The 144,179-nt window shown below is 45.2% G+C and overlaps 1 protein-coding gene and 2 pseudogenes across 1 annotated transcript; 1 reads left to right on the top strand and 2 right to left on the bottom strand.

Annotated features, from left to right (window-relative positions):
• Positions 1–33,459: 33,459 nt before the first annotated feature.
• On the top strand, positions 33,460–56,159 carry LOC137362775 (probable G-protein coupled receptor 139; annotated as a pseudogene).
• A 14,958-nt stretch (positions 56,160–71,117) lies between these two features.
• Positions 71,118–73,803, bottom strand: LOC137362778 (probable G-protein coupled receptor 139). The gene is made up of 2 exons (XM_068027022.1): positions 73,737–73,803; positions 71,118–72,013 (listed from the first exon to the last, which is right to left on the bottom strand). The coding sequence occupies exons 1-2, from the start codon at positions 73,801–73,803 to the stop codon at positions 71,118–71,120; spliced, it is 963 nt and encodes a 320-aa protein (XP_067883123.1).
• Positions 73,804–125,086: 51,283 nt separating this feature from the next.
• LOC137362776 (probable G-protein coupled receptor 139) lies at positions 125,087–144,150 on the bottom strand (annotated as a pseudogene).
• Between the last annotated feature and the right edge of the window lie 29 nt (positions 144,151–144,179).

Genomic DNA, 144,179 nt, shown 5'->3' on the forward strand with positions numbered 1-144,179 from the left:
AGTACCCTGGCTTATCCATCCTGCCCTTCTTAAATAAAGGCACAACATTAGCTATCGTCCAGTCTTCCAGTACCTCACCCGTGGCTAACAATGATACAAAAATCTGTGCCAGGGCCCCAGCAATCTCCTACCTTGTTTTCCATAGCATCCTAGGATACACCTGGTCAGGCCCTGGGGTTTTATCCCGCTTAATGCGCTCAAAAACCTCCAACACCTCCTCCTTTGTAATGTTACTATGCTCCAGGATATCGCTGTTCCCCCCCTTGAACTCATTAGCTTCCATGACCTTCTCCACGGTAAATACGGACGAGAAACATTAATTTAAGACCGCGCCCATTTCCCGTGGCTCCACACTTCGATGGCCACACTGATCCTTAAGGGGACCTACTCTCTCCCTAGCTACCCTTTTACTCTTAATATACTTATAAAATCTTTTAGGATTCTCCTTTATCGTAACTGCCAAGGAAATCTCATGGCCCCTTTTCGCCCTCCTAATTTCCTTCTTAAGTACTACATCCCCTGCACTCTTCGAGGGACTCGCTCGATCCCAGCTGTCTATACCTGCCATATGCCTCCTTCGTTGTCCTGACCAGACCCTCAATATCCCTCATCAACCAAGGTTCCTTCAACTTGCCAGCTTTGCCCTTCCATCGAACAGGAACATGCCGGCACTGCACTCTTCCTCTCTCACTTTTAAAAGCCTCCCACTTGCCAGACGTCCCTTTACCTGTAAACAGCCTCTCCCATTAAACTTTAGAGAGTTCCTGTCTAATGCCATCGAAATTAGCCTTCCCCCAATTTAGGACTTTTCCACAACTATCTTGAAGTTCATAGAGTTATGGTCACTGGTCCCAAAGTGCTCCCCCACTGACACATCAACCATCTTCCCATCCTCATTTCCAAGAGGAGGTCGAGTGTAGCCCCTTCTCTAGTAGGGCAATCCACATACTGCTTCAGAAAACTATCCTGGACACACTTAATAAATTCTTCCCCATCTGATCCCTTAGCAGTAAGGCAGTCCCAGTCAATATTAGGCAAGTTAAAATCACCTACTATTACAACCCTGTAATTCCAACAACCGATCTGTGATTTTCCTGCATTCCTGCATTCCTTCATAGCGAGAGGATTAGAGTACAGGAGCAGGGTTGTCTTCCTGAAATTGGACAGGACCTTGGTGAGGCCACACCTGGAGTATTGTATGCTGTTTTGGTCACCTTATCTGAGGAAGGATGTTCTTGCTAAAGAGGGAGTGCAAGGTAGGTTTACCAGACTGCTTCCAGGGATGGCGGGACTGATGTATCAGGAGAGATTGAGTCGGTTAGGATTATATTCGCTGGAGTTCTGAAGAGTGAGGGGTATCTCATAGAAACCTATAAATATCTAACAGGATTTGACAGGGTGGATGCAGGAAGTATGTTCCCGATTTTGCGGGAGTCTGGAACCAGGGGTCATAGTCTAAGGAGACGAGGTAAACGTTTCAGGACTGAGATGAGGAGAAATTACTTCATCCAGACTGTGGTGAGCCTGTGGAATTCGCTACCATAGAAAGCAGTTGAGGCCAAAACATTGTATGTTTTCAAGAAGAAGTTTGATATACCTGTTGGGTTGAAAGAGATCAAAGGATATGGGGGAAAGCGGGAATAGGCGACTGAGTTGTATGATCATCCATGATCATCATGAATGGTGAAGCAGTCTTGAAGGGCCAGTTGGCCGTATCCTGCTCCTAATTTCTACGTTTTCTATAATCCTCGATAATAATTTATTACCCATTATTAAACATTTAAACACCTTCATATCCTTTTGACCCTTTATAATTCGATATAGTCCTTTATAAGTTCACCATGTTTTGCAATTCCTTATAAATTTCAAAAAATATTTCCCATCTTTTCTAACCTTTGTAACTCTCTATGAATCTTTATAGCTTTATACTTTTTCGTAAGATTATAAGTATTTATAATCCTTTATAATCTGTCTGACAATTGATAACTTTCGTAATCCTGGAACATCGTTAATGACACGGGAATCCTTTATAATTAATTGGAATCATTATAATCATGCAACATTCCTTTATTATTCTTTTCTAGTCCTTTAATACCCTTTAGAATCCTTTATAATCTTCAGAAAAATTCATAATTATATGAAATTCTTTATAATACTTCATGCTCTTTAGAATTTTCTGTAAATCGTTCTATGACTTTATAATTCTTTAGAGACTTCCATAACCCTTCATAGTAATATTGTTATCTGTTATTTTTTAAAGCCATTTATAATCCTTTCTAGCCTCTTATGACCTTTACAACCGTTAGAATCCAATCTTCAGGGAAAGGAAAGGGATGCTAAATATAGCTCCAGATACTACGCATACAGAGCGAGTGAGGGAGGTTGTTTGAGGTACGTAGAAAGGTCTTGGTTCCAGCTTCAGACTTACAAAGGGAGGCAATGACAGCGGGAAGCTTTATAAGGAGCGTGCACTGCTTTGGCTCCAGATACTGGACATAGAGAGAGAGGGATGAAGGGATGCTGCATAATGAGTGTGCAAACCTGTGGTCTCAAGATACAAGACAAAGAAAAGTTGTGCGGTGTTGCGAGAGGGCGAGGAGGGGAGCGGTGGGGAGGCTGCATAAGGAGCCCTGTCGACCCTGAAAAATCCTCCTTACTGACATCTGGGGGATTGTACCATAGTTGGGAGCGCTGTCCCACAGATTAGTCAAACAACAGCCTGACATAGTCATACTCAGGGAATCATATCTTACAGATAATGTCCCACACACTGCCATCACTATCCCCAGGTATGTCCTGTCCCATTGGCAGGACAGACCGTGCAGAGATGATGGCACAATGGTATACAGTGGGGAGAGAGTTGCCCTGGGAGTTCTCAACATCGACTCTGGAACCCATAATGTCTCAAGGCATCTGGTCAAACATGCACAAGGAAGCCTCCTTCTGATTACCTGCCGCCCTCCCTCAGCTGATAAGTCAGTACTCCCCCATGTTGAAAACCACTTGGAGGAACCACTGAGGGTGGCAAGGGCGCCGAATGTACTCTGAGTAGGGAACTTCAATGTCCACCAGCAAGAGTGGCTCCGTAGCACCACTACTGCCGAGTTGGCCGAGTCCTAAATGACATAGCTGTTAGACTGGGCCTGTGGCAGGTAGTGAGGGAACCAACAAGAAGAAAACATGCTTGACCTCATCCTCACCAATCTACCTGCCGCAGATGCATCTGACCCTGATAGTATTGGTAGAAGTGACCACGGTACAGTACTTGTGGAGACAAAGTCCAGCCTTCACTTTGAGGATACGCCCATCGTGTTGTATGGCACTATCACCATGCTAAATGGGATAGATTTCAAACAGATCTATCAATGCAAAACTGGGCATCCATGAGGTGCTGTGAGCCATCAGCAGCAGCAGAATATTACAGAACCACAAACTATAACCTCATGGCCCGGCATATCGCACCGTCTACCATTACTGTCAAGCCAGGAGACCAATCCTGGTTCAATGAAGAGTGCAGGAGGGCATGCCAGGAGCAGCACCAGGCAGACCTCAAAATGACGTGTCAACCTGGTGAAGCAACAACAGATGACTGCTTGCATGTCAAACTGCATAATCAGCATGCAAAAGACAGAGCTAAGCGATCCCATAATGAATGAATCAGATCGATGTTCTGCAGTCCTGCCACATCCAGCCGTGAATGGTGGTGGACAACTAACCAACTAACTGGTGGAGTTGGCTCCCCAAATATCCCCATCCTTAATGACGGGGGATCCCAGCACGTTAGTGTGAAAGATAAGCCAGAGACATTTGCAACAGTCTTTTGCCAGAAGTGCCTAGTTGATGATGCATCTCGGACTCCTCCTGAAGTCCCCAGCATCACAGATGCCCGACTTTACCCAATTTGATTCACCCCGTGTGATATAAAGAAACGACTGAAGGCACTGGTAACGGCAAATGCTATGGGCCCTGACAATATCCCGGTAATAGTTCTGAAGACCTGCGATCCAAAACCTGCTGTGCCCCGAGCCAAGCAGTTCCAGTCCAGCTGAAACACTTTTATCTATCCGGCAATGTGGAAAACTGCCCAGTATGTCCTGTACACAAAAAGCAGGACAAATCCAACCCGGTGAATTATCGCCCCATCAGCCTACTCTCAATCATCAGCAACGTGACGGAAGGTGTCATTGACAGTGCCATCCGGAAGCACTTGATTTGCAATAACCTGCTCACTGAGGCTCAATTTTGCTTCCGTCAGGGCTAATCAGTTCCTAACCTCATCACACCCTTGGTTCAAACATGGGCAAAAGAGCTGAACTCAAGAGGTGAGGTGAGACTGACTGCACTTGACATCAAGGCAGCATTTGACAGAGTATGGCATGAAGGAGCCCTAGCAAAACTGAGGTCACTGGGAATCAGGGGGAAAACCCTCCACTGGCTGGAGTCATACCGAGCGCAAAGGAAGATGTTTGTGGTTGTTGGAGGTTAATCATTTGAGCTCCAGTACATCACTGCAGGAGTTCCTCAGGTTAGAGCCCAGGCCCCACCATCTTCAGTTTCTTCATCAATGACCTTCCTTCAATCATAAGGTCAGATTTGGGGATGTTCGCTGATGATTGCACAATGTTCAGCACCTTTTACATCTCCTCAGATACTGAAGCACTCCGTGTAGAAATGCAGTAAGACCTGGACAGTATACAGGCTTGTGCTGATAAGTGGCAAGTAACATTCGCGCCACACATGTGCCAGGCAATGACCATCTCCAACAAGAGAAAATCTGGCCATCTCCCCTTGACATTCAATAGCATTGCCATCGTTGAATGCCCCACTATCAACAGCCTACTGACTGCCATTGAAAGCGGGAACAGTCTACTGAGTTGGATGATCAGCCATGATCATAATGAATGGTGGAACAGGCTGGAAGGGCGTAATGGCCTACTCATGCTCCTATTTTCTATGTTTCTACATGGAGCGTAGCTGGCATACTTCAAGGGAGATGAATAATTTGTTCATTCCCACATTGTTACCCAAGCAGGGGACAGGAGCTCGAATTCTTCAGTAGAGATGAGGGTTTTGTTCATTCTAACATTGGGGAACTGCATATCCCCTGTGTCTGAGAGGGAGCTGCGATTATTCCACGGCTATCGGCAGTAAATTATTCCTGCATTGTGGAAACCTTTGTTTAGTAGGTGGGAGAGTGCAGCTCGGATTGCTCAATGCAGCTTGTTCATTCGGCATTCTGGAATTACCTCTTAGTTGAGCTTTCTGAAACAGTAGCACTTTTTTTTCACTCCTGAAATGTTGCAAGATATGCTCAGTATTTCCATCTTTTCCATTTTTATCACATCGTCTCTCTGCTTGACTCAATTTGCAGTCAGTTTGCTTCTTCCAGCGGTAGGCCTGAAGGTCGGAGTGGGGACAAGAATTCTGCTGGATGGGGAAGGGGGTTTATGGAGAGAGCGAAAGGACTGTGGAGGCAAGGGGGCAGGAGTTCGCAGAAGAGGTGGACGTCGGAGGGAGGGCAGCAGGTTTTCGTGGGGCGGGAACAGCTGATCGGGAATGGACTGGAGCTCAGGCAGGGGTACAGGAGGTTGGCGTGAGGGGCATGAGGAGGTGGAGGGGGCAGTATTTAGGGCGAGTGCAGAGGAGCTTAGGAGAGGGTGATAGGAGCTCGGAGAGAGGCAGACAGAAGGTCATCTGAGGAGGAAGAATCTGGTAGAAGGGGAAACGGACCTCAGAGGGAAGGGGGCAACAAATCAGGACGAGAGGGGCAGGAGCACGAGGGAGGGGCATAGGAGGGTGAGGGAGGGTGAAAGTAGCTCATGGTGAGGGAGCAGGAACATAGTCAGAAGGGTATAGGAACACGGGGAGAGGGTGACAAGATCTCAGGGGTAGGGTGGACAGCAGCTTGGGGGAAGGGGGCTGAGCTTTTGGGGAGGGTGCAGGAGCTTTTCGGGGGGCTGGAGGGAACAGGCACTCGTTTCGATGAACAGGAGATGGGGGCGTGTTGAAAGTTTTAGTTGCTCCAATCTCAAATTAACCAAAGGACAAACTCCCACAATGAAGATCATTTGCATCAAATCATGATTGTTCAAACAGACACCAATATCCAATGACAATTTGTTTATAAACCTCAATGTTAGTCTCGCACAGCTCAAAACCCTTTAATATATTAGTGCATATGAAAATGCTTGACAGGGAACTTTTACTGAGACCCACAAAGCGAAAGGAAGATCCCAGGCACCTGACCTTCCCTCAGCCAAGACCCGTACACAGCTCTTGCTGTGCATGTTGCCAATTAGTAATAAGAACTGGGTAACACAGTGATTATTAATCTCCAGAACACAGAGATTCTTACAGTGATTCTGTCAGTGCAAACATGAATCTGATCAAGATCCGAAAATGCAACACAAACACCTTGCATCTATATAGAAAGCGACTTCAAAATCGTAGAACATCATGAGGTGCTTCAAAAGAGCATTACCAGACAAAAAGACCAGCGAGGCATATTTGCGGTTATTAGGGCATCTAAGCAAAAGCTTGGTCAAAGAGGTAGTTTTAACGGTGTGTCTTAAAAGGAGAAGCAGAATTGGAAACGTTTAGGGAGGTAATTACAGAACTTTGGCTGCAGTAGCTGAAGGCATGGCCACAAATGCTGGAGTGCTCAGTAGCGGAGAGGCACAAGAGGCCTGAAGGAGAGGAGCACAGATATCTCATAGAGTTGTGAGACTCGAGGATATTACAAAGGTACAAAGCGGCGAGGTCATGGAGAGACATTCCTCACCTCATTACAAAATGTTTCTCAACCAACCAAGAAACCAAAGCTCAGATGTTTCTCCTATCCTCCGACTACTTAAATCAAGAATCTTAAGTTCCACAAAATACATCAGCAGGTGTTACACATTACCAGATAGGGAAAAAGGATGACAAGTTTAAGTTTAGAAACAAATACCCAGATCATAAATAAAAGATATTTATTAAAAAAGAGAAAGGCCAGGTTGAATGAAATACTAAAGTGACAAATCACTCCAAAACCAGCTTCTACTTCGAATCACATGAAAATAATTTTCCTCCTTTTATAAAAAGGCTGGCTAGTTTTAATGAGCTGGTCCTGCATTTAGGCTTTTTTGTTCACAATGATTGTTGAACACATTCACTTCTCCACAGGTGGTGAAATGAGGTGCTGTTTTTTAGCACGTAGCTTTAATCCACAACTATTCTTCCATCAGTCTTATTAAGATGTTAATATTGTTCTGATTAAACTGCTACAATGAGGAGGGGAGTTGGAAAAGGACTCATAATACCTACAGAGAACAGATTTTTTACACTTGAATTTCTTTAACAATCCCTTTTATGTTGACCAACAAACACCCTCAGAAAAAGGGTTCGTGAAACACAGAGGACAGGTTATGTTTTTAATCTCTGGGTGCAAGGCATGGTCACGTTTCTTCAGCTGTTTACCTTGATGTCAGTTCCTCAGTTTAGGCACAGTTAGTTTAAGTGCGACCAGTTCAGGTTCCTTTCTCTCATTTTTTTCTTTACGTGTTTTAAAATATTGTCCCATTCTTCACTATTCCTGCAGGCACCTCACCTACTCCTCCTATCCGGAAATGTCATTTTGAAATCAGTTGGCCCCTCGTGTGACGGTTACTGTGGGTCTGTGTCAAACTCAGGTGGAGGTTAGATAGAAGAGTCGGGTGCAGTTTTGCTCAATAGGACGGGAGTGTCTATTTGTCGTGTATGGGGTTATGGTGGCCCTAAAAACAGGTTGTTGAGTCGAAAAACCTTTGTGATTGGTAAACACGACAGTCACAGTTTCTCAAAACTGCTATGCTACTGGTACCAATGCTTTAGAATTGTTTTGGGCTGATGGGAGGTGAATTAGGTGGGAGTCATCCTATTCGAGTCAGAACACATCCAGAAGGGGAAGAAATTGCTGCAAAAGCCTTGTATTGCTCCTTTAGCTCTGCGTCAATCTTGATGGAGTGCCTTGGCTCTCCAGAGATTTCAATAACCAAGATGAGGCACAATTTTGGTAGAAGGGGAATGTAACGCCCTGCCTGCAACAGTTGTAGACTCGCCAACTTTAAGGGCATTTAAGTGGTCATTGGATAGACATATGGATGAAAATGGAATAGTGTAGGTCAGATGGTTTCACAGGTCGGCGCAACATCGAGGGCCAAAGGGCCTGTACTGCGCTGTAATGTTCTATGTTCTATGTTCGATAACATAGCCGCTGGCAGAGTGGCAGTGGTGGGAGCCTGAACGCTGTCATCCTGAGAGAGGACAGTGGGTTCGTGTTTTACAGAGCCACTGGCATTCCCACGGGGAGGCAGCTCATCAATTCTCGTACTCTCCGAGAACATAGGTTGCTAGACTGCTGCGTGAGCCTGCATGGCCCTTTGAGCATTGTACTTTGCAGCCAAGATGACAGTAATGTGAGCCTGTATGGCCGCAGACATGGGTCTCCATCTGAGCTTCCATTACAAGAGTAAGATTGAAACATAGGAACTTTGAACATTTACAGAATAGAAGGCGGCCATTTAGCCCATCGTGTCTGTAGCAACCGGGAAAAAAATGAACTATCCAAGGCTTTGGTGCTCCCGAGTGTTAGGTTAACTGACGGTGCCTCCTTTTCCACATGGCTCTTTGGAGGTTTAACATACGCCAGTTCTTGACTATCTGAAAACACAACAGCATAAGGGGAGTGTCCAATTAGTGAAAGAGAAGTGAGGAGGAAAGAAGGAGTTCCATGTTCCCACAATCTGCAGTTTCAATTTCATGGCATCTTTTAGATGAGGGGAATTATTGAATGGAGAAGGTGCATAAGGCAGCAACTTACAATCATCCTCCACAGGCGCGGCAGCACCAGGCACAACTGGCTGTGTGGTATCTGTCCCGATTATTCTTACAGAATCTACTCGAGAACATTGACGAGATACAGGCGAGCTTGTGCTGCGCCTGTCTTCTCGTTTATCCGCCTGTTGTGGGTTATCTTTTCCCACACGATGGGGGGTAGAATGTCAGTGTCTGTGGTTCAGTGTGGGCGGGTTATGTGCCTGCTGTAACTGAATAGCTATGTTTGTGCAGAGATGTGTTTGCTTCTGTCATTATTGAACGTTGTGTGCAGGTGAGGTGCAGTGCAAGGATGTTAGGGTTGAGTACTGCTGAGTGAGTCATGGAGTGTGATATATTGAGCAATGTGAGAGTTGTGTGGAGATCTGGCTCTGAAATGTGATGTGCTGATGAATCCACTCACCTTGACCACCCCGGTGATGTTGGGAAGGTGTTCCTGACATTGCTGTCATGCTCTGGGAACCACACTCTGGGCATTGGCCACCGCTTTCTTTCGCTTCAAATCTTTGCAGCGTATCAATATGGAAGAATTCTAGCCAGTAAGTTCAAACATGGCCTCCTTCCTGGTCTCCATCTCTCTGACTAGTGCCTACAGATCAGCGTCAACAAAGATGGGATCGATTTTCCCTGCCGTAGTGTGACATTCCCCTTGGTCCTCATGTATACAACATAATTATCTAGCAGCCTGCTGTGCATTGCTACAGCTTCCCTTTTATTGGGACTGTGATTTTCAAAAGGGAAGGCTGTCTGGAACACTTGGTTTGGTCACAAATAAAGGGCCATGCAATTTGTCCCATGGTGAATTGACCTTGCAGTGTTGGACACAGTGAAATGCACTGAAGTTTTTATCAACACAGAGAGCTGATCACACCAGGGGAGGGTGCACGGTGCTGGACAGTGCATTGCACGGAAGTATTTCAAAATACAAAGAGCTGATACAGAATGGGATACCTCAAAGAATTGGATGCAGTGTAATACACTGAAGTTTTTGAATCCACACGGCCATCATAATCTCTGGTTATGTCCTGTGCCACCAACAGGACAGATCAGCAGGGGTGGCTGCACAGTGGTAGACAGTCAAGGAGGAGTTGCCCTGGGACTCCTCAACATCGACCCCGGACACCATGAAGTCTCATGATATCAGGTCAAACATGAACAAAGAAACCTCCTGCTGATTACTACCTATCACACCCCCTCCGCTGATGAATCAGTAGTCATGCGTGTTAAACACCACTTGGAGGAAACACTAAGGATGGCAAGGGCGCAGAATGTACTCTGGGCGGAGGATAGATACTAACATTCAATTTATACTTCAGCTGAAGGACAGGGAAGTGGGATATAAAAGCAGAAAAAATACAGACACCGAATAAAGCTACAACCAGTGACTGTAGATAATCACATCTTCGACAAAATAATCCACAAAGGCCGTCGCACAATTCAGTGCGATATCGATCCCAAGGTCAGGTCATGTACTTGTAGTTGGGGAATGTAATTTAGTTCAACAGGTTGTCTATACGATAAACCCCTTCATGTTGTTTTAATTCTAACTATGTATAACAACACGGGAACCATTAAAAATAGTGTTCAACAGTGTGTAGAAAAATATGTGTTCCTTTATAGGAAATAACTAAATAAACACTGCTGGGAATGTATGGATAAGTGAAGGCATAAAGAAGCAATTGAGAGTTAGGAAAGATGTATAAATTAAGTACATAGAGAGCAGAAACTTGGATGATTAGCGAGAAAGAAAGGGACCATGAGAGAAGTCAAAATCAATTAGGAAGGCAAGGAGGAACTGGGAAATTAAATTACCAAGGAATATAAATATATAGTAAAATATTTTTGATGCATATTTATAGAAAGTGAAGGCTGGGATGGAAATAGAACCATTACGTAATACATAGGATAATACCACAATTACAGAGAGAGACAGGGACGGTGGAAATATTAAGTGCATATTTCACTTTGGTGTTTATCAGGGAGATGGAACAGCTTGACATGGTATTGAATGATGAGATGAACAATGGGATAAGTGCATTTCAAATAAAAAAGGAAACATGCTGAATTAGCGAATCAAACTCAAAGATGCTGAAGCCCTTGGGCCGGATTGATTACATTCACGTACTTTATTATAACCTAGGGAAGAGTCAGCAGAGGCAATGTAACCATATTTAGTAATTGAGTAGAAAAAATGCAGTGCCTGAAAACTGGTGGATAGCTGATGTATGTCCATATTTAAGGACGACGACAGAACATGAGCAGAGAACTATAGGCCAGTTAGCTTAACACCAGCGGTAGGAGACACAATGGAATTCCTACTAAATGAGACAATAGAAGAATATCTCGAAACGACAAATATATAATGAATAGCCATTATGGATTTCGAAATGGCAAATATTGCTTGACAAGGAACTGTTTGAGGAGCTATCAAACAGAATAGAACATCGTAATGCATTGTACATAATTTGTTTGGAGTTTCAAAAGGTGTTCTATAAGGTGTTCCATAATATAGTCATGAATAACGTCAGAGAATGTGCAATACGGGGAACAGCTGATATCAAGAAACGACTGAAGGGACTGGATACTTCAAAAAACTATGGGCCCAGACGCAATTCCTGCAATGGTACTGAAGACATGTGGTCTAGAACGTGCTGCGTCCCTAGCCAAGCTATTCCAATACAGGTACAATACTGGGATCTACTCGGCAATGTGGGAAATTGCTTAAAAATGTCCTGTACACAAAACGGAGGACAAATCCAACTGGCCAATTACCGACCCATCAGTCTACTGTCGATCATCAGTAAAGTGATGCAAGGTGTCATCGATAGTGCTATCAAGCAGCACTTTCTTAGCAACAACCTGCTCAGTGGCACTCAGTTCGCATTTCGCCAGGGCAACTCAGTTCCTCACTGCATTCACTCACTCCACTACCGAAGCACAGTGGCAGCAGTGTGCACCATCTACAAGAAGCACTGCAGCAACACACCAAGGCTACTCAGGCAGTACCTTCCAAACCCACGAACTCTACCACCTAGAAGGACAAGGGCAGCAGATGTGTGGGAGCACCACCACCTGCAATTTCCCTTCCAAGCTCCACACCATCCTGCCTTGGAACTATATCGCCGTCCCTTCACTGTCAGTTTGTCAAAATCCTGGAACTCCCTTCCTTACAGCACTATGTATGTGACCACCCCACATGGACTGCAGCGATTCAAGAAGGCAGCTCAACACCAACTTTCTATTCTGCAATTAGGGATGGGCAATAAATATTGGCCAGGCCTTCGATGCCCACATCCCATGAACCAAATAAAAAATGAATAGATTGCTAGCTGGCCTGAAGACAGAAAGCAGACAGTGGGTGTAAAGGACAATTATTTAGAGCTGGGAAGTGGTGTTCCACCGGGATCAGTGATGGTCCCACTGCTATTCACAAATGAAATTAACGATTTGGACGTTGATATCAAAAACACAATGTATACATTTGCAGATGGCACAGAGTTGAGGCAGGATAACTGCAACATATTAAAGGAGGGCATAAATAATCTTACAGAATGGCAAATAATTGGCAAATGAAGGCCACTTGGTATTTGGAAGGTGTAGGTCTAGGTGGTATCAAGCACAAAAAAAAGGAGCTCAGAGTGCAAATGCAGCAGTCACAAAAAGTTGTACCACAGGTTAGCAATGCCATAAAAATAAAATAAAACAACCTCTCTGCTTTGTTTCTAGATGCAGAGGTCTGAAAATTCTGGAAGTTAAGCAAAACCTTACCGAGCTTATATATCCACAGAGAGTCGCTGAAGGGAATAGTAGAATTTCAGGAGAAGGTAGACAGGCATATGAGAGAGAAGGGATTACAGACTTATGGTGATAGATGTAGATGAAGCAAGATGGCAGAATTCCTGACTGGAGCATAAACGCTACCCTTGACTGGTTGCCTGAATGACCTGTTTGTATGCTTTACACCCTATGTATCAGGATGTAAAGCTTATAATTTGCTCTTGTTCATTGAATGGACAACTATGTAGCACTTTCCAGAGCAAATGTGTTTACTTTGGCCCCCTCCACTTCTCATGTACATTTTCCCCTCAGTGAGATCATTCAGAAACACAGCATCAGTTCCCACACGTGCACTGAAATTTCCCACGTCACCGACAACAATTATATTAATGTCTTTTAATTGTCATCCTGATTTTCTGACTTCCAGTAATTGATGAGTAGACAGTTCCTCAACCAAATACCGGGAAGATTGAAGCTATTGTCGTCTCGACTGCACTGCACAATCTATTGCCTAATCACAGCTCCAGCCCTCGCCCGGCAACTGTCAGAGGATGACCGAGACTGTTTACAACTTTGGTCTCATATTTGTCCCCAAGATGCGCATCTGACCACATATCTACAAAGTCAAAAAGACTGCCTACTTCCATCAATGGAACATCACCTGACTCTATTCCGATCTCAAACTTCGGCGGTTGATGCCCTCATCTATGCCTTTAGTCTCTCTAAACCATTTTCAACGTATTGTTAGCACATTTCATCTTCTACCTTCTGTAAAGTTGAAGTCTAAAACCCTGGTGCCCGTGTTCTAACTCACACTCAGCCCCCCTGTTTTTGCTGACCTACATTGGCTTCCTTTTTCTAGCACCTCCTTCTTAAAATGTTCATCCTTATTTTCAAAGCACTCCATGACCTCACCATTCCTCATTTCTGTAAGCTCCAGCAACCTTGCAACCCATTAAAATGTCTGCAGTCCCCCAATTCTGGCATATTAAGCGTTACCAATTTTCAGTGTTCCACGAGTGGCTGCTGCACCTTCAGCTTTTTATTCTTTTCTGGGAGATGGGCGTTTGTGGTCCATCCCAATTGCCCCTGACAACTGAGTCGCTTGCTAGAGTATTTAAGAGTTAACCACATTGCTGTGAGACTGCAGACAAATATAAGCCAGATCAGGTAAGGCTGGCAGATTTCCTTCTGTAAAAGACGTTAGTGTTTTTGTTTCATTAAACTATTGATGCTTCATGGCACCATTAATGAGTTTACCGTTTCAGATTTGAGCTAATTAATTTATTTTGTTAACTAAGGGAATTTAAATTCCAGAAGCTTCCCATGTCTATAATCAGATAGGTGAGTGGAACTAAAACCACCAAAGTCACACAAAAAGGCTGGTGCGTGATAAAGGAGAAGGTTAGTATATGAATAAAGTTAACAGGCTATGTGACATGATTATGTGATTGAGACGAATCAAACTGCACTTTGAAAGAACCCGTGCAGGTATGCTGTACCAAATATTGTCCTTCTGCGCTGAATTTCATGATTCTATCAGTGCAGGGGCGGGGGGAGGGGGCGTGGAAAAATGGTTGTCCCAGGGAACGAGGTGAACACAAGGCTTTTAATTTTCAATGTAAGTCGATAAGTAAATCGGAGCTTGAGATATTCAGCCAGACCATGGAGGACCTTGAGCGGCTTTCAAGTGGAGATTGGGAGGCGGACATGAGTGCATGAGGAAAGAGGCTGAACAGGCAGAGTAAAGAATGAGGGTTTCGATATCAGGAGACTATGAAGAAACGGTGGCAGGTGAGTTAAGCACATGGCCATCGTGATGGAATCAAATTGGGTCATCAAGTTAGCTTGGGTTTTACATAGGACTAATTGTAATGCAGCTATTAACCAGGTTGAAAAAGTGGGCATTTTTCTGCTCTGAAATAGAGGTAAGACAATGTCCTTGGTGCACATTTAATGTCTATCCTCTATTATAACCAAAGGCAATTTTCAGGCTGCAAGCCTGACATTGGTTTTTGCCAATGCATACTCGAGCAGGGAAACTGCAAGAACAAAACGAAACAGTTCTGCTGTGCCCTTGGATTCAATGCACACTATTGATAAATCGGCAGATTTTTTAAAATGATACGACAGCAGTGAACTTTTTATATTTACTTATTTGAAACTGCCAATAAAACCACTGAGCATTGTTGGATCAGTCATCAGTCACAGCTTTCAGCCATATCCCTAAGAGAGGTCTGATTATGAAATGTATCTTGTGTGAGCGTTGCTCGTGACAGATCCAGCACGTTATTTACACCAGAGTGAACTTTGTTGATGTAATGTGTTGGTTCACGTAAGTGTAACTAATATAAATGATCAATGGTATAGCCATGTAGACTTAACCCCTGTATAAATCAGGGCTCTTTATAATATATCAACTCAGTGTGCCTGTCAGAGCTGTGTGTTGAAGAGCAACTTAAGTCATTGCTTGTCATAGAAATGGGATATCCAGTAGTCATTCAAATAGAACAAATTTACTATCCCGTGCTTGAGTCGTCGGAGTTCCTGGTGAGCCGATATCTCAGCTGTTAGTTGTGTAAAATGTTGCTAACTGTGTTGCCGCATTGGTAACTTACTTTTCTCACATGTTGACACACAGCCACTTGAATAACTGAAAACGTTCTGTCTCTTCTCTTTTGGTCTTCTGGAACCTGCATTATTTGGAATGATCTTTTTTTTTCATTCTGCACTGCCATTCCGAATGAATGTATTGGAATCACGTGTCTGGACTCACATCAAACATTCGGGCATCAAGATATGGCAACAGTTTCATGCCGTGAAATTAACCTCTTCTAGATCTAATTTTATATTATATGTTTTCAGTGATTACCAATAAGGCAGCTCACGACGTCAGTGTCACAAGTTAATAGATCAATGTGCTTGCATCCCAATAATTTTCTTCTGTTTGAATAGAAGTTCAATGTATTAACTTGTTCTGACTGCTGTGAAATGGCATTTAGTTCAGAGTGTGTCTGACGCAGATTCAGATGTCTGCCTGTTGAACTGAGTTTGCTGATGCTATAGCATCTCCTTGCAGGCTTTAACGTTGGTGATTTCAGGTATTGTGGCTAAAATTCATTACAAAACGAAAGGTGTTGAGGTTATGTTGCATCAATTTTCACTCTGGGCCTCATGAGTTCCTTGACTTATCTTAAGATTATGAGGTGGCAATGGGCCATTTTTTTTCTATTTGTTCAGGGGATGTGAGTGATGCTGGCCACACTAGCATTTTTGTCCATCCTTAATTGCCCTTCAGAAGATGGTGGTGAGCTGCCTTCTTGAACCACTGCAGTCCAGGTGGGGCAGGTACACACACACTGCTTTTTTTCATTCATTCATGGGATGTGGAGGTTAGTGGCTATGTCAACATGTATTGCCCATCCCTAATTGCCCTTGAGAACGTGGTGGTGAGCTCCCTTCTTGAACCGCTGCAGTCCATGTGAGGTAGGTACACCCACAATGCTGTTCGGAAGGGAGTTCCAGGATTTTGACCCAGCGACAGTGATGGAACGGCGATATAGTTCCAAGTCAGGATGGTGTGTGACTTGGACGGGAGCTTGTAGGTGGTGGTGTTCCCATGCATCTGCTGCTCTCGTCCATCGAGGTGGTAGAGGTCGCGGGTTTGGAAGGTGCTGTCTAAGGAGCCTTGGTACATTGCTGCAGTGCATCTTGTAGATGGTACACACTGCTGCCACTGTGCGTCGGTGATGGAGGGAGTGAATGTTTGTGGGTGGGATGCAACCAAGTGGGCTGCTTTGTCCTGTATGGTTTTGAGCTTCTTGAATGCTGTTGGAGCTGCATCCATCCAGGCAAGTGGAGAGTATTCCATCACACTCCTGACTTGTGCCTTGTAGAAGGAGGACAAGCCTCGGGGAATCAGGAGGTGAGTTACTCGCCACAAGATTCCTAGCCTCTAACCTGCTCTTGTAGCCACGGTATTTATAAGTCGAATCCAGTTCAGCTTCTGGTCAATAAACTCCCCAGGATGTTGATAGTGGGGGATTCAGCAATCGTAATGCTATTGAATGCCAAGGGGAGATGTTTAGATTCTCTGTTGTTGGCGATGCTCATTGCCTGGCATTCGTGTGGAATGAATGTTACTTGCCACTTATCAACTCAAGCCGGGATATTGTCCGGATCTTGCTGCATTTCTACACAGACTGCTTCAGTATCTGAGGAGCCGTACATGGTGCTGGACATTGTGCAATCATCAGTGAACATCCCTACTTCTGACCCCATGACTGAAGGAAGGTCATTGATGAAGCAGCTGAAGATGGTTGGGCCGAGGGCAGTAACCTCAGGAACTCCTGCAGTGATGTCCTGGAGCTGAGTTGATTGGCTTCCAACAACCAGAACCATCTTCCTTTGTGCTAGGTATGATTCCAACCAGCAGAGAATTTCACTCCTGATTCAAATAACAAAGAACAAAGAACAGTACAGCACAGGAACAGGCCATTCGGCCCTCCAAGCCTGCGCCGATCTTGATGCCTTCCTAAACTAAAACCTTCTGCACTTCCAGGGTCCGTATCCCTCTATTCCCATCCTATTCATGTATTTGTCAAGATGCCTCTTAAACGTCTCGATGGTACCTGCTTCCAGCACCTCCCCCGACAACAAGTTCCAGGCACTCACTACCGTCTGTGCAAAGAATTTGCCTCGCACATCCCGTCTAAACTTTGCCCCTCTCACCTTAAAACTATGTCCCCTAGTAATTGACTCTTTCACCCTGGGAAAAAGTTTCTGACTATCCACTCTGTCCAAGAGTGTGCTAGTAGTGAGAAAGTGTGCGCTCAAATGCCCCGGTGTGTGCTGGGAGAGACAAACATGTGGTAGGGGATGTCGAATGTGTGCTAGAGTATCTCGGTGTCTGATAGTGCTGCCCAAGAGTGGTCTCATTTGCCCAAATGTGCGCTTTGAGTGCCCAGAGTGTAATAGGGGTGCCAAAGAAGGTGCTGTGGTGCCCAAGAATATGATAGTGGTGCGCAAGAGTGTAGTAGGTGATGGCAAGTCAATTTTTATTTACTTTTTTAATTCATTAATGGGATATGGGCGTCGGTGGCTAGGCTGCCATTTATTGCCCATCCGTAATTGCTCTTGAGATGATGGTGGTGAGCTGCCTTTTTGAACCACTGCAGTCCATGTGAGGTAGGGACACTCAAGTACTGTTAGGAAGCAAGTTGGAGGGAGATGGCTCACCAGGGGAAGGCAGCAGTAGCCAGGTTCATGGCACCGTGGCTGGCTCTGCTGTTCAGAAGGGCGGGAAAAAGAGTGGAAGGGCTATAGTCATAGGGGATTCGATTGTAAGGGGAGTCGATAGGCGGTTCTGTTGTCGAAAACGAGACTCCCGAATGGTATGTTGCCTCCCAGGTGCACGGATCAGGGATGTCTCAGATCGGCTGCAGAACATTCTGAAAGGGGAGGGTGAACAGCCAGTTGTCGTTGTGCACAGAGGCACCAATGATATAGGTAAAAAACGGGATGAGGTCCTGCAAGCAGAATTTAGGGAGTTAGGAGCCAAGTTAAAAAGTAGGACCTCAGAGGTAGTAATCTCAGGATTGCTACCAGTGCCACGTGATAGTCAGAGTAGAAATGAAAGAATAGTCAGGATGAATGCGTGGCTTGAGAGATGGTGCAGGAGGGAGGGGTTCAGATTTTTGGGACATTGGGACCGGTTCTGGGGGAGGTGGGACTATTACAAATTGGACGGTCTACACCTGGGCCGGACTGGAACCAATGTCCTTGGGGGTGCTTTTGCTAACGCTGTTGGGGAGGGTTTAAACTAATGTGGCAGGGGGATGGGACCCAAATGAGGTCAGTGGACAGTAAGGATGTAGTAACTAAAGCCTGTAAGGAACTAGATAATGAAGTCAGCGTGACTAAGGGAAAGAGTAGGCAGGGAACAGATGATGAAAGCAAAGGGACTGGTGGTCTGAGGTGTATTTGTTTTAATGCAAGAAGTGTCGTAGGTAAGGCAGATGAACTTAGGTCTTGGATTCGTACCTGGGAGTATGATGTTATTGCTATTACTGAGACTTGGTAAGAGAAGGGCATGATTGGCAACTAAATATCCCACGATACCGATGCTTCAGGCGGGATAGAGAGGGAGGTAAAAGGGGTGGAGGAGTTGCATTACTGGTCAAAGAGGATATCACAGCTGTGCTGAAGGAAGGCACTATGGAGGACTCGAGCTGTGAGGCAATATGGGCAGAACTCAGAAATAGGAAGGGTGCGGTAACAATGTTGGGACTGTACTACAGGCCTCCCAACAGCGAGCGTGAGATAGAGGTACAAATATGTAAACAGATTATGGAAAGCTGTAGGAGCAACAGGGTGGTGGTGATAGGAGATTTTAATTTTCCCAACATTGACTGGGATTCACTTAGTGTTAGAGCTCTAGATGGAGCAGAATTTGTAGGGAGTATCCAGGAGGGTTTTCTAGGGCAGTATGTAAATAGTCCAACTCGGGAAGGGGCCATACTGGACCTGGTGTTGGGGAATGAGCCGGCCAGGTGGTTGACGTTTCAGTAGGGGACTACTTTGGGAATAGTGATCACAATTCCCTAAGTTTTAGAATACTCATGGACAAAGATGAAGCGCTTGTCAAGAGGAAGAAGAAGGCTTATGTTAGGATGAGACGTGAAGGCTCAGTTAGGGCGGTTGAGAGTTACAAGCTAGCCAGGCAGGATCTAAAGGGAGAGCTAAGAAGAGCGAGGAGAGCACACGAGAAGTCATTGGCGGATAGGATCAAGGAAAACCGTAAGGCTTTCGGTAGGTATATCAGGAATAAAAGAATGACTAGATTTAGATTAGGGCCAATCAAGGATAGTAGTGGGAAGTTGTGTGTGGAATAAGAGGAGATAGGGGAAGCGTTAAATGAATATTTTTCGTCAATATTTACAGTGGAGAAAGAAAATGTTATCGAGGAGAATAATGAGAATCAGGCAACTAGGCTAGATGGGATTGAGGTTCACAAGGAGGAGGTGTTAGCGATTTTGGAAAGTGTGAAAATAGATAAATCCCCTGGGCCAGATGGGATTTATTCTAGGATTCCCTGGGAAGCCAGGGAGGAGATTGCAGAACCTTTGCCCTTGATCGCTATGTCGTCGTTGTTGACAGGAATAGTGCCGGAACACTGGAGGATAGCAAATATTGTCCCCTTGTTCAAGAAGGGGAGTAGAGACTGCCCAGGTAATTATAGACCTGTGAGCCCTACTTCGGTTGTGGGTAAAATGTTGGAAAAGGTGATAAGAGATAGGATTAATAATCATCTTGAAAAGAAGAAGTTCATTCGCGATAGTCAGCACGGTTTTGTGAAGGGTAGGTCGTGTCTCACAAACCTTATTGAATATTTTGAGAAGGTGACCAAACAGGTGGGTGAGGGTAAAGCCGTGGATGTGGTGTATATGGATTTCAGTAAGGCGTTTGATAAGGTTCCCCACGGTAGGCTATTGCAGAAAATACGGAAGTATGGGATTGAAGGTGATTTAGTGCTTTGGATCAGAAATTGGCTAGTTGAAAGAAGACAGTAGGTGGTGGTTGATGGCAAATGTTCATCCTGGAGTTTAGTTACTAGTGGTGGACCGCAAGGATCTGTTTTGGGGCCACTGCTGTATGTCATTTTTATAAATGACCTGGATGAGGGTGTAGAAGGGTGGGTTAGTAAATTTGCGGATGACACGAAGGTCGGTGGAGTTGTGGATAGTGCCGAAGGATGTTGTAGGTTACATAGGGACATGGAACGGCTGCAGAGCTGGGCTGAGAGATGGTAATTGGAGTTTAATGCGGAAAAGTGTGAGGTGATTCACATTGGAAGGAGTAACAGGAATGCAGAGTACTGGGCTAATGGGAAGATTCTTGGTAGTGTAGATGAGCAGAGAGATCTTGGTGTCCAGGTACATAAATCCCTGAAAGTTGCCACCCAGGTTAATAGGGCTGTTAAGAAGGCATATGGTGTGTCAGCTTTTAATAGTAGGGGGATCGAGTTTCGGAGCCACGATGTCATGCTGCAGCTGTACAAAACTCTGGTGCGGCCGCACCTGGAGTATTGCGTGCAGTTCTGGTCACCGCATTATAGGAAGGATGTGGAAGCTTTTGAAAGGGTGCAGAGGAGATTTACTAGGATGTTGCCTGGTATGGAGGGAAGGTCTTACGAGGAAAGGCTGAGGGACTTGAGTTTGTTTTCGTTGGAGAGAAGGAGGAGGAGAGGTGACTTAATTGAGACATATAAGATAATCAGAGGGTGAGATAGGGTGGATAGTGGGAGTCTTTTTCTTCGGATGGTGATGGCAAACACGAGGGGACATAGCTTTAAGTTGAGGGGTGATAGATATGGGACAGATGTCAGAGGTAGTTTCTTTACTCAGAGAGTAGCAGGGGCGTGGAACGCCCTGCCTGCAACAGTAGTAGACTCGCCAACTTTAAGGGCATTTAAGTGGTCATTGGATAGACATATGGATGAAAATGGAATAGTGTAGGTCAGATGGTTTCACAGGTCGGCGCAACATCGAGGGCCGAAGGGCCTGTACTGCGCTGCATTGTTCCCTGTTTTAAAGTTTTAGGGGTGAGTGTTGGACCAGTGTTTAATATTTTCAAACTGCAGGGAAAGAATTAAATGTTTAAAATTAGCTAAGAAATTGCTGAAAACATTGCTGTCCTGGGATTAAAATATCACTCGTCTGGAAGATTTTGAAAGGTCCTGTCCTGGCATTAACATATCAATGGACTGGACGAGTCTGGAAGGTCCTATCCTGGGATTAACATATCAATGGACAGGCCCCCGAAGCAGGAGATTGAGAGACAGCCCCACATGTCAGAGGCTTCAGGGGTGGAGTTTGCAAACAACTCACTCAGGTTATAACTGGGTAGAAAGATTCCAGTTCCAATCACAAAACCCATCTTTCACTCTCTCTCTAGAGAGAGTAGACACATTCCCCGGGCTGGTTCAGTGTGTGTGTCTGTGTATCTGTGGGTGTATCTGTGTGTGTGTGTGTGTTTGTGTGTGTGTGTGTGTGTGCTCTCTGTGTCTCAATCTGGTTTATCACTGTGATTTGAGTGTATTTGAATATTGCTGATTGTCTGTGTAACTGAGAGAGCAAACCCTGGGCTCTTGCTGTGCTATTTTGTTTAAAAATGTCCTCGCTTTGTATTTTAATCCAATTTTTTTTCTCTTTCTTTCCCCTGAGGAATTTTCATTCTGAAAACTGCATCGTGTAGGAGAAAAGAGGGAAATTCTGGGACGAGGAATCCTTGGACAGGAGCTTCCTCCAGAGGGGACAGACTGAGGCCTTGTCCACAGGCTGCACCCAGTGGGCCCACGTGAGTTGTTTCTGTTTATTAGACCTAGGTTTAATTTCCTGTCTGTGGCCCACCTCACAAGACTAAATTAAACATCTGAAAAGTGTCGCTGTCTAAAGGCTTGTTATAATTCCCGTATAATGCTGGTGTTTTGGGCAGTGCCGTGAACTTGAAGGTGAAATGAAATGTGCAGCAGCAATTTGAATAGAGAGTGAGGTTCTGAGATTGGATTTCTCTCTCTCTCTCTCTCTCTCTCTCTCTCTCTCTCTCCATCTGTCTCCCTGAATGAGAGTAACAGGAGGGAGAGAGACTCAGGAGAGTGAGGGAATCAGAGAGGGAGAGGAGGTGTAGCCAGCTGTTATCAGAATGCTGTTTGTCTGATCTTGCTGTGCACCAATGGCCTGCAGCTTTTCCAACATTGCAACAGTGACGACCACTTTAAAAATTAACTCACGGAGTGTCAAAAGCTAGGAATTAAGTCACAGATGTGATAGTTTCTGAAGGCTTGTTATAATTCTGGAATAATCCATATCATTTGTGCAATGTTAGGAAGCTTTACTGTTAAATAAGATGTACGGAGCCCATTTCAATTCATTTTACTGAAGTTCTGAGTTTCGATTTCTCTCTCTGTATCTCTCTTGCTTTCTTTCCCTCTGTCTCTCTATTTCAGCCTTTAACAGTTAAAAACATACCACACACTGCAATATGATTTGTGTTGTTTTAACTGGTGAGACAGAAATATTTCATAGCTTATTTCAATAAAGATTAGACATGAAATAGAGGGGGAGAAATCCGACATGGACAAAGACAGAGAGCAAGAAATAGGGACACAGAGGCGACTGAGATAGGAACAGAGAGAGAGAGAGATACAGAGGCAGGGAGAGAGAAAAAGAGACAGACAAACAGACACACACTGGTGGAGGGAACTGTCTGAACCCTTTCAGCCTCTGCTTTATTAACTGTGATTTGTCTGCATTTGGGTGTTGCTGAGAGATTATCTGTGTCACCGAGGGCAATTCCTGTGGTCTTGCTGTGCTATTTTGTTTAACAATGCCTTTTAATCAATTTTTTCTCTCTCTCCCTCTTGCCTTAGGAATTTTCATTATGAAAACTGCATCGTGAAGGTGAAAAGAGGGAAAGGCTGCAACGAGCAATCCTTGGACAGGAGCTTCCTCCAGAGGGGACAGACTGAGGCCTTGTCCACAGGCTGCACCCAAAGGGCCCACGTGAGTTGTGTCTGTTTATTCGCCCATGGTTTAATTTCCTCTCTGGGGCCCTGGGTTAACTAGTACCTGTCGGAATGGGGCCCTGGAGATTTAAACCGGTTGAAAGCCTGGGGTTGAAGGAGGGAGTCCTATTTGCCACTAGCTCCTTCCAGCCCTGTCTGTGAGGTTTGCTGCTGTTTTGGGCAATGCTATGAAGCTAACAGTTAAATAAGATTCACTGTGCCCATTTTAATTCATTTTACTGTAGTTCTGATGTTAGCTTTCTCTCCGTCTCCACATTCTTTCCCTGTGTCTCTATCTCCCTCCATGCTTTCTCTTATCTGTCTCTGTTTCACACTCACCTTCTCCATTTAAACCTTTGATAAATAAAACGCATGCCACACACAGCAATGCGATTTGTCGTTATTTGAAATGGTGAGACACAATCAACAGATTGTTCCTAGTTTAAAGAGGGAGTTTCACCCTTTCTGGGTACTGAAATCTACCTGTTATCACATTGCTGCTTATGGGATCTTGGTGTGCATCTGGTGGTATTCCCGTCCTTCCGTTTACAGTTTCTCTCTCACTGGTTTCTCACTCCCTGCAGCTCATTCTCCATCTCCCCTTCCATTTGTTTCTCTCTCTGTTCTGTCCTAATCCCGGGATCTGTTTGCTGTGTCTCTGTACCTCTGTCTGGGGGTGGATTTGAACTCGCTGCCTTGGTGTTGTACAGGGTGACTGTGAAGTGGGATCCTGTTTTCCATCTCTGCCCAGTTTTGCTCCAATTGAGGTAAAAACAGGGGAGAGATGCTGAATGGGCAGCCGATTCAAAACCACCCTCCTCTCCTCCACTCTGGTTTGCACCATTGGCACCAAGTCCAAGCCCAGCCCAGTGCTTCTTTGCCTCTCTGTGTATCTGCTCCCCGACTGTCTCTGCCTGTCTTCTTGTGGCTCAATGGGGGAAAGGACAGGTCAGCCATTATCTAACATGGGTGGGACAGGCTCAAAGGGCCTCCCGTCCCTGTGCCAGTCAGTCTGTGTGTGTGCATGTGTGTGTCTCCCTCTGTTTGGTTTCCTGAAGCCGATGGGGAAAACAGGCGAAGCACCTTTCTGCAGAGAGGGATGTTTCTGTGGCTGGAATCTTCCTGTGTGTTAAAGGCGCAGAATTCCAGTTAGCCTCTGGAGGTCCTTGCTCTATGCCCGGCCTGTGTTCGGGCGGACAGGAGTTAAAGGTGCCAGGGGTCTGGGAACCAGTTGATGGAATTCCAGTGAATGAAGGATTGTCGGGAGATGGAGCCACGCCCAGGAAAGTGATGGAGGTTGGAATAATACGGTGGTGGGGGGACTGTGCACGCGGGAGATGATAAAGTGTGGGAATTAGTAAAGGGCGGGCATTTACCGGCCGGTGGTAATAAATTGCCAAGGAGGGGAAATGGGATTCGAAAAGAGAGATAAAAAGAAAGAGAGAAAAGATAGAAAGAGAAAGAGAGAATATAGAAAGAGAGAAATAAAGAGAGAGAAAAAGAAAGAGACAAAGAAAAAAGAGAGAAAAATAAAAAGAGAGAAAAGATAGAAATAGAAGATAGAAAGAGAGAAAAGATAGAAACAGGCAGAGAAATAGAGAAAAGACAAAGTTAGAGAAAAGACAGAAAGAGACAGAGAGATATATAAAAGACAGCAAGTCAGAAATTGAGGAAATACAAAGTCAGAGAAATAGAGAAAAGACAGAAAGTCTGAAATAGAGAAAAGACTGAAAGTCAGAAATAGAGAATAGACAGAAAGAGGAAGGGAAATAGAGAAAAGACAAAGTCAGAGAAATGGAGAAAAGACAGAAAGTCAGAAATAGGGAAAGCCAAAGTCAGAGAAATAGAGAAAAGGCAGATAGAGACAGAGAAAAAGAGGAGGGAAAAATGTGGAGGGAAAGAACACAGACACAAATAAATTGCAGGCAGAATGATGCAGACAGGAAGCCAGTGAGAAAGGCACACAGAGAATCACAGAGAGATTGAGAGAGAGAAGGACAGAGAAAGCCATTGAGACAGAAAGACACACAATCACTCAGAGAGAAACAGAGAGAGAGAAAAAAACACAAAGTGTGTGTGCGACAGAGAGAGAGATGGAGAAACACAGAGGGCGAGAAAGAAATGCAGAGAGAGAGAGAGAGAGAGACAGAGAGAGAGACAGAGAGAGAAACACAGAGGGAGAGAATCTGAGAGGGTATGAAATGGATAGAGGGAAACAGAGAGAATGAAGTAGAGAGGGAGAGAAACAGAGAGAGTGAAGCACAGAGAGAGAGAGAAACACAATGTGATGGAGAAAGAGATTGAGAATAGAGAGTGAGAGAGAACCAGAGAGAGAGAGAAAAAACAGAGAGAGAAGCAGAGAGAGAGAGAAGCAGAGAGAGAGAGAAGCAGAGAGAGAGAAACAGAGAGAGAGAGATTGAGATAGAGAGAGAGTTAGAGAGAAATAGACACAGTGAGATTGAGAGAGATTGAGAAAGAGATTGAGAGAGAGATTGAGAGAGAGAGATTGAGGAACAGAGAGAGAAACAGAGAGAGAGAAATAGAGATAGAGAGAGAGTTAGAGAGAAATAGACACAGTGAGATTGAGAGAGATTGAGAAAGAGATTGAGAGAGAGATTGAGAGAGAGAGATTGAGGGAGAGAGATTGAGAGAGGGAGAGATTGAGAGAGAGAGAGATTGAGTCAAAAGGAGGGAGAAAGGCAGAGAGAGACAATGAAGATGTGATACTCACCATCCCATACGGTCTGCACTCCATCGTTGGACTCCAACACCTTCCCTCCATCAGCTCATTCACGGGGAAAAGATTCTGGAGAGGGAGATTGGGGTGGAAATTGGAGAAAAGGGTCAGGACTGGGGCAGAGAGTGGGAGATTCAGACTGGACACTCTCTCACACACACACACACACACACTGTAATCAGATTGCAATTGACCTGGGAACAGAGCCACTGAGATTGAGACACAGAAACTCAGCCTTCACAAAACAGCCGCATGGAAAGAAAGAATAGAGGCTGATTTTGTCCTAATATATCCCAGAACCTGTTACTCGAAACAGACAGTCCACCCAAAATGCAGCTCATCCAACCAGCTCTCAGCTTCCTCCATCTGGACATTCCCTCCCAGGTATGGGACAGTCCAAGGTGATTCTCTGCAAACAGGGAGTGGGGGAGAGAGAGATATTCCAGCCATATCCCAAATGGACCATTCCAAACAGAAACCTGTCTGTCTCTCTCTCTCTCTCCCTCCCCGTAAAACCTCATTAACAGAGCAGAAAAGCTGCTGTAATTTGAAACCTGGAGGGGTCGGTTTGGATAATGGTCATTCAACACTAATTGTATTAAATGTCTTTCACTATTCACCTCCAGTTATCAGAAAGTTCAGAAAATGACTCACTGCAGTTACCTTGAAATTGTGACAAAGAGTTTTTGCTGGAGAGGCCGGGTTGACTGCAGTATAAACAGGCAGTTTTTATTCAGATGTTCATTTCCACTGTGTGACAAAGAGTGAAACTAGAGCAGGTTAATGATGCAGCCAAGAGAACTTTAACAACTGGTGACAGTTCATACAACAATTCTCACCTATATTTACAGTTATATTTCTCAGTGATTCTTTGTATTTGATTTGCTGCTGCTGTATTTATGCATTAGCCTGTATTCAATCCGAAAAACCTTCTTAACATTTACCAGTTTAATGTTACAAGGATTTATAAAACTGGGAAACGGACATTTAACACAAATTGTATTAAAGATCTTCCACTTTTCACCTCCAGTTTATATAAAGCTCAGCGATAACGACCTCCACATACTGACAAAGAGTTTCTTTGCTGCGATAATAAAGTGTCACTTGTTTCCATTTGCTTCCTGACTGTTTATTTCCTCTGCTATCCTGAGGGATTCAGAGATACTTTTTGTTCATCGCTTGTCCACATTCAGGAGGTTCCAGCTCCTCTGCAGTTGCTGTCCTGGAGAAATTAATTGCGTTCAAAATCTTTCCATCAATTTGGAGACGTGCAGAGAGACTGTTTACAGTAGCAGAGGGGAGAAACAAATAGTCAGGGAGTTGTTCTGGTCTGGAATTCACTGTCTGACAGGTTTCTGAAAGCAGGTTCAATATTAACTTTCAAAAGACAATCGGATCAAAACTTCAATTACTCTGTGTAACAGTAGAGAAGAAACCAGCATAGAGAGAGAAGTGAGAGTGAGAGAGATATCAAAACGTAAGTGATGAAGAATTCAACACAACTTATTTAGAGAGTTTTTATTTGTAAATGATTGTGTGAGTTTTATTTGATCCTGTTGTTTTATTTATACATTCCCTTTAATCACGCAATATAACTTGCTAAACAGGAATGAGTTTAATGTTACAAGTGTTTACATAGTCGGAAAATAGCCATTTAACAACAATTGTATTGAAACTATTTTATTCAGCATCTCGAGTTTACAGAAAATAAATTCCTCAAACATTTGGAAACGTTCAAACTCTCAGTAAAACTGAATCTCTCATCTGCATTGGCTCAGTATCACCATCTGCTGCTGTCCCTCTCTCACTGCGGGTACTGCCCCTCTCACCATCCCCAACAGCTGGTGTTCCTGTCAATTTGCATTTACTGTCCCATCTCACCATCTTTTTTTTTTGAATTATAACATTACAGCGCAGTACAGGCCCTTCGGCCCTCGATGTTGCGCCGACCTGTGAAACCATCTGACGTACACTATTCAATTTTCATCCAAATGTCTATCCAATGACCACTTAAATGCCCTCAAAGTTGGCGAGTCTACTACTGTTGCAGGCAGGGCGTTCCACGCCCCTACTACTCTCTGTGTAAAGAAACTACCTCTGACATCTGTCCTATATCCATCACCCCTCAACTTAAAGCTATGTCCCCTCGTGTTTGCCATCACCATCCAAGGAAAAAGGCTGTCACTATCCATCCTGTCCAACCCTCTGATTATCTTATATGTCTCTATTAAGTCACCTCTTCTCCTCCTTCTCTCTAACGAAAACAACATCAAGTCCCTCAGCCTTTCCTCCTAAGACCTTCCCTCCATACCAGGCAACATCCTAATAAATCTCCTCTGCACCTTTTCCAAAGCTTCCACATCCTTCCTATAATGCGGTGACCAGAACTGCACACAATACTCCAGGTGCGGCCGCACCAGAGTTCTGTACAGCTGCAGCATGACCTCGTGGCTCCTAAACTCGATCCCCCTACTAATAAAAGCTAACACACCATATGCCTTCTTAACAGCTCTATTAACCTGGGTAGCAACTTTCAGGGATTTATGTACCTGGATACCAAGATCTCTCTGCTCATCTACACTATCAAGAATCTTCCCATTATCCCAGTATTCTGCAATCCTGTTACTCCTTCCGAAGTGAATCACCTCACACTTTTCCGCATTAGACTCCATTTGCCATCTCTCAGCCCAGCTCTGCAGCCTATCTATGTCCCTCTGTAACCTACAACATCCTTCGGCACTATCCACAACTCCACCGACCTTAGTGTCATCCGCAAATTTACTAACCCACCCTTCTACATTTTCATCCAGGTCATTTATAAAAATGACAAACAGCAGTGGCCCCAAAACAGATCCTTGCGGTACACCACTAGTAACTAAACTCCAGGATGAACATTTACCATCAACAACCACCCTCTGTCTTCTTTCAGCTTGCCAATTTCTGATCCAAAGCACTAATTCACCTTCAATCCCACACTTCTGTATTTTCTGCAATAGCCTACCGTGGGGAACTTTATCAAACGCCTTACTGAAATCCATATAGACCACATCCACGGCTTTACCCTCATCCACCTGTTTGGTCACCTTGTCAAAAAACTCAATAAGTTTTGTGAGGCATGACCTACCCTTCAGAAAACCGTGCTGACTATCTCTAATGAACTTATTCTTTTCAAGATGATTATAAATCCTATCTCTTATAACCTTTTCCAACATTTTACCCACAACCGAAGTAAGGCTCACAGGTCTATAATTACCAGGGCTGTCTCTACTCCCCTTCTTGAACAAGGGGACAACATTTGCTATCATCCAGTCTTCCGGCACTATTCCTGTCGACAATGACGACATAAAAATCAAGGACAAAGGCTCTGCAATCTCCTCCCTGGCTTCCCAGAGAATCCTAGGATAAATCCCATCTGGCCCAGGGGACTTATCTATTGTTTTGTGTTTTCCTTCCAAGCGTCTCTTCCATCCATCACCTCATCCACCTTAACTGCACATCTCGGAACACTGGCCATAACTGGGTTCACTAATCTCTGAAAAGTTTCTCGAGTACCCCTTAAGCGGTGTGGCATCAATTTATAATCTAAAACCCCGTCTGGTACAACAGAGGCTGAGTTTTTCTTACTTTGGGGTTTGAAAGAAATTTGACAGTATCCCTCCAACATATGTCCAACAGTATTGTCTCACATCCTTTGTAAGACCTGACCTGTAATGATGTTGGCTTATACATGATTTGGTCCCTAGATTCAAGACTACCCCTTTGTTCTAGTTCCTTCTCCTTTAGCCTAAATTCCCTCTCTCTCTCTCTTTCACTTTCTCTCCGATGTACAATTTTCTTATGTCTAATTGAATCCTAGCCAATTCTACTGCATCAGTCTGTGACGTGCGACCTTCTGGTTCCTCGTATACCCATTCTTCTTCCTGTTCTAATTGCAGATGTTGGGTTATTATGCCAATTACATAATTCCAATGATAATCCCAATTTTGTGCCAATTCTTTTAATTTATTCTTACTAAAAGTTATCAAGTCACTGAGGGAATCATTCTGCTTTCCCCAAATCTCTGCTGCAAACTTTAATGCCACTACTATGATATAGACTGTAATTTATTATACAAGAGACCTGGTTCCATTTATTTCTTCGGAATTGCTGTTAGATTTAATCCCAACAACCGACTTTCAAATTGATATGATCCCAGGTGTGAGAGTGACCGCAGACGAGCCCACAATTAAAAAAAATGTTCTGACCGCTCAGGACAAAGCCATCAACCAAAAATATAAGATTCTGAAAGCAGGGGGAGCAAAATACTGACAATTCAGTCGCGTCACTCCACAGCTTGCATCATATTTCTTTAAACTTTCTAGATTGGAAGAAAAAAAAGAATGCAGCCAAATGGAATTATCTAGTAACCCCGAATGAAGCAAACCAAATTAGGTATCTTTAGCTATCAACAAATTAACTATTTATTCAAAAAAACTAAAGCCTTAAACACTACTAAGATAAACAAATATCTAAAGACCTTATAATTTCATATTAAAATATTTATCTTCCGCATTCGCATACATATACATAAATTAACAGAATGTAGATTTTTAAAATTGGCTTTTTCTCAGAATTAAAACAAATAAGCAAGTCTTTCTAAGCTACGATCCTGACGATTGGTCTTCCAATAAACCACAGTCAAAGTTCACTTGCCGTCTTCCAAGGTCCGATGAGAAAAAGGGTCCTTCCAAGATAGGAATTCAGCAGTTTAGCCCCGCTGTTTTAACATTAACTGTCCCTTCAGTGATAAACACAGCAATACCGATACTTTGTTAAAAAAAAACAAATATTTCCTTATTTTCTTTGAGAATTAATTTAGCCTGTTGCTTGGTAGAATCTGGAGTGAGTAAACACTGCACTTTCACTTTAAAATCACTGCATAACTCTGTATGCTTAAAACCAGTGTTGTTCCAACTAGTTTTCAAAAGTCAAACTGCAACATTGAATCTCTTGTCCTCTCTATCTCTCTGTGGCTGTTGCTTGGCAGCCAGAATGCATCTTGGCTCACTGAGCCCCTGGATAGTTTTTAAAGGTGCACGGATCTGTTTTACAGTCTTAAAGCCGTGCTGCAATATATCCGAGGAGAAAAGAAAAACATAGCGCCATGACACTGCATAAACAGCATCCACCATATTCCCTTCATCAACCTTCTCTGTTACATCATCAAAAACTTTGAGTACATTTGCCAAGCACCATCCGCCTTTTAAAAATCTGTGCTGTGCATGGTTAATTAATTCAAACCTCTCCAAGTCCGTGTTGATTTCTTCCCCTGATTATTGATTCTGAAAACTTACTCAGCACTGATGTTGTACTAACTGGCCAATAGTTGCTAGGCCTGTCTGTTGCCCATTGATAATTCTGGATAGTGAGGGAAGCCATCTATGTAATCATGTTCCCCCTCAGAGGGCAGAAGAAGGAAGAGAGGTCCCGTGGCTTTGTCAGAATAGCGAGATTCCTGATGGTGTAGGTAGTTCTGCAAGGCCCCCATGTTAACGGGCAGAGCTACAGAAACTGAAAGAACTCTCATTCCATGAATGTACAGTTGGTTTGTGAGCATACCCAGTTCATCATGTTGGTGGGTGTCCACTATCCTGGCAGCAGCCACGACACATTCATTCTGAAGCCTTCAGCCGGTGCCAACATTTTGAGCCGCCATTGAGAACAAGAATGTGGCTCCTCGGAGACAAAGGAAACCCCCCCTCTAGACACAGCTCATGGTTCTACACCCGCAAACCACCTCCCACCGCCAACCAACTGCACCCAATTAACATGTACATAACGTGAGCAATGACGTCACCAGGAACATGGTGGAACAGACCTTCTGTGTGATGAAGCAATGTTTCCGATGCCTGAAACGCTCGGGAGGAGTCCTCCAGTACACGCTGGAGCAGGTGTTCAAGTTCATGGTGTTCTGCTGTACCCTTCATATCATCACCATCATGAGGGCACAGGCATTGGCACCAAGATTCTGGAGACCACCTTAAGAGGAGGAGGAGGCAGGGAGGATATTTCCTGGATGCCTTTAACCTGGACAGATTGTCGGAGAGTCCCTGCTAAGATTCCGGTTCCCATAGGAAAACTTCTCTTCACCAACATGGCTCCCCCCTTCTCCAACATTACGCCCATCTGAGACACCCCATCAAGGTGTCCCATTGGTTACTATTCTGTAATAAAAACCACCAATAAAAATCTTTTCACTAACATCTTCATACAACAACACATCCAATTATACAAACAAAACTCGACTATTTACCCTCGTGTATTCCCTTAGTGACTGTCTTGTGGGTTCCCTCGACTTGCCTAGGTCTCCTACACAGTGCTTCCCCAGTGGCTGCAGCATGGCTGGTGGAAGGCTGCTGTCCTTCACTGAGTGAGACTGCAGATGGCCTTCCAGGACGTTCTCGAGCAGCTCTGGGCCTTGAGGCCTCAGATTAAGACTGCACCAACTCGACATTGGCAGCAGCATCCTGGGCTGGCTGATGGGGAACATCATGGATACTGGTCGAGTGAGAGTGAAGGGCGAACAAACACTGTCATCCTGAGAGAGGATAGCAAGTCCGTGCTCCATGGAACCACTCCCACGGGACGACACCTCAGCAATCTTCATAGCGGCAATGGCCCCCTATTCTGGATACACCACCACATTTATCTGGGATCCGATCTCCAGTGAAGTACTGGAAGTGACCCCCAGTACCTGATTGGCCCTGAAACTTCGCTAGACTTAACTGGGTTGTGGGGCTGCAGCAATGCATCTGGTCCCAGAGCTTGTGAAATACCGGCAGTACGCTCCGCTAAACCCGTACACTTATTTTGGGTCTAGGAATCCAGTGATGGGCAAGGTCCCAGGATTGCAGTGAATCCAGCAGTGGACCCCGTTCCCTGACCGTCCCTAGTTACGCCAAAACACTCTGCAGCAGTGGGTGTGGGCACTGGCCTACTGTAGTACCAGCAGTGCCCCAGCTCCCTGCAGGCCCGGGTGATCCGCAACACTTGCCTGGTGTCCGGGTCTCCAGTCATGGCCCTTGTCTCCGGCCTGGTGAATTACCAGCAGTGACCCCGACTATCTGACTGGTCCTGTTGTCCCCACCGCATTGAGCTAGGACCTAGGGCTCCAGCGATGGTTCTGTACCCAAATCTGCTGTAGTACTGGCAGTTCCACTGCTTCCAATGGCGTTGCCGATAATACTGAGCTGCTGGCCCTCTGATTGTGCAGCAGATTTGGCAGGCAGAATCCCCATCATTATAGGGATGTTGACAAATACGAAGTTCCCCTCATATTTTCGGCCCGTGATCAGGAACCACACTGGTTCCATTAAATTCAGCTCCCTGCCTCCAGCAGAAATGCCTGTCACTGGTATTTGATACATACTTATTGTGGTAACAAATGCAAACATGTCACCACAAACCCCTTCAACTGTTGCTGTTCCTCCCAACCTGATGCATAATTTCATGATAATGCTTTCTGCTTCTTAGCCAATGTCATATCCACATGGTCACCAGCGATTTGAACCATGGAGTGCTTGTTTCCAAAGAATTCCATTCGCTTGCATTTGATCACGTGACATGTGAAAGTCCATATAAGTAATATTAACCATGTTACCTTCCACACCATACTCGATTACGTCATTGTAGAACTCGATCATATTTTGTCAGACATGATTGACATTAATATATCCTGGCTGCTTGTCATTTGCAAACTCAAGTTTTTTGTTGTTTTTTTTTCCAAGGCACATATAACTTGTCCACAGATTATAGACAGTCAAAGTTTCCCAATGTTACACCGACGTTAGGCTGCTGGAACTGTAATGACAGAGTTTACCCACATCTCCATTTTTTTGCAAACAGAGTGCAACAGTGGCACAGTGGTTCGCACCACAGCTTCAAAGCTCCAGCGACCCGGGTTCAATTCTGGGTACTGCCTGTGTGGAGTTTGCAAGTTTTCCCTGTGTCTGCGTGGGTTTTCACCGGGTGCTCCGGTTTCCTTCCACCACCAAAAGACTTGCAGTTTGTCGGTAAATTGGCCATTATAAATTGTCCCTAGTAGAGGTAGGTGGTAGGGGAATATAGGGACAGGTGGGGATGTTGTAGGAATATGGGATTAGTGTAGGATTAGTATAAATGGGTGGTTGATGGTCGGCACATACTCGGTGGGCCGAAGGGCCTGTTTCAGTGCCGTATCTCGAAAAAAAAAACATTTGTCAATCAGGAGTCATCTGTCACTACTCTCATATCCAAGGAGGATTGACAGATTCTGGCCAGTGTCTCTGCTATTTCCACCATTATTTCCATCAGCACGCCTCATACATCCCATCAAGATCGGGTAAATGCTATTCTTTATAGTGGCACAAAAAGTGTTGGATTGAAAGGGGTTAACTGAATCAGTTTGTTCAGTGACTGTAATTAATATCAGTCTCCATGTAACCAAATTGTGTCCCTGGAGGGTTTCCTGCTTTTAATAATAAAGTACTCCTTTCAATGTGTTATCCTGTAGTGTCAGTGGGAACATCAATACTGGCATTAACAAGACCAGTGCCTTTAGATCGAGGGAGAGGATCGATCAGAAAGTGAGAACAGCAGATTGGAACGTAACAACAGGGAGTCAGATTCTGAGAACAATTGATTGAAATGTCACAACAATGGGACAGAATTTGAGAACAGCAGATTGGAATGTTCCAACAATGGGCAAGAGTTTGTCTTATTGGTTTTACAGTCTTACTGCAGCTGATGATTCGATACCACTAGAGTGGCGGATCACTGATGCACTGAAGATTGTTCAGTGCATTTACTATCTCATCCTCGCTATTGTTGGTGTCCCTGGTAAGTCACTCTCTATCCAGCTTTTAATTCTATAAACCATCTTTAACTGCAGTACTGATCTAGGCATTTATTCTGCCCTCTTTGTTACTGTTGTCATTCCTGGTAAACCTCTTTCTTCAGCTATTAACTCTATAAACCATTGCGAACTGCATTAGTGTTCTTTTAATTTACTGTCACAACTTTGCTGCTGTTGGTGCCCCTGGCTAGTCTTCATATCCAGCTATTGCATGCGCAAATCACAGTTCAATACATTACTGTCCTTGTTATTTAAGAATTAGGGAGATTGAAGCCATTGTTTTCAGTCCCTAATGCAAACTTTGTCTCCATCCAATGAATCTGCCAATATATGAGGCTGAAACAGACTGCTCAGTTTCTCACCAATCGATTGCAGCCTGAGCTGAGTTACAATACAGTATCCTGTCCATCATCAATCTTGTCTGCTATCACCTCCTTAGGCAATCTGCTCCTTCAGTCACCATCTACCTCCTTGTTAAATCAAGACTCGACTATCCTAATGCTCCCCAGACAAGAGTCTCAGTTACAAACTTACATAAACCACAGCCGATCGAAATCTCTGCTGCCAGTATCCTAACTCTTACAAAATGCTGATCATTCATAACCCCTGTGCTCACTTATCTACAGTTGTTCTTGGTCTAGTAGCACACCAAATGTGTTATTCTTATTCTTGTGCTCAGATGTCTTTATGACCCCCATCCCACCAGTTAGTCTCATTCTCCTTGTTTGTTCAGTTTGCTTAAACACTGTTTTTTTCAGGTTTACACTTGCTGCCGTTCAATATTCAGTGTATTAACACCTAATCTGTACTAATGCTTTGTCTTTCAACACACCATTAACATATTGTTTGTATTTGCTCCGTGACCTTTTGGTCAGCTATGTGGCCTGGTCCAATCTAGACCTCCTTTGTTATCTCTTGCCCCACCCCACCTCACTTGCTTATAACCTGTGACTTTTCTAATATTTGTCAGTTCCGAAGAAGGGTCACTGACCCGAAACGTTAACTCCGCTTCTCTTTTCACAGATGCTGCCAGACCTGTTGAGTGGTTCCAGCATTTCTTGCTTTTATTTCAGATTTCCAGCAACCGCAGTATTTTGCTTTTATTTTAGTCTCATTCTCCTGTCCGTTTCCAATATTCCTACATTTTTTCTCTCCCTTAGAGTATTTCTGCAGGTCATTTTTAAACGTGAATTGTTCTGGCTCTGGATTTCTCTGTGGCTGCAATTCTGGGATCCGTGGCACCACTGGTGCCGAGGCTATGCAGCATAGAAGCCTTGAAAGCCACTTACGGATTCTGCCCAGTGGACTTTCATGGTGATCAGAGCATTCCAGCAGCATTGGCACACGTGTTTTAACTTGGTTTGTACATGTTCACTGATGGCCTGTATTCGTTAATTGCACGAGGAACACACTTCCAGCCATATTTAAAAGGAGCAGACATCTAATTTGCAGGTGAGGGCCTTTTGACTTACCTCAGCAGTTGTAAATTTAGTGGAGGTGCTGTGGATGGTTTTCTGGAGGTTGCATTGTGAGCTGTTGCAGACATTCAAGGAGGACAGAGGATTTGGTAACCAACTGTGGGTGAGGTATGAGCACAGTAGTTACAGTGCATCTGGGTCTGCAACATGACCAACAAATGGAGCAGAGGGTGTAGAGAGGGGTGGCTTTGCAAAGATGGAAGAGGAGAGGGCTGTGTCTTTCCCACCCCGGGGTTTCCAGAGGACTTTTCCTACCTACCACTGACCAAGGAGCAATGTGTGAGGCGACTCTGATTCTTTAAGGAGATGGTCGCAGAGCGTGCCATCTCCTGCAACACGACCTGCAAATTGACAGCAGGGTAAGGACGGAGCTGCCAGTGGCTATGAATGTCACAGTTTGATTGGACGTTTATACATTCAGTTTTTTTTCCAGGTGGGAGCACGTGACATTTTCCAGTATGCTGGCCATTGATATATACACTAGATGGCAGAGGCTATCTATGACGTATGTGATGAATACATCATTTTCTCCATCAGGAGGGAAAGCAAGATGAAATGACCTGTGGTTTTGCCGGGAAAGTGGAATTCCTGACGGTATACGTGTCTATGTGGGGGCTTCATGTCAATAGGTTGAGGTACCGGAGGTGAAATAACTCTCACTCCATTGGTGTTCAGTTGGTATGTGACCAGTACATCATGTTGGTGACTATTCAGTATCCTGGCAGCAACCACGTTACCTGCATTCTGAAGCCGTTGGCCATTCGCTCTATCTTCGGCCTGTGCAGAGAATCAGGATGAGGCTCCTCAGAGACAAAGTTATCCTCCCTATAGACGGCTCATAACCTCCCAACGCTTCCCACCCTTCCCCCGCCACCAACCAATCACGTGAAAATGACCCAAGCATAACCTGAACAATAGAACCACCAGGAACACGGTGGAGCAGACCAACACCGAGAGGTATCAATGCTTCCGATTGCTGAACCGCTCAGGAGGAGCCCTCCAGTACACACCGGCGCAGGGGCCCAAGTTCAAGGTGTTCTGCTGTACCTTTCATATCATCACCATCACAGACATTGGAACCAGGCATCAGGAGGCCACCTTCAGGAGGAGAAGGAGGACGAGGCAGGTCGCATATTTCCTGGATTCCTTCCTCCCTGACTTGTCTAGTGCTGCTACACAGTGTTACCCCTGTGGCTATAGAATATTATATTTGTTATGGGATGTGGGCGTCGCTGGCCAGAGCAGCATTTACTGCCCATGCCTAATTGTTCTTGAAAAGGTCGTGGCGATCTGTTTTCTTGAACCACTGCCATCTAATTAGTGCAGCTATATACACAGTGCTGTTAGGAAGGGAGTTCCACGATTTTTAATCAATGGCAGTGAAGTAACGACGACATAATTCCAAGTCAGAATGGTGTGTGGCTTGGAGGGGAAATTTAAGGTGGTGGTATTCCCATGCATCTGCTCCCCTTGCCTTTCTAACTGGTAGAGTTTGCAGGTTTGGAAGGTGCTTTTTAAGGATGCCTGGTGAGTTGCGACAGTTCAACTTGTATATGGTGCACACTGCTGCAACATTGCACCAGTGCTGGAGGCATAGAGCTATGACATGGAAGGAGGCCATTCGGAATGCAGGCTCTCTGCAGAGCAATACAATCAGCTCAACTTGCCTGTACAATGCCCATATCCCTGCAAGTACATTTTCTGCAAGTGCTCATCCAATTTTTTTTTTATATCATTGATTTGTCTCCGCATCCATCACCCTTATTTCCAGGTCATTACCAACCGCTGCATAAAAAAAAGTTCTTCTTCACATTCCCTTTGCATCTCTTGCCCAAAATCTTCAATCTGTGTCTCCGATTCTTGTGCCATTACTTAATGGGAACAATTTTACCTTGTCAGCCTTACTTAAGTCCAGCATAATATAGTATACCTCGATCAAATCTCAATCTTCTTTGCACCAGCCAGAAGAACAATAGCTTTTGCAACCTAACTTTGTAACTAAAAAAAAACCCATCCTGAAACCATTCTGCTAAATGTCTTATGCATCCTCTTCAAGCATCCTCACATCCTTCCTAAAGTGTGGTGATAAGAACTGGCAGTCCACTTGGGGGATAAACAGAGCTTTATAAATTTTCATTATACCTTCTCTGTTTTTCTTCGCTATTGTTCTATTTATGAAGCCCAAGAATCCATAAGCTTTACTAAAAATACTCTCATTCTGTTCTGCCAACTTCAAAGATCACTGCACATGGAGCGCCAATTCCTCTGTTCCTGCACCTCCCGCATGGCTATATCAAATTCTATCTGCCAATTGTCTGCCTATTGTGCTCGCCTAACTTTGTCGTGTTGCAGGCGGTTCAGATCATCGTCATTGTCGGTCACTCCTCCAAGTTTGTTATCGTTGGAAAATGTTGAAATTCTATCGTATATTACACGTTTCCTGTCATTTAAAACAACAAAAATAATAATAGAAAAAACAGTGGTCCTAGCCATGATATTTGCGGATCACTACTGTCTACCATCCTCCGGTCTGAAATCAATAACCTTTTAACATGACACGCTGTTTACTGCCATGGCACATTTTATTTTTCACCTATTGGATACTGACCCTCCTATTCCATGAGCCACAATTTTGTTAACCAGCCTCTATCTGGTAATTTATCAAATGCTTCCTTCAAATGCAAATGGACATCAACCACTGCATTACCTTCACCAACTTTCTTTCTGAAAATTCTGTTAGATAATTCAAGCATGATGTTCCTTCCACAAAGCAGTGCTTGATATCCTTATTAACTCAACCTTTCCAGGTGTCTCTTGATATTTTCCCTGATAATTGTTTCTAAACACCTACTGAGCATTAATGTTGGACTAATTGGTCTTCAATCGGGAGGACGGTCCCTGCACCCTTTCTGGTATAAGGGTGTCACATTTGCCGCTCTGTAATCCTTTGGCACCTCTCCCATCTATGGAATATTGTAATATTATGGCAAGCCCTTCTGTTATCTCAGCACGATTTCCTTCCCCAACCTGGGATGCAAGCCATCCGGACCAGATGGCTTATCTACCTTAAGTGTAGCCAGCCTTTCCGGTACCTCCTCCCTATCAATTGTTACCCGATGCATTGCCTCCACTCTGTTCATTTCCACTGATATTGTGGCACATGCCTCTTTCTAAATAAACAGCGATATGAAGTACTCGTTAAATATATTTACCTTGCCCTGCACCTCTAAGCATAAATTGCCCTATTTTTGTCTAATACGCACTACTCCACCTCGCACCACCTGATTAATAACTGCATGCCTGTAGAGAATGTTTGCATTCCCTTGTAGATGGTTTTCGGGCTCCCTTGATGTTGAATGGGAGTGCATGTTGAAGGTGGTGGTTGAGGTGTTCATGAATCGGGCTGCTTCGTCCTGAATGGTTTAAACGTCTTGGGTGGTTTTGGACCTGCAGTCATCCAGGCAAGTGAAGATTATTCCATTACGCTCCTGGCTTGTGTGGTGTGAATGTCACTTGCCAGTGATCAGACCAAGGTTGTTTTTGTCGAGGTATTGCTGCGTGTAGGAACGAACCGCTTCAGTACCTGAACAGTGACACATGGTACTAAACACTGTGCAATCATTAACGAATATATCTGATTCTGACCGTATGATGGAGGCAGGTCGTTGATGAAGCAACTGAAGATGGTTGCACTTAGGACACTACCCTGAGGAGCTCGTGCAGTGTTGTCCTGGACCTGTAATGATTGACCTCCAACAGCCACAACCATCTTCCTTTGTGCTATGTACGACTCCAACCAGCAGAGAACGTTTCCCCTGATTCGCATGACTCCAGTTTTGCTAGGGTTCCCTTGATTCGGGGAAGGTTTTGTTAGATTGGGAAATCGTGAATGTGACTCCTTTCTTCTAAAGGGGAGGGAATCAGGAAGCAGGGAACTACAGGCCAGTTAGCTTAACAACTGTCTTAGGGAAAATGTTGGAAGCTATTGATAAAGACATTATAGCAGGGCATTTAGAAAAAATCAAGCCAGTCAGGCAGAATCGGCATGATTTTTTGAAAGGGAAATCAAGATTAACCAATTTATTGAAGTTCTTTGAAGGAGTTACATGTGCTGTGGTAAAGGGGGACCAGTGGATGTATTGTACTTATATTTCCAGAAGGCATTTGATAAGGTGCCACATCTAAGATTATTGCAGAAAATAAATGCTCATGCTGTAGGAAGTAACATATTTTTATGGATAGAAGATTGGCTAGCTAACAGGAAACAGAGAATAGGCATAAATAAGTAATTATCTGGCTGGCACGATGGAACGAGTGATTTGACACATGGATCAGTGCTGGGGCCTCAAATTGTTGAAATTTATATAAGTGACGTAGATAAAGGGACCGAGGATATGGTTGCTAAATTTTCTGATGACACAAAGATAGGTAGGAAAGTAACTTGTGAAGAGGACTTAAGGGGGCTACAAAGGGCAATAGACAGGTTAAGTGAGTAAGACCTGGCAAATGTAGTATAATATGGGAAAGTGTGAAATTGTCCACTTTGGCAGGAAGAATAAAAAAGAAGCATACTATCTAAATTGTGAGAGATTGCAGAGCTCTGAGATGCAGAGGGATCTTGGTGCCCTAGTCCATGAATCGCATAAGGTTATTGTGCAGGTACAGCACGTAATTAGGAAAGCTAATAGAATGCTATTGTTTATCGTGAGGGAAATTGAATACTAAAGTAGGGAGGTTATGCTTCAGCTACACAGGGCACTGGTGAGATCACATCTGGAGTACTGTGCAAAGTACTGATCTCCTTATTTAAGGAAGAATGTAAATGCATTGGAGATAGTACAGAGAAATTTTACTAGACTAATATCTGGAATGGGCGAGCTGTCTTACGAGGAAAGATTGGACACAAGACATGTATCCATTGGAACTTAGAAGAGTAAAAGGTGACTCGTTTAAAACATGTAAGATCCTGAGGAATCTTGATTGGGTGGATGTGAAAAGGATGTTTCTCCTTGTGGGAGAATATAGAACTAGGCGTCACTGTTCAAAAGTAGGGGGTCGCCCAAATAAGACAGCGATGAGGATTTTTTTTCTCTCTCTCAGAGTATCATGGAATTCTCTTCCTCAAAAGGCGATGGAAGCAGAGCCTTTTAATACTTTTAAGGAAGAGGTAGATAGATTCTTGATAAGCAAGTGAGTGAAAGCATATCGGAGGTAGGTGGAAACGTGGTGTAATCAGTTCAGCTATGAACTTATTCAATGGTGGAGAAGGCTCTATGCGCCTAGTGGTCTACTAATGCTCCTAATTCGTATGCTCATAGCTCCAATTCTGGTACATCCTCTATTTCCTTGCATTTTTATTTTCCTTCAGATATTTATCTGCATCTGTTTGGATGGTTACTGTTCAATTTGTATCCACCGCCCCCTCAGACAGTGTATTCCAAATCCGAATGACTCATTGCATCAAATAGATTGTTCTCGTGTTACCTCTGCTGTTTCTGCCAGTCACCTTAAATCTGTCTCCTCGTGTTAACAGCTCTCCTCTCGAAGGCAAATATCCCAAGTATACTAGCCTTCATCAAGTGGAGGTGACTTTACTGTCTCAGGCACGTTCGCAGTTTGGATGACTGACACCGGATATTGTATATGAGAAGATAATGCAAACCAGAAGACCATCAGGACGGCCAAAACTCCACTTCAAGGATGCTTGCAGGAGTGACATGAAGGTCATAAACATTGATTGTCACATCTGAAGACACAGGCTAACAGCAGAATAAAATGGTGATATTGCCTCTGGGTTGCATGCACCGCCATGACAATCAATGGCTACACCAGCTTGACAACAGATGCCAATACCAAAAACTGCACCCCCACAACGACACCCGATAACAACCTCACATGCAGCACTTTTGACAGAACATGCCTCTCATTGATTGATCACTTCATCCATCAAGCTAAACTACACCGGTATGAAAATATCCCATAGCAAATGGATTTGCTGCATGTCCATCATCTCCCAGTGATCGATGGATGTCAGCAAAGTGCTGGCGATTGGCACGTCCGATATTGGAAAAAGTTTATCTTGTTTTAATTTGACGAAATACTTTATAACGCTAAAGACCTCTATCAAATCTTTTCTGAAACGCCTCTGCCTTAAGGAGAGCAACCCCAGCTTCTCCAATATATCTACTTAACTGTAATCAATCATCCCTAGAGGTACCCCAGTGAATTTCTTCAGAAACGTCTCCAAATCCTTCACATCCTACCTAAAATGTGGTGCCCAGTGTTGAACTCAATAATCCAGGTGGGGCCTATCGAATGTTTTCTGTAGGTTGGGCATAACTTCCCGGTCTTTGTGCTCTTTGCCTCCATTATAAAGCCTCTGGACCTATGTGCTTTATTAACTGCTTTGTTAACCTTTTGTGTCATCTTTCAAGAATTGTGCATTTACATCACTACTCTTGCACCCCATTTGTAGTTGCACCATTTAGTTTGTATTGCTTATCCTCATTCATCCTCCCAAAATATATTACCTCACATATCGGCCTTGCTAATTACATATTGGGAAGACTGAAGCCATTGATGACAACGCTTCCTAGCTACAGGCTCCTTTGCAGCTGTCTGCGACTGAACAAGACTGTTTAGAGAAACTTAGTGTGACTGTTGAACCTGAGATGAGCTTCTGACCAAATGTTCATACCATCACTAAACCAGTCTAATTCCACCCACGTAACATCGCCCGAATTCACCCTTTCCCGCTTCTCTGCTGCTGAAACACTCAGCCTTACTTTTGTTACCTCTAGCCTTGACTATTACAACAAAGAACTGACTGGTCTCCAATATTCTACCCTCCAAAACTTGATGTGATCCAAAACACTGCCCTCCGTCTCACACCATGTCCCACTCAGACATGACCCCTATGCTCACTGGCCTACATTGTTTCCTGGTCAAGCAATGCCTCCATTTTAAAACTTAAATCTGTGTTTTCGTTTCCACCATCGCCTCACCTCTCCCTGACTCTATAATCTCCTCTTGAAAGCAACCCCCGAACACCACTGCTCACTTCATTCCAGATTCTTGACCATCACTGATTTGAATTACTCTACCATTGGTTGCCATACCTTCAGCTGCCTAGATCCTAAGTTCTTAAATTCCCTCTGTAAACTTTACATTGACAGGCAGGAGGCAGAACAAAATGGTTAGGACCTGTATTTTGCAGAACGGAGAAAAAATACATCTGCCTGAAAGAGAAGGCTTTCTTCTCTTGTAAAACAAGAAATTTTACACTTGAGGTGGTGGCTGTGGTCTGCCTGGAGAGACAAAAAGACCCATGGATTGGAAATAACCCAGATAAAGAGGAGTTGCCGCTCTCTGTGGAGAAAGTCTCCTTTGCTGAGAGGAAGCCCTGCATTTTTTTTTAAAGCTAGAAGATTCCTATTGCTGCCAGTCTCTGGAAAATCTCTGGCTAAGGAGTGATTCTTGTTGCCTTTTACGTTATGGGAGATCCTGAAAGCTGAAGAAAGCTTCTATTGCAAGATTACTATTAAAGGTCGACCTGTTGTTGCACCCTTTGCTGAAAGATCGGTGTGACGCCTGCTGCATTCAAAGTACTGCGAACGCCTATCTGGGACTGTTCGTCAACCTTTTTCTTTTGGGCCTCTTATCTCGAGAGACAATGGGTAAGCGCCTGGAGGTGGTCAGTGGTGTGTGGAGCAGCGCCTGGAGTGACTATAAAGGCCAATTCTCGAGTGACTGGCTCTTCCACAGGTGCTGCAGTAGTGTGCAGTAGTGGGAGTGAATTAACAGTGCATTACTCCAGCGTTGCTCTTAACAAAAGCACACATTGAAGCAAATGAAAACGATCTGATAGCCATTACGTGGACATAGCTGCAGGATGACAAGGATTGGCTCCTGAATATTGAGGGGTATATGACCTTTATGAAGTCCAGGAAGCTAGGTAACGCTGGAGGGCTAGCATGGTCAATAAAGGATGGATTTCGTGCAATATTTAGAGATGACGTTGGTTCAGGAGATAAGGATGTAGAATCATATTGGTTGGAGATGAGGAATAGTAGGAGTAATAAGTCACCAGTGGGAGTGGTCAACCTGCCCGCTAACAGTAACCATAATATAGGACGAAGTATACAAGAATAAATGTTGGGTTCCTGCAATAAAAGGATTGCAATAATCATGCGTGATTTTAATCTACATATAAACTGGAAAAATCAGATTGACAACATTAGTCTGAATGAGGAGTCATAGAAAGCTTTGTGATAGTTTCTTAGAGCAACATGTTCTGGAGCCAACCAGACAGCAGGTTATATTAGACTTGGTATTGTGTAATGTGTCAGGATGAATTAATGATCTCATAGTAACGGCCCTTCTAGGTAGCAGCGAGCACACTATGATTGAATTTAACATCCAGTTCGACAGAGAGAAGAGTAGGTCTAAGACTAATATTTTAAACTTAAATAAGGGAATCTATCTGGGCATGAAAGCTGAGCTAACTAAAGTGAACTGGACTACTAGGCTTGGAGAAATATTAACATAGATATAATATAGACAGGTTGAGTGAGTGGGCAACAAAATTGGCAGAGGGAGAATAATGTGGGACAATGTGAAGCTCACTTTGGCAGGAAGATTAAATAAAAATCAGAGAATTGCTTAAAAGTAGATTGACTGCGGAATTCCGAGGTGCAGAGCATTCTAGATGTTCTAGATTATGTCATAAAAAGTTAGTATGCAGTTACAGCAAATCATAAAGAAGGCTAATAGAATGCTATTCTTGATTACAAGAGGAATTGAAAATCAAATTAAGGAATTTATGGTTCAGTTGCACACGGCATTGCTGGGGCTACATCTCAAATATTGTGTGCAGTTTTGGTCTCCTTATTTAAGGAATGATGTAAATACGTCGGAGGCGGTAAAGAGAAGGTTTATTAGATTGATACCTGGAATGAAAGGGTGGCCTTATATGGAAAGGTTGGAAAACAGGGGCTTCTTTTCACTGGACTTCAGAAGAGTGAGGGGAGACTAGATTGAAGTATGTACGAACCTGAACGGTCTTAATAAGGTAGATGTACAGAGGATGTTTTCTCTTGTGGCTGAGTCCATTACCAGGGGGCACTGTTTTAAAATTAGCTGTCGCCATTTTAGGACAGAGATGAGGCGATTTTTTTTTCTCTCACAGGGTTATGTGACTTTGAAACTCTGTCTCAGAAGGTGGTGCAGGCGGGGGTCATTGAATATTCTTAAGGCAGAGGTAGATAGATTGTTGTTAGGCAAGGGAATCAAAGGTTGTCGGGGTAGATGGGAGTGTGGAATCCGAGACACAAACAGATCAGCCATGGCCTTATTGAACGGCAGAGCATGCTATAGGGCCGAATAGCCTGCTTCTGCTTCTAATTCGTACGTATCTATGCTCGTATGTTCGTATGACAGCGCTGACACAATGGGCCGAATATCCTTCTTCTCTGCTGCATCAATCTCTGATTCCATGAACAAGAGACAGAGGATGGAGAATGAGGGAGGGAGAGAGAGAGAGGGAAATAAAGTAAGAATGAAACAAAGGAAAATAGAGTCGGTTTTGTGCTGTTTTTTGTGAGTAGGGGTTGTGATTCGTGATCTGTCCATACCCGTTACTGTTGAGGCAGGTAATACACAAACTTCATACAGCCTCTTCATTTCCATGAATTCTACCCGCGCTGCTGTCTCTCTGCACGCTTAACAAAGGCCTAACTGTGTGTGGAACTGGCTCCTGTATCAGCCAGGGTACAGCTCTTAAAGGTAGTCTGTCCCAACGCACGGTTTCACAGGAGGCTGCTGCTGCTGACTGTGAATGCTACAATTTGAGTCAAGGCAAATGGAATACGAGGGCAGAGGGAGGGATCTGTGGTTCACGGATGTGTCGGTGGAGGCCTTAGTCAAGGAGGCTGAGGCAATGTTTGCGTGGGGTAAAGCGGAGACCCTCAGGAAATGCCCTCCGAAGGAGCTGGGAACAGGTGGTCAGGGAGGTCAATGCGAGAAGTCTGGCTCCGAGGGCAGCAGTGCTAGAAGAAGTTTAATGAGCTTACACGGGTGGTCAATGTCAGTGAATTCATCTCCACATTGCAACTTCTGCCCCCAAAACCACCAAACTCTAATACTTCTCAAATCACGACACAACCATCACTGAGCCATCAGCAGTCCCTAACACTCAGGACTGACGCCTAGCATTTACATACTCCATCTCACTCTCACACATTTTCCACTGATGACAGCCCCACACTTATCTGTCACCTCCTCCACATACCTCCAGCTATTCAGCTATGGCAGGCACATCACCCAAACAAATTGCAGCACAATCACCGACATTCTGCCCTCTCTCTGGGGACATAATTGCGTCTCTAATACTCTGTGTGTGGTGGCCAATAACATTCCAGGTGGGTTCAGCACAGGTCAGGGAAAGAATTGCATCGTTACTAAAATGTGTACTGTGGTCAGTAGCACTGCCAGTGTATTAGCACAAGCTGGGGATATAACTGGGCCTTTCCTGCTCGCTGTGTGGGTCAGTATCACACCGGGAGGGATTGCAACTGGCCGGTGATAGACTTAGGCCTTTCCTGCTCCCTGTGTGCATCAGTATCACACCGGGTGGGATGAAGACATGTTGGGGATAGAATTGCTTCTCCATTTGCAACAGGAGACTTGGAATCTGCCCCATTTAGTTCAACCTCCAAGTTTTAGCATTCAATTTTCACAGAGAAAAGTTATTTTTTTCTCAGTTTTTAAAAGCTTTACGAATTCGTAGAGTTCAAAACAAAAACAACAAAACTCTTGTGACACCTTGGTAAAATTAAACGACCTTCTTTAATATGTTTCATTACCATGCAAATCAGACGTAAAAAAAACTATCGGAATATATTTACGCATTCATGCCCCCATTTACTCCACTGGTAGATAACACAATTTTGCTTTGTACCACTGTTATTCATGTAACTCACTAACGTTACATTCGTGACAAAGCATCGGCAACTACAATGTTTCATCACCACCCCCCACCCCCCGCCCCCGAAATGTGTACAATCTTCAAATCAAATGGTTGCAACAATAAGCTCCATCTGAATATTTTGGCATATTGGTTTTTAACTTTTACCACATATCTTCTTCCCATTCAGCGAATTTCAAACTTCCAAACATAGTCTCCAAGTTGTTTCATGTGTTCATTCCAAGTGTCCCTACAGAACAGCACTTCAGCAAGTTGAACTGAAAAGTTAGAAACAGTGGCCATTAGTGGTTCACTAGTGTCTGTGAAGTTTTTTGAGTATCCATTACACTGTGTGGTATGACTGGACACTGATAAAGACCATGTGGTGTGACACAATGTATACTACAAACAGCAAGGGTATCAGCACCGATCCCTATAGTACACGACTTGTCATAGGCTTCCACTCACAAATACAACTCTCAGCCAGTACCCTCTGCCTCCTGCCACTAAGCCAATTTTGGAGACAATTTGCCCTGAATCCCATGAGCTCTTACGTTCTTAACCAATCTCCCATGCGGGACCTTATCTAAAGCCTTACTGAAGTCCATGTAGACTACATCGACTGCTTTACCCTCATCTGCACATCTAGTCACCACCTCGAAAAATTCAATCGAGTTAGTTAGACACGATCTCCTCCAACAAAGCCATGCTGACTATGCCTGTTTAATCCCGACCTCTCCAAATTCATCCTGTGTCTCATAACTTTTCCAATAGTTTCCCAACCACTGCTGTTAACTCAAAGGCCTGTAATTATCTGGTTTATCCCGACTGCCATTCTTGAATAATGGGACCACATTCGCTGTCCTCCAGTTCTCTGGTACCTCTCCTGTGACCACAGAGGTTTTGAAAATGTGTGACAAGAGCCCCTGCTATCTCCTCATTTGCCTCTGGGACACATCTCAAAGAACAAAGAAAATTACAGCACAGGAATAGACCCTTCGGCCTTCCAAGCCTGCGCCGATCCAGATCCTCTATCTAAACATGACGCCTATTTTCTAAGGGTCTGTATCTCTTTACTTCCTGCCCATTCAGGTATCTGTCTAGAAACATCTTAAATGACGCTGTCGTGCCCGCGTCTACCACCTCCGCTGGCAAGGCGTACCAGGCACCCACCACCCTCTGCGTAAAGAACTTTCCACGCATATCCCCCCTAAACTTTTCCCCTCTCACTTTGAACTTGTGTCCCCTAGTAATTGATGCCCCCACTCTGGGAAAACGCTTCTTGCCATCCAGCCTGTCTATACCTCTCATGATTTTGTACACCTCAATCAGGTCCCCCCTCAACCTCCGCCTTTCTAATGAAAATAATCCTAATCTAATCAACCTCTCTTCATAGCTAGCGCCCTCCATACCAGGCAACATCCTGGTGAACCTCCTCTGCGTCCTCTCCAAAGCATCCACATCCTTTTGTTAGTGTGGCGACCAGAACTGCACGCAGTATTCCAAATGTGGCCGAACCAAAGTCCTATACAACTGTAACATGGCCTGCCAATTCTTGTACTCAATACCCCGTCCGCTGAAGGAAAGCATGCCGTATGCCTTCTTGGCCACTCTATTTACCTGCGTTGCCACCTTCAGGGAACAATGGACCTGAACACCCAAATCTCTCTGTACATCAATTTTCCCCAGGACTTTTCCATTTACTGTATACTTCACTCTTGAATTGGATCATCCAAAATGCATCACCTCGCATTTGCCCTGTTTGAACTCCATCTGCCATTTCTCTGCCCAACTCTCCAGTCTATCTATATTCTGCTGCATTCTCTGACAGTCCCCTTCACTATCTGCTACTCCACCAATCTTAGTGTCGTCTGCAAACTTGCTAATCAGACCACCTATACTTTCCTCTAAATCATTTATGTATATCACAAACGACAGTGGTCCCAGCACGGATCCCTGTGGAACACCACTGGTCACACGTCTCCAGTTTGAGAAACTCCCTTCCACTGCTACTCTCTTGTTGCCCAGCCAGTTCGTTATACATCTAGCTAGCACACCTTGGACCCCATGCGCCTTCACTTTCTCCATCAGTCTACCATGGGGAAAATTATCAAACGCCTTACTGAAGTCCATGTATATGACATCTACAGCCCTTCCCTCATCAATCAACATTGTCACTTCCTCAAAGAATTCTATTAAGTTGGTAAGACATGACCTTCCCTGCACAAAACCATGTTGCCTCTCACTGATAAGCCCATTTTCTTCCAAATGGGAATAGATCCTATCCCTCAGTATCTTCTCCATCAGCTTCCCTACCACTGACGTCAGGCTCACCGGTCTATAATTACCTGGATTATCCCTGCTACCCTTCTATCTCATCTGGTTCTGGAGATTTATCCACTTTTTAAGCCCCCTAAAACTGACACACTTCCTCCCTTTCAATGCTAATATGTTCAAATATATCACAATGCTCCTCCCTGATCTCTACACCTATATCATCCTTCTCCATAGTGAACACAGATGCAAAGTAATTATTTAAAACCTCACCTATGTCCTCTGGCTCCACACACAGATTGACACTTTGGTCCCTAATGGGCCCAGCTCTTTCCTTGGTTATTCACTTGCCCTTAATATGCTTTAAAAACTCCGTAGGGTTAATCTTTATCTTGCCCGTTGGGGCTTTTTTCTTGTCTGCTCTTAAATCTCTTAATTACTTTTTTTAAGCAACCCCTACACTTTCTATCCTCCTGTAGTGCCTGCGCTGTTTTCGGCACTTCGAATCTGCTATAAGCCTCTTTTTTTCCTGATCCAATCCTCTAAATCCCTTGTAATCTAGGGTTCCTTTAAATTGTTGGTCCTCCCCTTCATCTTAGTGGGTACATGTTAACTCTGAACTCTCACTATTTCCTCTTTGAATGAGCCCCACTTCTATGTACTTTAGAAGAGCGTGTTGTACTGTGATTAAAGAAGACTTGTTAAACATCTCATTTGGACTATCTAAATTCCAAAGACAGTTTCAGATACTCGGTTGTCTGTCTGTGGTTAATTTCACCTCCAAAAGTGGAACTTGTTTAGCCATTGTTCGGGTTACTGCACATGCAGGAAATATTCCTGGAACTTGTTTCCGTAATTGTTCTGTTTCTTTAACTTCACCTGGTTTCTCCGTGACTGCAGAAGAAACTGACACACTTCCTCTGGCCAAATATTCCCGAGGACTTCGTCAACTCCCTCTACTGGCACAGTATGGACACCTTTGCCAGTTGTTGTTCCAGGCATTAGGTCAGTGTCTAGATGCACTCGATGCAAAGGTATGGGCATATACACCCCAATAATACCATATACTAAACCTTTAGCGTTCATTGCGCTCTCTGGTGGAAATGTTATACCTTTCCCCAGAAAAACAATTTGGTTGTTCCTGTATCCTTAAGCATTATGATGGGTGTGCCTGCCTTACCTGAGGGATATGAAATTATTTTTCCTTTTGACAAGAAGAACCTTCTGTCGATAAGATTCAGGGACTAAATCAAACACAGCGAGAATAGCCCTTTTTTGCCATCTCATAATCTGCAGAAGCCTCTTCAGGAAGCATGGTTTAAACTTCATGAGCTCTGCCTAACAAGCTGTTTTGCATAAACACTGTCCAGCTTTCATTTGTCCAGTTCAATTGTTTGGCTATTTTTTCAAAAGAAATGAAAAATGCCTCGGCCTCCATTTCCTCAAACTTAAGGACAACTTCTATAAATTTAAGCACAGTTTCGCTTGTTCCTGGGCTGTATTCAGATTCATTTTGACCAGAATTTCCCCTGGAGTCAGTACTACACCTTTGTCTTCGTTCCATGTCTTTAAGTTAAATTCCCTCTTTTTCAAATTCAAGCTTTATTTTTATTGTCAATTCTTTCTCAGTCTTAAGATTTCTTCGTCCTTCTTCTGCTCAGTTTTTTTTTCATTTCTAACTGAATCTTAGCCAATTCTACTGCATCACCCTTTGACTTGTTTTCTTCTTCTTCTTCTTCTTCTTCTTCTTCTTCTTCTTCTTCTTCTTCTTCTTCTTCTTCATCTTGCAGTTGCAAATGTTGAACAATGTTGTCAATTATCTCTTATTTTTAGTACCTGATTTCAAATTGAACCCCAATTGTGCTACCAAATCTTTCAGTTCAAATTTGGTTAAAGTTTTCAAGTCACTGAGGGACACATTCCCCGCCCACCCCAAAGCAAAAAAAAATTAAAAATAAACTTCAGCAGCTGCTAATGCCATTCCAATGTTATAGATTTTAACCTTATAAAAGAAAACTGGTTCTTTTTTTTTTCTCTTTCAAATTATTACTCCCCTCACAATTAACGTAATTCGCATAGGAAACGATCCCCACATGAACCCCCAATTAATATGTTATGATCAAGGCGGGAGTACTGCACTGTCAATTCAGTCCCACTAATTTATAAGTCATAGCATATTAGTGGAGTTTCCCGTCTATTGGAAAATAGTCAAATCAAACACCCGAAGTATCCCCCAGAATAAAGCATACCAAATTAGTTTGTTGTACAAAACGACAAAATTAGCTATTTATTGATAAACTGTGATTTAAAAAACAATGAAAGAACCCTAGATGTAAAAAAAATCTTATTCTTCCGAACCCTCATGCACACACGTAGACATTCAAGAAAACAAAACTTTTAACTGGTTATAAAAGGATGTTTTGAATTTCAACTGCTTCTTAGGAATAATAAAATAATTAGGTTTTCACGTTCTGGTAGGGTATTTCTGGGCCAGTGAGATGTCTCTGAGTTGAATAGTCGGATGCCACTGGATGTCTCTCCAGGCGAGGATGATGAACATTCTGTGACGTCTAGGTGTTCACAGCACTTTGCCTGCAGCAGACGTCACACAGCTCTTTCTGCAAAGTGTGTAACAACAGGTCTACCTGGGTTTTGAAATAACAATCCAGCAATAGAAGCTTTCTTGAGCTTTCAGCATCTCCGAAAACAGGAATCACTCCTGAGGCAGAGATTCCTCAGAGGCTGGAGGCAATACGAATCTGCAAGTTTAAAAAAAAAATGCAGGGCTTCCTCTCAGCAACGGAGACTCTCTCCACGGAGAGCATCAATTCCTCTTTCTCTGTGGCTTTTCCTGCCCAGGGAACCTTTTCTCCCGCCAAGCAGACCAAAGACACTAACCCAAATGTAGAACTTATTTTTTTGTAACAAGAGAGGCAACCTTCTCCTTCAGAGAATGATTCCACCCCCCACCCCCGGTCTGCAAAAACAAGGTGCCAGCCAGTCTGTTCTCCTTCCTGCCTATCCAGTTCACTGATCGTTCACAAAGAAAGAAATTAATGAACACTAACAATATGTCACGTGACCTGTCATTTCCCTTACTGTTGTTTGGAACAGGTGCCTTGCAGTCTCTCCCACTTAGTTCACTCGCCAAGTTTCAGCATTCAATATTCACAAAAAAATCCTTTCTATCAGTTCTCAAAAGCACACAAAATTCTTCGCTTTAAAAAATCACACTTGTGACACTATCAATTCATCTACTTTTTTTTTTGAATGCTACGTGCATTCAGATACATAGCCTTTCATTTTGCCTTTTGCTTATCATTGTAACATCTAGTCTCGAACGCTGGTCCATTCTTAGGCTTTTCTCTGTGTCACTCCCTGCCATTCTCTAACCTTCATTTCACATTTTATTATCTTGCTGTCCTGCCATGACTATAACCCTTGATTCGCTTCATGTACATAAGCTTGATCCATCGCCCGCCTTGTTTAGTTTAAAGCACTCTCTACTTCTCTAGTTTCCTGCAACATTGGCCCCAGTTCGATCCGCTCTGAACTGGACTGTCTGCTGGTCTGTCTCTCGCTGACGCCACTGTTATACACTGACTGTGGCTACTGACTGTAGCCCTGCTACTTGTGCAGGCCGCCCAGTAAAACAAGAGAGCCTCACTGTAGGATTGGAGCAGGACCCCTCCGTGTGCAATCTGTGGCCCATGGATGGACTCCCGGCAGCAAAGGCTGCTTCGACATTAAACACTCCTGTACTCAACGACTACCCTCAACCAGCTTCCAGGGGCTACCGGACTGGCACCAACAACCTCACCGCACTTACTTGGGGTCTGGTACTCCAAGGCCGCTCCTGGTCCAAGGCCTGGTGTACCAGCAGTGATCCCCACTCCCTGACTGGCCCTGGCTGCACCTGCCCCCACCCCCTTCACCTTCCTGGATTCTGAGAATCCAGCGATGGTCCTGCTCCAAGGACTGGTGCACTTCCGGCAGTTGCCCTCAGCCGTAACGAGCCCCAGCTGCCCTGCCACACATACCTGGTGTCTGGTTGTCCAGGATGGCCCTGGCCCCAGTCCTGGTCTTGTACTAGCAGTGCTCCCCTCTTTTTTACAGACCCATGCAACAGTGCACCAATCTTCTTGGCTATGAGTTTCCAGCGAAGGTCCTGTTTTCAGGCAGTGGTCACCGTTCCGTGACTGATCCCGGCTACCACACCACATATCTCTGGGAACCGACCTCCAGTGATGTTCCTTGTCCCAGGTCTTGTGCAGTATGGACACTGGCTCCCGGTCCCTGACTGTCCCTGAAACCCCACCACATTAAACTGCTGTGTGGGGCAGCAGCAATGCAACTGTTTCCAGACCTGGTGTGATGCAATGGGCCCCACCCTCTGAGTCCCCCCCGTAAACCCCTACACTTAGCTAGGATCTGGGATACCAGTGATGTTCCAGTTCCCAGGAATGCAGTAGATCCAGCAGTGGCCTCCGCCCCCTTTCCAGTCCCAGCGACCTCAGAACACTTACCTGGGGTCCATACTCAGCAACAGTAGGCATGGGCTCGGGCCTGGTGTAGTACCAGCTGTGCCCCTCACTACCTGACCGTCCCTGGCAACCCCACCACACTTAGCTGGGGTCCAGGATCTCCAGCGATAGCCCTCGTCCCAGGCCTTGTGTAGTACTGGCAGTGGCACTGAGTCACTAACTGGCCCTGGTGTCGTAAACCACACTTGCCTCAAGTCCATGGCTCCAGAGACGGTGCTGAACTCAGGCGCTGTGTAGTACTGGCAGTCCCACTGTTCCCTGTAGCACTGTCTGTCTTACTGAGATGCTGGTCGTCTGATTGTTCAGCAGCTTTGGCAGGCGGGATCCCTATCTCAAAGGGATGGGGCCATGGCGCCGCGCAGTAAATTGCTCGAGTGCTACTGAATTAGACCGGGTAATGGCTCTCAATTCCCAAGACGAGGTTCCCCTCACGTTTTCTGACCCCTGGAAACAGCTCCGCTGTCTCCACGACATTCAGCTAAATTTCTCTCTCCAGCAGAAATCCCTCTCATTGAAACAATAATTAGATACATAATGAATGTGGTAAAATATGCACAAATGTCACTCCGATCGCCTTCAAACTGTTGTTTTGACTCCCAACCCGATATATATTTCCCGATAATTCCCCTAGCTTACAGTGAAGTGAGTGACGATTGAGATTAGTTCTTTCATTGATTTATTTAGAAGACGCATTCCCAATTATTGCTTTGAAATAAATGAATTCCGTTCTGCCTGCCACAGGTGAGGAAATCTCTCAGTCAGTCCAACGTTTAACTTTCTGTACAAGAGCAAAATGCTGCCATTGCTGTAAATCAGAAATAAAAACAGAAAATGCTGGAAATGTTCCGCAGGTCTGGCAGCATCTGTGGAGAGAGAAACAGAGTATTTGTTTCATTCATTGACCCTTTATTAGAACAAGGGGAGATTACAGTTGGAACAGTTTTTAAACCAGGCAGGGAAAGGGGGGTGGGGATTAAGATCAACATGGAGTTTAACAATTTCAATGTCATCCTTTTGTCATTTAATCACTCCTTCCTTCCACCATACCACAGACTTTTTTGTTTCTTTTTTCATGTCCAATCATTTCAATATGTCACTGGATACAGGAACACATTTATAAATCTCAATAAGTCCTTAATTCTTTGCTCCCAGCCTGATATATAATTTCTCTGTTTATTTCCCTTCCTCACAGTTAACTTGCTTACGATTGGGATCATGTCTCGGCGAAAGTGCGGTCTCTCCAAATGTGTCACTCGCTACCTGGTGGCCATGGCAACGGCGGATCTACTGGTCATTATCCTCGACCTGATAATGAGGCACATTCCCATTGTTTATTGGGAACAGTTTCAGTTCCTGGAGTCCATCCCCATGTGTAATATCCACGCCGTCCTGCTTTATGCAGCCACAGACTGTTCTGTCTGGTTCACTGTCACTTTCACCTTTGATCGATTTGTGGCCATTTGTTGCCAGAAGCTGAAAAGTAAATATTGTACTGAGAAAACGGCGGCTGTGGTTCTGGGAACAGTGACTGCGTTGAGCTGTTTAAAGAACATCTTCTGGTCTTTTATGCTAACAGATGAGTATAGGCTGGGGAACTACCCCTGGTTTTGCCAGGTAACAGTCGATGTTTGGTTCTCTCGGGTTTGGGGAACAGTCGAGTTCTTCCACAACATTCTAACCCCGGGGCTCCCATTTGTGGTGATTCTGCTGCTCAATGCTCTCACCATCAGACACATTTTAGTGAGCAACAGAGGACGCAGGAGACTCCAGGCTCACAGGAGTGGCGAGAATCGCAGAGACCCAGAGATAGAGAGCCGAAGGAAATCCATCATTTTACTGTTAGTTATCTCGGCCAATTTCATCCTGCTATGGGTTGTGTTTATGGTGAATTCGATATGGTGGCGGATGTGGGGTCTGGGGTTTGTGTCTGTGTCTGTATATCTACCTGATTTTGTGCAGGAATTGGCTTTCATGCTGCAACTCCTGAGTTGCTGCACAAACACTGCGATTTATGCCGTGACCCAGACTCATTTCAGAGAGCAATTGAAGAATGTGCTGAAATATCCCTTCACTACAATTGTGAAATTCTGTCAATAATGAGAGGAAATGAATCACTATCACACGCTACCATGGGGCGCGGCCTCTCGCTAACGTGACAGAGTGAGGTGAGGTCTGTCGCTATGGTGGCGGAATGGGGCGGAGCCTGCCACTATGGAGATAGGTTGGAGATGTAACCCGCTGCTAGGTGACCTGGAAGGAGCGAGGCCTGTCTCCACTGTGACAGAGAGGGCGTGCGTCCTTTCTTTATGAAGGCAGAGCGGGCTGGGGGTGGCTTAATTGTGTCTGAACTCTGGCAAGGCCTATGGCGATGGAGACAGTGTGGGGGCAGATCCTGTTGCTATGGTTTCTGAGCGCGGGCGGAATCTGTCGCTAAGGAGACAGAGTGAGGACGGGGACTTTCACAATGCGCTGATAATTGGCAAGTAACATTTGCGCCATACAAGTGCCAGGCAATGGCCAACTCTCCTTGGCAGTCAATGACATCACGATCGCTCAATCCCTCAATATCAAAATCTTGCAGTTTGCCATTGACCATAAACTGAACTGGAGTAGCCAGATAAATACCGTGGTTACAAGAGCAGGTCAGAGGCTGGGAATCCTGCTGCGAGTAACTCACCTCCGGACTCACAAAAGCCTGTCCACCACCTACAAGGCACAAGTCAGGAGTGTGATGGAATACTCTCCACTTGCCTGGGTGAGTGCAGCTCCAACAACACTCAAAAAGCTGAACACCATCCAAGACAAAGCAGCCCGCTTTATTGGCACCCCATCTACTACCATTCACTCCTTTCACAACTAACGCACAGTGGCAGCAGTGTGCACCAATCTACAAGATGCACTGCAGCAATGCCCCAAGGTTCCTTCGAAAGCACATTCCAAATCCGCAACCTCTGCCACCTAGAAGGACAAGGGCAGCATTTTCGTGGGAACATCACCACCTGCAGATGCCCCTCCAAGCCACACACCATCCTGACTTGAAGAATATCATCTTTCCTTCACTGTCGCTGGGTCAAATTCCTGGAACTCCCTTCCTAACAGCACTGTGGGATTACCTACCCCACATGGACTGCAGTGGTTCAAGAATGCAGCTTACCACCACCTTCTCAAGGGGCAATTAGGAATGGGCAGTACTTGATGGTCCAGCCAAGGACCTCCGCATTCCATGATGCGAATAAAACAAAGTGGTATCAGAGAGCGAGCAGAGAATGTTCATGGAGAGAGGCCTAGGTATTTTTCTAGGTGACAGAGCACGGGCGTGGCTTGTCCTTATGTTGACTGAGCGGTTTCAGAACGTGTCACTACCAGAGTGGTGGCGCGGTCAGTCCCTGTGGTCACAGATTGCGGGCCATGTCGCTATGGTGTCAAAGCATGGGCAAAACCTGTCGCTGTGGTCACAGACCGGGTAGGGCCATGTTGCTGTGGTGACAGAGCGGGGACATGGCCTGTCACTATGCTGACTGTTTGCAGTGGGGCAAGTCGTTCTCGTGACCGAGCAGGGCGGGTCCTTTCTTTATTGTGACAGAGCAGGTCGGGGCCTGTCTCTACGTTTACAGTGCGGTGTCAGTGCCGGTCGCTATGGTGACAGCGCGGTAACCGGCCGGTACCGATGGTTCAGACCTGGGCTGGCCCTGTCGCTATGCTGAAAGAGCGGGGCGGGACTTGTTGGAATGGAGATGGGCAAACTGCAGCCTGAATTCTTTATAACCCAATTATACATTGGATTCTTTCCATTTTAACAGGGCAGCAATTAATATATTATGTTATGACCGCTCAAGACAAAGCTCCCAGTCAAAATATATGTTTCTGATACAGGTGGGAGCAACGCACTGTCAATTCAGCCCTGTAATTCCATAGGTCACATCATATATATCTTTCCGAAATCAAAGAAAGCAGCCACCAAATTAAATCATCTATTTATCCCTGAATGAGGTAAACAAATTAACTACTAATTTAAAAAAAAACCTGAAACACCACCAGGATAAACCAAGATCGAAATACTTTATAACTTATTTAGAGAATCTAACTCCTGCATTCCCATACATAAACACAAAGTACAATATTTTGGTGTTTAGTTAGCTACCCCAAAAATTGAAATAACTATAAAGTTTTGCAGATTATTCTTCTGATGAACAGTCATCTGATACAATACAGTCAAAGTTCACTTGGAGACTTCCAGTGCCTGATGAATTTGACAATAGGAATTCAGTTTTGCAGTGAAGCATCGAACTATTCCGTTTTCCAGCAAGGAACACAGCAGATCAATAATTTGTTTCCTTAAGAAATTAATCTGTCAGGAAGCTATTATCGAATTTTGAGAGAGTATAACAAATAGGGTTAAAATATTAAAATAATTAATTCACGTGCCAGAGCATCACACACACACAGCACAACCCAGGCCCTATGACTGATAGACACACAGGTCCTGACAAACACATATATGAACATGCACACTGCACAACCCAGGTTCTGACAAACACAAATACGCACGCACAGCCAAACACAGAACCTACATACACAGAGCAGAACTCACGCACTGAGACATGCACGTGCACACACACAAAGCACAACCCAGGCTCTGACACACAGAGATGCAGACACAGATACACATAGTACAACATAGGCCCTGAGACGCGCGCGCACACACACGCAAGCTGCACCACCAAGGCCCTGACACACACAGACACGCAGACTCTCACACACACACACACACACACACACACACACACACACACACACACACACACACACACACACACACATAAACAGTACAACGCAGAGTTTCACACACACACACACAGCTCAACCCACACCATATCACACACATGCACACACCACAACGCTGAGCCTGACACACACAAACACACACAAATACACCGAGCACAACCAATGCCCTGTTGCACACACACAACCATGCACACACACACATATTGCACAACCCGGGCTCTGACACACATACAAACACAAACACTCAAAGCACAACAGGGACCCTGATACACAGACAAACACACACGGAACAAAGAACAGTACAGCACAGGAAAAGGCCATTCGGCCCTCCAAACCTGCACCAATCTTGATGGCTGTCTCAACTAAAAGCTTCTGCAACTCTGGGGTCCGTATGCACACGCTGTGCACAACCCAGGCCCTGAGACAGACATATACAAACATACATGCTTCAAAACGCAGGTTCTGACAAACAAACATACACACGCACACAGAAAAATACAACACACGTGCACAGACAAGAATCCATGTCCTGTGGCATAATCAAGCACGGACACACGGACTGAGCACAAACCAGGGCCTGGCACATATAAACACACACGGAAACAGCCACACACAGAGCACAAACCAGAGCTTGACACAAACACACGCACACACGCACACACACACACACACACACACAGGAAAACACAGGTCCAGAGACAGGTACAGGCACACACAAACGTGCACACAGCACAAAAACACACAGAGAACCTCGCAGGCCATGACACGTAAACACAAACAGAAGCCACAAGCCAAGACCTGACAAAGACAGGCACGCACACAGACAGACACACAGACGCACACATACAGCACAACACAGGCACTGATACACACACACACACACACACACCATAACCCAAGCCCTGTCACAGACACACGCTCACACGCACGCACAACACAGATCCTGACAAAAACACATAGAGCGCAAAAACCAAGCTCTCATATACACACACACATGCACAAACATACACAGACACACACCACAGCGTAGAGCCTGAGAAACACAGAACATCACAGGACCTCCCACACAAACATACACACGCACGATGCGAATATCCTGGAGAAAGTGCACAGCAGAGTACCCAGAATGGCTCCTCGGATGAGGGAATTGAGCTATAAGGTTATACAAAGAACAAAGAACAAAGGAAATTACAGCACAGGAACAGGCCCTTCGGCCCTCCAAGCCTGCGCCGATCCAGACACTCTATCTAAACCTGTCGACTACTTTCTAAGGGTCTGTATCTCTTTGCTTCCTGCCCATTCATGTATCTGTCTAGATACATCTTAAAAGACGCTATCGTGCCCGCGTCTACCACCTCCGCTGGCAACGTGTTCCAGGCACCCACCACCCTCTGCGTAAAGAACTTTCCACGCATATCCACCTAAACTTTTACACTCTCACTTTGAACCCGTGACCCCTTGTAATTGAATCCCCCACTCTGGGAAAAAAACTTCTTGCTATCCACCCTGTCTATACCTCTCATGATTTTGTACCACTCAATAAGGTCCGCTCTCAACCTCCGTCTTTCTAATGAAAATAATCCTAATCTACTCAACCTCTCTTCATAGCTAGAGCCCTCCATACCGGGCAACATCCTGGTGAACCTCCTCTGCACCCGCTCCAAATCATCTACTTCCTTTTGGTAATGTGGCGACCAAAACTGTACGCAGTATTCCAAATGTGGCCGAACCAAAGTCCTATACAACTGTAACATGACCTGCCACTTCTTGTACTCAATACCCCGTCCGATGAAGGAAAGCATGCCGTATGCCTTCTTGACCACTCTGCTGACCTGCGTTGCAACCTTCAGGGAACAATGGACCTGAACACCCAAATCTCCCTGTACATCAATTTTACCCAGGACTTTTCCATTTATTGTATAGTTCACTCTTGAATTGGATCTTCCAAAATGCATCACTTCGCATTTGCCCTGATTGAACTCCATCTGAAATTTCTCTGCCCACTCTCCAATCTATTTATATTCTGCTGTATTCTCTGACAGTCCCCTTCACTATCTGCTACTCCACCAATCTTAGTGTCGTCTGCAAACTTGCTAATCAGACCACCTATACGTTCTTCCAAATCATTTATGTACATCACAAACAACAGTGGTCCCAGCACGGATCCCTGTGGAACACCACTGGTCACACATCTCCATTTTGAGTAACTCCCTTCCACTGCTACTCTCTGTCTCCTGTTGCCCAGCCAGTTCTTTATCCATCTAGCTGGTACACCTTGGACCCCATGCGACTTCACTTTCTCCATCAACCTACCATGGGGAACCTTATCAAACGCCTTACTGAAGTCCATGGATATGACATCTACAGCCCTTCCCTCATCAATCAACTTTGTCACTTCCTCAACGAATTCTATTAATTTGGTAATATATGACCTTCCCTGCACAAAACCATGTTGCCTATCACTGATAAGCCCATAATCTTCCAAATGGGAATAGATCCTATCCCTCAGTATATTCTCCAACAGATCATTTACTTCTTGGCACTACGGAGGTACAAAGACCAAAACAACCCATGTAAATCCTCGCTGCACTCTCTCATTTAAAAAATGGTAAGCAAAAATATCCTATCAATTTCCAAACGTGTGACTGTCTAGATACAGCTGCAAAATTGGACATCTTTCCCCTTCAAGTACATTCGAACCACAGTTCCTTGACTATGCAGAGACTATGCAAGTTCAGATGGAACCATCTAGTATTTTCTTTATGTATGAAATGTATGTGCTACTCCCACAATCATTAGGGAGAACATCTCTGTGTCAGTCGGTCGTGAGTTCAAATCCATATCCAAGGACTTGAACTGCATCTAGACTGATATTCCAATGCAGTACTGAAGGGGCGCTGCACTGTCAGAGGTCCTGTCATTCAAAATGCCACCTTCACTGAGACCCCATTTCTCCTTTCAGTTGGGCACTGTTGGAGAATTTTCTGAGCTTTGCTAATTATTTCTTAACTTTGTAAAAATAGAGAAACAGGACGCTGCTTGTAGCTAACCGAACCAATGATCAGGAAATGTAGACAGAGCAACTGACCACAATCATCTGGCATAGGAAGGGACAGAGCTCATGATGGATTTTGGGGAAGTGAAAACAGAGTGTTCGTTACTGACTCTTCCGCTTTTATCATGTTTGTGCAACCTAGCCAGAAGTAACGGCCAAATATAGTACCTGGAGTGTGTACGTTAAATAGCGAACAATAGCTTGTTATGCTCGAAATAACGCTCTACTGACCTCGGACATTGCAAAGGGCACAGAGCTGCAGGTGGTCTTGTGGTTGTCCTGTGGTTTATGCTTAATTGTGAAACTGCTAGCTCTGCTTCTTTTATACTATATAAGTCCACGGCGATTTGTAGTTGGCGGGAGTAGCACTGGACTGCATTTAGGTAAGGTGTGCTCCCCCATGATATCATGCAATAAAAAGTTTGTTCTCAACGTCTGAGTCCGGAGAATGTGTTCAACAATTGGGCACAATCTGGATTTTCTTCAACAGTTTGGCGTAGTCGGCAGGATCCCTGAGTTCACGGGATACAAAAGAACCTAGTAAAAAAACTAATCGACAGGATCAGGGGTAAGTCAACTTTTCTGCGACCCTGGTGCCTCAATCACCCAGCCTTTGCCGGAATTAAGAGGGCGACTGGGCCCCACATGAAGGCCAGATAACTGGGAGAGGGGGACTAAAGGGGTCAAGGAAGAATTGGCTGAAACCTGATCAGAAAAGATCTAAAATTCCGCGAAGGGAAGTTGAAAAGGAGATAAGTAGAAAACCCAGTAAAATGTGGCGAATTCGGTATAGTCGTACCAAATTCCGGGAATTTGGTGATCCTAATTTGAGTTTGCACGAGCGGTTCCTCCACCGGGTGGAGTAAAGAGGCTGTGGGACAAAAGGAGTTAGAACAACCGTCTGGGACGGTGAACGACTGGGGCTGTAACTAAACTACCAAATTGACCCGACAGGCACGTGATCGTTGCTCCTGAGTACACGAGCCGGAATCTGGCCCCAGAGAGAGAGGTTGTGGGATGGAAGGAGAACGAAAGAGCATTGGCCTGAGAGACAGGGGTGTGCCAGTTAGCTGACCTTGAGAATTTAACATTAACTGCGCCTGTTCGTATCCTTGTGTCTATTCGTTTCGTTGTGTCTTGTTTGTTTTCCTGTGTTTTAATGCTACTTGATTCATAGAAAAGAACTCGTAAATTTAGAAGGTTTTGAGAAATTAGAAGTAAGAGTGGACTCAACGGATTCCAAGAAGGAAGGGTTGCCCCTGGGACAAGTAAACCATGTCCTCTGAAGAAAGGCAACCCACGTCCGTTTGCCCCTCGAAGGAGACGCAGAAGCACCACGGTAAATATGTGTTTTAAAGATAGGTATGTTTTGGAGTAAAACAAATAACTGTGTCTTTGATTCGACTGTGAGAATGTCTGAAGCTTCCGCGAATGAATTGAATATCTGGGAAGCACAGCTTGTATTCTGTAGAACTGACTGTCATTAACTCTTTGTTGACTGGCTTTAATGTTCAAAGCATGAGTCTATTAAGTTGTTTGGAATTGAATGAGTGTGAAAAGTGATTGTTGAGTGTGTTCATTTCGATTTAAGATTGTGCACCCAGGAATGGGATATAAAATTGAATTATATTTTAAGTTAAAGTTTTATTTTTAGTTGGTTTTGCAACTGTGAAAAGGCAATGAACAATTTTCTGAGGGATAAGCTTCAGCCTTGAAGGTCTGAAGATGTCTGGCAGAAATCTAATTTGGGGTTTGGTACATTGTTTTAATTGGAAACGCTGCTATTGTTTTATTTTACAGTCTAAATTTGAAGACATGTTTTACTGACTGTTATCTTGTTTTAAGGGAAAGAAAGGATAGAAAAGGAGGTATAGGAAAGATTCTGTCCGTTTAAAAAGATTTAAGTTTGTGTAAGGACCTAGTGTTAAGTCTTTTGTTGTAAGAATGTTAAATAACCTTTTCTTTAGTTTTTGGTTTTATTACAGTCATTTGAAAAGGTGCCTGAAGAAAGAGCAAGAAAGTGATGTAATTTACCTATATTTTAAAATAAGCACGTGCTATTCTGTTCTGTGTGTAGTTAATAAGTATTATAAGTTAATAAGTCTGTATTGAATTAATACTGTTAAGGTTAATTGACCTGTTTAAGTTGAAGAACTGGAAATGTCATTTGCAACCACAATGAACTTCCAAGTTTAGCATGTCGAGTTTTGGAGAAGTCTTAAGTTCCGAACAGGGGACTCACTCAGATAACATCAGCAGTTTTGATTTTTAAATATTATTGCAATGAATTGGAATTGGAATCATCTTTGTCGTAAAATTCCTTGGATTAGGAACCTCTGACAAGAGATACAAAAAGTTTGGAAACAATTGGAGTTTAATCTAAAATGCTGTCTTTCCTGATGGAGATGAGTTCCTTTGAAGTTGAAAAATGTTACACATGATTTTGTTGTTTTTAAACCCTAAGGATACCAAAAGGATTGAAAAGGTTTAAAATAGATAGTTCTTTTCGATCAGAAAAGAAAGGTTTCGTAAAGTGACGTAGCTGAGAATGTTTTGCTCTGCCCCCTTGGAGACAAACAAGGAACTTAACCCGCTGCGACTTTTTGCAAAGCTGAGAGTCAAATTTATACATATTGGACATTGTTAAATTTTACATTTCTAAGTTGACAGATAGAATTGGACAAATTAACCCATTGGGCTCAGGGGCAGAGCCACAATGGATTCTTTTTAAGCAGGTGACGGCAGGTTCCAAGGCTGATGTCACAACAAGAGATCCAGCAGCTTAGAGAATTTAAAACTGAATTGCAGACATCAAATATCATAGCATCTTTATCAATGAGACAAAATGCTTGAGAAGGGAAGATAGTTGCAAACATTTCTGTCCTTAACGTACAAAAAGTACAACCAAGTCTGGGCATAAGAAATTGGAATCAATAAACAAAATTTAACTGATATGAGTGGTTATTTAAAGCACTAAAACGGAAATTTATCTGATATTTAAGAGGACATTCAAAGTTTTAGAAAATAACAAATCAGTGGTTTACTGTGTTGGACATTAGCAATGGGTTCTGGTCCATACAGTTGGCACAAGAGTCAATATAAATTTGCATTTACGTTCAAGGGACAACAGTGCATCTGGACGTGTCTCTCCCAGGGATTTTATAATAATCCATCGATATTCCACCTTCTTTCAAGAAGGTTAGAGTGAAAGTTAGGCTGAAAATGGCACCGATAATGAAGGAAAAGGTTTCTTATTTGGGAACAGTAATAACACAGGGAAAGCATGAGACAGAGCAAAAGTGAGTGCTGACAATCCTCGAACTCCCCTAGCGCAAGATATTAAAGCTCTAAAAAAAAGGGACTGTTCCTATTTCTGGTTATGAGATTAAACAGATAAGAAGCACCAACCCCCACGGTTAATCCCACATTCTAATTACCGACGAGTAAGGTTACGACCCAACAGCCAAAAGTGACTGGTCTCCCTTGCCCGTTCTTGACTACAGGACTAGAAAATAGTCTTGTGATAATAAAACCTAATAAAATTGTATATGATAATGTAAAGCTTGAGTTGTTACCGGTAATATTGATTTTCTCAGATATCCAGCTACCTGACTGGTGCCCTGAGAAGACCCGAGAGTTGTACAAGGTATTACTGTAACAATTGTTGAGACAGGAATTTGGTAATGAGAAAATAATAAAGGGAAAGAGCCATAAACGCAGTTTAGTGAATGACGCAGCCACAGTCCTTAATACAGGAACTTCAATTGTCAATACTGTAGATTTGGAAAATGTGGACCAGAAGGTTAGAACTCTCAGTCAGCTAGTAAAGGATATTTTTTTTTAAAAAGGAACAAAAGGCACAGAAGTGGTGTAGCTAAAGTAGGACAGGATCTGTCAAAAACGGTGACAGGACTGGTGAGAGTACGGGAAGGTCATGCTCATACTATTAATGATATCATAGAAAAGGTAAAGGAGGTCCACGACATTTCAAATAATGAAAGTGTTTGTAGTACATATGGTCCGTGGATGTTAGAACAAACGAAGGAAAATTGGAGGCAAATTGATGCAGGACGGGTACCAGTTTGGATAAATTACACCCAGTTGGAGGACTTAGCTAGTCACACAAATGTTAAAATTATCAGGTGCCAACTCAGAAAACTTAAGGTATGGAAAGGTCAGGAATGTGTAAATACAGGATCTATGAGTATTGGAGTAGTGTTGGGAATACCTGTAATTCTGAGAGATAAGTTAGGGATACAATTACATGAAGTAGAAAATATAGGAGTGATAAGGGGAAAAGATTACATAAAATACAATGATATTTTACCATATGTTGTGGAAATTGGAAAAGAGGTAATTGGAACAACATTGTCCATTGTCTGAGTGTAGTCTGGAAAACCAGGTCATCATATGTCCTCATCCTATATATAAAACGGCAGAATCAAAATGTGGATTTAATACCACTGTAAATTGCACCATGAAGACTAGGAAAGCATTGTCAGGAAAAACCCATGTGGCCTATATGGGAAAGGGCAGATATTGCTTAACCACCACAGCGAGGGAGTACCAGTATGGACATAAACAGACTTGTCCGGTGAACAACAGTATGTTTTGGTTCAACCCACAATTACCAACCCGAGTGGGGAAGATGGAGTTGGTACAGATACATGAGCAAAAGACAGAAACGATAACTGTGACAGAAAGTATTAAGGAGGAATTGACAAATTACCTCCGAGAATATGAATATACTATTCAGCCATTGCTCACACGCTTGGGTAAAGAGAGACAGCAGCTGGAAGCCATTGCAAGCTGGAACAACAGTCGAAGATGCTACAAGATGAGATTGACAAGATAAATGATTCTACCTGGCAGGAGGACTTATGGAACTGGGGGTCAAACGTGCAGATACACCCCTGGTTTAGAATTATCTCCCATGTCCTGACAGTGGTTTTGGGTATCATGGTGTTAGATGTGACGTACTTAATTTGGCAACTTAAGAAATTGATTAGGCAATGCAAGAGGATTTATGAACACAGGTTGGACAGCTACCCGAAAAGCAATCAGTGTTCGAGCTTGCTCTGTAAAAGGAGGGACAATTAGTTATGCCATAAAAGGGTAATTGGATAACCTTCTCATATGTACTTAAAGTGAGCAAATGAATGACCAATGTACTTTATGAAACTGTATTATGTTTATACAATCGGTTATGTAACAGTGATGTTTAAATGAATTTGTAATTGTGCAAGTGTACCACCTTTTATGTTGCAAACAATTTGTTGAAGCCCCTGCAAAACTTATGCCTTTACAGAGTTCCCGCTGCCCCCTTGTGATATAAGCAGGCGACGTATTGAGTGCGACCCCTCTGGGTGTTGAAGGCTGTTTCTAGACAAATAGAGACCATTAAAGGCACCCAGGTGGGATCAAGGGAAGGATTTTTAAAATGGTTGTAGAAGAGTCAAGAGGGGACTGTGAGAACAGAATTTTAGAATTTTAAGAACAGAATTTTATGGGGACATTTAAGCTGAGAATAATCAATCATGTATTGCTGGCTTGGCCTTGCAGCTGGTACAGCTCAATGGCAGGAAAGATATTATGCTTCAATGACTACTTTAAATACCTCTCCCCTCCACATACGATGATATTGTGTTATCATGGTATGATAAAAGGAGGGATTGTTGGAGAATTTTCTGAGCTTTGCTAATTATTACTTAACTTTGTAGAAATAGAAAAACAGGACGCAGCTTGTAGCTAACCTAACCAATGGTCAGGAAATGTAGACAGAGCAACTGACCACAATCATCTGGCTTAGGAAGGGACAGAGCTCATGATGGATTTTGGGGAAGTGAAAGCAGAGTGTTCGTTACTGACTCTTCCGCTTTTATCATGTTTGTGCAACCTAGCCAGAAGTAACGGCCAAATATAGTACCTGGAGTGTGTACGTTAAATAGGGAACAATAGCTTGTTCTGCTCGAACTAACGCTCTACTGACCTCGGACATTGCAAAGGGCACAGAGCTGCAGGTGGTCTTGTGGTTGTCCTGTGGTTTCTGCTTAATTGTGAAACTGCTAGCTCTGCTTCTTTTATACTATATAAGTCCACGGCGATTTGTAGTTGGCGGGAGTAGCGCTGGACCGCATTGAGGTTAGGTGTGCTCCCCCATGATATCATGCTATAAAGGGTTTGATTCCCAACGTCTGAGTCCGGAGAATTTGCTCAACAATTGGGCACAATCTGGATTTTCTTCAACAGGACTCCTGCACTACCTGCCTGCGCCTACTACTCCTCCTGGTGGACGGCCATCACTCTTCTGCCTGTGCAGCCATTACCTGCGGTGTGGCCACCTCGCTAAACATGCTATCCACGGCGTCCTCAGCACCATGGTCCTCACTGGATACAGGGGTGCGGTGCTTGAGGATTGGAGAAATGCTAACGTTGTACCTCTGATTAAAATAGGAGTGAAAGATAGACAGAATAATTACAGGCCAGTCAGCCTGACCTCAGTCGTGGGCAAATTATTGGAATCTATTAAGACAGATAGGATAAACTGTTACTTAGATAGGCACAGGTTAATCAAGGATAGTCAGTATGGTTCTGTTAAGAGAAGATCTTATTTGACCAACATGATCACATTTTTGAAGCAGTAACAAGGAAGATAGATGATGGTAGTGCAGCTGATGTGGTCAACACAGAATTTATCAAGGCTATTTACAAGTTCCCACATGGCAGACCGGTAAAAAAAAATTCCCATGGGATTCAGAGAAATGCAGCAAGGTGGATACAAGATTGGCTTAGTGGCAGGAAACAATGGGTAATTGTTGACGGGTGTCTTAATGACTGTAGGGCTGTTACCAGTGGTATTCCGTGGAGCTCAGTACTGGGTCCCCTGCTTTTTGTAGTATATCTTAACGATTTGGACGTAAATGTAGGGGGCATGGACAAGAAGTTTGCAGACCAGACGAAGATTAGCTGTTTGGCAGATAACAAGGAGGATAGCTGCAGGCTGCGGGAAGTTATTGATGGTCTGGTCAGATGGGCACAAAAGTGACAAATGGAATTTCAGACAGAGAAATGCGAGCTGATGCATTTTGAGAGGTCAAACAAGGCAAAGGAGTACACGATAAATGAGAAAATACTGAGAAGTGTAGAGGAAGTGAGGGACCTTGGAGTCAATTTCCACAGATCCCTGAAGGTAGCAGGACAGGTCGATAAGGTGGTTCAGAAGGCATAGGGAATCTTTACCTTTATTAGCTGTGGTATAGAATATAAGAATAGGGAAGTTATGCTGGAACGGACTAAATCATTGGTTGGACCACAACTTGAGTATTGTGTGCAGTTCTGGTCACCTTATTACAGAAAGGATGTAATTGCACTGGAGAGGGTGCAAAACAGATTTACGAGGATGTTGCCAGAACTGGAACAATGCAGGTTGGAGGAAAGATTGAATAGGCTGGGTTTAGTCTCTTTGGAACAGAGAAGGCTGAGAGGAGATCTGATTGAAATGTACAAAATCTTGGGGAGCCTGGATAGAGTGGAAGTGAAGGATTTATTCACCTTAGCAGAGAGGTCAGAGACGGGGTGGGGGGGGGTGGTGGGGTGTGGGCATAGCTTTATACTGATTGCTAGAGAAATAGAGGGGAGATGAGGACAAACTTTTTTCACCCAGAGGGTGATAGGGCTCTGGACCTCACTGCCTGAAAGTGTATTTGAGGCAGAGACGCTCAACTCACTGAAAAAGAGTCTGGATATGTACCTCAACTAGCATAATCTGCAGGGCTAAGAACCAAATGCTGGAAGGTGGGATTGAAATAGGTGGATCCTTTTCTGGCTGGCACAGACACGATGGGTCAAAGTGGCCTCTTTCTGTGCCTTAAACATTTGATATTTCTATGATACTATGGTTCTTGGAAGCTTAAAATACTAAATTATTCCTCTTTTCTGCTGATATTCGTTCTATGTTTTTTTCACCAATCTTTTACCTCGTAATTCAAATGACATCTGATTCACAGGTCTTTCGAATCAATGTCTGGTTGTTCCACTTAAGAATTCCCTTCCTTAAATGAAAAAAAGTTGGTCAGACTAATCTGAGCAAGATTCCACTCAACTTCGCAACCAGTCATTTTGTTTCAGCCTTTTTCAACGTCTGGCCCCAAGTTGCACCATTGCATATTTTGGGATTTTCATGCTTAAAAACTTTTATTTAGAAATTCGCAGTTCTGAATTTTCAATTTACCTCAATGGGGTCCTCAGTTGTGCCTGACCTAACAAGTTACAAATAACGACTACTTATGAATCCAGTATAATTCATTAAGCAAGATGATATAAATACTGAACATAAAAGCACTCAAGGCAATGTGGAAGTTTCTTATCCTTCAAGACCAGGATTCTTTGAATGTTGCCAGCACAGGCGATGCCTTTGTTCTCCTGTCTCTGAATTTACATTACGTTGAACTGTGTTTCAGAATAATCACACCACAGACACCATTGTTAACTGTACCAGCAAAGACTCTGAGTTTCCATCTTTTGGGCTTCCGATTCCTTATTATGATATCCTTTGAATTAACTCTTCCATTTATTTAACGTGATGTTCATATGTTGTCACCACACCTCTGTAATTAGAGTGCAGTACGCTAAATGCATCTCCATCTCTTATTTCCTAGGCTCCAAGAGTTAACATTTCATTGTGTGAACACATATTCCATCCTTGCAGATACAAAGCAGTCGGACAAGCACAGTTTCATCTTCTTATCAACAATGTCAACTACCGTAAAACAATTCACCTCAACATTCCCAGGTTGCCAAAGCAATTAAGAATAAATGTGTCTGGTGGAATATCAGGAAAAAATGTTGTTTTTAAACATAAATGTTTTATTCTACAGATACATTTAATTGATCAAGTCAGTTAGCATACATATTAAACTACATGGTTCTTGTTTAATGATAGGTGTCATATCCAGTTCAAGCTTCTTTCACATCAGTTCCTTTAGGGAGAGCAGTCACTCTTCTCCTGACCCCTTTACGAAGTTCATCTCTTTCCCTTTTCTCACTGCTCGTTATCTTTTTTGATTTCTGTTAATTTACTTCCCATCCTCTTGCTCTAGACCCCCTCTTCCCGTCACTAACAGCTCTAGTGTTTGTCTTTACTCCTACAGGCCATTTTCTTCTGGACCTCCAGCGGTCACCTCTTCTCCATTAACCACTGGATCTTTAAGCTGGTCTCAATTGCTTTGTTTATTAATTAATTTAATAATTGATGTAACTGGATATTTCACAGCGCTCTTTAACTGCTCTCTGAACTCGGACTGAGTGGCCACATAAATAAATGTGTTGGTACAGCAATTTAAATTCCGTAGCATATATGCGACCTTTTCAAAGATATAAAAAGAATCATCATCTAAGAAATAACCAACATCAAAGATATATAAAATATACACCAGCCACAGAAATATGAAATTGCCAGATATGCTGAAGAGTAAAATCATGGACTTCCTTCTTCTCTCCATTTCAGAGTCACTGTGATTATCTTTCTTGCTCTGACCCCTCAGTCTCTGGCGAAGTCGACTGGTCACTAAAATGTGTCTGACCGTCAGAGCATTCAGCAACAGAATTAAAATGAACGGCAATAATGGTGTTAAAACTTTTTCAACTCTTCTCCATCCAATCCACCGAGGGTCAGTAAAATAGCTTGGCTTATTAGAACAGCTCCATTCGACATTGTCTGTTACCCATCCAGGTTCATATCTAAAGTAGATGGGAATATTTTTCAGACAGAGCAGGATGCCAGTTGTTGACAGAACCACACTCGCAGTTTTCCTGGTGCAATATTTTGATTTCAGCTTCTGGCAACAAATGGCGACAAATCGATCAAATGTGAAAGTGATGGTGAACCAAACAGAACAGTCGACGGCTGCACGGATCAAGGCATAGAGAGGGCGACACACAGAGGTGAGTTTCAGGAAATTAAATGGGAAATAAAAGTTATTGATTCTCCGGAGTATGATCTCAGTGATAATGACCAGTAGATCCGCCGTTGACATGGCCACCAGGTAACGGGTGGTGCAGCTGGAGAGTCCGCAATTTCCCTTGGACAGGATCACAATTGACACCAAATTAACTGGAAAGGAGAGAAGGGAGAAGTGGCTGTAAATTACTGGAAAATCATTCTCCGCTTCTCAACCCATGCAGGAAGGATTTTAGAACGAAAACCGTGTGGATTGGGATCGGGTCCGTGACCTCAACCTGCCTCCAACACCAGCACTTCCAGATTTAACAAATCCTGGACGGGGGGAGGTACAGCACCCCGCTCACAGGACGCTGGTCAACTAGTTAAATATAGTAATGAGGAGCCAAAGAATGGGTAGACTGGAGAACTGTAGCCGAACTCCAACCACTGCCAGTGTAGGAACCCATTCCGGACTCGAAACACTCCCTGGTGTCGAAGAAATTCCTCCCCGATTCGAACCAGTCCCACAGATAGGAGGCACTCATACGTCTTGGACCACTCTCTCTGATGTATAAATGAGTTAGATTGAAAAGGGAGTTTATTGAGTCAATGCAAATGTGATCACAGCACAGGCTTTCATTTCTACAGGAATATCATTAAAAGAAAAGTGTCATAATAATGTATTATAAAGGTGGTGATTGAACATGTAAATAATGTGTACTCTTCTGGACGACACGTCATAAAAATATCCAGGGTTATCAACAGGTGCACGTATTCTTCACAAAAATAATACCATAACTGGGGGATGAAAGTGATCGGGATATGTTGTGGCTCTATTCTGTCGATAAGAGAAGGATGAGTGTTGAACTAAAAGAGGCCTTTAAAATTATATAAGGTTTAGAGAGGGATAACGTGGACCTGATATTTTCATCTTTGCTGGTGACCAGTTCTGCATTTCCTGAAAATAAAATGGTCATCAATAAATGCACGATGGAATTCAGGAGAGATCTATTTACTTGTACTGCTGGGAACGTGGAATTGAGACCTCTTGGAGTAGTTGCAATGGGGGGAAAAAACATGACGAAGCGAAGTTAGTACATGAGGGAGACAGGATTGGAAGGATATACAAATAGGAATAGATGAGGTGGAATGAAGAGTGGCTCGTGAAGAGCAGGAAGACAGCCGTGATCTCGTTGCATCGAATGCCCAGTTTATGTGCTGTAAGATCAGTAACTTGTCTATTAACAAGTCATAGTCATCAGTATTTTTCGTAATATTGAAGAGGATTATTTATTATTGCAGTGCACTCATGACCAAACGCTTCTCAGGACCGTGCTCGGGAAGGAAATTAATCAGCACCTGATAGTGCTGCCAACAACTCTACTTAGAGAAAGAGTAAGATGGGGACCCGCATTGAATACAATGACAGATACTCCAGGAAATACACAGTCCCTAGTGTTACGTTGTCCACACCAGTTAGTCAGACACAATCAGTGCAGTTCCAGAGTGACAAAGACTCCCAGTTATACATGATCGCTGAGGTCAAGTGCTCCACTCCAGTTCGTGCACACACACAAAGGATAATTCTACATTAACAGATAATTCCAGTAATCCTTCCCCTCTGAGATTTTCCTGTTTGAGCTCTGATTCTACAGAATACAACATTCCACATAATTCAACAACTTTACAACGTAGTGTGCCTTGAGCTTGAAACAGTTGAGACAACAGATTAAAATTGCACAGATAATTCAGGAAATTAATACAATTATATTATTGAATGTGTGTCTTTGTAACTGTAACCATTCGATCTCATGTAATATTATTATTCCCATGGTAATGGTAGAAACCAGCTCATTCACAGATTTACAAACCTTCATTGGATATATACACTTACCAGGAACGCCAATTATTGCAAGGGTCACATAGAATATGTTCCTCACCCATTGCATTGGTCGGTGCATTTTCTGCTTGGAGTGATCGGTCTGTTTGTGCTGCATGTAATATCCCTGAAATAAATTCTGAGCTGACACATTCCCAGTGCATTAACTTTATGTCCTCCCGGATCTCCATGGGGATACTGTGGTTGCAAAATTGTTCTAACTTTTTTTCTTAATCTTGAACAAACAGATTACGACAGCTGTGTTAATTCCCTGTTGATGGAAAATAGTTTCCACTAAAATTGAATTGAACCAATTCCTACCCGCAAGACTGGCCAAATCTGATCACAATAAGCAACTATTCATAACTGGAAGCTGTGTTAAAGAGAAATGAAGGAAGTCCTACAAAAATCATGAGTCCCATCTGTAGATGTCATGTCGTTTTAGTGATAGCCTTCACTCTGCTTGACTGTTCAGAAATTAAATTCCTAACGTCAGAGAAGCCTCTAACCGTTCGTCTATACCGTGGATGCTCTCTTTATCTGTGCAATTCCGTTCAACAATTCATATATTCAAACAAAAAGGAGTATAGAATGGTTGGAACACAGCAGCTGGCCATTTAGTCTGTCTTGTCTGTGTCAGCTCTCTGCACAGGCAGTTCATCTAAACTTACTCCCACATCTCCTCATCACTGACCTGCATTGTTTTTTTCTCTTCAGTTTGCTTATTCAATTCGCTTCTGATTGAATCTGGCTTCACCACTCTTCCAGCCAATTCATTTCGTATCCTAAACACGTGCTGTGGAAACATACGTTTTCCCTCATGTCCCCATTGATTCTATTGCCAATCCATTAAACCCGCGTCCTTTGGTTTTCGCCACATCTGCCAATGAGAGCGGTTTCTCTGTGTCTACTCTGTTTAAACCGCCCATGCTTTGGAACAAATCTATCAGCCTTTCTCTCAATTTGATTGTCTAATCTGTCAGCATAAAACATCTGTGACCCCTGGAATTTTCTCTTGAACATTTTCGACATCCGTTGTAACGTCCACACATTGTTCCTCAAAGTGTGGTGCCTGGAACTGGACACAATGGCAGGATTGTCAATATCGTTCTATCCCTCACACAGTCCGAGCTACTCTGTTTCCCTTTTCAACCTCTTTATCCGATACATCGATGATTGTGGCTGTGTCAAACCCTTCTTTCACATAGAGTTCGAAACTTTAATCAAATTTGCATTTAAATATCTGGACCTCCCTCGCCTGAAAACGGTCCATCTGTCACTCCTCACTTCTCTTCCACGAATTCCCTCTCTCCATTTAAGTGGACAGACTTTGCATCAATATTTACTATAATCCACCAACTTCCACAATTATCTTGACCACACTTCCTCCAACTCCACTTTGCATAAATAATAACTTCCATTCTCTCAGTTTTCTCAACACCTTCTGTTTTTCCCAACGATGCCATCTTTCATACCAGAGCTTCTGCAGTCTCTTCATTTCACATTAACAGTGCATTCCTCGCATTAGTTTTGCAGAGGCCTCAGCTTTATATGTTCCATCACCCGAGTGACTGTCCTCACCTCCTTCCCTATTTTCCAGAACCATGATATTAATTCACTTATTCTCACTTTCCAGTCCAACCGCCTCCACCTTCAACACATCATCCACCGACATTTCCACCATGTCCAACTAAAATCGTGAACAAAATATCTTTGTTCACTCTACAGTCACACCCAAGATTTGGTTTGCTTGCCCGCAGCTCCTTTCGATGCAAGTGCAAGAGATACAACAGATTTCCTTTCACCGATGATGATGAGGTCATTAGAAATAAAAGTGGGAGGAGGCCATTCAGACCATAGATCATGTTCTGCCATTCAAAACCATAATAGGTGATCTGAACATGGCTGTAATTCCAATTTCCCGCCAGACAGCAGTAAGTCTTCACTTCCTCGTCAATGAAAAGTCTGTCTAAACCAGCCTTGAATATATTCAATGACCCAGACTCCACTGATTTCTGTGTAAGTGAATTCTAAATGCGATGGAACTTTCAAGAGAAGAAATTCCTCCTCATCACCATTTTAATTGGGAGACCGCTTATTCAGAAACGGTGGAGAATGTGCTGAGCTCAGGGCCGGGCAGGGCACCAATGTACTAAACATCTGGGCTTAGACTTAGGCAGCAAGGTGAAGGCTGGTCCTTCTTGTTCCTTGGATGTGGGCATTGCTGGCGAGGCTGGGATTTGTCATCCATCTTTTGTTTCTCTTTGGAACGAGGTGGGGAGCCACCTTCTTGAAACGCTGGACTCCATCTGCTTCCGGTGCATCCCCCAGTGGAATTAGAAAGGAAGTTCCAGGATTTTGACCCAGCAATAATGAAAAAATGGCGATGTAGTTCCAACTCAGGATGTCTGTGGCATGGAGGGAACATTCAGGTGTTCATGTTTCCATGCGTCTGCCGCCCTTAGCCTTTTAGGTGTTAGCAGTCTCGTGCTTGAAAGGAGCTGTCAAAGAAAATGTTGGAACTTCCTGCGGTGTGATATTGTATATGGTTCACACGGCAGCCACTGTGTGCTGGTGGTGGAAGGAGTTAAGTGTTAATATGGAGCACCAGATGTACATCATGCAAGCCCATTTGCTTGGAACTTGCTGAGGCGCTTGGGGTTTGTTGGCGGCGGCACAGATCCAGGAAAGTGGAGTGTTTTCCATTATTCCTGACTTATGAACTAAGAACAAAGAACAGTGCAGCACAGGAACAGGCCATTCGGCCCTCCAAACCTGCGCCGATCTTGATGCTTGTCTAAACTAACACCTTCTGCACTTCCGGCGTCCATATCCCTCTATTCCCTTCCTATTCATGTATTTGTCAAGATGTCTCTTAAATGTCGCTATCGTATCTACTTCCACCACCTCCCCTGGCAGCAAGTTCCAGGCACTCACCACCCTCTGTGTAAAAAACTTGCCTCGCACATCCCCTTTAAACTTTGCCCCTCGCACCTTAAACCTATGTCCCCTAGTAACTGATTCTTCCACCCTGGGAAAAAGCTTCTGACTATTCACTCTGTCCATGCCGCTCAAAACTTTGTAAACCTCTATCATGTCGCCCATTCACCTCCGTCATTCCAGTGAAAACAATCCGTGTTTTTCCAACCTCTATTCATATCTAATGCCCTCCAGACCAGGCAGCATCCTGGTAAAGCTCCTCTGTACACTCTCCAATGCCTCCACATCCTTCTGGTAGTGTGGCGACCAGAATTGCACGCAATATTCTAAGTGTGGCCTAACTAAAGTTCTGTACAGCTGCAACATGACTTGCCAATTTTTATACACTATGCCCCGACCAATGAAGGCAAGCATGCCATATGCCTTCTTGACTGCCTTATCCACCTGCGTTGCCACTTTCAGTGACCTGTGAACCTGTACGCCCAGATCTCTCTGCCTGTCAACACTCCTGAGGCCTTATAGATTGCGATGTAAAAGTCAGTGGATGATTTATTTATTGCATAAGTCCCAGCGTCTGATCTTCTCTTGGAGCAACAACATTGATTTGTCTGGCCCAGTTCTGATCAAAGGTAACGCCTATGATATTGATAATATGATAATTGGGGGAGTGACCACGATGATGGATATCACGGGGAGTTGGTTAGATTCTCTCTTGTTGGACAGGGCAATTTACTGGAAAATGTGTGATGAGATTTTCAGCTTCTTTTTATCAGCACAAGCCTGACACAAACAATGCACAATAAATGTTTTTTTGTTAGAGTGAAGGTAGACAGGTTTACTTTGGCCGTCATTCAACCAGACTAATGTTCGTCTCATCTTGGCCTCAAGTTTGACCAAATAAGTGAAAGCGGCAAATCATAGAGTAGATGGAGGGAGTATAAACTGTCATTGATCTATTTGCTGAAACAAGCCACGAGCTTCATGATTGGCTGTGATAATTTCCAATCGATACATTGTAACGATAAAGAGAACAAGGACAATACACAGGGTTGCATAACATATGGACAAGAGGAGGGATCATTGGATCTGATACCGGCTCTTTGGAAAGTTCTGCTGCTATCCATAGAACCATGGGGCTTGCAAAGCTTACTCTGAGCAATTACATGAACCAACTCTTCCCACTACATGGCGGGACATCGTAGTAAAAGGGAGAATACGGTGGTGCAGGGTCGTGCTAATGTGATGGCTAAAGTTCCCATCTTGGTGATGGATCTGTAGCTTGAGGGTCCAGTTGGCAGGTGAGTGGGAAAGCTGTTAGCCGCACAGCTCTGGCTCTCATTTCTGGAAGTGATTAACAACAGATTGAAGGAGTTCCACGGAAAGTAAGAAATATAATTCCCACCCCAGGAATTCATTGTATCTTCTGGATTACCTTAACAAAGCAAAAAAAAAAAACCTCTCACACCGAGGACTATGCCAGTTGGCTGAAAAGGCAAAGCTGCCACATGTTTCACATTCATGTCAAACAGAAATCAAACACTCGGACTCTCTGGTGAATCAAATTCAATCCTTCGTAAGTACAAGCATTTTTCTATTTCAATAATTTCGTTTCCATTCTCGGGAAGATCTATTTCTTCCGTACATCCTAGTTTTACATTTTGTTCCCAAATAGTTCTGTGATTTTTATGTTCGATTTCGCACACTATCAGGATGGAGCATTCTACACTTACAAACTTGACATTCAACAAACCTCCCCAAAAAATCTTCCAGGCAAATCTGCCAGCAAAAGCATGTTCACGTCCTTCTGCCTCTCCCTCACATGAATTGCAAATATTGCAGATTTTTACTTTGCGGTGATTCGGTTCCTTGTTGGTTTGAATTATCCTGAGGGAGGGATTGATAGCCGCATAGAATATTTCGTTCATGCCCTGAAATCAGGCAAATCCCACGCCCTGAAAGAGATCAACAAAGGAACCTGAAACATCCCAATTACAATATCTGAACCTGGGAAGGCACAAAATGCAGGTCCATTAAGTTAATTTGGTAAACAGGCGCCTGAAAAAGGACGAAGCAGGAGCCAGTCTTACTTCCACATAAGTTTATTTCCAGTACTCATACAGCATAAGTGCAGACTACATCTCCCTTATCCAGACCAGCTTCCCCCGTACCCCTTCCCTGGTGGAAGCTGGTTCTTCCAGATGTACCCTGATCTTTCCACAATTAGTATCAGCTGCTCTTAATCACAATTGGAACATGCAGCTGTGCAAACTCAATTGACAAATCATTTCAACATTGCCTCATTATCACCATTTTGTTATCAGTCCATCAATGTATCCATTGTACATTATTATTTGTCTTGCGATTCCTGTTCGAAAATTCACGCTACATGTGAGCATTTTCGCTCCTGTTTGAAGACCAGAACTGCTCTTCACATGTCCTGCATCGTATGAATACACGACCTCTGGACTGTTCATTCAACACTCACCCTGAAATCTAAGGCTACAGCACTCACTCACACAGTGACACAAACACACTTAAGGAAAGTACAGTTGAAAAGAATAGTGCACTTTTACAGCTTATAATCAAAATAATCGTTCATAATTCACATGGCTCGTTCTCGAAAAGACACGTTGCAGACCTTATGAAAAAGACATCTTCGCTCCTGAAGTGTCGCTTCGCGAAGTTCAACAGCCAGAGTCACGTGCTGAAGTGACTTTCAGGATTGTCTTGAAGGGATAGAATTTCTGCAGGCCATAAACTTGGTTGCTTGTAGTCTCATTACTACGAGGTCAGTTTGCAGTACCAGTGGATTCGAAATGGAACAGGATTGGAGACCTCACCATGCTGCAGCCTCCAATTATTTAGGCATAGATTTTTCTGCCCTTTTTGATGTTGCTGTTGTGACTTTCTTCAAATAGCATTTAAAGAATAAAAAGAAACAAACATGGTTAGCTTACCATGTACATTATCACATTTTCCTTTCCGAAATATGGTGTTGGAATTAGGGTGATTATTCATTACCTGGCTTATTGCTTGATTACGGTCTTTGTTTCAGAAAGACCCTTTCAGTTCAGGATTGCCTCTTGGATTGTCTCAGGATACGTGGAGTTGCCACTTCTTAGTCTGGAATGTATCCTTTTGTCCTTGTGAGACAGTATGGCTGTTTAGAAATTCACTGATCAGGTCAGATAACCTTTGGTGGCCATTATTTGCGACTCGTATGGTCCATTTTAAAAGAAAAGTCAGTTACAAAATCCTACACACTCAGTGAAAACCTATGTTAAAAGATATGAATTTGACATGGGCTCTACGGGGCATGACAATAATATTAAAGTAATTGTCCAAATGATATTAGTGCTAAAATGTATTGAAAAAATATAAGACAAAAATCCCATTGCAAAGGTTCTCAAATCTAAACAGGCTCCAGCAGCTATAGGAAAGCTGCCCAGTATCATTCGATTTGTGATGGTTCCTCTCTTCCTTTGGGTATGCACTTTGCCAACATACTTTCCACTGCAATGGGGAAAGAAGCAGGTGAAGCCAGACCGTAGAGGATGGGATGGCAAGAAACTGGTGACTCACAGCGAAATGGTCGCCGACCACAACCGTGACAACTTACATGAACAAAGCGCGACACACATCAGGACATCTCAGAAGACATAATAGAGAAGGTTAAAACAGCGTGACATCAAGCACAAGTGGAAAATAAAAGAGAGTGCGAGATTGATGAGCACGTAGTGAGAGGTATCGCCTTCCAGACGGGTTTTGAAGGCAAGAAGAGAGTTGAAATGGTGTAAGTGCTGGAATTTACGATGTCCTGGGTACAGTTTACAGGGGGAAAAGCCTGCTGACGGTGCAGCAGAAACGGTGGTGCTGAACAAATACTGTTTGACAACAGATGACAAGGGAGGAGTGGAGAAAGTTCACAGCGATTTATAGCTTGGCCGATTGTTGTGATTGACAGGATGTCATCGACAACAGGATTGATATGTTCGTGCACGGTTCTTCAAATTATTTCAGTTGAGGAATAAGGACAAGGGGAATTTGGTGGAACGGTGCTGGACAGGGATTGGGGTCTTATTCCTGGTCAGGATTTGAGCTGAGGCATTCGGCATACCTGCCGTTTAGGCTGTGCTGCTGATTTGGTCGTGGGTAGACAGAAACTGGAGTCGGAGACAGGGATAGTAAAATTGATCAGGAGCAGAGTCTGGTCATGTGACTCTGTCTGACTGAATATTTGGGTAACTTGTGCGAGCTGCTGTTTGATTAGCTCCTGGATTTGTGATCAGATTTCCTCCCTGGTTACCATTCATGAGCTTCGGTGAACTTGGGCAGCAGCTGGTTCTGACAGCGGACACAGTGAGTATGATTCCTCCATATAAATAGAAGAAGAAATATGAGCGTAGAATGTGGGAGGTCGGCCAAGAGTGTGTTTGAACATTCAAACCTGGAGCTGACAAAGGCACGGATGAGTTTTCAGCCACATTTGAGGTGAAACGGGGGCAGCGGAATGGGTCATTGTGATGGTGCAGGCTTGTGGATGTCAGCTCATTTCGAGCAAGGTTGTGAAAAATAGGGTTCAGTCTCAGACAGTTTCCAGGAAAAGGAATTCTGACTAGAGAGTAAAGTTTGTTACAGGAACAAAGTAAATGTCTTCAGCCTTTCCAATATTTAATTGAAGGACATTGCTGTTCACCCAGTACCAGATTTCTGACAAACCGTGTGACAATCCAGAGACAACTGAGGAACGAGGGATGTGAGAGTGAGGTCGAGTTTGGTGTCTTCAGCACCAATATTGAAACTGACATTCTGGTTTTGGATGATGTCACTGGCAGACAGAATGTAAGTGAGAAATAGACCTTTCGAGATAAATGGAGGCACTGCTGCAGAAATTGCAATAGAATCGACTGATGGTGATATTCCGGCGATGATTATTAAGTTAAGAATAGAAGCAGATGATTGCAGTTCCAGACTCGGGGACGATGGTGGAGAGATTTGGAGGATTGACTGATCAACTCAGTCAATTGCTGCAACAGGTCGAGAACTGGATCGGAGGAAAAGTTAATGTTTATTTCAGTCACGCAGGATGCCATTTGTGATTTTGATAAGAACTGATATGGTTCTGTGGCAGTGACGGATGTCTGATTGGAGGACTTCAATCGTGGAGTTCCGGAAAAGATAGGCACAAATTAAGGAGGGAACAAGAAAAGGCAAGAGCTTGGGATGGAAACTGAGTTTGGAAATCGATTAAAGAAAGGGTTATAAAATAAAAACAAAAAGTGCTGGAAATACTCAGCAGGTCTGGCTGCATTTGTGGCGACAGCAACAGAGTTAACGTTTCAGGTCAATGAGCTTTCATCAGAAATGGTAAAGGGTAGAAATGTGATAGATTTTAAGCAAATAAAGCGGGGATGGGACAAAAGAGAACAAAATGGAAGGTGTTGAAAGGCCAGAGGGTCACAGAGAATAACTGACAAGGAGATCATGGGGCAAAGACAAAAAGAGTGTTTTAATGGCGTGCTGCAACATCACATGTTAGTGAAGAGAGGGTGTTAAATGACTGAATAATGAAAGCTCTAGCCTAAAGTACAAACATGAATAAAAACAGTGGGCGGGAACATGGTGAAAAAAATGAATGATGAAACAAAGTAAAATAATAAAAATAAAAATGAAAGATGAAGTTAAAAATAAAAAAGGTGGGGGCCAGTCATGCTCTGAAATTATTGACCTCAATGTTCAGTCCACAAGGCTGTAGAATACCTAATCGGTAAATGAGATGCTGTTCCTCGATCTTGTGTTGATGTTCACTGGAACATTGCAGCAATCCGAAGACTGAGATGTGGGCATGACAGCAGGGATGTGTGTTGCAATAGTAAGCGACAGATAGATCAGGGTCATGTTTTCGGACTGAACAGAGGTGTTTAGAAATGCACTTACCTAATCTGGGTTTGGTCTCCCCAATGTAGAGGAGAGCGTAATGTGAGCGGCGAATACAGTTTACTAATTTGAATGATGTACAAGTAAATGGCTGCTTCATCTGAAATGAGTGTTTTGGGGCATGGATAGTGAAGAGAGAGAAGGTAAAAAGGCAGGTATTACACTTGCTGCAATTGCATGGGAGGGTTCTGTGGGAAGGGGATGAGGTGGTGGGAGCAATGGAGGAGTGGACCAGGATGTTGCAGTGGGAAGGATACCCTCGAAAGGATGACAGAGAGAGGAAGATGTATTTGGTGGTGGCATCACGCTGGATGTGGCTGAAATGGCGCAGGATAATTATATGTATGTGCAGGCTGGCAGGGTGGAAAGTGTGGACAAGAGAATCCCTGTCACGGTTCTGGGAGGGAGAGAAAGCTGTCAGGGCGCAGGTGCAGGAAATGGGCTGGACACGTTGAGGGCCCTGTCAACCACAGTAGAGATGAATCCTCGGCTGTGGAAAAAGGAAAGAATATTCGAGGCGCTGTTGCGCATAGTGAATAGACACAAGGTTAAACACATGTTCCAGGGGAACCAGCACAGGGAATATGCTCAGGTCTGAACACAGGGTCAGGGAAAATCTACACACTAAATCTTCCCAAGATTAAAACAGGGCCCAGGGGAAACTTCACAGTGAATAGTCACAAGGTTAAACACAGGGCCGGGGGGGATCCTGCACAGTAAATGGTCACAAGTTTAAACACAGGGCACGGGGGAAGATGCACAGTGAATAGTCACAAGAGTAAACACAGCGCCCCCGGGGAACCTGCACAGTGAATAGGCTGAAGTTTAAACACTGGGCACGGCGGATACTGCAGAGTGAATAGTCACAAGTTTAAACACAGGGTACGGTCCGATCCTGCACAGTGAATAGTCACAAGTTAAAACAAAGTCTCCGGGGGATCCTGCACAGTGAATAGTCACACTTTTAAACACAAGGCGCTGTCGGATCCTGAACAGTGAATGGTCACAAGCATGAACACAGGGCACGGGGGCACCAGCACAGTGAACAGACAGAAGCTTAAACACAGACCCCGGGGGATCCTGCACACTGAATAATCACAAGTCTAAACACAGGGCCCGGGGAACCTGCACAGTGAATAGTCGCAAGATTAAACACAGGGCCCGGGAGGAAGCTGCACAGGGAATAGTCACAAGTTTAAAGACAGTGCCCGGGTGATCCTGCACAGTGAATAGTCACAAGTTTAAACACAGGGCCCGGGGGATCCTGCACAGTGAATAGTCACAAGTTTAAACACAGGGCGCGGGAGGAAGCTGCACAGTGAATAGTCACAAGTTTAAACACAGGGCGCGGGAGGAAGCTGCACAGTGGATAGTCACAAGTTTAAACACGGGGGCCGGGCTTTCTTGCAGAGTGAATAGTCACTAGTTAAATAACACAGGGTGCGGGGACAAGCTGCACAGAGAATAGTCACAAGATTAAACACCAGGCCCGGGGAAGCTGCACAGTCAAAAGTCACAAGATTAAGTACAGTGCGCATGAGGAAGCTGCACAGTGGATAGTCATACATTGAAACATAGGGCGAGGGGGACCCTGCACAGTGAATAGTCACAAGTTTCAACACAGCGCCCAGGTGGTTCCTGCACAATGAACAGTCACACGTTTAAAAACAGGGCCCAGGGGATCCTGCACAGTGAATAGTCAAAAGCTTAAACACAGGGCCCCGGGGGGATGCCGCACAGTGAATATTGACAGGATTAAACACAGGGCTGGGGAGAATCTGCACAGTGAATATCACAAGATTAAACACGGGCGCGGGAGGAAGCTGCACAGTGAATAGTCACAAGTTTAGACACAGGGTCCGGGGAATCCTGAAGAGTGAATAGTCACAAGTCTAAACACAGGGCGCGGGGGATCGTGCACAATGAATAGTCACAAGATTAAACACAGGGCCTGGCAGATCCTGCACAGTGAAAAGTCACAAGATTAAACACAGTGCCCGGGGCGAAGCTGCACAGTGAATAGTCACAAGATGAATAACAGGGTGAACGAGGAAGCCGCACAGTGAATAGTCATAAGTTTAAACACAGGGCCCGGGAGGAGGCCGCACAGTGAATAGTCATAAGTTTAAAAACAAGGCCCGGGAGGAAGTAGCACAGAGAATAGTCACAAGTTTAATCACAGGGCCCGGGGGATCATGCACATTGAATAGTCACAATTTTAAAGAGAGGGCCCGGGTGTTGCTGCACAGTGAATAGTCACAAATTTAAACGCAGGGCCCGGGGGTGAAGTTGCACAGTGAGTAGTCACAAGTTTACAGACAGGGCCCGGGTGATCCTGCACAAAGAATAGTCACAAGTTTAAACACAGAGCCCGGGTTTCCTGCACAGTGAATAGTCACAAGTTTAAACACAGAGCCCGGGTTTCCTGCACAGTGAATAGTCACAAGTTTAAACACAGAGCCCGGGTTTCCTGCACAGTGAATAGTCACAAGTTTAAACACAGGGCCCGGGGGATCCTGTACAGTGAATAGTCACAAGTTTAAACACAGGGCGCGGGAGGAAGCTGCACAGTGGATAGTCACAAGTTTAAACACGGGGGCCGGGCTTTCTTGCAGAGTGAATAGTCACTAGTTAAATAACACAGGGTGCGGGGACAAGCTGCACAGAGAATAGTCACAAGATTAAACACCAGGCCCGGGGGAAGCTGCACAGTCAAAAGTCACAAGATTAAGTACAGTGCGCATGAGGAAGCTGCACAGTGGATAGTCATACATTGAAACATAGGGCGAGGGGGACCCTGCACAGTGAATAGTCACAAGTTTCAACACAGCGCCCAGGTGGTTCCTGCACAATGAACAGTCACACGTTTAAAAACAGGGCCCAGGGGATCCTGCACAGTGAATAGTCAAAAGCTTAAACACAGGGCCCCGGGGGGATGCCGCACTGTGAATATTGACAGGATTAAACACAGGGCTGGGGAGAATCTGCACAGTGAATATCACAAGATTAAACACGGGCGCGGGAGGAAGCTGCACAGTGAATAGTCACAAGTTTAGACACAGGGTCCGGGGAATCCTGAAGAGTGAATAGTCACAAGTCTAAACACAGGGCGCGGGGGATCGTGCACAATGAATAGTCACAAGATTAAACACAGGGCCTGGCAGATCCTGCACAGTGAAAAGTCGCAAGATTAAACACAGTGCCCGGGGCGAAGCTGCACAGTGAATAGTCACAAGATGAATAACAGGGTGAACGAGGAAGCCGCACAGTGAATAGTCATAAGTTTAAACACAGGGCCCGGGAGGAGGCCGCACAGTGAATAGTCATAAGTTTAAAAACAAGGCCCGGGAGGAAGTAGCACAGAGAATAGTCACAAGTTTAATCACAGGGCCCGGGGGATCATGCACATTGAATAGTCACAATTTTAAAGACAGGGCCCGGGTGTTGCTGCACAGTGAATAGTCACAAATTTAAACGCAGGGCCCGGGGGTGAAGTTGCACAGTGAGTAGTCACAAGTTTACAGACAGGGCCCGGGTGATCCTGCACAAAGAATAGTCACAAGTTTAAACACAGGGCCCGGGGGATCCAGTACAGTGAATAGTCACAAGTTTCAACACAGAGCCCGGGTTTCCTGCACAGTGAATAGTCACAAGTTTAAACACAGAGCCCGGGTTTCCTGCACAGTGAATAGTCACAAGTTTAAACACAGAGCCCGGGTTTCCTGCACAGTGAATAGTCACAAGTTTAAACACAGAGCCCGGGTTTCCTGCACAGTGAATAGTCACAAGTTTAAACACAGGGCCCGGGGGATCCTGTACAGTGAATAGTCACAAGTTTAAACACAGGGCCCAGGGAATCCTGCACAGTGAATAGTCACAAGTTTAAACACAGGGCCCGGGGAATCCTGCACAGTGAATAGTCACAAGTTTAAACACAGGGCCCGGGGGATCCAGTACAGTGAATAGTCACAAGTTTAAACACAGGGCCCGGGGGATCCAGTACAGTGAATAGTCACAAGTTTCAACACATGCCCCTGGGAATCCTGCACAATGAAGAGTCACAAGCTTAAACACAGGGCCCCAGGGGGAAGCCGCACAGTGAATCTCTCAAGATTAAACACAGGGCCCAGGGGGAATCTGCACAATGAATAACACAACATTAAACACAGGGCCCGGGAGGAAGCTGCACAGAGAATAGTCATATGTTTAAACACAGTCCCCAGGGGAATCTGAAATGTGAATAGTCACAAGTTTAAACACAGGGCTCGGGGGATCATGCACATTGAATAGTCACAATTTTAAAGACAGGGCCCGGGTGATGCTACACAGTGAATAGTCACATGTTTAAACGCAGGGCCAGGGGGAACCTGCACAGTGAATATTCACAAGTTTAAACACAGGGCCCGGGGGATCCTGCACAGTGAATAGTCACAAGTTTAAACACACGCCCCAGGGGGAACCTGCACAGTGAATAGTCGCAAGATTAAACACAGGGCCCGGGGGATCCTGCACAGTGAATAGTCACATGTTTAAACACAGGGCCCGGGGGATCCTGCACAGTGAATAGTCACAAGATTAAACAAAGGGCCCGGGGGAAACTGCACAGTGAATAGTCACAAGATTAAACAAAGGGCCCGGGGGAAACTGCACAGTGAATAGTCGTAAGATTAAACAAAGGGCCCGGGGGAAACTGCACAGTGAATAGTCACATGTTTCAACAAAGGGCCCGGGGGAAACTGCACAGTGAATAGTCACAAGATTAAACAAAGGGCCCGGGGGAAACTGCACAGTGAATAGTCACAAGATTAAACAAAGGGCCCGGGGGAACCTGCACAGTGAATAGTCGCAAGATTAAACACAGGGCCCGGGGGAAACTGCACAGTGAATAGTCACAAGATTAAACAAAGGGCCCTGGGGAAACTGCACAGTGAATAGTCACAAGATTAAACAAAGGGCCCGGGGGAACCGGCACAGTGAATAGTCACAAGATTAAACAAAGGGCCCGGGGGAACCGGCACAGTGAATAGTCGCAAGATTAAACACAGGGCCCGGGGGAAACTGCACAGTGAATAGTCACAAGATTAAACAAAGGGCCCGGGGGAAACTGCACAGTGAATAGTCACAAGATTAAACAAAGGGCCCGGGGGAAACTGCACAGTGAATAGTCACAAGATTAAACAAAGGGCCCGGGGGAATCTGCACAGTGAATAGTCGCAAGATTAAACACAGGGCCCGGGGTTGAAGCTGCACATTGAACAGCCACAAGAATAATCACAGGGCCCGGGGGGAAGCTGCACATTGAATAGCCACAAGATTAATCACAGGGCTCATGAGGAAGCCACACAGTGAATAGTCACAAGTTTAAACACAGGGCCCGTGGGATCCTGCACAGTGAATAGTCACAAGTTTCAACACATGGCCTTGGGAATCCTGCACAGTGAAGAGTCACAAGCTTAAACAGGGGGCCCCAGGGGGAAGCCGCACAGTGAATATCACAACATTAAACACAGGGCGCGGGAGGAAGCTGCACAGTGAATCGTCACAAGTTTAGACACAGGGCCCGGGGAATCCTGCAGAGTGAATAGTCACACGTCTAAACACAGGGCGCGGGGGATCGTGCACTTTGAATAGTCACATGTTTAAACACAGGGCCCGGGGGACCTTGCACAGTAAATAGTCACAAGATGAATAACAGGGTGCACGAGGAAGCCGCACAGTGAATAGTCATAAGATTAAACACAGGGCCTGGGAGATCCTGCACAGTGTAAAGTCGCAAGTTTGAACACAGGGCCCGGGAGGAAGCTGCACAGAGAATAGTCACAAGTATAAACACAGGGCGCCGGGGGAATCTGCACAGTGAATCGTCATTAGATTAAATTTAGGGCCTGGGGGAACCTTCACAGCGAATAGTCAAAAGTATAAACACAGGGCGCCGGGGGAATCTGCACAGTGAATCATCATAAGATTAAATTTAGGGCCCGGGGGAACCGGCAGAGTGAATAGTGTCAAGTTTGAACAAAGGGCGCGGGGGGAACTGCACAGTGAATTGTCACAAGATGAATAAAAGGGTGCACGAGGAAGCCGCACAGTGAATAGTCATAAGTTTAAAAACAGGGCCCGGGGGAACATACACATTGAATAGTCACAATTTTAAAGACAGGGCCCGGGTGTTGCTGCACAGTGAATAGTCACAGGTGTAGACGCAGGGCCCAGGGGGAACCTGCACAGTGAATATTCACAAGATTAAACACAGGGCCCGTGGGTGAAGCTGCACAGTGAGTAGTCACAAGTTTAAACACAGGGCCCGGGTGGAAGATGCACATTGAATAGCCACAAGATTAATCACAGGGTTCATGAGGAAGCCGCACAGTGAGTGGTCACAAGTTTAAACACAGGGCCCGGGGTCCCTGCACAGTGAATAGTCACAAGTTTAAACACAGGGCCCGGGGAATCCTGCACAGTGAATAGTCACAAGCTTAAACACAGGGCCCCAGGGGGAAGCCACACAGTGAATATCTCAAGATTAAACACAGGGCCCAGGGGGAATCTGCACAGTGAATATCACAACATTGAACACAGGGCGCGGGAGGAAGCTGCACAGTGAATAGTCACAAGTTTCGACACAGGGCCCGGGAAGACGCTGCACAGAGAATAGACACATGTTTAAACACAGTCCCCAGGGGATTCTGAAATGTGAATAGTCACAAGTTTAAACACAGGGCCCGGGGGATCCTGCACATTGAAGATTCACAACTTTAAACATAGGGTGCGGGGGGAATCTGCACAGTGAATAGTCGCAACTTTAAACATAGGGTGCGGGGGGAACCTGCACAGTGAATAGTCAAATGTTTGAACACAGGGACGGGGGATTCTGCACAGAGAATAGTCACAGGATTAAGCACAAGGCCAGGTGGGATGCCGCACCCTGAATAGTCGCAAGATTAAACAGAGATCCCAGGGGAACCTACTCAGTGAATAGTCACAAGTTTAAACACAGGTCCCGGGGGATCATGCTCATTGAATAGTCACAATTTTAAACACACGCCCCAGGGGGAATCTGCACAGTGAATAGTCGCAAGATTAAATACAGGGCCGGGGGGAACCTGCACAGTGAATAGTCAAATGTTTAAACACAGGGACGGGGGATTCTGCAAAGAGAATAGTCACAGGATTAAGCACAAGGCCAGGGGCGATGCCGCACCCTGAATAGTCGCAAGATTAAACAGAGATCCCAGGGGAACCTACTCAGTGAATAGTCACAAGTTTAAACACAGAGCTCAGGGGTATCCTGCACAGTGATAAGTCTCAAGTTTAATCACAGGGCCCGGAGGAAACTGCACAATGAATAAGCACAAGTTTAAATTTAGGGCCCGAGCGAACCGGCAGAGTGAATAGTGTCAAGTTTGAACAAAGGGCGCGGGGCTAACTGCACAGTGAATAATCACATGATTAAAAACAGGGCCCGAGGGACTCTGCACAGTGAATAGTCGCAAGATTAAACACAGGGCCCGGGGGTGAAGTTGCACATTGAGTAGTCACAAGTTGAAACACAATGCCCGAGATTGAAGCTGCACAGTGAACATTCGTAAAATTGAACACAGAACCCGGGGGTGAAGCTGCACAGTGAATAGTCACAAGATTGAACACAGGGCCGGGGGCGGATCCTGCACAGTGAATAGTCACAAGATTAAACACAGGGCCCGGGGGGAAGCTGCACATTGAATAGCCACAAGATTAATCACAGGGTTCATGAGGAAGCCGCACAGTGAATAGTCACAAGTTTAAATAAAGACCCGGGTTTGCTGCACAGTGAATAGTCACAAGTTTAAACACAGGGCCCGGGGAATCCTGCACAGTGAATAGTCACAAGTTTAAATACAGGGCCCGGGTTTCCTGCACAGTGAATAGTCACAAGTTTAAACACAGGGCCCGGGGAATCCTGCACAGTGAATAGTCACAAGTTTAAATACAGGGCCCGGGTTTCCTGCACAGTGAATAGTTACAAGTTTAAACACAGGGCCCGGGGAATCCTGCACAGTGAATAGTCACAAGTTTAAACATAGGACCGGGGGGATACTGCACAGTGAATAGTCACAAGTTTAAACACAGGGCGCGGGAGGAAGCTGCACATTGAATAGCCACCAGATTAATCACTGGGTTCATGAGGAAGCCGCACAGTGAATAGTCACAAGTTTAGCACTGGGCAAGGGGGATCCTGCACAGTGAATAGCCACAAGATTAATCACAGGGTTCATGAGGAAGCTGCACAGTGAATAGTCACAAGTTTGAACACTGGGCCCGGGGGATCCTGCACAGTGAATAGTCACAAGTTTAAACACACGCCCCAGGGGGAACCTGCACAGTGAATAGTCACAAGTTTAAACACACGCCCCAGGGGGAACCTGCACAGTGAATAGTCACAAGTTTAAACACACGCCCCAGGGGGAACCTGCACAGTGAATAGTCACAAGTTTAAATTTAGGGCCCGAATGAACCGACAGAGTGAATAGTGTTAAGTTTGAACAAAGGGCGCGGGCGGAACTGCACAGTGAATAGTCACAAGTTTCAACACAGTGCCTGAGGGAATCTGCACAGTGAATAGTCACAAGTTTAAACACAGGGCCCGAGGGAATCTGCACAGTGAATAGTCACAAGTTTAAACACAGGGCCCGGGTGTATCTGCACAGTGAATAGTCGCAAGATTAAACACAGGGCCCGGGGGAATCTGCACAGTGAGTGGTCGCAAAATTAAACACAGGGCCCGGGGGTGAAGCTGCACAGTGAATAGTCACAAGTTTAAACACAATGCCCGAGGTTGAAGCTGCACAGTGAATAGTCGTAAAATTAAACATAGAACCCAGGGGTGAAGCTGCACAGTGAACAGTCACAAGTTTAAACACAGAGCCCAGGGATATCCTGCACAATGAATAATCACAAGTTTAAATTTAGGGCCTGAGCGAACCGGCAGAGTGAATAGTGTCAAGTTTGAACAAAGGGTGCGGGCGGAACTGCACAGTGAATAGTCACAAGATTAAAAACAGTGCCCGAGGGATTCTGCACAGTGAATAGTCGCAAGATTAAACACAGGGCCCGGGGGAATCTGCACAGTGAATAGTCGCAAGATTAAACACAGGGCCCGGGGGTGAAGTTGCACAGTGAGTAGTCACAAGTTTAAACACAATGCCCGAGGTTGAAGCTGCACAGTGAATAGTCACAAGATTAAACACAGGGCCCGGGGGGAAGTGGCACATTGAATAGCCACAAGATTAATCACAGGGTTCATGAGGAAGCCGCACAGTGAGTGGTCACAAGTTTAAACACAGGGCCCGGGGTCCCTGCACAGTGAATAGTCACAAGTTTAAACACAGGGCCCGGGGGATCCTGCATAGTGAATAGTCAGAAGTTTAAACACAGGGCCCGGGGGATCCTGCACAGTGAATGGTCACAAATTTAAACTCAGAGCCCGGGCGGTGCTGCACAGTGAATTGTCACAAGTTTAAACACACGCCCCAGGGGGAACCTGCACAGTGAATTGTCAAAAGTTTAAACACAGGGACGGGGGATTCTGCACAGTGAATAGTCGCAGGATTAAACACAGTGCCCGGGGGTGAAGCTGCACAGTGAGTAGTCACAAGTTTAAACACAATGCCCGAAGTTGAAGCTGCACAGTGAATAGTCACAAGTTTAAACACAATGCCCGAAGTTGAAGCTGCACATTGAATAGTCGTAAAATTAAACATTGATCCCAGGGGTGAAGCTGCACAGTGAATAGTCACAAGTTTACAGACAGGGCCCGGGTGATCCTGCACAACGAATAGTCACAAGATTAAACTCAGGGCCCGGGGGGAAGCTTCACATTGAATAGCCACAAGATTAATCACAGCTTTCATGAGGAAGCCGCACAGTGAATAGTCACAAGTTTAAATACAGACCCGGGTTTGCTGCACAGTGAATAGTCACAAGTTTAAACACAGGGCCCGGGGAATCCTGCACAGTGAATAGTCACAAGTTTAAACAGAGGACCGGGGGGAACGTGCACAGTGAATAGTCACAAGTTTAAACAGAGGACCGGGGGGATCCTGCACAGTGAATAGTCACAAGTTTAAACAGAGGACCGGGGGGATCCTGCACAGTGAATAGTCACAAGTTTAAACAGAGGACCGGGGGGATCGTGCACAGTGAATAGTCACAAGTTTAAACAGAGGACCGGGGGGATCCTGCACAGTGGTTAGTCACAAGTTTAAACACGGGGGCCGGGGGATCTTGCAGAGTGAATAGTCACAAGTTAAGAAACACAGGGTGCGGGGACAAGCTGCACAGAGAATAGTCACAAGATTAAAACCGGGCCCGTGGGAAGCTGCACAGTCAAAATTCACAAGATTAATGACAGTGCACATGAGGAAGCTGCACAGTGAATAGTCATACATTGAAACACAGGGCGCGGGGGACCCTGCACAGTGAATAGACACAAGTTTAAACCGCAGCCTCACAGCTCCAGGGACCCGGGTTCGATTCCGGGTACTGCCTGTGTGGAGTTTGCAAGTTCTCCCTGTGTCTGCGTGTTTTTTCTCCGGGTGCTCCGGTTTCCTCCCACAAGCCAAAAGACTTGCAGGTTGATAGGTAAATTGGCCATTATAAATTGTCACTAGTATAGGTAGGTGGTAGGGAAATATAGGGACAGGTGGGGATGTTTGGTAGGAATATGGGATTTGTGTAGGATTAGTATAAATGGGTGGTTGATGTTTGGCACAGACTCGGTGGGCCGAAGGGCCTGTTTCAGTGCTGTATCTCTAATCTAATCTAATCTAATCTAATCTAATCTAAACACAGCACCCAGGTGATTCCTGCACAATGAACAGTCACACGTTTAAACACAGGGCCCGGGGGAACCTGCATAGAGAATAGTCACAAGTCTAAACACAGGGCACGGGGGATCCTACACAGTGAATAGTCACATGTTTAAACACAGGGCCCGGGGGACCCTGCACAGTGAATAGTCACAAAATTAAATTTAGGGCCCGGGGGAACCTTCACAGTGAATATTCACAAGTATAAACACAGGGCGCCGGGGGAATCTGCACAGTGAATCATCACAAGATTAAACACAGGGCCTGGGGGAACCTGCACAGTGAATAGTCACAAGATTAAATATAGGGTGCGGGGGGAACCTGCACATTGAATAGTCAAATGTTTAAACACAGGGACGGGGGATTCTGCACAGAGAATAGTCACAGGATTAAGCACAAGGCCAGGGGGGATGCCGCACCCTGAATAGTCGCAAGACGAAACAAAGATCCCGGGGGAACCTGCACAGTGAATAGTCACAAGTTTAAACACAGAGCTCAGGGGTATCCTGCACAGTGAATAGTCGCAAGATTAAACACAGGGCCCGGGGGTGAAGCTGCACAGTGGATAGTCACAAGTTTAAGAACAGGGCCCGGGTCTTCCTGCACAAAGAATAGTCACAAGTTTAAACACAGGGCCGGGGGCGGATCCTGCACAGTGAATAGTCACAAGTTTAAACACAGGGCCCGAGGGAATCTGCACAGTGAATAGTCACAAGATTAAACACAGGGCCCGGGGTTGAAGCTGCACAGTGGATAGTCACAAGTTTAAACACAGGGCCGGGGGCGGATCCTGCACAGTGAATAGTCACAAGTTTAAACACTGGGCCCGGGGGATCCTGCACAGAGAATAGTCACAGGATTAAGCACAAGGCCCGGGTGGATACCTCACCCTGAATAGTGGCAAGATTAAACAGAGATCCCGGGGGTACCTGCACAGTGAATAGTCACAAGTTTAAATTTAGAGCCCAAGCGAACCGGCAGAGTGAATAGTGTTAAGTTTGAACAAAGGGCGCAGGCGGAACTGCACAGTGAATAGTCGCAAGATTAAACACAGGGCCCGGGGGTGAAGCTGCACAGTGAGTAGTCACAAGTTTAAACACAGGGCCCGGGGGTGAAGCTGCACAGTCAGTAGTCACAAGTTTATAGACAATGCCCGAGGTTGAAGCTGCACAGTGAATAGTCGTAAAATTAAACATAGAACCCAGGGGTGAAGCTGCACAGTGAATAGTCACAAGTTTACAGACAGGGCCCGGGTGATCCTGCACATAGAATAGTCACAAGATTAAACACAGGGCCCGGGGGGAAGTTTCACATTGAATAGCCACAAGATTAATCACAGGGTTCATGAGGAAGCCGCACAGTGAATAGTCACAAGTTTAAACACGGGGGCCGGGGGATCTTGCAGAATGAATAGTTAAAAAACACAGGGTGCGGGGACAACCTGCACTGAGAATAGTCACAAGATAAAACACCGAGCTCGGGGAAGCTGCACAGTGAATAGTCACAAGATAAAACACCGAGCCCGGGGAAGCTGCACAGTGAATGGACACAAGATTAAACACCGGGCCCGGGGAAGCTGCACAGTCAAAAGTCACAAGATTAATTACAGTGCACATGAGGAAGCTGCACAGTGAATAGTCATACATTTAAACACAGGGCCCGCGGGACCCTGCACAGTGAATAGTCACATGTTTAAGGACAGGGACCGGGTGATCCTGCACAGTGAAAAGTCACACGGTTAAACACAGGGCCCGGGGGAACCTGCACAGTGAATACTCACAAGTTTAAAAACAGGGCCCGGGGGATCCTGCAAAGTGAATAGTCACAAGATTAATCACAGTACCCGGTGTAATCTGCACTGTGAATAATCACAAGTTTAAACACAGGGCCCGGGGTTCCTGCACAGTGAATAACCACAAGTTTAAACACAGGGTCCGGGGGATCCTGCACAATGAAGAGTCACAAGCTTAAACACGGGGCCCCGGGGGGATGCCGCACAGTGAATATTGACAGGATTAAACACAGAGCTGGGGGGAATCTGCAAAGTGACTATTACAAGATTAAACACGGGGCGCGGGTGTTGGCTGCACAGTGAATAGTCAAAAGATTAAATTTCGTGCCCGGGGGAACCTTCATAGTGAATAGTGTCAAGATTAAACACAGGGCCTTTCAGATCCTGCACTGTGAAAAGTCGCAAGATTAAACACAGTGCCCGGGGCGAAGCTGCACAGTGAATAGTCGCAAGATTAAACACAGGGCCCGGGTTTCCTGCACAGTGAATAGTCACAAGTTTAAACACAAGGCCTGGGGAATCCTGCACAGTGAATAGTCACAAGTTTCAACACATGGACCTGGGAACCCAGCACAATGAAGAGTCACAAGCTTAAACACAGGGCCCCAGGGGGAAGCCGCACAGTGAATATCTCAAGATTAAACACAGTGCGCGGGAGGATGCTGCACAGTGAATAGTCACAAGTTTAGACACAGGGCCCGGGGGACCTTGCACAGTAAATAGTCACAAGATTAAACTGAGGGCCCGGGGGAATTTCACAGTGAATATTCACATGTCTAAACACAGGGCGCCGGGGGAATCTGCACAGTCAATAGTCACAAGATTAAACACAGGGCCTGGGAGATCCTGCACAGTGAAAAGTCGCAAGTTTAAACACAGGGCCCGGGAGGAAGCTGCACAGAGAATAGTCACAAGTTTAAACACAGTCCCCAGGGGATCATGCAGATTGAATAGTGACGATTTTGAAGACAGGGCCCGGGTGATGCTGCACAGTGAATAGTCACAATTTTAAACGCAGTGCCCAGGGCGAACCTGCACAGTGAATATTCACAAGTTTAAACACAAGGCCCGGGGAATCCTGCACAGTGAATAGTCACAAGTTTCAACACATGGCCCTGGGAATCCTGCACAATGAAGAATCACAAGCTTAAACACAGTGCCCCAGGGGGAAGCCGCACAGTGAATATCTCAAGATTAAACACAGGGCGCGGGAGGAAGCTGCACAGTGAATAGTCACAAGTTTAGACACATGGCCTGGGGGACCTTGCACAGTAAATAGTCACAAGATTAAACTGAGGGCTCGGGGGAAGCTTCACAGTGAATAGTCACAAGATTAAACACAGGGCCTGGGAGATCCTGCACAGTGAAAAGCCACAAGATTAAACACAGTGCCGGGGGCGAAGCTGCACAGTGAATAGTCACAATTTTAAACGCAGTGCCCAGGGGGAACCTGCACAGTGAATATTCACAAGTTTAAACACAGGGCCCGGGGGAACCTGCACAGTGAATAGTCGCAAGATTAAACACAGGGCCTGGGGGAACCTGCACAGTGAATAGTCGCAAGATTAAACACTGGGCCGGGGGGAACCTGCACAGTGAATAGTCACAACTTTAAACATAGGGTGCGGGGGGAACCTGCACAGTGAATAGTCAAATGTTTAAACACAGGGACGGGGAATTCTGCACAGAGAATAGTCACAGGTTTAAGCACAAGGCAGGGGGGATGCCGCACCCTGAATAGTCGCAAGATTAAACAGAGATCCCGGGGGTACCTGCACAGTGAATAGTCACAAGTTTAAACACAGAGCTCAGGGATATCCTGCACAGTGAATAATCACAAGTTTAAATTTAGGGCCCAAGCGAACCGGCAGAGTGAATAGTGTTAAGTTTGAACAAAGGGCGCAGGCGGAACTGCACAGTGAATAGTCACAAGATTAAACACAGGGCCCGAGGTTGAAGCTGCACAGTGAATAGTCACAAGATTAAACACAGGGCCCGAGGTTGAAGCTGCACAGTGAATAGTCGCAACTTTACAGACAGGGCCCGGGTGATCCTGCACAACGAATAGTCACAAGATTAAACACAGGGCCCGGGGGGAAGTTTCACATTGAATAGCCACAAGATTAATCACAGGGTTCATGAGGAAGCGGCACAGTGAATAGTCACAAGTTTAAACACAGGGCCCGGGGGATCCTGCACAGTGAATAGTCACAAGTTTAAACAGAGGACCGGGGGATCCTGCACAGTGAATAGTCACAAGTTTAAACACAGGGCCCGGGGGATCCTGCACAGTGAATAGTCACAAGTTTAAACAGAGGACCGGGGGATCCTGCACAGTGAATAGTCACAAGTTTAAACAGAGGACCGGGGGGATCCTGCACAGTGAATAGTCACAGGTTTAAACACAGGGCGCGGGAGGAAGCTGCACAGTGGATAGTCACAAGTTTAAACACGGGGGCCGGGGGATCTTGCAGAATGAATAGTCACAAGTTAAAAAACACAGGGTGCGGGGACAAGCTGTACAGAGAATAGACACAAGATTAAACACCGGGCCCGGGGAAGCTGCACAGTGAATAGACACAAGATTAAACACCGGGCCCGGGGAAGCTGCACAGTGAATAGTCATACATTTAAACATAGGGCGCGGGGGACCCTGCACAGTGAATAGTCACATGTTTAAGGACAGGGACCGGGTGATCCTGCACAGTGAAAAGTCACACGGTTAAACACAGGGCCCGGGGGAACCTGCACAGTGAATACTCACAAGTTTAAAAACAGGGCCCGGGGGATCCTGCAAAGTGAATAGTCACAAGATTAATCACAGTACCCGGTGTAATCTGCACAGTGAATAACCACAAGTTTAAACACAGGGTCCGGGGGATCCTGCACAATGAAGAGTCACAAGCTTAAACACGGGGCCCCGGGGGGATGCCGCACAGTGAATATTGACAGGATTAAACACAGAGCTGGGGGGAATCTGCAAAGTGACTATTACAAGATTAAACACGGGGCGCGGGTGTTGGCTGCACAGTGAATAGTCAAAAGATTAAATTTCGGGCCCGGGGGAACCTTCATAGTGAATAGTGTCAAGATTAAACACAGGGCCTTTCAGATCCTGCACTGTGAAAAGTCGCAAGATTAAACACAGGGCCAGGGTTTCCTGCACAGTGAATAGTCACAAGTTTAAACACAACGCCTGGGGAATCCTGCACAGTGAATAGTCACAAGTTTCAACACATGGCCCTGGGAATCCTGCACAATGAAGAGTCACAAGTTTAAACACAGGGCCCGGGAGGAAGCTGCACAGAGAATAGTCACAAGTTTAAACACAGTCCCCAGGGGATTCTGCAATGTGAATAGTCACAAGTTTAAACACAGGGCCCGGGGGATCATGCAGATTGAATAGTGACAATTTTAAAGACAGGGCCCGGGTGATGCTGCACAGTGAATAGTCACAATTTTAAACGCAGTGCCCAGGGGGAACCTGCACAGTGAATATTCACAAGTTTAAACACAAGGCCCGGGGAATCCTGCACAGTGAATAGTCACAAGTTTCAACACATGGCCCTGGGAATCCTGCACAATGAAGAATCACAAGCTTAAACACAGTGCCCCAGGGGGAAGCCGCACAGTGAATATCTCAAGATTAAACACAGTGCGCGGGAGGAAGCTGCACAGTGAATAGTCACAAGTTTAGACACAGGGCCTGGGGGACCTTGCACAGTAAATAGTCACAAGATTAAACTGAGGGCTCGGGGGAAGCTTCACAGTGAATAGTCACAAGATTAAACACAGGGCCTGGGAGATCCTGCACAGTGAAAAGCCGCAAGATTAAACACAGTGCCGGGGGCGAAGCTGCACAGTGAATAGTCACAATTTTAAACGCAGTGCCCAGGGGGAACCTGCACAGTGAATATTCACAAGTTTAAACACAGGGCCCGGGAGAACCTGCACAATGAATAGTCGCAAGATGAAACACAGGGCCTGGGGGAACCTGCACAGTGAATAGTCGCAAGATTAAACACAGGGCCGGGAAAAACCTGCACAGTGAATAGTCACAACTTTAAACATAGGGTGCGGGGGGAACCTGCACAGTGAATCGTCAAATGTTTAAACACAGGGACGGGGAATTCTGCACAGAGAATAGTCACAGGATTAAGCACAAGGCAGGGGGGATGCTGCACCCTGAATAGTCGCAAGATTAAACAGAGATCCCGGGGGATCCTGCACAGTGAATAGTCACAATTTTAAGCTCAGAGCCCAGGGATATCCTGCACAGTGATAAGTCTCAAGTTTAAACACAGGGCCCGGAGGAACCTGCACAGTGAATAATCACAAGTGTAAATTTAGGGCCCGGGGGAACCTTCACAGTGAATAGTCACAAGTGTAAACACAGGGCGCCGGGGGAATCTGCACAGTGAATCGTCATTAGATTAAATTTAGGGCCCGAGCGAATCGGCAGAGTGAATAGTGTCAAGTTTGAACAAAGGGCGCGGGGGGAACTGCACAGTGAACAGTCACAAGTTTAAACACAGGGCCCGGGAGATCCTGCACAGTGAAAAGTCGCAAGTTTATTCACAGGGCCCGGGAGGAAGCTGCACAGAGAATAGTCACAAGTTTAAACACAGTCCCCAGGGGATTCCGCAATGTGAATAGTCACACGTTTAAACACAGGGCCCGGGGGATCATGCACATTGAATAGTGACAATTTTAAAGACAGGGCCCGGGTGATGCTGCACAGTGAATAGTCACAATTTTAAACGCAGTGCCCAGGGGGAACCAGCACAGTGAATATTCACAAGTTTAAACACAGGGCCCGGGGGATCCTGCACAGTGAATAGTCACAAGTTTAAACACACGCCCCAGGGGGAAACTGCACAGTGAATAGTCGCAAGATTAAACACAGGGTCCGGGGAGAACCTGCACAGTGAATAGTCACAACTTTAAACATAGGGTACAGGGGGAACCTGCCCAGTGAATAGTCAAATGTTTAAACACAGGGACGGGGGATTCTGCACGGACAATAGTCACAGGATTAAGCACAAGGCCAGGGGGGATGCCGCACCCTGAATAGGCGCAAGATGAAACAGAGATCCCGGGGAACCTGCACAGTGAATAGTCACAAGTTTAAACACAGAGCTCAGTGGTATCCTGCACAGTGAATAGTCACAAGATTAAACACAGGGCCAGGGAGATCCTGCACAGTGAAAAGTCGCAAGATTATACACAGTGCCTGGGGCGAAGCTGCACAGTGAATAGTCAAATGTTTAAACACAGGGCCTGGGAGATCCTGCACAGTGAAAAGTCACTAGATTAAACACAGTGCCTGGGGCGAAGCTGCACAGTGAATAGTCAAATGTTTAAACACAGGGCCCGGGGGACCTTGCACAGTGAATAGTCACAAGATTAAACTGAGGGCCCGGGGGAAGCTTCACAGTGAATATTCACAAGTCGAAACATCGGGCGCCGGGGGAACCTGCACAGTGAATAGTCACAAGATTAAACACAGGGCCTGGGAGATACTGCACAGTGAAAAGTCGCAAGATTAAACACAGTGCCTGGGGCGAAGCTGCACAGAGAATAGTCACAAGTTTAAACACAGTCCCCAGGGGATCCTGCAATGTGAATAGTCACAAGTTTAAACGCAGGGCCCAGGGGGAACCTGCACAGTGAATATTCACAAGTTTAAACACAGGCCCCGGGGGATCCTGTGCAGTGAATAGTCACAAGTTTAAACACAGTGCGTGGGGGGAACCTGCACAGTGAATAGTCGCAAGATTAAACAAAGGGCTGGGGGGAAACTGCACAGTGAATAGTCACAAGATTAAACACAGTGCCTGGGGGAATCTGCACAGTGAATAGTCGCAAGATTAAACACAGGGCCCGGGGGAATCTGCACAGTGAATAGTCGCAAGATTAAACACAGGGCCCGGGGGGAAGCTGCACATTGAATACTCACAATATTATTCACAGGGGTCATGAGGAAGCCGCACAGTGAATAGTCACAAGTTTAAACACAGGGCCCGGGTTTCCTGCACAGTGAATAGTCACAGGTTTAAACACAGGGCCCGGGGAATCCTGCAGAGTGAAAAGTCACAAGCTTCAACACATAGCCCTGGGAATCCTGCACAATGAAGAGTCACAAGCTTAAACACAGGGCCCCAGGGGAAAGCAGCACAGTGAATATCTCAAGATTAAACACAGGGCCCGGTGGAATCTGCACAGTGAATGTCACAACATTAAAAACAGGGCCCGGGAGGAAGCTGCACAGAGAATAGTCACAAGTTTAAACACAGTCCCCATTGGATTCTGCAATGTGAATAGTCACACGTTTAAACACGGGGCCCGGGGGATCATGCACATTGAATAGTGACAATTTTAAAGACAGGGCCCGGGTGATGCTGCGCAGTGAATAGCCACAATTTTAAACGCAGTGCCCAGGGGGATCCTGCACAGTGAATCGTCACAAGTTTGAACACAAGCCCCAGGGGGAAACTGCACAGTGAATCGTCACAACTTTAAACATAGGGTGCGGGGGGAACCTGCACAGTGAATAGTCAAATGTTTAAACACAGGGACGGGGGATTCTGCACAGTGAATAGTCACAAGATTAAACACAGGGCCTGGGAGATACTGCACAGTGAAAAGTCGCAAGATTAAACACAGTGCCTGGGGCGAAGCTGCACAGTGAATAGTCACAAGTTTAAACACAGGGCCGGTGAGGAAGCTGCACAGAGAATAGTCACAAGTTTAAACACAGTCCCCAGGGGATCCTGCAATGTGAATAGTCACAAGTTTAAACACAGGGCCCGGGGGATCATGCACATTGAATAGTGACAATTTTAAAGACAGGGCCCGGTTGTTGCTGCACAGTGAATAGTCACAAGTTTTAACACAGGGCCGGGGGGATCCTGCACAGTGAATAGTCACAAGTTTAAACACTGGGCCCGGGGGATCCTGCACAGTGAATAGTCACAAGTTTAAACACTGGGCCCGTGGTTCCTGCACAGTGAATAGTCACAAGATTAAACACAGGGCATGGGAGGAAGCTGCACAGTGAATAGTCACAAGTTTAGACGCAGGGCCCAGGTGTGGGAGCAGTTTTGCTGAGCTTTTGCTTCTATAACTGTTATTTGAGTAAGTAGATTAATATAATCCTAGTGAATACGTATACATATATTTTTTCATATATGAATTGAAAGTATAGCTACATATTGGTACAAAATGGAGTATTTGACCGAGGCATTGTGGGACAGATTTGTTCGCTCACAGTCTGAGCTTGTTGCAGAATGTCACAGACAATGAGAGGGCCCCTCTTATCAGTGTAACTGCAGACTGCACGGCACCTTCAGGAATGCAGGCCCAATTAAAGTGACATTTGGAAGACTCGAGGATAATTGATGGGGCCTGAGATCATCAATTGGTGATCAGGGCTTGCATGAGCTTCTCACTTTGCCACATGACGCCTAATCAGTAATCTAATTGGTACGATGTGTAATGTACGTAATCAATTACCGTTCTGATTGGATTGTGTCCAGCCGGGATGGGCTGAGTAACAATATATCCGTTGTGGATTTCCTTTGTTCTGTGGAGTAGCACTGGACCGCTTTTAGGTAAGGTGTGCACCCCATGATATCATGAATAAAGTGTTTGTTCTCAAAGTCTGAGTCCGGAGAATTGGTGGAATAATTGGGCATAATCTTAATTTTTCTCCAACCGTTTGGCATAGTCGGCAGGATCTCTGAGTTCACGGGATCCAAAAGAACCTAATCGACCGCATCAGCAGTAAGTCAACTTTTCTGCGACTCTAATGTCTCAATCACCCAGCCTGAGCCGGAATTAGGAGGGCGACTGGGCCCCACGTGATGGCCAGGGTTAACTGGGAGAGGGGGACTGGGGGTCAAGGAAGAATTGGCTGAAATCTGATTAGAAAAGGTCTAAAAAATTTTTTAGACGAAATCCAGTAAAATTTGGCGAATTTGGTGGAGCAGTAGTCATAACTTGAGTCTGCACGAGCTGGTCCTCCACCGGGTGGCGATGTGAGGCGTGAGACAAAAGGGCGAGGTCAGGAATGACTGGGGCTGTAACTAATAATACAAATTGAGCCGACAGGCACGTGATCATTGCTTCTGAGTACACGAGCTGATCGAGCCCTGGAGAAAATGGCTGTGGGAAAAAAGGGAGAGCGAAAGAGCGTGGCCTGACACACAGGGGTGAGCCAGTTAGCTGACCTTGAGAATTTAACATTAACTGCGCCTGTTCGTATCCTTGTGTCTATTCCTTTTCTTGTGTCTTGTTCGTTTTCTTTTGTTTGAATGGTACTTGAATCATAGAAAATAACTCGTAAGTGAAGAAGGTTTTTGAGAAAGTAGAAGGAAATCTGGACTCAAGGGCTTCCAAGAGGGAAGGGTCGCCCCCGGGGACAAGTCATTCGTGTCCTCTGGAGAAAAGCGACCCACGTCCGTTTGCCCCCTCGAAGGAGACGCAGAAGCGCCATGGTAAATATGTGTTTTAAGGATAGGTATGTTTTGGAGTAAAAACAAGTTACTGTGTCTTTGATTCGACTGTGAGAATGTTGGAAGCTTCCAGCAAATGAATTAAATGTCTGGGATGTACAGCTTGTGTTCTGTAGAACTTGTGTTCTGTAGAACTGACTTTCGTTAACTCTTTGTTGTCTGGCCTTAATGATGAGAGAATGAGTCTGTTACTTTTTCTATTTTTACAAGTGTATATTTTGTGGGAACCTTGAGTCATGTTTTGGTTGTGAATTAGTTGAATCTGTGTGTGTTCCTTGACATCGGGACTGGGAATTTTGAAAGAGATTTGGTATTTTGAATTCGTAACCCATTACAGAAATCAATTTTCGAAGTTGTTTGGAATTGAATGAGTGTGAAAAGTGATTGTTGAGTGTGTTCATTTCGATTTAGTGTTGTACACCCAGGAATGGGATATAAAATTGAATTATATTTTAAGTTAAAAAGACATTTTTATTTTAAAAGTTGATTTTGCAACTGTGAAAAAGAGATAAGCTTCAGCCTTGAAGGTCTGAAGATATTTGGCAGAAATCCAATTTGAAGTGTATCACTCCTGCTTTAATTGGATCTCCAGTTTAAAATCTGTTCTAGTTTTTTTTTTGAGTTGAAATTAAAGACATGTTTTACTGACTGTTTTAAGTAGCAAATGTCAGGAATTGAATATTGTTTTAAGGGAGAGAAGGATAAAAAAGGAGATAATGGGAAAGATTAAGGTTTGTGTAAGGACCTCGTGTTAAATCTTTTGTTGGAAGAATGTTAAATAACTTTTTCATCAGTTTTTGTTTTTATTACAGTCATTTGAAAGGCGCCTGAAGAACACGAAAAATGACGTAATTTGCCTATCTTTTAAAATAAGCACGTGCTATTCTGTTTTGTGTGTAGTTAATAAGTAGTATAAGTTAATAAGTCTGAATTGAATTAATACTGTTAAGGTTAATTGACCTGTTTAAGTTGAAGACCTGGAAGTTTCATTTGTTGCCACAATGAACTTTCAAGTTTATTATGTCATGTTTTGAAGGAGTCTTCAGTTCCGGACAGAGGACTCACTCATCTAACATTGGCAGTTTTGATTTTTAAATATTATTGCAGTGAATTGGAATTTGGAATCATTTTTGTTTTAATAAAAAAAAATCCTTGGATTAGAAACCTCTTATTTAAGGATAACAAAAAACCATTTAAAATGGTGTTTAGTTCTTTTCCATGAAAACAAAAGGGTTACGTAAAGCGACACAGCGGAGAATGCTTTGCTCCGCCCCCTTGGAGACAAGCAAGAAATTAACCCTGCTGCAACTATCTTTATCAATGAGGCAAAGTGCTTGAGAAGAGCACTTCTGTCTTTAAAGTACAAAAAGGACAACCAAGTCTGGGCATAAGAAATTGGAATCAATAAACATCATTTAATTGATCTGGGTGGTTATTTAAAGCATTCAAAGGGAAACTTACTGTTATTTGAATTTGGAATAATGTGAGATGTCGAAAATCTTGTTTAATTTTGGCAAGTTATTTAAGGAGTTAAAATGTCATCTAAGGTAAAAAAAAATAAATAAATATACACTAATGTCTGGAATCAAATGGAAATGTTTGATTTCTGTTTCAAGGAATTATGAATTTTAATTGTAAAGGTTCTCCAGAGCTCAAAATGAAATAGAATTATAATTAATGGGAATTGGCAATCAGATCTGGCTGATGCAAGCGCTAATAAAGGAATTCTGGGGATAAACAAATAGTGAACTAAGCAGCTAATTTCCAAGAAGCCTTGAATTTTCCAGTGAAAGTCAGGAAAGTGTAGATAAGAAAAGCAATTGATAGTTTTCTCTTGGAGATATGAGTTTTTAAGAGACCTACATTTGAAAGTCTGGCCATAACCTGAGACATCAGGACCCTGCAGGGGGAGGTAAGCAAAGATCTCAGATAGACACCACCAGCGCCCACCCCCACCTTTTCCTCACCGCTGATATTTGATCTGTTGATATGATCACCTGAGAGTTCAGAATATGTGGCATGACGATGGAATACCAGTGTAAGTGTGCAGATGTGATTTGTTATTTGGAAAGCAACGGAAGCATTTGTTGCATTTTCAACTTCGAAGGAGAGCAACCCTAAGAATACCAAAAGGATTTTAAAAAATAGATTAAAATGGAGTGTGGTTTTTTTTAGATCAGAGAAGAAAAAGGTTTTGTCAAGTGACGCAGCTGAGACGATTTTGCTACGCCCCTTGGGGGAAAAAAACCCCGCTGCAGCTGCTGTTTTTCGATTTAACCCACCACACAATTTTGCATTGCTGAGAGTAAAATTTATACATATTGGACATTGTTAAATTTTAAATTTCTAAATTGACAGATAGAATTGGACAAATTAACCCATTGGGCTCAGGGGCAGAGCCACAATAGATTTTTTCCTAGGATATTTTTAAGCAGGTGATGGCAGGCCATGTGAGAATTGATGCCACAGCAAGAGATCCAGCAGCTTTGAGAATTTAAGACCTTAACTGCAGACATCAAATATTACAGCATTTTTATCAATAAGACAATTTTCAGCATCTGCACTATTTTGCTTTTATTTTGGTGGACAATGTAATCTACCAGGTGTGTCAGATTTTGACAGCAAAGGCCCTCCAGGGACCTTTTGTGTCAAAATCATTGGGGGGTGTACAAGGGAAGGAGCCAACAATCAAACCAGCATTCAAAATCTATTAAAGGGACAACAAGCTCCAATCACCACGATTACCCCCACATTTTAATAACTAACGAGTAAGGTTACGACCCAACAGACACAAGTGACAGGTCATGGACTATTTGAACTATGGGGCATTGCACACCATGTTGGATGGGAAGTGTGTCCGGTGTTCCACAGATGACCGTGCTAACTGCGTGACCAGGCACAAAGGGGAAGGGGTAACTGAGAGCTGTGTCTTTGGAATTGTTTGTGCCCCTCCCATTGGGCAACTGATGATAAGGAAAGTTGAAAGTAACATAGATGTGTGTAGGTACATGGAGCCCAGGAGAAGCGTTGTATGATCATGTTAAACATGAGATTGTGCCTGTCCTGGTCAATATCTCAGGGATGCAAATGCCGGGATATTGTATGGAACAGGCCAGAAATATGTACAGTGTATTAAGTAAGATTGTAATGCAGCAGGCTGCTGATGCCATGGGTGCCTCTCACTATCCACCCTATCTAACCCTCTGATTATCTTATATGTCTCTATTAAGTCACCTCTCCTCTTCCTTCTCTCCAATGAAAACAATCTCAAGTCCCTCAGCCTTTCCTCGTAAGACCTTCCTTTCATACCAGGCAACATCCTAGTAAATCTCCTCTGCACCCTTCCCAAAGCTTGCACATCCTTCCTAGAATACAGTGACCAGAACTGCACACAATACTCCAGGTGCGGTCTCACCAGAGTTTTGTACAGCTGCAGCATGACCTCGTGGCTCCGAAACTCGATCCCCCTACTAATAAAAGCTAACACACTATATGCCTTCTTAACAGCCCTATTAACCTGGGTAGCAACCTTCAGGGATTTATGCACCTGGACACCAAGATCTCTCTGTTCATCTACACTACCAAGAATCTTCCCATTAGCCCAGTACTCTGCATTCCTGTTACTCCTTCCAAAGTGAATCACCTCACACTTTTCCGCATTAAACTCCATTTGCCATCTCTCAGCCCAGCTCTGCAGCCTATCTATGTCCCTCTGTAACCTACAACATCCTTCGGCACTATCCACAACTCCACCTACCTTCGTGTCATCCGCAAATTTACTTACCCACCCTTCTACACCCTCTTCCAGGTCATTTATAAAAATGACAAACAGCAGTGGCCCCAAAACAGATCCTTGCGGTACACCCCTAGTAACTGAACTCCAGGATGAACATTTGCCATCAAACACCACCCTCTGTCTTCTTTCAGCTAGCCAATTTCTGATCCAAAGCTCTAAATCATCTTCAACCCCATACTTCCGTATTTTCTGCAAAAGCTTACCGTGGGGAACCTTATCAAACGCCTTACTGAAATCCATATGCACCACATCCACTGCTTTACCCTTATCCACCTGTTTGGTCACCTTCTCGAAAAACTCAATAAGGTTTGTGAGGCACGACCTACCCTTCACAAAACCGTGCTGACTATCGCTAATGAACTTATTCTTTTCAAGATGATTATAAATCCTGTCTCTTATAACATTTTCCAACATTTTACCCACAACCGAAGTAAGGCTCACAGGTCTATAATTACCAGGGCTGTCTCTACTCCCCTTCTTGAACAAGGGGACAACATTTGTTTCATACAGTTCGAGTATAACCTCCCTGCTCTTATATTCTATACATCGGCCAATAATGGAAAGTGTCCCATATGCCTTCTCAACCACCTAATCCACTTGTCCTGATACCCTTAGGAATCAGTGGATATTAACACCAAGGCCCCTCTGTTTCCAGACAGAGAGATTGTTCGGTTAGAATGAAAGATATAATATTAAACATCATAATTTGATGTAATCACTCACTGCCATATGCACAGACATGCGACAGAGAGGTATACAGTGTGACGCATCGGGGTAGAGTGGGGAAATAGATGGAGAGGGTAACAAATAGGAAATGAGTGATAGGCACGGAGAGATCGGTAATCTCCGGTAATCTCTCTCGCTGGTAATCTTTCTCCAACGCTATTTCTCTCGTCTCCTGTCTTCTACGCTCAGAAACCCGATTTCTTCTCTCTGTTACTCACTTTCCAAGTCTACCTCCACTTTTCTCCCTCTATCTCGATCTCCCTCTGTACACTATCTCAACCTCTCTCTCTTGATCTCAGGATGGGAAGAGGTGGAAAGCGAGCAATGGAAGGGTGTCGCAGGTAGTGATAGATGAAGAGAAAATGACAGCCGGAGAGTGAGGCTGGCATTGGTAGATGGACTCTGTATCTTAGCCATGCTGTACCTTCTTTGAGAATGTTTGATGGGGCAGTGCAGATAAGGAGAACCTGATCGGGAAGACAGAGAGAAACTATTCCCATTGGCTGCCGAGTCTAGAATTTGGGGGCATAGTGTAAAAATCTAAACATAGTCTAAAAATCTTTTCAGGAGTAAAATGAAGAAACACTTCAACACACCAGGTATGGTATCAATTTGGAACTCTGCTCCACAAACGGAAATTGATGCTGAGACACTTGTTACTTTATAAATCAGAGTTTGATAGAATTTTGTTCACCAAAAGTGTTAAGTGATAAGAGGCCAAGATGGATTTATGGAGTTAGATCACAGATCAGCTATGATCTCATTGCAGAACACGGTTAAATGGCTAAATGACCTCATTTTCTTCCTATGTTCCACGACAAAACTCCTGCTGTCACTCTCTGTGTCTCCCACTTGGTCCGTATTTTCACTCTGCCTGTCTGTCTGACTCTCTCCTCTCTCAGAACGTGGAAATCCACCAACATCAGACAACCATGTTAGGTTTGTTCTGTGTTCAAATTCATGAGGGGTCCAGGCAGGTTAAAATGTTGGGAAAGTTCTGGCAGCGCATGGTCCCTTTATCTGAGGCAAAATACTGTGGATGCTTGAAACTGGAAACCAACGAGCTGAATTATTAACTCTGTTTCTCTCTTCACAGATGCTGCCTGACCTGCTCAGTATTTGCAACATTTTCTGCTGGGATTTCATTATCTGAGGAGGTCCGAATGGAACTGAACACTGTGCAATCATCAGTGCACATCCCCACTTCAGACCTTACGATGGTGGGCAGGTCATTGGGGAAGCAGCTGCAGATGGTTGGGCCGAGAACACTACCCTGAGGAACTCCTGCAGTGATGTCCTGATACTGAGATGATGGACCTCCAAAAATCAAAACCATCTTTGCCTGTGCTCGGTATGACACCAGTCAACGGATTGCCAGTGACTTCAATTTTACTCGGGCTACTCGACCCACACTCGGTCAAACGCTGCCTTGATGTTAAGGTCAGTCTCTCTTCCCAGTAGCAAACAGGAGTGACTCGTCCCCTTTGACCTGTTTTGTAATTCACATGCTCTGCTTCTTCACAGCCTGATACAGGACCATACACGGCCGATTAATGTAGCCCATCAAACACTCACAGAGCAGGTTCAGCAGAGCTTCGGAACAGAGTACAGTTCCTTCAACATTCTCTCTCTTCCTCTCTCCGTCTCTCCCTCCTGCTATCTCTGAAACCAGGAGAGAGACGGAGGGAGAGAGGGTTAGATTTGCAGTCAGAGAGAGGGCTGTAGGGAGGGACATTGTTGGAGAGAGAGAGATTGTTGCGTTGGATTTAAAAGGAGAATGTAAGATATATTAATTTGATGTGATTCTTCACTGCTGTGTGCACAAACATATAAGAGATAGGTATGGTGAGAGAAACATTAGGAGAGATCCAGAAGGAATGTCACCCCATTTTATACATCCAGCAAGCTATTCCACCGTGACAGCCATCACGCCCTCATGATATTGGTTGTGGACATTTTGAAATCTATGTCCCGGCTTATGGACCTCTGTTCTAAGGCAAATAGGTCCTTCCTATCAACTCTATACAGGCCCCTCATAAATTTATACACCTCAAATCAATCTCCCCTCAGCCTCCTCTGCACCAAAGAAAACAGCCCCAGCCTGTCCAATCATTCCTTTGGATTTCTTTGCTATTTAGGAACTCTCTTCGGCAAACAGGAGTTCATGCTCCCTTAATTGTTAATTTTTAAATCTGGGATTGATAGATTCTTGTTAATCAAAGGTATTAAGAGATAAGGGGCAAAGGTGGGATATATGGTGTTAGTTAGATCACAGATCTCATTGAATGCTGGAACAGGGTTGAAGGGTTAAAATGCCTCCTCCTCTTCCCATGTCTGATCTAAAATATCCTTCTTTCACTCTCAGTCACCCTGTCTGTCTGTGTCTCTCGATTAGTCTCTGTCTCTCTGTCTCACTCTGTCTGTTTCGGACAGCGTAGAGCGAGATGCACTCCTTATCCACCCCTTAATGTTCCTGCGCTTGTCGTGGTCTTCGCTTATGCTGCGTTTCACCTGTCCCAGCTTGTACTGCACAAGACTATTTCTCTGTTTATAGTACAATAGGCCTTGTCTTTACTCTGTATCTAACCCCACGACCCCCCAACCTGTGAGTGTGTGTTGGGACAGTGCAGAGGGAAATTTACTCTTTGTCTAACCATGCACTGTGCTTGGCTTGGGAATGTTTAATGGGAGAATGTCGATAGAGCTTTACTCTGTATCCCTGGAATTTGGAAGGTTGAGGGGTGATTTGATCAAAGTTTTCAGAATAATAAGTTAAACTGATCGGGTCGAAAGAGAGAAACTATTCCCATTGGCTGCGGAGTCTAGAACTAGGGGACATAGTCTAAAAATCTACACATAGTCTGAAAATATTTCAGGAGTGAAATGACGAAACACGTCAACACACCAGGTGTGGTATCAGTTTGGAACTCTCTTCCACAAACAGCAATTGATGCTGAGTCACTTGTTAGTTTTTATTCAGAGATTGATGAACTTTGGCGAACAAAAGGTTTGAAGTGCTATGGCGCAAAGACGGGTAAAACGCGCTAGATCACAAGTCAGCCAAGATCGCATTGAATGACAGAACAGGCTTGAATGGCCAAATGGCCTCCTCCACTTCCTCTGTCCAACCACAGATATCCTGCTATCACTCTCTGTGTCTGGATCAGTGTCTCCCTCTTTGTCTTTCTTTCTGTCTCTCTCTCGCCTCTCAGAACATCTTTGGATATCCACAAACACCTGTCAGCAATTTTAGGTTGTTTCACGGTGGCCATTTTATGTTACCACAGAACTGGGACATTTATTTCAGAGACTGACTCCTCACGAATGTAAGGCTGGTACTTAAAATGTGACAGAGACACTGACATGGCGACACTGAGACACACAGTACGAGATAGGAGTGAATCATTCCCTTGTACTCATTGTGTACTGTACATGTACAGGAGCTGAAACTATTTTGAATTCATTTACGGGATCTGGGAATCACTGACAAGACCAGAATGTATTGCCGAATTTACCTTAGAAGTCGGTGATGAGCTGTTCCCCTCATCGACCTTCGTCGTTACCTTCACAGAAAATTCAGTCAAGCTAGTCTGACACGATCTTCACTTAATAAATCCATGCATACTCAGTTTATCCCTTTCTCCCTTTTTAATCAACAGTACAACATTAACAGGCCTCCGGCCCTCTGGCACCATGCCTGTAACCAGAGAGGATTGGAAAATAATGGTCAGAGCCACTGATATTTCCTCCCTTGCTCCTCTTAACAGTCTGAGCCTGGTGAATTATCAGCTTTCAAAGGTGCTAACCTCCTTGATATTTCGTCTCACACTATGTCTATCCCATCCAATATATCAAACTCCTCCTCCTTGGCTATAATGCCAGTGTGGTTCCCTATTTTGTGAAGACAGATGCAATGTATTCATTGTGAAACATGCCCACATCTTCCACCTCCACAGGTAGGAAGAAGGAGGGACGAAATAAACTAAAGAATACTATTCTAAAGGGCATGCGGGAACAGACAGATCTGGGGGGCAGGGTGGGTGGGTGGTGGTATTTGTATACCGATCACTGAAGGTGGCAGGACAGGTTGAGAAAATGTTAAATAGCATAAGGGATCCTGGGATTTATAAATAGAGACATTGAGTACAAAAGCAAGGAACATATGATGGATATTTGTAAAACACGGGTTTGGTCTCAACTGTAGCATTGTGTCGAATTCTGGACCCACACTTGAGAAAGGATGTGGGGGCATTAGCGATGGTGCAGGAAAGATTCACGAGAATGGCTCCAGTGATGAAGGACTTGAGTTACGTAGATAGATTGGAGTAGTTGGCGTTGTTCTCTATGTCTGTCTCTGTCCTCCTCTCTCTATCTGTCACGCCTGCTATCTCTGAGACGAGGAGAGAGACAGAGGGAGAGAGGGTTAGATATGGAGGCAGAGAGAGGGCTGTAGAGAGGGACAAGGTTGGAGAGATAAAGTTATTGTTGGGGTGGATTGAAAGGGAGAATGTAAGATGTATTAATTTGATGTTATCCTTCACTCTTATGTACACACAGAGAGAAAGGTACGTGTATATATTGTAATATTGGTCGAGGGAGAAATGTGGATGAAGTTGGCGCTGAGGCAGCCGCTTTTGATGATCCAGATGGAGCATCCTCCGTTATAAACATCCAGCAAGCTCTTCCACTGTGGGAGACATCACACCCTCATGATATTGGTGCGCAAATCTTGAATGTTGTTTTATTGATTTTGGGTTTTGTGATAAATATTGGCCAGGACACCAGGGAGAACCTCATCGAGTCAACACGGGCACGATGGGTGATTGGTCTCTTTCTGTGCTGGAGCATTCTGTGATTCAGTGAGTTCACAGCGGACTGTACTAGATCTTATTTATAAACTGTGCCCTCTGGTTTGTGATTCTCCCTCTTAGCTTAACCCTTGGAGTCCAGGTATCATTCTGCTCTGTTTATACCATCCAATATTTCACACTCCTCCTTAACCACAATGTCTGCATCATCCCCCTCTTTTATGACTTTTTAGCAAAAGTGTTGCTCCTGTGCTTAAAGGGACAGTGAGAGAGGTGTTACGACATTGGGTAAGAGACAGAAGACAGTGAGTAGTGGTGAACGGTTGTTTCAGACTGGAGGGAGGGTATAGAGTGGTGTCCCCCAGAGGTTCAAATTGGGACCACTGCTCTTTTTGATGTATATTAATGACCTGACTTGTAGTAAAGAGGGAAGAGAATAGTAGCAGACTTCAGGAAGCTATTGGCAGTCTGGTGAATTGGACAGACACATGGCAGGTTAATTTCAATGCTGACAAATGTGAAGTGATGGATTTTGGAAAGAAGACTGGGAAAGGCAATCTAAACTAAATGGTACAATGTTAAAATGGGTGCTGGAACCGAGAGGCCTTACACATACAGGAGCTGACAGTGTCTCTCTCTCTCCCCATTTCACTTTCTCTCTCTTTCTCTTTCAATACCAATCCTGACTTTTCTCGGAATCCTTCTTGGTTGAATCGTACCCTGAAATGTTTCAGTCTCACTGTTACAAGGAGCAAGTCACATTTCTGTGGTATTTTCGATATCTTAATGATTCAATTTGGAGCTTGGATTGTGTCAGGTAAATGTGGGTTCACATTCAGGCATTTCTGCATTGTGGAACTGTCAGTTATCTGTGCAGGGACAGGATATCGGGGTGTCTGAATGGAGTTGAAGATTTTGGTTGATTGAATCGTGTGTGAATTAGATTGTGGATTGTGTCCCTGAAGGTATTTAAGCCGATGTCCTGAGAGAATGAAGTGGTTTACCAATGTCTGAATAACATCAAAGTCTTTAGACACATGAAGGAACAAGATTGGGGACAATATACAAAAGCTGAGACAGTCAGGTCACAACAGGAGGAAGGTAAATCTCTTTTACAGTTTGCAATCTGAAAGCCTGAGCTAATGACTGAAAAAGCCGGAGTTGAAATCTCACATTGGGCTCTTGTGAATTTGAATTTCCCTGAAAATATGAAATAACTCTGGAATAATAAATCCTCCAAGATGAAATGATTCCCTCTCAATGCTCTGACAGCGATTTACCTTCAAGTGGCTTTTTCCAGTCCACTTTTTCTAAATCGGCTTCCACCGGCCCAGCTTCATTATCTAAGACTAAGTGTCAAACTGACCCATCTCTTGTCGGCCTTGCTACGTACTGGCCTAAAAAAAGTTCCCCTGGATGTATGTTTAGAATTCTGTATCCTCGATACCTTTTACACTAGTCTCAGATATCAATGCACTAGTTAGGTCTGCACTAGACCCTGTCTTTGTTTATATTACACATGGCCCTGTATCTGCGAGAAAAATGGCTTAAAAATGGAGAGAAAACCCTCCATTTTATACCCAGGATCCTAAGAAATATCAGTAGGAGTAGGCCATTCAATCTCTCGAGCCTGTTCTGCCATTCAATACGATCATGACTGATCTGATAGTGGCCTTAACTCCACTTTCCTGTCTGCCCCCCATAACCCTGACTCCCCTGTCGATCATAACTCATCCTTGAATATATTTAATGACCCAAACTCCACTGCTCTCTGGGGAAGTGAATTCCATTTAGTTCAGAGACTGACTCCTCACTAATGTACTGTTAGTGCTTTGACAGAGACGCAGACATGGAGGCACTGAGACAAACAGTACCAGACAGGAGTGAATAATTCCCTTGCACTGTATGTGCACAGGTGCTGACACTGTATTAAATTAATTCCCGGGATCTGGGCATCACTGATAAGACCAGCATTTCTTGTCTAATTTCCCTGTGAAGGTGGTGATGAGCTGCTCCCCTCATCGACTGGGGTCCTGGGATTTATAAATAGAGACATAGAATCCAAAAGCAAGGAATATATGATGGATCTTTGTAAAACACTGGTTTCACCTCAACTGGAATATTGTTCAATTCTGGACACCACACTTTAGGAAGGATGTGGGGGCATTAGAGAGGGTGTAGAAAAGATTCCCGAGCAAGGTTCCAGGAATGAGGGACTATCAATCACAGATTTATAAATTAACAATTAAGCCAGCATGAATTCCTGTTTGCAGCAGAGAGTTCCAAAATTCAACCAACCCTGGTGTGTTGGCCTTTATTGCAAGAGGTTTGGAGTACAAGAGTAAGGAAGCCTTGCTGCAATTGTACCGGGCCTTAGTGAGACCACACCTGGAGTACATTGTGCAGTCCTAGTCTAGAAGCAAAGACGACTCCCAGAGCGAGATTCACTCTGCATCCACCCCATGATGTTCCTGCCCTGGGAGTCGTCTTTGCTTCTGCTGCGTTTCACCCGGTCGCAGTTTGTACTGCACAAGACCATTTCTCTGTTTATAATACAATAGGCCCTGTCTTTCCTCAGTATCTAACCCCATGCTGCCCCTGTCCTGGGAGTGTGTGATGGGACAGTGCAGAGGGAAATTCACTCTGTCTAATCCCACACTGTGCTTGGCTTGGGAGTGTTCAATGGGACAGTGCAGATGGAGCTTTATTCTGTATCCTGGAATTTAGAAGGTTAAGGGGTGATTTGATGGTAGTTTTCAGAATAATAAGGGAAACTGATTGGGTAGAAAGAGACAAACTATTCCCACTGTCTGCGGAGTCTAGAACTTGTGCGCATCGTCTAAAAATCTAAACATAGTGTAAAACCATTCTCGGTCTGTGTCTCCCTCATTGTCTCTCTGTCTGTCTCTCTTTCTCCCTCCTCTCTCAGAGCATCTGTGGATATCCACAAACATCAGCCAGCTGTTTTCGGTCTGTTCACGGTGGACATTAATTTCAGACACTGACTCCTCATTAATGTAGTGTTAGTGCTTTAAACGTGACAGAGACACAGACATCGAGACATTGAGACACACAATACCAGACAGGAGTGAATCATTCCCTTGTACCCATTGTGTACAGTATGTGTACAGGAGCTGACACTGTCTTAAATTCATTCCCGGGATCTGGGCATCACAGAAAAGACCAGCATTTCTTGTCTAATTTCCCTGAGAAGGTGGTGATGAGCTGCTCCCCTCATCGACCCTCCTAGTTACCCCCAATAAAAATTTACTCAAGCTAGTCTGACACGATCTTCACTTAACAAATCCCTGCTGACTGTGCTTGATTAATCTGCACCTTTCTAAATGACCATTACTATTGTTTATCAGAATTTATCCCAATCATTTACCCTCCACTGAGGTTAGACTGAGTGGCTTGCAATTACTCAGTCTATCCCTTTCTCTCTTTTTAATCAATGGTACAACGTTAGCAGTCCTCCAGTCCTTTTCTTCTTTAATGCTCCCCGGTCTCTCCATCTCTCTGACACTCCCTCTCTTTGTCTCTCTCTCCTTCACTCTCTGTCTTTCTCTCCCTCCCTCCCTCTCTGTTTCTCTCTGCCTCTCCCTCTTTCTCTCTCTCTCTCCCCCTCTCTCTGTCTCCCTGTGTCACTGTCTTTCCCTCTCCATCTGTCTCTTTCTCTCTCTCTGTTTCTCTCTCTCTCCCTCTCTCTTTCTTTGCCTCTGTCCATGACCCTGTGTCTCTCTCACACCATTTCTCCCTCTTTCTCTGTGTCTCCTTCTCTCTCTCTGTCTCTCCATCTCTCTCTCCTTTGCTCTCTCTCTGTCTCTCTCTCCCCCTCTGTCTGTTTCTCTTACTCCTTCTTTTACTCAGTTTCTCCCGATCTCTCTCCTTCTATCTATGACTGAGTTTGTTTCTCCGAAACATCTTCTCTGCCTCTCTGACTCTTTCTCTCTGACTCTCTCTCTCTCCCTCTCTCTCTTTGTCTCCTCTCTCTATCTCTCTCTCCCTCCCTCTCTCTCTTTCGACCTGTGTCGCTGATTTTCCCTATCCATCTCTCTCTCTTTCTCTGCCTCTGTCTCTCCCTCTGTCTCTCTCTCTCATTGTCTCTCTCTCTCCCCCTCTATCTCTCTCTCCCTCTCTCTGTCTCTCCTTCTGTCTCCCTCTGTCACTGTTTGTCCTCTGCATCTCTCTCTGTCTCTCTCTCTTTATCTCTGTCTCTTCCTCTAGCTCTGTCTCCCTCTATCGCTTCGTTTCTTTGTCTCTGTCTCTCTCTCCCTCTCTCTGTCTCTCTCCCTTCTCTCTCTCTCCCCTCTCTCTTTGCAGTGCCCCACTAGTCAGAGCCCGCCAACCTGAAAATGACCCATTTATTCCTACCCTCTGTTTCCTGTCCATTAACCAGTTCTCAATCCATGCCAGTACTTCCCCCCCAATCCCATGTGCCCTAATTTTGTTTACAAACCTCTTGGAATATTCACTCCAATGTCCCACTGTTCACAGACACAGAGAGAATGTTGGAGACAGTCACGTTGTTAGGTTAGATCGAAAGGGCAAATGTCAAATATAATCGTAGTTTGATGTAATCCTGTGGACACAGACGTACAAGAAATAAGCATGGAGTGTGAAACATCAGGTGAGAGGGAGAAATATAGACGGAGAGAGTGTTACAGTGAGAAAGGGAGATTTTGGCATGGAGAGAGAAGTGGACAGCTACTCTTACTGGTAATCTCTCTCCATCTCCGTCTTCCCTCTCTCTTACTCACTCAATCACTAGCTCCCCTCTCTGCTACTCTCTCCATGTTAATCTCTAGCCTCTTCTCTCTCTCTCTATCTCCCTCTGTACCCTCTCAATCCCAATCTCTCACTGTGTCATACCTTCCAGGCTGCTCCACACAGCTTTGAAGGTGCACTGACCGACACTCCATCCCAATCTCTTCCTCTTTCTCACTGGTACACGCTCCCATTGCGATCCTTCCCTCTCTCTGTTATTCTCTCTCTCCATATCTATCCCTGTCTCTCTCACTATTACTCTCTCCATCTGGATGGAGAAGGGGAAAGAGAGGCATATATAGTCAGCTTTACTCTGTATCTAACCCCACACTGTACCTGCCCTGGGATTGTTTGCCAGAACAGAGAAGACATATATTTACTCAATAGCTAACTAATAGCTTGGCAGCATTTGATGGGACAGTGTAGACGGAGCTTTACTCTGTATCCCTGGAATTTAGAAGGGTAAGGGGTGATCTGATCAAAGTTTAAAGTGGTGGATGGGGTGCCAATCAAGTGGGCTGCTTTGTCCAGGATGGTGACGAGCTTCTGGAGTGTTTTTGGTGCTGCTCTCATCCAGGCAAGTGAAGAGATACCATCAAACACCTGACTTGTGTCTTGCAGGTGGTGGAAAGGCTCTGGTCGCTTGTAACCACAGTTTTGATGTTATTTCTTCAGCTCAGCTTCTGGTGAATGTCTCCCCAGGATGTTGTTGCTTGGGGATTCAGCGATGGGATAATGCTTCGAATGCCAATGTGGGGTGGTTGGATTCTCTCTTGTTCCAGATTCTCATTGCCTGTCTGTGTGTTATTTTCTGTGTGTGTTTTTCTGTGATGTGGGGCCAATTTACTCATGGGGACGTCATAATGGTGCCTCATAATTGACTAGTTAGAAAAATGGATGCTCATGGAATGAACGGGACAGGGCCAGAGTGGATACGGCATTGGCTAAGGGGCGCAACACCGAGAGCAGTGGTGAATGGTTGCTTAAGACTGGAGAACGGTATCCTTGACTGACATAATCTTAAACACTTCTGTCAATCTCCCCTGAATGTCCTTTGTTCTAAGGAGACCAAACCCAGCTTTTCCAACCTAACCTGATAGCGAAAATCCCTCATTCCTGGAACCATTCTGGTTAATCTCCTCTGCACCCTCTCAAGGACCCTTACCTCCTTCCAAAGTGTGGTGACCAGAAGTGGACACAATTCTCCATTTGGGGCCTAATTAGAACTTTATAAATGTTCAGCATACCCTCCCTGCTTTTGTACTGATGTATACAGTGTACATTGTGGTACAGGGGTATTCCCAAGGGCTTTGGATTAGGACCACTGATCTTTTTGATATATATTAATGACTTGAACTTGGGTTTCCAGGGCATAAATTCAACATTGTGCCATCTGCAATGTAATAAGCAGGGAAGGGAATAGTAATAGACTTAAGGAGGATACAGGCAGTCTGGTGAAATGGTCAGACACATGGCAGGTTAATTTCAATGCTGAGAAATGTAAAATGATGCATTTCAGAAGGAAGGCTGGGGAGAAGCGATATAAACTAGCTGGTACAATGTTAAAATGGGTGCCGGGACAGAGAGATCTGGGATTTCATTTGTGCCAATTTTTACCTTCAAGATTCAATTTGGAGCTTGCAATCTGCAGGTTGAATTTAGCTTCAACTTGAAAAGTGTGAGCAAACATGTTGGGAAATGTGTCAAAAGCTGTTTCCATTCAGACATTCCTGCATTGTGGAAGTGTGAGCTATCTTTGCAGAGACAGGAAATTGGGCTGTTTGAATGGACAGGCAGGTTTTGGTTGATGCAATAAGGTGAGCATTTGATTTGTGTCCCTTCCAGATACACAGAATTGAAGGTATTTACAGAACACCACATGAAGTAGTTTACCAATGTCTGACAAACTTCAAAGACTTCAGCCACATGGAAGAAGAGGAGAAGGGAACAATATACAAAACCTGAGACAGTCAGACAACAGCAGTGGGAAAATGAATCTCTTTTTATGAGTTTTAATTTGAAGGCCTGATGATTGAAAAAGCAGGAGTTCAAATCCCACACTGAGCTGTTGTGAATTTGAATTCTGTTTTTTCTGAAAAAAAAAACACAAATCTGGAATTAATAAACCTCTAGGATGGAATGATTCACTCCTGTCTACTAGAGCAACGTTCGTGTGTGTCTCAGTTTTTCTGTATTTATTAAAGTTTTAAGATGATGGCGTAGAATGCCACATACCCAAATTTACCAATGACACAGAAAAGGCAGCATTGCAAGCAGTGCAGCCAGAGTCATCAAATTACAAAGAGATATTAATATCTCTTTGGGCGGCACAGTGGCGCAGTGGTAAGCACCGCAGCTTCACAGCTCCAGCGACCCGAGTTCAGTTCTGGGTACTGCCTGTGCGGTGTTTGCAAGATCTCCCTGCGACCACGTTGGTTTCCGACGGGTGCTCCGGTTTCCTCCCAAAGACGAAGACTTGCAGGTTGATAGGTAAATTGGTCATTGTAAATTGCCCCTAGTGTAGGTAGGTGGTCGGAGAATGGTGGGGATGAGGTAGGGAATATGGAATTAATGTAATATTAGTATAAATGGGTGGTTGTTGGTCGGCACAGACTCGGTGGGCCGAAGGGCCTGTTTTAGTGCTGTATATCTAAAATAAAAAAATAAATTAAAAAAGATCGATTTGAATGTCAGCAAAAAAGACTGGAACAAAGTACTTTATAAATGGTGAAAAACTAGAAACATTGGAGGTCCAAAGAGACTTGGCGGTTTGAAGTGTCCATGTCCATTTGAGTGCAGTGTCGATTTACCAGAATGATAACTGAACTACGAGGTGATATTACACAAACTAGGGATGTATTCCCTGGAATTTCGGAGGATCAAGGTGATTTGTTCAAAGCTGTTGCGATATGAAGGGGAACTGATGAGGTGGTTTGGGCGAAATTAGTTTAGAATCTTGGGACCATAGGAGTAGGCCATTCAGTCCATCGAGCCTGCTCCACCATTCAATACTTACATGGCTGATAATACACTTCAATGCCTTTTTCCCAGACTGAGCTTCCACTGCCCGCTTGGGTAGAGAATTCCATTGATTCACAACCCTCTGAACAAAGAAATTTCTCCTCATCTCTGACCTAACTGGCTTCTCCCTTATTTTGAAAATGTGTCCCCTGGTTCGAGACTCCCGAACCAACGGAGACATCTTACCTGCATCTAACCTGTCTATCCTTTTAAGTATTTTGTATGTTTCAATAGTCACCTCTCATTCTTCTAAAATCCATTGAGTTTAGGCCCAACTTGTTCAACCATTCCTCATAAGACAACCCCTTCATCCCAGGAATCAGCCGAGTGAACGTTCTCTGAAATGGTTCCAATACATCCAGGCCTGACCATTTATCCACTTTGAAAGTTGCCAAACACCTTAATATTTCCCCTCTTACTCTGTTTATCCCATCAAATATTACACACTCCTCCTCTTTAACTACAATATCTGCATTGTTCCCCCTCTTTTATAAAGACAGAAACAAAGTATTCATTTTGAACCATGCCCACATCTCCCACCTCCACACACACATTCCCTTTTTGGTCCCTAATATTCTATCCTTAGTTATCCTCTTGCTCTTAATGTATTTATAAAACATTTTTGTGTTTTTCTTACTTTTACTTGGTAATATTATTTTCCAACTATCTCTTTGCTTTCCTAATTTGCTTTTTAATTTCACCCCTGCACTTTCTTCACTCCTCTCGGCATTCTGTGGTATTGAGCTCTCGGTTTCTGACATAAGCTTCCCTCTTGTGCCTTATCCTCCCCGGTTTGATCCTTGACATCCAAGGGGCTTTAGATTTGGGAGTCCCACCCTGTTTGTCTTTGTGTGAAAATATTTGTTCTCAACCCTCAGTAACTCTCACTGCTCTGACACTGATTAACCTTCAAGTAGCTGTTTCCAGTCCACTATGCTAAAATGCCCCCTCCCTGGAACTACCATCCCCTCTGCTCCCTCAGATGGACCCTCACGTCCTTCCTAAAGTGTGGTCACCAGAATTGGATGCAGTATTCTGGTCGTGGCCTAACCAGAGGCTTAGAAACATTCAGCATAACTTTCATGCTTTTGTACTCAAACCCTCTATTTATGATCCCAAGACCCCATATGCTTTGCTGACTACTTTCGCAGTATGTCCTGCCACCATCAAAGATGTATGTCCATGTAATCCCCAGGTCCCTCTGTCATTGCACACTCTCTAGAACTGGGCCATGAAGTCTATTTTGCCTCTCCCTATCCCTTCTGAGTTCCGATTTTGTTGGCTGTACGTCCAGCTCATCAATGACTGGCAGAGACTGGGCCTCATTGAGGGCGGTCTCAATGACAACATTTTCCCTGGAGTACAGTTCTCGGTAGTGCTGCACCCAGCGGTCCATTTGCTTGCGTTGGTCAGTGATTGTATCTCCTTATTTAGATTTGAGGGGGGCGATCTTCTTGATGGTTGGCCCAAAAGCTCTCTCAATGCCACCATACATTCCTCTGATGTTTCCGGTGTCTGAGGCCAGCTGAATATGACTGCATAGGTGTTGCCAGTAGTCATTTACGCAGCCCCTGGCTGTTCTTTGTGCAGCACTTCTGGCTGTTTTGAGTGCTACGGATTTTAACTCGCTGGGGGCTTTTTGGTAGTTCAGCAGTGCAATGCGCATAGCAGCTATGACAGGTTCCAGCTCTTCAAAATGAGACTGAAACCAGTCTGCATTCCGCTTCGCACGTTTTCCATAGGTGGTCATGGCTGACTCACAGATGGCGTCTCTCATGCTTGCCCAATTTGTCTCTGCATCCCCTGTGGGAGTGTTTTGAAGGCTTTTTCAAGAGAATTTAGACATTTTTGTAACAGCTGTGGATAAGAAATTCTGCTTGTGTTGATGCACGGGTGGCCCTACTGCTTGGAGAGATGCAGCTTCTTTGGTTTGAGTCTCACCTTGCTGCACACCAGGGAGTGTTCGGTGTTGCAGTCCGCACTGTGGAAGCTGTGTGTGATGTGTACACAGTTTAAGGACACACACCTTGTAACGATGAGGTCCAGCTGGTGCCAACGACATGGTCTTGGGTGCCTCCAAGAAACCTGGTGACAGGGTTTTGTGTGAAAGAACGAGTTGGTGATGCAGAGGTCATGATAGGTACCCAAGTAAAGCAGTCTCTATCCATTCTCATTCATCCTTCCAATGTCATAGCGCCCAAGGCAGGAGGGCCATGATTTATGGTCGGCCACAACCCTGGCATTGAAGTCCCCCAGCAGGAACAGATGTTCGTTATTGGGGATGCTACTGATGATATTGTGGAGTTCCTCGGAGAACTTTAGCTTCAGGTGTGGAACAGAGTGTTGGAGCATAGATGCTGAGCAGGTGTACTGGATCAGAGACAGTGAGCAGTCGGATGGACAGGATGCGTTCTGAGCCATTTGAAGGTGGCTCGATCATGCTGAGCAAAGAGTTTCTGATGGCGAACACCACTCCATGCTGTCTTGGTTCCTCAGGTTCCCTACCCTGCCAGAAGAAGGTGTAGTCTTGCTCTGTTGGAGATCCGCTCGCTGGGAGGCGTGTCTCCTGAAGTGCTGCAATGTCCACATTGAGTCTACTGAGCTCGTTGTTAATGATGGCGGTCTTCCGAGAATTGTTGATTTGTGTGACGTCATCGGACAGGCCAGGATACATAGTTCTGACTTTCCTGCTTGCAAAACGAAAGGCTGGTGTCTTCTTTCCTTTTTTCGTGCTGTTTGGTGCAGTGTTGCAGTCCGCTTTTCGGACTCTGACCCTGAGCTCCACACACCCATAAAAGCAGGTGGACTGTGGCGGGACAGAACCTTATTGACCGGGGGCTGCCCGTTTTGAGGCGGGCGGTAGCTGTCCAGTGAGGTGCGATGACCTCTCCCACCGACAAAGGCAACCCATGGCGCCCAATCTCTACACCAATTGAGCTGGACTTATAACCCATAACTGCTGCCTTCCGTGTTGTTTCGGCCGCTGTGAGGCGACTATGGAGTGACCTCACCATGGCGCATGCCTGGGCGAATGTATGGAGGGTGTGAGTTGCTCCAGCATCAAAATCCCCCTCTCGGCCTTTCTGGTGGGTGTCCAAAGGTGTGCAGAGCACGACGTCTGGCACCAGTATGGCTGCAGGAACTGCCGGAAACATGCCAAAGGTGACACATGGGGTTCAGCTCCAGCTTTTCTATTAGGGTATATTCCCTTCGCCGTGGACTCTCCCGAGACGCCCACAAGGCAGTGGTGTTGTTAGGGCCCCTGCTCAGGAATAGGTTGATGCCGGTGGGAGGAGGGGGTGGAGGGAAGGGGGTGCGAGGGGGAGCTGGGAAGGGGGCTGTAGAGGGGTGGGGGGGGGTGCAGGTGAAGGTGGTGCGAAGGGGGAAATCGGAAGGGGTAGCGAGGGGGGAGGGTGTGGGGGAAGAGGGTGTCGGGGGGTGAGCTGGGAGGGGGAGCTGGGAAGGGGAAGCTGGGGGGGGGAAGGGTAAGGGGGGATGGGGAAGTATAAATAGATTTTCCAGATTACAAATGATTGTGCAAAATTCTGACTGCCGCTTCCCAGTCACCACGAGAATAGGCCTGCCCCCATACACTCTTCTCCAAGGGAACAGGTTCCGGCCCCACTCTCCCATCTCCTTGTGTAACGAACTCCACCTCCATTCCCCCGCCACTATGGGAAACAGGTATCGCTCCCACTCTCCCGTCACCATGGGGCAGAGAATCCTCCCGCACTCTCCCGTCAACTTGGCTTCAGGCCCGCCTCCTCGGCTATCACCATAGCGACAGACCCTGCTCCAGTCAGTCAACAGAGCGACAGGCCCATCTCCCCCACCTCTGTCACCAAAGCGAAATTCGCGTCCTTCACTTTGCCACCATCGCATCAGGCCCCGCCACACTGCCCTAGCGACAAGCCCCAGCCCCACTTTGTCACCATAGCTTCAGGTCGGGCACCCGCTCAGTCAACATAGTGACAGACCCCACCCCCGCTCTGTCTCCATATCGACAGGCACCACCCTCGCACTGTCACCCTGGCGACAGGCCCGTCCCCGCTCTGTCACCATAGCGACAAGCCCGACACCCGCTCTGTCTCGACAGACAGTCCCCGCCCCCCCGCTCGGTCTGCATGGCGTCAGGCCCCGCCCCCTGCTCTGTATCCATCGTGACAGGCCCCGCCCCCCAGCAGCTGGAATTAGTCAGTGATTCAGTGCCTATCATCATTGAATGAGTTTAACAATTGCAGTGAAGGGATATATCAGCACATTCTTCAACTGCTCCCTGAATTGAGTCTGGGTCACGGCGTAAATCGCAGTGTTTGTGCAGCAACTCAGGAGCTGCAGCATGAAGCCTGATTCCTGCAGAAACACAGCGAGATCAGCAGACACAGACCCCAAATGCTCCATCCTGTTCCATATAGAGTACACCATTAACAGCGTCCATAACAGAATGAAATTCCCCGAGATAACTAACAGTAAAATGATGGATTTCCTTCGGCTCTCCATCTCTGGGTCTCTGCGACTCTCCCCACTGCTGTGAGCCCGGAGTCTTCTGCGTCCTCTGCTGCTCACTAAAATGTGCCTGACGGTGAGAGCGTTGAGCAGCAGAATCACCACAAATGGGAGCCCCGGGGTTAGAATGTAATGGAAGAACTCGATTGTTCCCCAGACACGAGATTCCGCAACATCCTCTGTAACATCACAAAATCAGGGCAGGTTCCCCAGCCGATACTGACTTGTTAACATAAAATACCAGAAGATGTTCTTTAAACAGCTCAGCACAGTCACTGCTCCCAGCACCACAGCAGCCGTTTTCTCTCTGCAATATTTACTTTTCAGCTTCTGGGAACAAATGGCCACAAATCGATCAAAGGTGAAAGTGACGGTGAACCAGACAGAACAGTCTGTGGCTGCATAAAGCAGGACGGCGTGAATATTACACACGGGAATGAACAACAGGAACTGAAACTGTTCCCAATAAACAATGGGTATGTGCCTCAATATCAGGTCGAGGATAATGACCAGTAGATCCGCCACTGACATGGCCACCAGGTAGCGAGTGACACAGTTGGAGAGACCACACTTTCCCTGAGGCAGGATCCCAATCGTCAGCAAGTTAACTGTGAGGAAGGGAAATGAACAGGTCAACAAGCTGGGAGAAAAGTGACCAGTTTGATTTCAGACTTATTGAGATTTACAAATGTGTTCCTGTATCCAGTGATACATTGAAATGTTGAACCTGAAAGAACAAACAGGAAGGTGTGTATTGCAATGCAAGGCAGGAGATATTAACTGACAAAAGGATGATAGTGAAATTGTTCAACTCAGTGTGGATCATAATCCTCCCCCTCCCTCCTTTCCCTGTCTGGATTAAAAACTGTTCCTTCTCTAATCTCTCCCAGTTCTGATGAAGGGTCATCGACCTGAAACATTAATTCAGTTTCTCTCTCCACAGATGCTGAATATGTCCACCATTTTCTGTTTTTATTTCAGATTTGCAGCACTTTGCTGTTGTTTAGAATGTTAAAGGTTGGACTGACTGAGAGATTCTCTCACCTGTAATAGGCAGCACGGAAGTCAATTATTTCAAAGCAAAAAATTGGGAATGAGACCGCTAAAAAAAATCAATGAAACAAAAAATCTCAATCGTCACTAAGTTAACTGTAAAAAAGGGAAATTATCAGGAAACTATGAATCAGGTTAGGAGTAATAGACACAGTTTGAAGGGTTTCTGGTAACATTGTACATTTTGTTACCACGTTCAGTAAGCCTCTAATTAATGCACTCGTGACAGGGATTTCTGCTCGCAACAGGGAGTTGAGTTTAGCGGAGCCAGCAGAGTTTGTAACAGCGGACTGAAAATATGAGGTGAGCCCGATTTGGCGATTTGGAGCCCACGTCCGGTGCAATGTAGTGGCGCTCGGAAAATGAACTGCCTGGTTCCGTGATCTACACCCCTTTAAGTATGGGAATCCCACCTGCCAAAGTTCCTGAACAAGTCAGGGAGATGACGGATGTTGAGGTTAGGGACAGAATTTGATTACTCTAGGTCAAGTCGGCATAAATAGGGAGGAAGTGTTGGGTATTCTAAAAGGCATTAAGGTGAACAAGTCCCCAGGTCTGGATGGGATCTATCCCAGGTTACTGAGAGAAGCGACAGAGGAAATAGCTGGGGCCTAAACAGATATCTTTGCAGCATCCTTAAACAGGGGTGAGGTCCTGGAGGACGGGAGAATTGCTGATGTTGTCCCCTTGTTTAAGAAGGGTAGCAGGGATAATCCAGGTAATTATAGACCGGTGAGCCTGACGTCAGTGGTAAGGAAGCTGCTGGAGAAGATACTGAGCGATCGGATCTATTCACATTTGGAAGAAAATGGGCTTATCAGTGATAGGCAACATGGTTTTGTGCAGGGAAGGTCATGTCTTACCAACTTAATAGAATTCTTTGAGGAAGTGACAAAGTTGATTGATGAGGGAAGGGTTGTCGATGTCATATACATGGACTTCAATAAGGCGTTTGATAAGGTTCCCCATGGTCGGCTGGTGGAGAAAGTGAAGTCGCATGGGTTCCAGAGTGTACTAGCCTGATGGATAAAGAACTGGCTGGGCAACAGGAGACAGAGAGTAGCAGTGGAAGGGAGTTTCGCAAAATGGAGACGTGTGACCAGTGGTGTTCCACAGGGATCCGTGCTGGGACCACTGTTGTTTGTGATATACATAAATGATTTGGAGGAATGTATCGGTGGTCTGATTAGCAAGTTTGCAGCCGACACTAAGATTGGTGGAGAGGCAGATAGTGAAGGGGACTGTCAGAGAATACAGCAGAATATAGATAGATTGGAGATTTGGGCAGAGAAATGGCAGATGGAGTTCAATCAGGGCAAATGCGAGGTGATGCATTTTGGAAGATCCAATTCAAGAGTGAACTATACAATAAATGGAAAAGTCCTGGGGAAAATTGATGTGCAGAGAGAATTGGGTGTACAGGTCCATTGATCCCTGAAGGTGGCAACGCAGGTCAATAGAGTGGTCAAGAAGGCATACGGCATGCTTTCCTTCATCGGACGGGGTATTGCGTACAAGAGTTGGCAGGTCATGTTACAGTTGTATAAGACTTTGGCTCGGCCCCATTTGGAAAACTGCGTGAAGTTCTGGTCGCCACATTACCAAAAGGATGTAGATGCTTTGGAGAGGATGCCGAGGAGGTTCACCAGGATGTTGCCTGGTATGGAGGGCGCTAGCTATGAAGAGAGGTTGAGTAGATTCGGATTATTTTCATTAGAAAGACGGTGGTTGAGGGCGGACCTGATTGAGGTGTACAAAATCATGAGAGGTATCGGCAGGGTGGATAGCAAGAAGCTTTTTCCCAGAGTGGGGGATTCAATCACTAGGTGTCACGAGTTCAAAGTGAAAGGGGAAAAGTTTAGGGTGGATATACATGGAAAGTTCTTTACGCAGATGGTGGTGGGTGCCTGCAACGCGTTGCCAGCGGAGGTGGTAGACACGAGCACGATAGCATCTTTTAAGATGTATCTAGACAGATACATGAATGGGCAGGAAGCAAAGAGATACAGACCCTTAGAAAATAAAGCAACATGTTTAGATAGAGGATTTGGATTGGCGCAGGCTTGGAGGGCCGAAGGGCCTGTTCCTGTGCTGTAATTGTCTTTGTTCTTTGTTTTTAATCAGAGGCCCAGCTGCTCAGTAGCATTGGCAAGACCACTGGGAGCAGTGGAACTGCTAGCAATATACCAGGCCTGTGTTCAGGACCATCGCTGGAGCCCTGGTCCCTCGGTAAATGTGGCGAGGACACGAGGGTCAGTCAACTAGTCGGGGCCCCTGCCAGTAATAACCAGGTCTGGGACCAGGAGCATGACTGGAGAGCCGGGACCCGAGGCATGTGTTTGTGTCCTCTGGGTCTGGTTAGGGAGTGGGTGTTACTGTCAGAACAACTCCAGTCCTGAAACCGGGACTATTACTGGAGTCCCAAATCCCAGATACGTTTAGGAGTTTCGTGGCGGCCCTTCAGAGTCTGGGGCCCACTGCCGGTACGACAGCAGACCTGGAAATAGGTGCCTTGCCGGACCCCGACACTAAAGATAATTGTTGCGGGTTTTCAGGGCCTATCAGTCACTTGGTGCCACTGCCCGTACTACACAAGTCCTGGGACCAGGAATGTCACTCGAGGTTGGACTTCAGATAAGGCTGATAGGATAGCCAGAATCATTCAGGGAACGGGAGCCACTGCCAATAGTACAGCTGGCCGGGTACCAGGACCATTCCTGGACATCCAGAGCCAAGGTACATGTGAGAATGTCGCCTGGGACCAATAAGGAAACGGGGGGAGGGAAACTGCCAGTAAAAGACCACTGCCTAGCCTGGAGACCCCAGAGCCAGGTATGTGTGGTGGGGAAGTTGGGGCTAGCTATGGAGGAGGGACAACTGCTGACAGTGCACCAGTCCTGGGAACAGGACCGTAGCTGGAATCCTGGATCTCAGGTAAGTGATGTGGGATGGCCAGGGCTGGCAAGGGGGCGGGGACCACTGCTGATACTGCACCAGGCCAGGGACTTTAGCAGCCTTGGAGTCCGAGACCCCAGGTAAGTGCAGTGGGGAATCAGCGTCCAGTCTGATAGCTCCTGTTTGATGGAGAGTGGGCAGGCTGAGTGCGGGGGAGTTTAATGCAGAAGATGTCTTTGTTGTTCTGTGCCCGTCCACGGCCCACATAATACCCTTCGGAGGAGCACTCCCCCAATTCTGCAGAGGGGCTGCCTTATTTTACTGGGCGGCCTGCACAAGTTGTGGGGCTGCCACCAACCGCTCGTGTAATTCCACTTAACGGCCTCAATTGACATCTGAGTCAGAAGGTTGTCTACATCACCACTGTTGGAGCACCTCCGCCTTCTATCCTAACTCCTGCGAACCCATTTAATTCCGCCCAGGGTTTAAATTATACAATCATGATTGGATTGGGAAAGAGAATTAAAACAACCAGATTACAACTGGAATTCGGAGTGGATTAAGAAGTTAAAAAATTAAGATGATTAAATGAAACATGAGTAATAACAGGTTTATTATAAATCTGCCCCTCAGTAAATATTGACGAGGACAGTGACCAATTGCAGGAGGTCTTTTATCAACATTGTGCTGAATGACTGTTTTTCAGACTGGAGGGAGGTATACAGTGTTGTTCCCCGGGGTTCAGTGCTCGGACCACTGCTGTTTTTCAGACTGGAGGGAGGTATACAGTGTTGTTCCCCGGGGTTCAGTGCTAGGACCACTGCTGTTTTTCAGACTGGAGGGAGGTATACAGTGTTGTTCCCCGGGGTTCAGTGCTCGGACCACTGCTGTTTTTCAGACTGGAGGGAGGTATACAGTGTTGTTCCCCGGGGTTCAGTGCTCGGACCACTGCTGTTTTTCAGACTGGAGGGAGGTATACAGTGTTGTTCCCCGGGGTTCAGTGCTAGGACCACTGCTGTTTTTCAGACTGGAGGGAGGTATACAGTGTTGTTCCCCGGGGTTCAGTGCTAGGACCACTGCTGTTTTTCAGACTGGAGGGAGGTATACAGTGTTGTTCCCCAGGGTTCAGTGCTAGGACCACTGCTGTTTTTCAGACTGGAGGGAGGTATACAGTGTTGTTCCCCGGGGTTCAGTGCTAGGACCACTGCTGTTTTTCAGACTGGAGGGAGGTATACAGTGTTGTTCCCCGGGGTTCAGTGCTAGGACCACTGCTGTTTTTCAGACTGGATTGAGGTATACAGTGTTGTTCCCCGGGGTTCAGTGCTAGGACCACTGCTGTTTTTCAGACTGGAGGGAGGTATACAGTGTTGTTCCCCGGGGTTCAGTGCTCGGACCACTGCTGTTTTTCAGACTGGAGGGAGGTATACAGTGTTGTTCCCCGTGGTTCAGTGCTAGGACCACTGCTGTTTTTCAGACTGGAGGGAGGTATACAGTGTTGTTCCCCGGGGTTCAGTGCTAGGACCACTGCTGTTTTTCAGACTGGAGGGAGGTATACAGTGTTGTTCCCCGGGGTTCAGTACTGGGACCACTGCTGTTTTTCAGACTGGAGGGAGGTATACAGTGTTGTTCCCCGGGGTTCAGTGCTAGGACCACTGCTGTTTTTCAGACTGGAGGGAGGTATACAGTGTTGTTCCCCAGGGTTCAGTGCTAGGACCACTGCTGTTTTTCAGACTGGAGGGAGGTATACAGTGTTGTTCCCCGGGGTTCAGTACTGGGACCACTGCTGTTTTTCAGACTGGAGGGAGGTATACAGTGTTGTTCCCCAGGGTTCAGTACTGGGACCACTGCTGTTTTTCAGACTGGAGGGAGGTATACAGTGTTGTTCCCCGGGGTTCAGTACTGGGACCACTGCTGTTTTTCAGACTGGAGGGAGGTATACAGTGTTGTTCCCCGGGGTTCAGTGCTAGGACCACTGCTGTTTTTCAGACTGGAGGGAGGTATACAGTGTTGTTCCCCGGGGTTCAGTACTGGGACCACTGCAGTTTTTCAGACTGGAGGGAGGTATACAGTGTTGTTCCCCGGGGTTCAGTGCTAGGACCACTGCTGTTTTTCAGACTGGAGGGAGGTATACAGTGTTGTTCCCCGGGGTTCAGTGCTAGGACCACTGCTGTTTTTCAGACTGGAGAGAGGTATACAGTGTTGTTCCCCGGGGTTCAGTGCTAGGACCACTGCTGTTTTTCAGACTGGAGGGAGGTATACAGTGTTGTTCCCCGGGGTTCAGTGCTCGGACCACTGCTGTTTTTCAGACTGGAGGGAGGTATACAGTGTTGTTCCCCGGGGTTCAGTGCTCGGACCACTGCAGTTTTTCAGACTGGAGGGAGGTATACAGTGTTGTTCCCCGGGGTTCAGTACTGGGACCACTGCTGTTTTTTAGACTGGAGAGAGGTATACAGTGTTGTTCCCCGGGGTTCAGTGCTCGGACCACTGCTGTTTTTCAGACTGGAGGGAGGTATACAGTGTTGTTCCCCGGGGTTCAGTACTGGGACCACTGCTGTTTTTCAGACTGGAGAGAGGTATACAGTGTTGTTCCCCGGGGTTCAGTACTGGGACCACTGCTGTTTTTCAGACTGGAGGGAGGTATACAGTGTTGTTCCCCGGGGTTCAGTGCTCGGACCACTGCTGTTTTTCAGACTGGAGGGAGGTATACAGTGTTGTTCCCCGGGGTTCAGTACTGGGACCACTGCTGTTTTTCAGACTGGAGAGAGGTATACAGTGTTGTTCCCCGGGGTTCAGTACTGGGACCACTGCTGTTTTTCAGACTGGAGGGAGGTATACAGTGTTGTTCCCCGGGGTTCAGTGCTCGGACCACTGCTGTTTTTTAGACTGGAGGGAGGTATACAGTGTTGTTCCCCGGGGTTCAGTACTGGGACCACTGCTGTTTTTCAGACTGGAGGGAGGTATACAGTGTTGTTCCCCGGGGTTCAGTGCTAGGACCACTGCAGTTTTTTAGACTGGAGAGAGGTATACAGTGTTGTTCCCCGGGGTTCAGTACTGGGACCACTGCAGTTTTTTAGACTGGAGGGAGGTATACAGTGTTGTTCCCCGGGGTTCAGTGCTAGGACCACTGCAGTTTTTTAGACTGGAGAGAGGTATACAGTGTTGTTCCCCGGGGTTCAGTGCTCGGACCACTGCTGTTTTTCAGACTGGAGGGAGGTATACAGTGTTGTTCCCCGGGGTTCAGTGCTAGGACCACTGCTGTTTTTTAGACTGGAGGGAGGTATACAGTGCTGTTCCCCGGGGTTCAGTACTGGGACCACTGCTGTTTTTCAGACTGGAGAGAGGTATACAGTGTTGTTCCCCAGGGTTCAGTACTGGGACCACTGCTGTTTTTCAGACTGGAGGGAGGTATACAGTGTTGTTCCCCAGGGTTCAGTGCTCGGACCACTGCTGTTTTTTAGACTGGAGGGAGGTATACAGTGTTGTTCCCCGGGGTTCAGTGCTAGGACCACTGCAGTTTTTCAGACTGGAGGGAGGTATACAGTGTTGTTCCCCGGGGTTCAGTGCTCGGACCACTGCTGTTTTTCAGACTGGAGGGAGGTATACAGTGTTGTTCTCCGGGGTTCAGTGCTAGGACCACTGCTGTTTTTCAGACTGGAGGGAGGTATACAGTGTTGTTCTCCGGGGTTCAGTGCTAGGACCACTGCAGTTTTTCAGACTGGAGGGAGGTATACAGTGTTGTTCCCCGGGGTTCAGTGCTCGGACCACTGCTGTTTTTCAGACTGGAGGGAGGTATACAGTGTTGTTCCCCGGGGTTCAGTACTGGGACCACTGCTGTTTTTCAGACTGGAGGGAGGTATACAGTGTTGTTCCCCGGGGTTCAGTGCTAGGACCACTGCTGTTTTTTAGACTGGAGGGAGGTATACAGTGTTGTTCCCCGGGGTTCAGTGCTCGGACCACTGCTGTTTTTCAGACTGGAGGGAGGTATACAGTGCTGTTCCTCAGGGTTCAGTACTGGGACCACTGCTGTTTTTCAGACTGGAGGGAGGTATACAGTGTTGTTCCCCGGGGTTCAGTGCTAGGACCACTGCTGTTTTTTAGACTGGAGGGAGGTATACAGTGTTGTTCCCCGGGGTTCAGTACTGGGACCACTGCTGTTTTTCAGACTGGAGGGAGGTATACAGTGTTGTTCCCCGGGGTTCAGTGCTAGGACCACTGCTGTTTTTTAGACTGGAGGGAGGTATACAGTGTTGTTCCCCGGGGTTCAGTACTGGGACCACTGCTGTTTTTTAGACTGGAGGGAGGTATACAGTGTTGTTCCCCGGGGTTCAGTGCTAGGACCACTGCTGTTTTTCAGACTGGAGGGAGGTATACAGTGTTGTTCCCCGGGGTTCAGTGCTAGGACCACTGCTGTTTTTCAGACTGGAGAGAGGTATACAGTGTTGTTCCCCGGGGTTCAGTACTGGGACCACTGCAGTTTTTTAGACTGGAGGGAGGTATACAGTGTTGTTCCCCGGGGTTCAGTGCTAGGACCACTGCTGTTTTTCAGACTGGAGGGAGGTATACAGTGTTGTTCCCCGGGGTTCAGTACTGGGACCACTGCAGTTTTTTAGACTGGAGGGAGGTATACAGTGTTGTTCCCCGGGGTTCAGTGCTCGGACCACTGCTGTTTTTCAGACTGGAGGGAGGTATACAGTGTTGTTCCCCGGGGTTCAGTACTGGGACCACTGCTGTTTTTCAGACTGGAGGGAGGTATACAGTGTTGTTCCCCGGGGTTCAGTGCTCGGACCACTGCTGTTTTTCAGACTGGAGGGAGGTATACAGTGTTGTTCCCCGGGGTTCAGTGCTCGGACCACTGCTGTTTTTCAGACTGGAGAGAGGTATACAGTGTTGTTCCCCGGGGTTCAGTGCTCGGACCACTGCTGTTTTTCAGACTGGAGGGAGGTATACAGTGTTGTTCCCCGGGGTTCAGTGCTCGGACCACTGCTGTTTTTCAGACTGGAGGGAGGTATACAGTGTTGTTCTCCGGGGTTCAGTGCTAGGACCACTGCTGTTTTTCAGACTGGAGGGAGGTATACAGTGTTGTTCCCCGGGGTTCAGTGCTAGGACCACTGCTGTTTTTCAGACTGGAGGGAGGTATACAGTGTTGTTCCCCGGGGTTCAGTGCTAGGACCACTGCTGTTTTTCAGACTGGAGGGAGGTATACAGTGTTGTTCCCCGGGGTTCAGTGCTAGGACCACTGCTGTTTTTCAGACTGGAGGGAGGTATACAGTGTTGTTCCCCGGGGTTCAGTACTGGGACCACTGCAGTTTTTTAGACTGGAGAGAGGTATACAGTGTTGTTCCCCGGGGTTCAGTACTGGGACCACTGCAGTTTTTCAGACTGGAGGGAGGTATACAGTGTTGTTCCCCGGGGTTCAGTGCTCGGACCACTGCTGTTTTTCAGACTGGAGGGAGGTATGCAGTGTTGTTCCCCGGGGTTCAGTGCTAGGACCACTGCTGTTTTTCAGACTTGAGGGAGGTATACAGTGCTGTTCCCCGGGGTTCAGTGCTAGGACCACTGCTGTTTTTTAGACTGGAGGGAGGTATACAGTGCTGTTCCCCAGGGTTCAGTACTAGGACCACTGCTGTTTCTGATATACATTAATGACTTGGACTTCATGCAGAGGTCATGCAGCATGGAAGTTTCGTGAAGGGCGAGGAAAATAGTAATATAATTCATGAGGCCATAGACAGGGTGGTGGGATGTGCAGAAACAACAACAACTTGTATTTATATAGCGCTGCCTTTAATGTATTAAAACATCTCAAGATGTTACGTGGAGCAGCAAAATTTTAATCATACAGACCCAGCGATATGGGATTTTAGTTACAAGAAGAGATTGGAAAGGCTGGGATTGTTCTCTTTGGAACAACGAAGGGTAAGGGGATATTTAATATAGAAATCAGGAAGAGTTTTGATAGCGTAATTAAGGAGAAAGTGTTTCCAATGTCAGAAAGTTTAATATTAAGAAAACACAAATTGAAGGTAATTGGCAAAAACCATAGGGGAAATGAGGAGCATTTTCTTGCACAGCGAATTGTTGGGATCTGGAATTCACTGCCTGTAAACATGGTGGAAGCAGTTTCAATAATATCCTTCAAAAGGGAATCTAATCAATACTTGAAAAGAAAAAATAATGCTGAAGTCTGGGGATAGAGGACGAGAGGGGAACTAATTAGATAGCTCTTTCAAAGAAACAGCACTGACACGATGGGCCGAATAGACTAGTTCTGCGTTGCATCAACCTCTGATTCTTTGAGCAAGAGACAGACAATAAAAAAGAGAGAGTGAGACACAAGTGAAAGAGAGAAAGGATAACAGACACAGAGATAAAAAGATGTTTATGCTGCTTTTCAGGCCAAGGTATTGTAATTCATGATCTGTCCGTGCCAGATACTGTTGAGGCAGGTAACACACAAACGTCATGCTGCCTCCTCATGTTCATGAATTCCAAATGCCGCTCAGGGTGACCCGCGCTGCTGTCTGGCTGCACGATTAACAGATACCTAATTGTGTCTGAAGCTCATTCGTAACTTCTGGCATCACTGAGAGATTTCAGTATGATGCCATGTTCCTGCCTGATGTCCCTTCTTAACTCCCACCTCCCCTTCTTCCTGCTGTCTGGGATGATGCACAAGCTGCAGATGGCAGGACCATGGACCTCCTGCTTTCCATCCCACCCTCAATCCCTCACCCCCAAGTCTCCGCTTCTGATTTTGTACTTTGCAATGATAACCCAAAACTGCCAGCTGATAGACGTGTCCACTGAGATACTTTGTCCATTGACAGGCCTGTCAGGCAGTCTGTTGTCACTCTCAAGGAACATGGAGGAATGCAGCCCCAACATGACACAGGATATTGCACAGAGCTTGAAGCCCATTTTTCCGCTGTGGACGTGATCTCCAACTCCATAACAGCACTAATGGAATCAGCTGTGGTACAGCGTCTGGTGACCATTGCCTCAGCTTCCATTGCAGTACAGGTGGTAGACACCCAATGTCAGACTGAGGTTATGAGATCCATGCTGGCTGCCATGCAGGATCATACTGCTTCCATCATGGCTGTGGATGTCACTGCTCAAAGGGGTTTGCAGGCTCTCACAGCAGTCCCTCAAACTGTGATCCAGTAGATTACTGGTATTTCTGAGTTGTCGCCCTTTGGAAGTGACAGTGATTCCGTGGAGCTTGAACCTGCTGTCCTCCCTCAGGATGACAGTGTTTGTTCTCCTTTCACTGTCACTCCACCAGTGTCCCTGCTGTTAGCCATCAGCCAGCCCAGGCTGCTGCTTCCCATTTCGAGGTGGTGCAGCCTGAATCCGAGTCCTCAAACACAGAGATGCCCGAGTGCGTCCTGCAAGACCATCTGCCGTCTCTCCCAGTGAATATCAGCAGCCTTTCACCAGCCATGCTGCAGCCACTGGGGAAACACTGTGTAAGAACCCGAAGCAAGTCGTGGAATCCAACAAGACAGGCACTAAGGGAATACACCAGGCTGAATAGTTCAGTTTTGTTTGTATAATTGAATGTGTTGTTTGATAAAGATGTTAATGTAACGTTTGTGTTGGTGGCATTTTTATTTTACAGAGAGATGAATGAATTATGGAGAAGTTATAATGGGGAATTTAATTATCCAAATATGGACTGAAAAAGCAGTAGTGTCGAGGGCAGAGAGGGGGAAGAGTCTCCAGAATGTGTTCACGAAAATTTTCTAAAGCAACATATTTACAGTCCAACGAGACGGGGTCGGGGGCATTGCTGGTCCGAGTGTTTCTTAATGAGGTGGGCCGAGTGGATAGAATATCAGTGGGAGAACATTTATGTTGCAGTGATCATTGTATCATTAGGATTAGGTTGGCTATGGAAAAAGACAAAGAGCAATCTCAGGTTAAAAAATAATGTGGGGGGAAGCCAAAGTCAATGGGGTAGGAATGGATCTGGGAAGAATAAATTGGACTCTTAGTCTGGCGGGAAAAACAGTGGCTGAACAAAAGGCTACCTTCAAAGTTCGGGCACAGTCAAGGTATTGGATGAAAAAAGAGATAGAGATGACAATGAAAAAGAATAAAAGTGTGCTCATGGCAGATGTCAAGTAAATAATACAATGGAGAACAGCCTGGATATAGAAGGTTCAAAGTGGAAATGAACAAGAAAATAAGAAAAACAAAGTGAGAGAATGAAAAGAGACTGGTAGCTAACACAAAACGGAATTCGAAAAATTTCAATCGGCGCATAAATAGTAAACCTGTGGTAAAAGGTGGAGCAGGGTCGATTAGGGATCAAAAGGGTATTTACACATAGAAGTATGGGGAATAGCTGTGGTATTAAATGACTACTTGGCATCTGTCTTCACCAAGGAGAAATATGCTACCCAGGCCACGGCGAAAGAAGACAAACTTAAGACACTGGGATGATTTAAAATTGATAAGGAGGAGGTATTAACTTAAAATTGATAAAGTGCCAGGGCCAGATACGATGCATCCATGGATACTGAGGGAATTGAGAGTGGAATATGCTGAGGCATATTTTCCAGTCTTTGTTCGATTCGGGGGTGGTGACAGCAGACTGGAGAATTGCAAACGTTACCCCCTTGTTCAAAAAAGGGTGTAAAGATTAGCCCAGAAACTGCAGGCCAGTCAGTTTAACTTCGGTGGTGGGGGATATTCTCGAAAGAATGATGTGGGCCAAAATGAATAGTCACAGGGACAAATGCGGATTAATTAAGTAAAGCCAGCACAGATTTCATTAAGGACAATCATGCTTGCTGGAGTACAAGGACTTTCAAAAGGTGTTTGTTACAGTGCCATGCAACAGACATGTGAGCAAATTTATAGCTCCTGGAATAAAAGGGATAGTAGCAATATGGATACGAAATTGTCTGCATAACAGAAAACGGAGAGTGGTGGTTAATGGATGTTTTTCGAGTTGGACGAATGTTTGTAGTGGAGTGCCCAGATACCTTTGCTTTTCCTGATATATATTTATGACCTAAAGTTTTGTGTACAGGGCATAATTCCAAAATTTCCAGATGATTCGAAACTTGAAACTATTGTGAATTGTCAGGAGGATAGAACTTCACAAGGACATAGGCAGGTTAATGGATTGGGCGGACACATGGCAGATGAAGATCAGTGCAGTGAAATGTGATGTAATCCATTTAGACAGGAATAAAATGGAGAGACAATATAAAGTAAGGGGAACAATTCTATAAGGGGTTCAGGAGCAGAGGGAGCTGGATGTATACGTGCATAATTCATTGATGGTGGCAGGACAGGTTGAGGGAGTGGTGAATGAAGCATACTGTGTCCTGGGCTTTATTAATAGGGGCAAAGAGTACAAGAGCAAGGAAGTTATGTAAGACACTAGTTCTTCCTGAGATGGAGTGTTGTGTCCAGTTCTGGGCGCCACGCTTCAGTAATGATGTGAGCGCATTGGAGAGAGTGCAGAAAAGATTCACAAGAATGGTTTCAGGGATGAGGAATTTTGTTATGAAGATGGATTGGAGAAGTTAGGACTGTTTTCCTTGGAGAAGGGAAGGCTGCGAGGTGATTTGATAAAGGTATTCAAAATCATGAGGAGACTGGACAGTGTAGATAGAGATAAACTGCTTCTGCTTGTGACAGGGTCCAAAACGAGAGCAGAAAGTTTTAAAGTGATTGGCAAACGAAGCAAAAGCAACATGAGGAAAAGCTTTTTCGCACAGCGAGTGGTTGGGATGTGGAATGCACTGCCTGAGTGTGTGGCGGAGGTAGATTTGATCAAGGTTTTCAAAAGGAAATTAGACAGTGATATGAAACGGAAGAGTGTGCAGTGTAACAGGAAGACGATGGGGGAATGACACTAGGTGAATTGCTCATTTGGAAAACTGGTGTGACCAGGATGGGCAGAATAGCCTCCTTCTGTGTTGTCATCATTCTGTGATTCTGTGATTCTTTTATTGCAGGATAAGGGGACACTGTGATGGGAGGTCTCAGATGGACGTAACGATGGAAAATAGGGATCCATGACGATAAAGGAAAGTTGCCCTATTGGAACCCAAGTCTGAGCAGACACTATCTTGCCCTGGTCGAAGGCATCCAGGAAATATCCTCCCTCCCTCCTCTTCCTCCCCATCATCCTCCTCCTCGTACTCATGAGGTGGCCTCCAGATTCCTGTTGGCAATGCCTGGGTCCCCATGATGGTGATGATATGAAGGATGCAGCAGAACACTATGAATTGGACACCTGCTCCAGTGTGCACTGGAGGGCTCCCCCCGAGCGGTTCACACATCGGAAGCATTGCTTCATCACGCCGATGGCCTGCTCCACGATGTTCCTGGTGGCCTCTTTGCTTACGGTACACACGGATTACTTGATGTCGTGGGTGGGTAGCAGTGGTGGGTATTGGTTGTTTGTGAGGGCGTAGAATCATGAACCGTGTATGCAGGGGGAAATATCTGCCTCTGAGGAGCCATATTCTGGTTCTTCATGGAGGGCCGAAGAAGTTGGGACCGGCTGACTGCTTCAGATTGAAGGTATCGTGGCTTCTGCCAGGATAGTGGACATTCACCCACATGATATACTGGGCATGCTTACGCACCAGCTGTACAGTAATGGAATGAGAGTTTTATTTCAATTCCTGTATCTCTCTCCATTGATATGGGGGCTTGACAGTGCCAAGTACACCATCAGGAATCCCGCTATCCCGAGAAAGCCACGGGACCTCTCTTCCTGATCCTCTCTGCTGAGGGAGAAAATAATGTCACAGGCAGCCACCCCCACTTCACAGACGCATCGATGGACAACACACAGTCCTAGAAACGGCAGGCCCGTTATTCGAGCGCTGAGGATGATGTGCATCGCCTGGAACCGAACATAGATAGGCCAGTATTGTGGGCAGAGAAGTATCAGATGGAATTTAATACTAGCAAATGTGAAGTGATGCATTTTAGCAGCAGGAAACCGAAGAGACGATATATACTTAAGGGAACCGTTCAAAAGAGTGCATAGGAACATAAGGACCTGGGGTGCATGTGCATCGATCTTTGCAGGTGGCAGGACACACTGAGAAAGTGGTGAGTAAAGCATATGGGATCTTGAAAATCATAATCTTACACATTCAGTAAGGCGTTTGATAAGGTTCCCCACGGTAGGCTATTGCAGAAAATACGGAAGTATGGGATTGAAGGTGATTTAGTGCTTTGGATCAGAAATTGGCTAGCTGAAAGAAGTCAGAGGGTGGTGGTTGATGGCAAATGTCCATCCTGGAATTTAGTTACTAGTGGTGTACCGCAAGGTTCTGTTTTGGGGCCACTGCTGTTTGTCATTTTTATAAATGACCTGGATGAGGGTGTAGAAGGGTGGGTTAGTAAATCTGCGGATGACACGAAGGTCGGTGGAGTTGTGGATAGTGCCGAAGGATGTTGTAGGGTACAGAGGGACATAGATAGGCTGCAGAGCTGGGCTGAGAGATGGCAAATGGAGTTTAATGCGGAAAAGTGTGAGGTGATTCACTTTGGAAGGAGTAACAGGAATGCAGAGTACTGGGCTAATGGGAAGATTCTTGGTAGTGTAGATGAGCAGAGAGATCTTGGTGTCCAGGTACATAAACCCCTGAAAGTTGCCACCCAGGTTAATAGGGCTTTTAAGAATGCATTTGGTGTGTTAGCTTTTATTAGTAGGGGGATCGAGTTTCGGAGCCACGATGTCATGCTGCAGCTATACAAAACTCTGGTGCAGCCGCACCTGGAGTATTGCGTGCAGTTCTGGTCACTGCATTATAGGAAGGACGTGGAAGCTTTGGAAAGGGTGCAGAGGAGATTTACTAGGATGTTGCCTGGTATGGAGGGAAGGTCTTGTGAGGAAAGGCTGAGGGACTTGAGGTTGTTTTCGTTAGAGAGAAGGAGGAGGAGAGGTGACTTAATAGAGACATATAAGATAATCAGAGGATTAGATAGGGTGGATAGTGAGAGTCTTTTGCCTCGGATGGTGATGGCAAACACGAGGGGAAATAGCTTTAAGTTGAGGGGTGATAGAGATAGGACAGATGTCAGAGGTAGTTTCTTTACTCAGAGAGTAGTAGGGGCGTGGAACGCCCTGCCTGCAACAGTCGCAGACTCGCCAACTTTAAGGGCATTTAAGTGGTCATTGGATAGACATATGGATGAAAATGGAATAGTGTAGGTCAGATGGTTTCACAGATCGGCGCAACATTGAGGGCCGAAGGGCCTTTACTGCGCTGTAATGTTCTATACTTTGAGTACAAAAGCAAGGACGTTATAATGGACCTATACAGAGCTCTGGTTTGGCCTCAGCAGGAGTATTGCATCCAGTTCTGTTAAACACATTTCAGGAAGGATATGAAGATCCTTGAGACGGTGCAGAGGAGATTTTACAGAATGGTTCCAGGGATGGAGGATATTAGCTACAAGGTTAAGTTGGAACATCTGAGGTTGATCTTCCTCCAGCAAAGGCGATTAAAGGGAGATATAATAGCGGTGTACAAGATTACGACAAATTGATATCCGTTAGACAAGGGAAAACTGCTTCCATTGACTGGTGAAGCAAGGACAAGGAGACAAAATTGGCAGGTTTTATCCTTTCATGCGATGTGGGCGTCGCTGGCTTGTCAGCATTTATTGCCCATCCCTAATTGCCCTTGTGAAGGTGGTGGTAAGCTGCCTTCTTGAACAGCTGCAGTCCATGTGGTGTAGCTACACCATCAGTGTTGTTCGGCAGGGAGTTCCAGGATATTGACCCAGTGACAGTGCAGGAACGGTGATATAGTTCCATTTCAGGATGGCAGGATAGTGTGTGGCTTGGAGGGGAATTTGCAGGTGGTGGTGTTTCATGCATGTGCTGCCCTTGTCCTTCTAGGTGGCAGAGGTCAGGGGTTTAGAAGATGCTGTCTAAGGAGCCTGGCAGACGTGCTGCAGTGCACCTCGTAATGGTACACACTGCTGCCACTGTGCGTCCGTGATGGAGGTAGTGAATGCGTGTGGATGGGGTGTTCATCAAGCGGCCTGCTTTGTATTGGATGGTGTCCAGCTTCTTGAGTGTTGTTGGATCTGCAGCCATCAGGCAAGTGAAGAGTATCCCATCACACTCCTGACTTGTGTCTTGTAGATGGTGGCCAGGCTTTCGGGAGTCAGGAGGTGAGATACTCACCACAGGATTCCGAGCCTCTACCTGCTCTTGTCGCCACTGTATTTATATAACTACCGCCGTTCAGTTTGTGGTCAATGGTAATAGATATCGATGGTGGGGGACTCAGCGATCGTGATGCTATTGAATGCCATGGGGAAATGTTCAGATATTCTCTTGCCTGAGTAAGAGATGCAGGGGAATATATGGAAGGACTTTCTTTTTATGCATCAAGTGGTAATAACCTGGAACTCACGACCCACCAGTGTGGTGGAAGTGGAGACCATCAATAATTTCTAAAGGAAACTGAATGGGCACTTGATGGAAATGGGCTGGCACGGCAATGGGAACGAGTGGAGGAGTGGGACTGAATGGGTTATTCGACAAATAGCCTACAGGATTCGATGGGGATAATGGCCTCCATATGTCCTATTTATGACTATGTCCGAATAAATCTCTTTGATTCTATGTTAAATACATCGACCGCTCATGCCTGGAAGATCCGGATGCATAGACGTTCAATGGAACTGTGACCTTATCGGTCACTGACAGCTCCTTCCTCACCCTGATGTGCGGCTCAAGGTCGTGTTGCAGGAGGTGACATAGCTCTGTGACCACTTCGGTATTTAATCAGAGTCACCTCAAACACTGCTCCTGGGTTAGGTGTAGATAGGAACAGTGCTCTTGGAAAACACGGCGTGTTTAGGGCAGAGACCCCTCCTGCTACCTCTTTACAGGGATCCCCCTCTCTGCAGTCTCTGCTCCATTTGTTGTTCATGTTGCAGACGCAGAGACACTGTAAATACAGTCCTGATAGCTCGTTCAGAGTTGGGTCACCAACTCCTGTGTCCTCCCTGAATGTCTGCAGCAGTTCACAATGCAACCTCCAGAAAACCATCCATAGCTGCTCCACTAACTTTGCAGCAGCAGAACTAAGTCAAAAGCCCCTCACCTGTAAGCTGGATGTCTGGTCCTTTTAAATAACACAAGAGGGGGTTCCTCGCGCTACATAGGCGATCAGTGGACATGCACAGACCAAGTTTCAAAGGCGCACATCAAAGCTGTCGGAATGATAGATTGTTGTCTTATTCAAACTCCTCCGAACACTAACACCACATTCTTGGAATGTCGAGGCTGGAGCCATGCCCAGCATGGGTAATATGCAGACAGAGATCGAATTGTCTGGTTTCGCAGATCCCATTATTTTATGGACCAAAGATTCCATTGTGTTGGCGTCAGCGGTGGATGTAGAGCCAAACATGACAATCGGGGAAAATAGAGAGGTGGGGAAAAAAGCTTTATAAACGGCCAGTGCAGAAGTGCCCGACTGCTCGTCTTGCACTGCTTCATTGATCCAGGCTTCCATCATGTCAGCAGCAGTGGTGCCATTGAACCGAAAATCATGGGCAGTGCTGGATACAGAGGGAAAGAGATTCGCCAGGAATAACAACAGCAACAAGCAAGGCAGATAAGAACACTAATGCAGTTAAACATGGTTTATAAAAGTAATAACTGTGGAGAGTGACTTACCAGGGACACCAATCATAGCCAGCATAGGATAGTAAATGAATTGAATCAACAGAAGTGTGAGACAGATCCAAGTGTCTAGTGGTAGCAGATCATAAAATGTAGAAATAACGTAAAGATTCCAGGAGAAACTCCTACCCATCGTTGTAACATTCCAGTCTATTGTTCTCA

The sequence above is a fragment of the Heterodontus francisci genome, unplaced genomic scaffold (genome assembly GCF_036365525.1).
Source record: "Heterodontus francisci isolate sHetFra1 unplaced genomic scaffold, sHetFra1.hap1 HAP1_SCAFFOLD_237, whole genome shotgun sequence".
Taxonomy (NCBI): domain Eukaryota; kingdom Metazoa; phylum Chordata; class Chondrichthyes; order Heterodontiformes; family Heterodontidae; genus Heterodontus; species Heterodontus francisci.

Excerpts from the sequence above, each read along its gene's own strand:
- LOC137362778 (XM_068027022.1), bottom strand. The coding sequence starts at position 73,803 with ATGCACCGACCAATGCAATGGGTGAGGAACATATTCTATGTGACCCTT. Across the intron at positions 72,014-73,736 it reads TGCAATAATTGGCGTTCCTG|TTAATTTGGTGTCAATTGTG; the intron begins GTAAGTGTATAT and ends TCTCCTTTCCAG.